General features: G+C 33.7%; 8 protein-coding genes and 1 pseudogene across 15 annotated transcripts; 7 read left to right on the top strand and 2 right to left on the bottom strand.

The window, feature by feature from the left end:
* The first annotated feature begins 1,190 nt into the window (after nt 1-1,190).
* On the top strand, nt 1,191-13,729 carry LOC133673401 (uncharacterized). 6 transcript variants are annotated; one of them, XM_062094203.1, is made up of 17 exons: nt 1,191-1,358; nt 1,486-1,543; nt 3,465-4,987; nt 5,079-5,582; nt 5,971-6,126; nt 6,289-6,593; nt 6,723-7,186; nt 7,525-7,577; nt 7,658-7,765; nt 7,845-9,520; nt 9,672-9,780; nt 10,375-10,555; nt 11,260-11,327; nt 11,441-11,556; nt 11,635-12,522; nt 13,271-13,361; nt 13,461-13,729. In XM_062094203.1, the coding sequence occupies exons 3-17, from the start codon at nt 3,475-3,477 to the stop codon at nt 13,475-13,477; spliced, it is 6,249 nt and encodes a 2,082-aa protein (XP_061950187.1). In that variant the 5' UTR covers nt 1,191-1,358; nt 1,486-1,543; nt 3,465-3,474; the 3' UTR covers nt 13,478-13,729. The 6 variants fall into 6 exon arrangements, with proteins under 6 accessions (XP_061950187.1, XP_061950179.1, XP_061950195.1 ...); XM_062094195.1 differs by having other exon boundaries at nt 1,486-1,566; XM_062094211.1 differs by having other exon boundaries at nt 1,191-1,566; nt 11,635-12,244; nt 12,329-12,522.
* Nucleotides 13,730-14,780: 1,051 nt separating this feature from the next.
* LOC133673431 (O-fucosyltransferase 29-like) lies at nt 14,781-19,847 on the bottom strand. 2 transcript variants are annotated; one of them, XM_062094241.1, is made up of 10 exons: nt 19,739-19,847; nt 19,137-19,457; nt 18,892-18,982; nt 18,605-18,681; nt 18,379-18,467; nt 18,055-18,244; nt 17,542-17,723; nt 16,770-16,872; nt 16,257-16,585; nt 14,781-15,499 (listed from the first exon to the last, which is right to left on the bottom strand). In XM_062094241.1, the coding sequence occupies exons 2-10, from the start codon at nt 19,296-19,298 to the stop codon at nt 15,115-15,117; spliced, it is 1,608 nt and encodes a 535-aa protein (XP_061950225.1). In that variant the 5' UTR covers nt 19,299-19,457; nt 19,739-19,847; the 3' UTR covers nt 14,781-15,114. The 2 variants fall into 2 exon arrangements, with proteins under 2 accessions (XP_061950225.1, XP_061950217.1); XM_062094233.1 differs by having other exon boundaries at nt 19,137-19,739.
* A 13,856-nt stretch (nt 19,848-33,703) lies between these two features.
* On the top strand, nt 33,704-35,023 carry LOC133681000 (metalloendoproteinase 1-MMP-like). Its single transcript, XM_062104080.1, has one exon. It carries the CDS (start codon nt 33,831-33,833, stop codon nt 34,923-34,925), a length of 1,095 nt encoding a protein of 364 aa, XP_061960064.1. The 5' UTR covers nt 33,704-33,830; the 3' UTR covers nt 34,926-35,023.
* A 10,973-nt stretch (nt 35,024-45,996) lies between these two features.
* LOC133692663 (WAT1-related protein At5g47470-like) lies at nt 45,997-49,267 on the top strand. Its single transcript, XM_062113767.1, has 7 exons — nt 45,997-46,559; nt 46,654-46,719; nt 47,351-47,467; nt 47,915-48,140; nt 48,239-48,400; nt 48,638-48,789; nt 48,897-49,267. Exons 1-7 carry the CDS (start codon nt 46,360-46,362, stop codon nt 49,021-49,023), a joined length of 1,050 nt encoding a protein of 349 aa, XP_061969751.1. The 5' UTR covers nt 45,997-46,359; the 3' UTR covers nt 49,024-49,267.
* Nucleotides 49,268-57,468: 8,201 nt separating this feature from the next.
* On the top strand, nt 57,469-58,464 carry LOC133681648 (zinc finger protein ZAT9-like). The gene has a single exon (XM_062104743.1). The coding sequence runs from the start codon at nt 57,469-57,471 to the stop codon at nt 58,462-58,464; it is 996 nt and encodes a 331-aa protein (XP_061960727.1).
* A 9,532-nt stretch (nt 58,465-67,996) lies between these two features.
* Nucleotides 67,997-68,540, top strand: LOC133683173 (large ribosomal subunit protein eL34-like; annotated as a pseudogene).
* A 9,139-nt stretch (nt 68,541-77,679) lies between these two features.
* LOC133673355 (protein transport protein SEC16B homolog) lies at nt 77,680-85,729 on the top strand. Of its 2 annotated transcripts, none has more exons than XM_062094110.1 (13): nt 77,680-79,821; nt 80,062-80,385; nt 81,188-81,316; nt 81,400-81,522; nt 81,656-81,826; nt 82,305-82,430; nt 82,514-82,648; nt 82,958-83,085; nt 83,164-83,272; nt 83,359-83,670; nt 83,767-83,916; nt 84,019-84,317; nt 84,725-85,729. In XM_062094110.1, the coding sequence occupies exons 1-13, from the start codon at nt 78,124-78,126 to the stop codon at nt 85,239-85,241; spliced, it is 4,221 nt and encodes a 1,406-aa protein (XP_061950094.1). In that variant the 5' UTR covers nt 77,680-78,123; the 3' UTR covers nt 85,242-85,729. The 2 variants fall into 2 exon arrangements, with proteins under 2 accessions (XP_061950094.1, XP_061950085.1); XM_062094101.1 differs by having other exon boundaries at nt 77,681-79,821; nt 83,761-83,916.
* A 1,975-nt stretch (nt 85,730-87,704) lies between these two features.
* On the top strand, nt 87,705-91,283 carry LOC133680973 (peroxisome biogenesis protein 19-2-like). The gene is made up of 5 exons (XM_062104046.1): nt 87,705-87,933; nt 88,025-88,073; nt 88,149-88,458; nt 90,327-90,643; nt 90,891-91,283. The coding sequence occupies exons 1-5, from the start codon at nt 87,894-87,896 to the stop codon at nt 90,934-90,936; spliced, it is 762 nt and encodes a 253-aa protein (XP_061960030.1). The 5' UTR covers nt 87,705-87,893; the 3' UTR covers nt 90,937-91,283.
* A 5,705-nt stretch (nt 91,284-96,988) lies between these two features.
* Nucleotides 96,989-101,434, bottom strand: LOC133675473 (putative glucuronosyltransferase PGSIP8). Its single transcript, XM_062096867.1, has 5 exons — nt 100,863-101,434; nt 98,614-98,872; nt 98,297-98,498; nt 97,988-98,135; nt 96,989-97,902 (listed from the first exon to the last, which is right to left on the bottom strand). Exons 1-5 carry the CDS (start codon nt 101,165-101,167, stop codon nt 97,362-97,364), a joined length of 1,455 nt encoding a protein of 484 aa, XP_061952851.1. The 5' UTR covers nt 101,168-101,434; the 3' UTR covers nt 96,989-97,361.
* Between the last annotated feature and the right edge of the window lie 3,432 nt (nt 101,435-104,866).

Here is a 104,866-nt window from a genome sequence, read left to right as displayed (position 1 = left end):
GAACGTGAAGAGAAGAGAAGAAGAGAGAAAGAGGGGCTGCAATGGCAGCAGCCTTGCTGCCATTGCAGCAGCTGCAAATGCAGCAAGAGAGTTGATGAGTTGAGTAGAGTGGATGTAATCCTCCTCCTCTACATGTATTTATTGTATCCTTTCTCTATCTCTAATAAAATGAACCTCTCTCGTGGATGTAGGCGATTTGCCGAACCACGTAAAATATTGTGTCAGTGTGCTTAAGCCTCCGATGAGCAAATATCAGTACATCACCGGTCGGAATTCCCAACAATAGGAGGATCACGAATCCTGAGAAACTTACCCTAGCTAGCTGCACTTAGAGGATGATGTTGGCTTGGCTTTGAGTTGGGCACCAACTTCACTCCCTGAAGATGCATAGCTTGGTTGGATGTTTCGCTATTACTTTCTTCAAACTTCTACTTGCTTTTCCACATGCTGTCACCATTTCTCTAAATCCCTTGCGGTTTTATTTCATCCTCACAACTCAAAGCTCATAGAGTGGGTATAAAGAACATTATCCACCAAGAATTCTAATATTTCTTGTGTGATGATTGTCCAATGTTTGGGAACCGAAGATATATAATGTTATCATTGCATATAGTTAATTTAGCAGCATTCAAACACTTAAGTTGGACTAATAATTATTAAAAAAACGATATAAAAATATGTAAAAATCAATTTTAATGTAAAGAAAAAAATATTAATTTTTTTAAAACGTAAAAATCTAACTCTCTCTTGTCTAAAATTTCAATTTCACACTACTGCTATTAAAGTTAAACGCTTCAAATCCGCACCAGCGCCGGCAGCAAGGCTAGTGTGATACTGACCAGGAAAATCTAAACAGTCACCCTGAGAAAAAAGTATTCTAATCCAACGGCTCATAAAGATAACCCCAAAATCTCCCAACTCCTAATTAATAGACATGGACTCCTCTGACCCTGCCCGACCCTCTCTCTCTCTCTCTCTCCTTGCACGTGTTACTCTTCTTTCTCACAGCACTCATCAACACCATTGAACCAAAATCCCTCCAACAATCCAACGGTGTGAAAATCCCCTATCAATTCTATCGCGCCCTTTAATATTACTCTTCATTCTTTCATCCGACGCATGCAAGCAATCCACGTGCCCTATACCCACATTCTCATATCCCATCACCGCCGCCTATTTCTTATGTGCATCTCTCTCACTCATCAAACCAAACCAAACCAGTTAAACAGCATTTCATTTCCTTTCGTGACAAAAACACACAAAAAATAATATCACTCGTACTCTTTCTCTCACGGAGACCTATCGTCTTTCAATTAACCGGAACCCTAACTCGATCTACCGGCACATTCAAGATTCTGGTGTGTTATTCAATATCCGGCAACTATTAATTCTGTGCTTCTGTTACTTTACGTGAGTTTAATTAGGTTTTTGAAGTTTGGAAGAGGAAGTTAATTAGTTCCTTAGGGGTTTTGTTGGAGAAATTAGATGAGCGTACGATTGGGGAAGAGTAGACGGCCAGGGTTTCGTCACCGAATGGAGGGAGGTAGCGTCTCTAGACTTGCTCTGGTACTGTTCATTTCCTACTTTTTTTTTCCTTGCTAATATTACAAGCAGATAAGGTTAGAGACTGTTTTTTTCCTTTAGTTTTGTTGCTAATAATTTTGAAAGCTTAAAAGACTAGGTCTTTTTGTTTTTGGTTTATGAATAATTGGTAATTAGCACAAAGAAGTTAATTATATATTGTTAAAGTTATCAAAGGCTTGAACTAGGGTTTTGAAGGATTTAGCTGCATTCATCAGTTTAATTATATTGATATAGAGACGAAAAGAAGTTTCTTTTAGCTGTTGACTGGAGTGGAGATTTAACATGTTTTAAATTCATAAGAATTTTATTTTTTGGGGGCTTAACTTGTTATTAAAGTTCAGGTGACATATGCACAAAAGTACGCGTATATATTTGAAGGATATGCGAAGTTGATGGGTTTTTTTTGTTCCTTCACAGCTGTTTTTTTCTTGTCTACCTGCATAGTCATGTAAGATAGGTAATTTTACTGTAGATGTTGTAGTTTCGGGTAATTGGGTTGGTCCATTATGTTTTTATTTGGTTCGATGGCCGAGGACACTCCTGTCTGTTGAACCAAAAAAAATGATCGAGTCAATCACCCCAAATTACACGTACAGCACAACATCCTTGGTCCCAATTTTCTTATTAGTGTCATTTGTCTTTTCCAGTTTGATTTGTTTGGATAGTTTACTTCAACTTAATTGATGCATTTCTGTCATAAATGTTGAGCGTGGTCTGCTAGTTTATTCTTAAATTTTCCACTTGTAAGCAAATCTAAATTGGATTGATGAGATTATTAATTTACATTTTCTTCTTCATCTATTCATTATTCACTGTACAGCCCATGATCTTCAGTGTTGCTGAATATGTGGATCACTATCATTTTCCAACTGCATGAGAGAAACCGCCAAATTCGTTTTAAACTGTCCTTATTAAACTTGTTTTCCAAGACAACTACATAGTTTTTTATTTATCTCTCGTGGCACAAATATCCTCACCATGTCCAATAAGTTAAATTTTGTCATGAAAAATCGTCCCAAGTTTTTGTTTCTAAGCAAGTTTTCTTTGAAGAATTAAAAAACAAAATCCATCATTTTTGTTTATAATGGGAGAACAATTTCTCTTGAAAGTATCTTGTCTCTCTGAATAACAAAGTTATATGCATTCAAATTTGGATTTCTGTTTTATTAATTGATAAAAAAAAGTAAGACAAAGTTATATGACACTGCTTTATGATGATATAATATTGAATAGCATACTTTCAATATTGTTTTCATCTGTAATTTTTTATTTACAGTTTCATGGGATCTGGGTGTAATAGCGCATGGTAAGATAGTTAAAGATCAAAAACCTCTTTGTTTCCTAAATATATAAGCTGTTGAAATAGTATTTTCTTTGTCCTTCTGCTCTTTTTTACATGATGCCATCAACAATAATGCTAATTCCTAGGCCCCTTACCCCTATTTGCATCACTATCAACCTCTACCATATAACCATGACAATGCATTGGCTGTGAGGTGCTAGTTAGCATTACTACGAGGCATACCAGAGGAATTGCCCCACATAAGGAAGTAGCATGATTAATCGAAAGGCTGGATAATAGTGATGTAGCAGTGGCGGGGCATTGTTATTTTGCACTTTCTGCTAAATGGTTGGAGAGCAACATGTGATGTTGGGTTAACTATTAAGTCATAACTATTAATTATAAAAATTCTGGGCTTGTGTGTCCTGTTGTTGCATCCATTTTTCTATGTAAGATTACATTTCAAATTTTGTATTCTTTAATTGTTGTATTTCTTTCTATCCTGATATATAGCATGATGTTTTTATAACTTGGACATGTGATCTTTGGACATCTGTAATTGCACCTGACTGCTTTCTTCTCTGTCTCGCTGTTTTAGGGACACACCCATGGATTATGATGAAAATGATTTTCAAAACCACAATCTTCATTTAGCTGGTGAAGGAAGCAACAAATTTCCTTCTGTTTTACAGCCATATGCTCTTCCCAAGTTTGATTTTGATGACAGTCTTAATGGATCTTTAAGGTTTGATAGTTTGGTTGAGACTGAGGTTTTTCTTGGCATCGAAAGTAACGAGGACAACCAGTGGATTGAAGATTTCTCTCGTGGTACCAGTGGGATACAGTTTAGTTCAAGTGCAGCAGAGTCTTGTTCTCTATCAAGACGCAACAATGTCTGGTCTGAAGCTACTTCCTCAGAATCTGTTGAAATGTTATTGAAATCTGTTGGTCAGGAAGATAATACTCCTATACAAACTAATACTGAGTCAGATGCCTGTGATGAACTGGGTTGCATACTAAAGCACATGGAGCCCATCTTGAAACAGGATAATGATACATCACCTAAAGTGGAAGATACTGCGAATTTACAGGCTACATTTCTGCCAGGCGAGGATGTGGAAGATTTTTCTGTGTTGGATAATGATGTTGGACAGCAGCAGCCTCTTGATGATAGTTCTCAGGATCATAAAGGTGAAGCATCTGCTGATAGTGGTTTGGGACCTTTAGTTGACCTATCTGCTATTAGTGTAGAGGTCAGGCAACCTGTTATTGAAGGGAGTCTGTCCATTGATAGTAAATCTAATCATGTTACTCAAAGGGAAATCGATAATGTCGTGAATGGATCTTCAAATGATAGGTCACAGAAAGTTCCTGCTTCAGGGTTGCAGGATGGCGCCTCTGTGCAAAATATCACTACAGGAAATATTGAATTGAATGAAAAAGATGGCCCAGATGATATAAATAACACTTCTGATGATAGTAAAGATTTTCTGGAAACAGACACTGGTGAGAATCAGAAAAAGGGACAAGTATTAAGTCAAGAGGGCCAAATGGAGGATGAGAATCCTTGTTCAGATGCAGTGGAATCCATGGAAGAAGCAAACGTCATTGAAACTAACTCGAGTAATTTGGGGGAACCTTGCAAAATACCGAAGGGGCATTCTGGCTTCCCAGAAGACGTAGTGACTAGTGATCAGTCCGAAGTGGATACAGTTGGGGGATCAGTGATGGCTGTTGAAGGTAATACTACTTTTAAGAGGCATGAAATTGAGGACTCAAATGGTTCCCAATCGGATAACAAGAACCTATCTAATAAGTGTGAGGGATCTCTCCTGTCTGCTGAAGACTCTGAGCCTGCTAAAGTGAAAGTTGGTGGAACTAGCAGCAGCGATACAGGTGGTGTTTCTAGTTTGGCTACGGTGTGCTGTTCAGCTGAAGTTGTTGGAGAAGTGGCCAATGTTTCATCCTCTTTCCTTGCTGAATCATCACAAATATGTGGGAAGTCTATGGTTTCTGCTGAGGGAAAGGACACCATAGAGATTCCTTCTGGCAATGTTAGCAGTGAAAACAATTTCATAACTTCGAGATTACAATCAGATGCTGCTTCTGACAACAATTCAGGTAAATGGTGAAATGTTATTCCTTGGAATATTGCATTAAGCTGGCATAATTTATTTTTTTGCTAAAATATTTGTTTCTCTCTCTGTTGCAGCATCAGATGTTAGCTGCGAACATGCTAACATGGTAACCTGTGCTACAATGGATGGTGTTCCAGCGCCTTCTGGTGATGTCACTAATGTAGATGCAGTTATTGGTCACAAAGATGTCAAAATGTCACTTTTAAGTGAGATGGGGTTTAGTCCCTTATATATAGAGAAAGAAACCACGGACAAGATTTCTGTGGAGGCCAGTTTATCAGGTCTGAAGACCTCTTGTCAAGTGATAGCTGGATTAGATCCTGGTTCTGAATCCAAAAAAGGCGCTTCTTCTGGTGCTGCAGGACAGATATTATGTGAGTCAGCTGAACAATCTCCATTAATGGTGGATGCTAGTAAAACAGAAGGAACTCATTCAAAAGTAATTGATAAGGTCAGCCTGAAGAGCACAAAGGAAATGAATGTGTGTCCAGTTCTTTGTGATTCAACTGCAAACAAGGGTGATGATGCTGAAGTGTTGGTAAAAGAAAATGATGAAAAGGAATCATCCAAAGTTTCAGGTGAGCTATAGCAACTTAGATAATAAGCATATTAGAACATGACTCTTAGGTTCTATTTTATTCACAGCTCATTGTACTCCCTAATATGTGTGCGGATATGCAAATTCAGATCATTTAGTTTGCTATATCTTTTGGATGTTTATGAAGCTAGATGCCATGCCTTTTGTTTTAATTTGAATATGGTATTTTGGCTAATTATTTCAGCTGACACTCTGTTTTTATACATGGTTATCAATAACTGGTACATACAAAAGTGAATTATTGTTCAGGTTCCTGCCCCCCATCTTGCTGTCCTGATATGGGTATCCTGATTTGATGAATCTGGCTTTTTTGTTCTCACAAGAACTCCTATGATTATGGCTTTGCCTCTGTGTATTTTATTATGCAGAACCGACTGTAAACAAGAATGAGATGCTAGGACCTATCTCCTCAGAAAAGGAAGAGTGTCGAGAGGATGCTAACCAGAAAGGTCAGGAAGAAAATGAAGCTGCCATAGCATCTGAAGATAATAGTGATGGGAATATTGCTGTCCCTAGCACAAACGGTTAGCCATTCATTTATTACTTGTTGTTTTACTGTTAATCTGCTGTTCCTGCATGGTAGCCTTGTCCGTGGTTCTTGTGGTTCTTATTTGATTAAATAAAAAAACTCATGAATGTTCCTGTAGTTTTGTATCTTTAAAACTTCATTTTACATGGTTTGCTAGATTCTGGAAGTTGTGCTGATGTTGGCAAAGCAGCCAGTGGTTCCCCTACTGTCATCAGAGCCGCCAGAGATTTTCAGAGTGAAAGTGACAAGGATGGAGCCAAATGTTCAGTTGAGCAGACTCCTGTTGCTGATAGCAATGCCAGCAAAGCTTTGTCTGGTTCTTGGGATCCGAAACAAAATGATGCATCCAAAGATGAAAGGAGCTTCACTTTTGAGGTCAGTCCACTGGCAAATGTGCCTCAAAAAGAAGTTGGCAATAAATGGCAGCCCTTTTTGAACAAACCAGCCACTAAAGCCTACCCGGTAAAATTTTGATATGCACATCCTTTATTACCTCCCCATCATAATCTGACCTTATATTGACAAATACCTTTTATGATCCTAATCAATTTATTCTGTCTTTTCCTTTTCCTTTTTTGCTTCTCTTTGAAGATTTTGAATGCTTCTCCATCATCTGGTTTAGTCCAAATAGATCCCAAGCTTGCCCAAGATCTTCCTCATGGAAGTCCAAAGGTGTCTGATGTAGCCATTGTGCGTAGTGGTTCTAAAGGTACTTCTGAGCGTAAAACAAGACGATCATCTGGTAAGGCCATGGAAAAGGAAAGTGCGAGAAAGGGAAATCCTATGAAAGATACTGTTTCTGTGAGGCTAGAAAAGGGGGCAAAAACAAACAATGTCTCCCCAAGCCCTTCTGGGATATTGCAACATGTGCAATCAAATGAGATGCAGCGCTATGGTCATGCGGATTCCAGTACTATGAAACCATTTGTTCATGCATCTTCAAGCCTTCCAGATCTGAATTCTTCTGCTTCTCCATCTATGATGTTTCAACAACCCTTCACGGACTTGCAACAAGTGCAATTGCGTGCTCAGATCTTTGTTTATGGCGCTTTGATGTAGGTCCTGCTATTTTGTTATTGTAATATTGTTAGTGCCAATGCATTTTGGCACATATATGGGCTGAGTTGGCAAGATTAATTTCAGGATGTGATTCAGGTGCTTTTGGATGTCCTAGGTGGTGTTCATGATCTCTTAGCTCCTCCCATCCCAAAAGAGAGGAAAGAAAAGGAAAAAAGAAAATACATATTCTGAACTGTTTTTCATTTGGTTATTGGATTTAATGGGTGGCTTTTGAATTTGCAGGATCCTTCTGTATGTTACAAAAAAAAAAAAAACCCTTACCATTTGATGATTATGATTTACCTAAATCTCACTTTAATTTTGTTTGTCACAGACAAGGAACAGCTCCAGATGAAGCATATATGATATCAGCATTTGGAGGATCTGGTTAGTGGCACTTTTCCTTGTTTTGTGATACTTCTCGACATTAAAAGAGAAACGCATTCACTTTGACAATGTTCTGGTAGATGGTGGTAAAGCCATATGGGAGAATGCTCTACGCTCTTCTATGGAACGGCTTCATGGTCAAAAACATAATCTCACTACTCCAGAAACCCCCTTGCAGTCACGTCCTGGTATGTCTCTGATTTTAAGCTGTCTAATCTTGCTTTAGATTTGGTTGATTTACAAGTGTGACACAAATGAGATCTGCAGGTGTCAGAGCTCCTGATCAAGCAATTAAACAGAGTACTGTTCAAAGTAAAGTAATCTCTTCACCTATTGGTCGATCCAGCAAGGGTACTCCAACAATTGTGAACCCCATGGTACCCCTTTCTTCACCGCTCTGGAGTGTACCTACCCCCGCTGGCGACACATTTCAATCAAGCAGCATGCCAAGGGGTCCCATTATGGATCATCAGCGGGCACTTTCTCCTATGCATCCTCATCAAACTCCACAGATAAGAAATTTTGCTGGTAACCCTTGGCTATCTCAGGCACCTTTTTGTGGTCCCTGGGCTACATCTCCACAAACACCTGCACTTGACACAAGTGGTCATTTTTCTGCGCAATTGCCTATCACAGAACCAGTTCAATTGACACCTGTGAAAGACTTATCCGTGCCAATTATCTCTGGTGCAAAGCATGTTTCTCCTGGTCCTGTAGCTCAGAGTGGGGCTTCCACCAGTGTTTTTACTGGGACTTTTCCTGTTCCAGATGCAAAAAAGGTTGCAGTGTCATCCAGTCAACCTCCTGCTGATCCAAAACCTAGGAAAAGAAAAAAGAACTCAGTTTCTGAGAGTCCGGGCCAGAATATTTTGCCTCCTCACCTTCGAACAGAGTCAGTTTCTGCTCCTGTTGTTACCAGTCATCTGTCTACTTCTGTTGCCATTACAACCCCTATCATCTTTGTTTCTAAAGCCCCTACAGAGAAATTTGTGACTTCTGTATCTCCTACACCTACTGATATCAGAAACGGGAATCAGAATACAGAACAGAGGAATATTTTGTCAGAGGAAACCCTTGATAAAGTGAAGGCTGCGAGAGTGCAGGCAGAGGATGCAGCTACTCTTGCTGCTGCTGCTGTTAGTCACAGCCTGGAAATGTGGAATCAGTTAGATAAGCAGAGAAATTCTGGGTTATCACCAGATATTGAAACCAAACTAGCTTCTGCAGCTGTTGCAATAGCAGCTGCTGCTGCTGTTGCAAAAGCGGCAGCGGCAGCTGCCAAAGTTGCATCTAGTGCTGCATTGCAAGCAAAACTGTTGGCTGATGAAGCAGTAAATTCTGGTGGTTATAGCAATCCCAGTCAAGACAATACAATCTCTGTTTCTGAAGGCATGAAGAATTTGGGAAAGGCTACTCCTGCTTCCATCCTGAAGGGTGATGATGGGACAAATAGTTCCAGTTCAATCCTTATTGTGGCAAGGGAGGCTGCTAGACGGAGAGTTGAAGTTGCTTCCGCTGCTGCAAAACGAGCTGAAAATATGGATGCTATTGTTAAAGCTGCAGAGCTGGCTGCAGAAGCTGTGTCCCAAGCTGGGAAGATAGTTGCTATGGGCGATCCTTTGCCACTGAATGAGCTAGTAGCTGTGGGTCCAGAGGGATATTGGAAAGTAACCAAAATAAATAATGAACTGATCTCTAAATCAAATGATATAGGTAGAAAAACTCTTAATATAGATAGAGTTGGAGAAAGACCACACGCTCCAACTGAGGGGTCCACTGAGGACCATGTTAGATTGGAAGATGATTTCTTGAGTTCTGGTTCAGCTGCTGCAAAGGATGTTAAAGGACAAAAGGGCTACAAGGTGTCTGAATCTGAGAATGGTTCAAGATCTTTGGGAACTATAGTAAACTTTAATAGCATCAAGGAGGGGTCCCTTGTAGAGGTTTGGAATCGCCAAATTTTCTTAGGTTCCATTATTGGAATTGTAAATCTTAATATATAAAGTTTGATAATTTTGTGTTCCTTTTTATGTTTCGTCGAAGTTTGTTTGCCTTTGGTCCTTGTTAACTTATCAGTGTTATTTTCTTTCCTAGGTTTTCAAAGATGGGAATGGATTTAAAGCAGCCTGGTTCCCTGCCAATGTCGTGGATTTAAAGGATGGGAGCGCATATGTGAGTTATACTGATCTTTCATCAGTTGAAGGTGAGTCATTGTGTTTATTGTCAATATATGTATTAGGAATCAGTAGATAGTTCTGAATGCAGAAAACTTGGAGAATCCTTGTGCTCACTTTCTTTTTGCTTCTTATGCTTTTTTATGAATATATGATGGCTTGAAGAATGCCAGATGTGGCTTGTATGATGTGTTGCCCCAACTGCTGAAATATGCATAGTTGCCTTAATATCTGTATCTATGGAGCTAATTCTAAATGTTCTTACCTGTGTGGTTGTTTTAATTTGTGATCTGTATGAACTATGATGAACATGCCTGGAGGTCCAGGAGTACTGAAATGTGGGTGATTTTGACCTAGAAGATAGAATCTTTAGTAGTGTCATGTTCAACAGCATCACACAGGCTTTGTTGATCTCCCATACATACATAACCTTGTAGTCAGAGAGAATTTCCTTGTTGAATTCTATTATTGGCATCTTGCTCATCACAGCCACTGGCAGTGATTCTCTAAGGAGTCTCCTCAAGTAGCTTGTTGAAAGAAAAGGGAATAATTGTAGCATTAGTATTTTTGCACCCACACATGCACATCAATTGATCATATTTTATTGTTTTGATTGTCTGCAGGCTCAGAGAAGCTAAGGGAGTGGGTGACACTTAAAGGTGAAGGAGAGAGAGCGCCAAAAATACGAATAGCTCGCCCTATTACTGCCGTGCAATTAGAAGGAACAAGGAAGAGGCGACGAGCTGCCACGGTGGACCATATTTGGTCTGTTGGTGATAGAGTGGATGCATGGATACAAGATAGGTATGTTACTATGTTTCTATACTACACAGCTGTAGTGTGTGGCACCAACATTGAACAGGAATTTTCAAATATATGTAAGAAAAAATCCATTTATGTTTCTTGTACAAAATTGCTGGGGTAAAATATAGAGAATAACTCACAGCTGGATGCAATTCTGATAGGTGAATAACTAAGTTTTGAATCCTATCTACACCCAGGTGCTATTTTATCATGTGATTATAACCTCTTCAATCAATTCAAATAAATCTTTTACTAATATTTACTCCACGTTAAACTTCCAGCTTTATATATATTAGAAACAGAAAAATATGAAAGTCTTTGTTTTAGCTTGAAACATCTCCCTTTCAGGGGGGATAAAGAAAAAAGGATACTTTTCAGCAAGGCTATATTAGGATAGCAAGTTCTCCCATAAACTTTGGAAGAGAATATTGCAGTGTTGAAAAGGGAGTTCATGCCTTGTCTTTTGTAAGGGTTGCCCATGCTCTCCTCCATTGCCTTCTAAGCATAATTCAATCTAACGAATTTTTTTCCCATCCTTTGTGCTGTGAGGGCCTGTAAATGATACGTTTTAAAGCAGTTATTCTTACAACTATACCATTTTCCTGTTCTCCTGTATACTTTAAACTGCTGCAATCGTGGTTTGGCACTTTATATATCATGCTACTCTGTATTTTCCATTTTGATATGTGTGAGATATTCTTCAGCTGGTGGGAAGGAGTGGTCATTGAAAGGAGCAAGAAAGATGGCACCACACTAACAGTCCAATTTCCAGGCATGTACAATTGGTTGCTGTAGTTGAATGAATAATCACATGGTTGCATGCTTTTTGGTTATTGGATATAGAGCTAGCATTTCATTTATGAATCTATGTCACTCTGCTTGCAGTTCAAGGAGAAAAATCTGTTGTTAGAGCATGGCATCTTCGGCCTTCTCTCCTATGGGAAAATGGGGAATGGATTGAATGGTCCAGTTCAAGAGTGGGCTCTCATTCTACCAACAAGGTACATTCATTTGATATTTCACTGTGTATTGACCTTAAACTTTCTTGCTTGCACTGATTTACAAATTTGATGTTTCAGGGTGATACTCCACAGGAAAAACGACCGAGGGTGCAGAGCCCTGCAGTGGACAACAAAGGGAATGATAAGTTATCAAAAGGTTTTGATTCTGTGGAAACTAATAAACCTGATGAACCAACTTTATTGGATTTAGCTGCTCATGAAAAAATGTTCAATATTGGTAAGAGCACCAAAGATGGTAATAAACCTGACGTGCTCAGAATGGCACGGACTGGCTTGCAGAAGGAAGGATCAAAAGTGATCTTTGGTGTACCAAAGCCTGGGAAAAAAAGAAAGTTTATGGAAGTGAGCAAGCACTATGTTGCAGATCAGAGCAGCAAAAACGACGCAAATGATTCGGTAAAGTTTGCTAAATATTTGATGCCTCGGGGATCAGGATCCCGTGGATGGAAGAATACTTTAAGAACTGAATCAATCGCAAACCGAACAGCGGCATCGAAGCCCAAGGTTTTTAAATCAGGAAAGCCACAGAATGTTTCTGGTAGAACAATTACTCAGAAGGACAGCTCATTGACAACTACGGTTTCTGCTTCCAATGATGGTGCTGTTACAGATCATGTTGCAAAGACCAAGGCTTCTATAAGCCATGTTGAAAATACATCCGAAAAACGTAACTTGACTGACTTTCAGCCCTTATCTAGCTCTGTGGGAGCAACAGAGGGTCCAATATTTTCTTCCTTTCCTCTTCCTTCAGGTACACTTTCCTCTAAGAAAACTTCCACATCAAATGCTAAACCTCAACGAGTAAGTAAAGGAAAACTTGCTCCTGCTGGTGGAAAGTTGGGAAGAATTGAAGAGGACAAAGTTTTCAATGGAGATTCTTCAAAATCAACCTCTGATGTCACAGAGCCACGAAGGTCTAACCGTAAAATTCAGCCTACATCAAGAGTAAGTTCTTAAAGCTCTGAATTCATACCTTGTGTTAGTCTCCTCCTTGGACCTGCTTCTGTGAGGATGGTAATGGCCTTTATTGTTTTTGAAGCATTTGATGTAATAGTATGGAACTTTAGTTTATTGCATCAAATCTTTTTTTATCTGGTAGCTTGCTTTTTCTCACTCATACAAAGCAGCCTGGTTTCTCCTCATCCCCCTTTGTTAGGGGCCAGTAGGTCTGTAGAAAATCCAACTTCCTTTTGACAAGACCCATGTTGATACGCTGATTTCTACTCAACCTAGCATATTCTAGCTCGTCAGCAATGTCCAAAGGTTTTTGGAGCATCTCTTTCAGAAAGACATGTTTCTATACATTGTATCTGTCCAGTGAACGCTTTTTCATTCAGTCAAAGATGGGTAATGAATAAAAATTGAGGAATTGTGGATGCAAACTATTCGAAGATAATCTTTTCTCATTACAATTTTCCCCTAAATATCGCTGGTGTAAGTGGAACCACTTGCCTATTCCTGTTAATTGTATAAATAGTCAGGGTGAATTTCAAAAAAGAATTTTGAAGTTCTTTGGGTCATTTGTTGGGTTTTTCGTTGCCATTTTCTTGGGATCTTCTGTGGAGCAGTTCAAATTGATATCAGTCATGACTTTTTGACATGGAGAACCTTCTGTTTTTATTATCCTTTTCTTGGCAATTGTTTTTCAAGCAGATTAACGTCTTCATGCCTTGTTGATCTTTGTTGTTCGCAGCTGTTAGAAGGGCTACAAAGCTCCTTGATGGTGTCAAAAGTTCCAGCTGTGTCGCATGATAAAAGTCAGACAAGTAGGACTGCTTCTAGAGGTAACATCTCTCTGCTGAATTACAGGGGATTCCAGCCTCGTGTGTGCATTTGTAGATGATTGAAAATTGATAAAACTGTGACTGCTTTTGTTGTTGCAGGGAATAACCATGGTTGAGAGTAGCTCATGCAATGATGATATCGAGTGCAAAGATGCTCAATTGTGGCTGGACAACACTGCAAGAGTAGTTTGTGTATATTTATAATAGAGGTGTTAGGTAGGAATGATGGAAATTCTGCTTGGGATAATATGACATGTAGTGGGTAGATGTTCATATCAATTTTAGTTTATTTGCGATGATGATTTGATCTCCCAGCGTTTGCCATAAGGGTCGTATATGGAAAAATCTCCATGTAGTTTGGCTTGAAATTGCAGGAAGCTTTGATGATCAGTCATGTATACCTTGTGAATTCCCGTTTTAGGTGTTAGGTGGTCGGTGGTCGGTGGTCGGTGGGGATTGTTATTTCCACAATCAATAAGCTTTTCTTTAGTTTTCTGAATGGAAGTTGCTATTTAAATTTAGCGAGGGGGGCTGGTTGAACTGCTAGAGGTCCCTGGTAGCGAGGGGGGCTGATTGAACTGCTAGAGGTCCCTGGTCCCTGGTTACTTCCTATTGTTAGAGCGCTATTATATCGATCATTTACTACTCGAGCCGAGGTATATATATATACCTTGTAAAAGATTACGGTTATAGGTCCGATATACAAAGAAGAAAAAATAAATAAAGTGGATGATCCTCCTCTAGTCCTATTGGTTCTTGAACTATGAGATTTTCTCCCAAGCTTAGGTCGTCGCCGGGAGCTACTGATTACTTGCAGATCTAGTGTATGATCTAGTCTTCAGAACCTGTCTCGGTGCAGCTTAGCTTGTAAATGTATAGATTGGATGACAACCTGCTGCGATGGCTTTAGGTTGCCACTCAAAAAAAATTAACTTCGGTACATAGAAAGTGGCTCGTAGCTTAGGGAACAGTTTGAATTTTATTTTTTTTGTAGTGTTTTTTAGGAGTATTTTGAAAAATTAATATTGGTTTTTAGTGTTTTTTTTATGATTTTAATTAAGTCTGAAAAAAATTATTTTAATATATTCTTAAAGAAAAATATTTTAAGAAGTATAAAGCTTAGCAAAATCTTTTCACTGTCAAAACAGCTTTGATCGGAGCTTAATCGTCCGTAACTTGCTTTCCTTTTCTTTTTCGCCCTGATGAAATGAAATGAGCGCATGATACGCGAAACAAGGCTGCTTGTGCTTATAAAAATCAACAAACGGATGGCCAACAAGGGCAACGTTTCCATTTGTCTTGCACGTCTCTAAGCTTTTTGTTCCTTTAGCATGGTAAAACCACTGCGGTGGGAAACAATTTCACACTGCAGCCCGCTACCAGTTATCTCAAACAAATGTAGAGAACGGAGAACATGACTGCACAGTAAAGGTGGACTTTGTTGATGCATCCAGAGAAGTTCCATTGACCTCGACAAACCTACAAACATGTTTCCCTAGCAAAACTATCTATAGACAATTGCAGATCATTTAAGTTCCCTGACTCATGTAGGCCCAATTCATTCATTGATCTAATCACAGACTGAAGAGAGAAGGAAAGCAGATACTACATTTGAGAAGGCTCGCTCAAGTTACGATGCGGCTATCAATAGAATCTTGTGTCAGCATGTGAAGGGGCATATGCTCGGAAGATGAAATATTGGAGGCATAAATTTCTGCCTGCTACTAATCAGGAGCTGCCTCCACTCTTACCATCAGTCAGGGAAAATTCCATCATCCTCATTCTCTCTTAAAGATATCGGTTCTTCTCCCATGCTTCTCTTCAATCTCTCACCTTGGTTCTCTCCAACATACTTGGAGTGAACTTTTTCCTTCAAGTTCACAGGAATCCTGGCCGACAGTCGATCTTCACCCTTGCTGTTTTCATCATCAGTGAATGGCCTCTCACAGATACAAGATGGATATTCATGGAAGTCACCTCGTCCAGGCCTCACCTCATCTGGCTCTCCCATAAATCCTCTCTGGCTTGCTTTCACCTTTTTGGAAAATGTATCCCAGCCCATCTGATCCCTTGCCATGAACAATGCACTAAGCTTCTTTGCATTTGGTCTGATGGTCCTCTTATGCCCAGCGTACCTCCTTGGATCCATTATATATGAAAAACAAAAATTAGTGCAAGTAAATGGTATGTAAAAATGAGTGAATTATACAAGAGTAACTTTTTTATGTACTAAATGACAGCATATAATGTTACAAGCAAGATTTTAAAATTTTGGAGGTGTATACTATTATATGGGACAATTATAATTATGGAAACAGAATAATTAATAATGCATCGATCATAAAGAACACATCATATAGTAAACAAATATTAGTAAATGTAAGTATCTCTAGATTATTTTTTCTTGAGAAGGATTCCTAAAATTACTCATTATATAATGTCTTGAATGGCTTTAGATGATTAGATGATAATGACAAAAAAATCAAGTACTCGCACAAAAAGAGATTCTTGGGAATTTACATATTCGAGTTCAATTCAGCCATTCTGGCTCAAACTTTAATCTCAATAAATTATCTAATCTGAGCCCAGTGCAACATTAATCCAGCTGAACAATTTCCATATTATCACAACAGAAGCAAGGATGTTTTTTCAGTTAGATCTTATTGCTGTTATTTCCTTATAATACCTGACTTTCCAAAAACTCAAATCTGTCAGACATCACACAGAAAATGTAGAAAATATAGGCAACAGTATTTTCAAAGAACTAACTTCCTTGAAAATTCAAATTTAAATAACTTATTCCTCAGTATTATAAGCAAATTATGGACCACAAATTAATTTCAAGCTCAAGCATATTCAAGACAAATAGAAAACTATGGACTAGTATTTTCTCACCTTCGACCAGCAAGAATCTTGGCCATGTTTCCATTATTATTTGTGACAAAGACATCACTCTCATCACAGACAATGTAGTCAATGGCCGCAAGGCGGGAAGAAAATGGAAGAAAAGGTTTCAGATCTTCAACTGCTAGCATCTCCTTTGTATAGAAGTTTGGGAAGAGTTCTCTAAGGGGCCTTAGAGTCTCTTCTCCACCATATATTTCTCCAGATGCAACATAGAGGTAAGTGTTGTTTGCAAAACCAAGGGCACGCAGCATTAATCCTACTTCATGAGGAGTGAGTGGACATTTTCCTCTCTCTCGCTCTCCATCGGGGCTTAAATCCTAAAATATAGCAGGTACAAATTTGGGAAAAATTAAAACATCAGAATCCATCTTAACAAAGTACGGTCCTCATTTTTCCTGGTAATTACAAGACAAGTGTAGTGAGTGACATGATCCAATGGGTAGAGAACCTTTCTTTAAATATAAAATTGGAGATTATAAAGGAATAGCATTCTTTTCTTACAGGTAATGTTTCCCATCTTTTTCTTATTTCCCCGAGCTCAAATCTCTCCTTTTCACCCCCGCCAAAGTAACACCCAGAAAATGCAAGCATATCAGGTTCAAACCTGTAATTTTAAACAGTCGGGCCATGAACAACACAGAAATCCAAATATGCACGCAAAATTCACCACCCATCCATTTCTGTCTACATGTAAAAACAAAGCATGCTCATAAAATACAAATGTCTGGATATGATAGCAATCTAGTTGAATTCGTTGATAACAATTAAAAGGAGAGTAAGATATAGAAGCCAGTTCTTCTACACAAATGGTCATTTATAATATATTTAGCATTCATTAGTTGCAAAGACAATCTGATAAGCATCCCTACCACAGCCCACAATGGAATGCATGCAATAGAATCCGAGCATTCGTGCACACTGTGTATGTGTGTGAGGAGGGGGAGGGTGTCATGTAACATATAGTTGTGTGTGAGGAGGGGGAGGGTGTCATGTAACATATAGTTGTGTGTGAGGAGGGGGAGGGTGTCATGTAACATATAGTTGTACATGAAAATCTGTGAAAGGTCTAGAATCTAGAGGAGAATCTAGCCAAGATAGCATCCCAAAATCATAAATTTTAGCCATGTCCACACATAGCTGCCTTGGCCACTAATTGGGGACAAGAAGAACAAATCATCCAACTACGTTAGTGACATTAAAACTGAGGAAGAAACTTTTTTGTTTTTCTTCAGATTAGACGTGTCAATTAAATTTTGAGGTAAAGGTAACAAACCTCAAGTGAACTGCAATATAACGTTTTGCCATCTTTCGCATTTTTGTCGCAAGTCTCTCGCCAATTTCTTGTATGGGTTTTGTAAATCTTAAAGCATGATAATTAACCCGGCAGCGCAACTTTTGCAGCTCTTCGTCAAGGTTACTTGCAAGCCTATAGTCAAACTTCGTCAGCTGCACAACCTGCAAAATTTCATATCCTATTGAATAAAAGGATAATGCTACATAACCCAAACAAAAGTAAACAATTTTTGCACAAATAGACACAATGGCAGGAGTCATAATATTATGCAACTTATGGTTCATTTATTTCATATTTCTGTTTCTGTAAGTTCGTTAAAATTCATTTCATTATATTCATCTTTTTCCATCAATAAAACACTTCGCACCACGGAGAAAGAGACCTGGCTTTCCAGAACTTCAAAAGAAACACAAGGGTACGTGTGGAAAATAATAGCTAACAGGAAACTATCAGATTTAAAAGAATAATTACAAGCTGAGCAGAGTGCCTTACACGTCTCCTCAATAGTATTGGCAGAACTTGATCCAGATAATATTCAGGAGGGGATTTTCTTGGGACACGCATGGTATATGGGGGTTTTTCCATTGACCGCATGACTTTATCAGGAACTCTTTTCACAATGGTGACATCTTTTGCAAGGTAAGAAATGAACCGATCAATGTCAAAAATGTTGACAAAGTCACTGCATGCAAAGCGACATATCTTTAATTAGACAATGGGTGTAAGGTTGAATATAAAGAATGCAATTATGAGAAATAAATAAATGATCTTCCGGATTAAATACTAATGTAGATAGAATAACAAGTCCTAACTTGCCTATCATCCTTCCAATAAGAGCGATGATCTAACTCGGGCACAACTAATGTAGCATTAAGAATCCGTGCAACAACCACAGCATCTGTTATCTACAAAATTGTCATTTTCGAAACATAACACATTAATCTTCTGGTGAAAATAAGCACGGCGACAAATATATAACCCGGTTTGATAAAACACTCTCAGTCAAAAGTTTCCGTAGCATTATAAGTTAACCTTCACTTACTCCAGTTCTTTGTTGGTTCAACCCTCCACTTGCAGCAATAAGCAAATAGCCATTAGAAGCCCGCTCACGTATGGCAGCTACGTACAAAATTAGCATTGTTAGAGAGTTTAAACTATAATGGAAAATCCCAGCATCCTGTTCAAACTCGAAAAGAAATAATAGAGCAAATAATATCTACTCTAACAGCCACTGATTCAGTGTTGATAGAGAGAAATTGGTCTAACATTGTTACAGAAAACAAAGATTCTAGTAAGACAAAGCAACTTGTGAAGAAATTTTGAACATACAAGGAAAATTACGCCCTCTTTCGCTACATCCATAGAACAAATTCGAGTACTTCGATTTCCAAATATCAATGCCTTCGCGTCGCCTCCCCTCCTGCAACACCATTGCCACATTACATCAACCCAATCTCTAAAAACATTTCAAATTTTCTATTTTTATTAAAAAAAAAATCTACTTTTATTCAAGCAACATTACAAAATAAAACTAAGAAAAATATTGAAAAACTTGTAATGAATTGATTAAGTACCAGCCTAGAGTAGAAGAAGCTGCGCTTGACTAGTCGTTGAGAGTACCACTCAAGATCAGATGCCACGTGTCCAGTGAAGAGAGAAATCAATCCCAAACCAAACAGCATGAAACCACAAACTAGCGACCGCGGTACCTTCCTCCGCTGCTGTTGCAGCTGCATCACAGAGGATCTCCACCACCGCCAGTCATTGTATTTATTTTGATGATATTGATAATGCTGGCCGTTTGGCTGGTTCGAAAGAGCCGCCAGGTTCGGTTGTTCCGATATCAGGCTAAGCCTCCAAACCACTCCCAATTACTTCTATTTCCGATTCTGCCCCTGATTTCATCATTTAATTTACTCAATTTGCCACCACTCAAATATTAATATTAACAATGCCAATTGTGTATAGATAATGTAAACCCTAAAAAATAAGGTTTCTTCAGAGATCAGACTACTGTTTATAGATTTCTCTTTTTTAATTTTTGAAATGTGGAAGACTGTTATAGGTTTTTTCTTTCCTTTCCTTTCGTTTTCTTTTTAACTAGAGAGTGAGGAGAGCTGTCAAACACAAAAGAAGGGAAAGTGAGAGCGAGGAGAGAGAGAGAGAGAGAGGAAACCTGCGGCCATTCGCTTTCCAACTCCGTTTATAGGAGGAACGTCAGAGGGGCATAAGTTGAACCGTCACAAAAATGAACGTTTCCTCTTGTTACATTACATTAGAGCATCCATATCCATATTTTAGTTAAAATAATAGAAAACCATTTTAGCTAATTCTCTAAAAATATATATTATTATATTCATGCTTTTTAAAATAGAAAGTCCTAAGTATTTTATTATAATTTTTTAAATAGATTAATTATTTTAAAATTCAAATGCTACAATGGATATATTTTAACGGTAATTTATTTTTAATTATTCAATGATAAACTTTTAAAAATTAATTCTTTTAATATATGACGGATACAAACTTCTTGTTTTTATTATAGTTGTCATGAATTTTTTTCCGATACATCTAAATTTTTTGTTTATTTTTGTATTTTAGATTTATATTAGTGTTGGTAGTTAAGGGATACAATAAATAGAACCATTTAAATTTTCAATCAATATAATATAAAATGGGGAGATTGAAAAAAAAAGTTTGATGAAAAAAGAAGGGGAAAAAATAGAAACACTAATAAAATTCACAATGTTTTCCTTTTACAATGCAATTCATAATAAAAAGTCCATTCCTTTTAGATTCCTTGTAATATAGCCTTAATCATCACAGACTCGACAAAAACTTCCGCCGGCCTCTACCACAAGAGTTAGTGTGGATGAACCAATTAGTAGCGATGAAGAGGTAAATCTCATTCCTCGCCATTATCATCCTCATATTCATTCTTCAAGTACATGTGGTTATTTTACTTTGGATAATATCCCATAAGTAAAATGGCGAGTTTTTTTTTTATTGGGTGCAACACCATAAACTATGTTTGTTAGTTGGTTATCCATGGACTCATTATTAGTCCATACAAAGTGTAATGTAGGAGGATTTTTAGGAAAAGATTATTATTTTTAGTTATTATTATTTTTTATTTAGTTTAGAAAAATAATTATAGTGTTCTAATTTTTTTCTATTTAATTTAGGAAATCAAATATTAATATTGATAATTTTATTTTTCCTAGTTTGTTTAGGATTTCTTTTATTTTCGAGTTTTCTAGTTTATTAAGGTTGATTTTGAGGAGTTATAAACATTTTAGAGAGGCAAACTATATTAGAGTCATTTATTCAATAATAAAAATTTTGAATTAGAGTTTATGGTATGATTCTATTTAGCATGATTTTATGCTGCTTATTTTTATTGTTTTTCTTATGTTGATTATACATGTATCATTTGATATCAGATCTCTGCATCAAAGTGTTATCATAGTCTTGTAGTTTTTTCAAATTCACCACTAATTATTAAATAACAAAATCAATTATAGAGACGAACCTTTTTTTTTTTACTTGTTTTAGGTTCTTAATAAGGGAGAACCCCTTCATTGATAGAAGTTGTAATTATTCTCCTAGGTATACAGATCGTTTTTTAGTCCTTTATTTATGAAGCTTTTAGAAGCCTTGGGATTGTGGTATAGAATATTGATTACGGTAACTAATATCCATCCCACAGTAGATAAAAAGAGTATATTTGGAGTATTAGCTTTGTACGGTAAGTAAGAGGGCATGTTTCCTTACCCTTTTCATCAAGGCCTCTAAGGTTTGCCTTAAGCAATTTTTCCACACATCTCCTTACTAAAACTCTCATTGGGCAACACAAAATAATTGTGTGGAGCTTTTCTTGGCAGGTATACTGGTGTTGAAGCATGCCACTAGCTTGGTATAGAGGTCATTGAACCTATCAACAAAGATTGACTTTAAATTATTGTATCATGAATGCATAAACTCTCTCGGGTCGACCGGGCCATCATAATTGTTCAAACTTATTTTTGTGTAATTGTAGTTCTTAGGGATTCGAGTGTTCAATACTTGTTTGGACATGAGAGAACTCCTCTATTTGATGGGGGTTGTAATCATTCTCCTAAGTATGCTTATGTACAAACCATTTTTATAATCCTTTGTTTATGAAGCTCTTGAGAGCCTTAATTAAGAGTATGACATGGAACGACGATTACGGTAACTGGTGTCCATCTCACGGTAGATAAGAGGAGTATGTTTGGAGTATTAACTCTATATATGGGTATTGTAATGGAGGAAGTAGCCCCTTGAGTGACTCTTATGAATGTCATTCTACCTATTCTTTTATGGGTAGTGTAATCGTTTATGGGTGCTTGATGCGGTCGGCGGTGCGTTAGGGCATTATATGTTGTTAAAGGTGCCAAACAGGCATTGTGTGTTGCTGAAGGTTTTTAAGACTTGTTGGGGATGGCAAGTATGATTTTGCCCTTAGATTGCCAGCATGACCTGAGTTAGGAGTTACACCTGACTGGTAAGTTGTTAAAAGTCCGGTTGGGTAGAAGTGTTCGTGATAACGAGTAGATTTTTCATGTGTCTTGACCTAAGAGTGTCTTAGTTGTGTGCCATAAAATGACCTGGAGATGTCAAAAACAAGTTTTAGAAACTTATGGCTTTTAGATTAGTTTTCCACAAACAAAACCAATTGATGAGTCCAAAAATCCAAGATGCTTATGAATAAGGTTGGTGTGTTGGATACTTGGTTAATCTCTTAGTTCAAATAATATAATCCATTCTCTCTCCACTGTTTTTCATTTCCACGAGCGTAATCATTTCTCTCTCCATTCTAGCTAATGAGTTTTTCTTGTAGTTTTGCCTCCTTATGCTTTGGGTGTGCTGATTGGGTGTTTATCTTTATTTGTCTCTTGCTATTGTCCAGTGCTGCTTGCATTCTTGTTGATTTGATTGGTAATGGTGTGGTCTTGTTGCTTATGTTTCGCTTGCTGGAGCTGTTGGCCCTATCTATTTCTGCATGGATTAGCATGTGATGTTACGTCCATCGTTGATGTGTTTGCTTGTGATTGGCTGGGTTCTTTTTTCTTCTTCAATTGCTGCCATTTGTGGTCCTTATCCACGTGGGGGAATACATTTAGTGGCTTATATATTGTTGCATTTGTCAGGCGCCCTTTTTATCTGTTTGGACTCTCTGCATGGCTTGCATGGCTTGCATGGCTTCCTCTGGCGCACATCGTCTTGTCTGTTCTTGAATTCAGCTTGTGGATTCTTGGCTCATGTCTCTCCTGCTTTGTGTTTTATTAATCCTTTTGTCCTGTAGCTGAAGTTGTTTCATCCACGTCGGCTTGCTGCGTGCTTTTAGGCTGCTCATATCTTCAGTCTAAGCTTCCTATTCTTGTGTTTCTTACTTTGTGTTAGGTTGGGAACCTTGCAATTTTTGGTTCCTCTCATAACCATTGTCTGCTTTGTTGTATTGGACATTAAGGGAGCCTGTTCCTTTTCTGTCCGCTCTTGTATTTGAACTTGTTGGCTCATTAGTAATGTATATTTTTTAATCTTTTAATACACTTATATTTTGATATAAAAAAATGATCCATTCTCCCTAATCAAGGTATGTGGTGGCTAGTAGCAAGTGGTGTCTGGTAAGTCAAGGTAGCTAGTAACTAGTACATGCAAGAGGTCTCATTTAAAGGATGTAGGGACTCTCCGATGCTTAAATTAGTAAATTTGTTGAAAGAAAAAATGCAATAATATTTTAGATAGATAAACTTTGAAAATATTCATGCTGAAAGTGTTAAGAATAAAAAGATTGTGAACTTGTGATTTGAAAAATTCATGATATATTTATAGCTTACGAGTCTTGTCTTTTTGTGAAGAGGTGAGTCTAAGGTGTAATGTCACCCTTATGATATTTTGAGTTGTATTTTACTAAAAATAACACATATTAGATAAATATAAAATATTAAGAGATTAACGTGGGTCATGGAACAATTCCCAATAAAGTGTTAGGCTCGAGTAAGTTGATGGAGCCCACTTGAGGTGAAAATGGGTTTGGACGTGTTGCCTAGACCCACGAGGGTGCTGAGCGTGCCACACCTTACACAGGTATATGCCTAATGAAATATGTCACCATTTTAATTTTTTCTTTTAAAAATATCATCTCGAATTTTTATTTTAAATCTAAACCATGTTTTATTTGGCTTCCAGGTTGCTTTTGGATCTATATATTTGGGCTTTTTTTTTGTCATCTAGGTGTTTTTGTTCTTTGATTTTTTTTGGAGTTAAAAATGTTTTTTGGTCTAACCCACAGTATATCGAGGGGAAGGAGGGAACCTAGTAATACTTAAAAAGAGTGATTTTAGTGTTGTACTAGTTCTATTGCTCACATTTTGTTGCGATTACAAGTCAAAAATGTCAATAATGTTCTTGCAAGTTTTTTTTTTGTAAACATTAGCTTCAATCTAATAATGTACAAAGAGAACTCAATTGTAACCCAATATAAGTAAAAACAAACACAATTGACCATAGAGAGCTTTTCACCAGTTTCATTAAGCCGAGTTGAGTAAGTCAACATTGAAACCTCCTGCCCCGATAGTTTGTATAGCTAGAGCTTTAAATTGATTACGTGGGAATTGCTTCAACGTGACCAAGTTGATTTGACTGGGCAAAAGAAAATCCAGATAACTGATAAAAACATGAGTCGGCTTAAAAAAATCAGTATAACATATTTTCTTGTTTACATTTTGAGGTGGATACCAAGCAAGTCACCCTTCAGTCAACCTAAGTTAAATGCAAAATTATAGCCTGTGTAATAACATGATCACAATGCGCTAGTCCAAGTGGTTAATTATCGTTTTTCTTGCCCTTACCCTCATTTTCTCCCAAACTGGCCTTGTACTAGCTTGGGCAGATGGAATTCAAGCCCAAATTGGAGAGTTATTAAATAATTAACAACTAAATCAAAAGAAAATGACTTATATTCAATTAGGATATAATCTCTCAAACCCATAATCCGTTAATTTCTAGACTCGGACTAAATAAAAAAGCTCACCACTAAATCAATTTAATGTTAAAGGATGAAACCATGAAGAAAATCAATCTAAAACAAATTCAATGAAAAAAACAAGAATAAAAAAATAAAGATCAAATTTGACAGGAAAAACAAAATCAAGAAGGATGAAATTAAAAAGGAGAAGAAATTTTAAAAACCATCTTAAATAAACACAAAAAAAAATAAAAAAAATAAGGACCACATATGACAGATAAAAAAAACTCATGAGGGATGAAATTGAAAATAATTTTCATTTTATAAATTACTCCAAATAAAACAAATAATAATCATAAGAAAAGGGACCAAATCTTAAAAAAAGAGCAATTGAAGGGTTGCTTTAAAAATTTGGAGAGTGAGCATGATATTTGAGGAGAGAGGGAAAAAAAAAGGTCATAATTGCCAAACTAGAGATATTTAGACCACACGCGATGCCTGGTTGTAGAGGGGCCGCCTAGATGAATCGATCATCGCCCTGGAAGTAAGCTTTCAGCCATTTGACAATGTCACACGCACCATCCAAAACCTGTGACAATTGTTCACTCGCCCCAACTTTTTTTTAATAACTTTCTTTATTACCAAATGACCTTATCACCCCTAAAGAAACCTAATAATTATAAAATAACCAAATAAAAAAGATTAAAATACCTTTAAACCCAAGTGTGGAAGTTTTTTTTTTAATTATAAGAGGAATGAAGTAATTTAAATGTTCTAAACTAAGTTAAAAACTAAAAAGGCCCTGAGTGCTAGTTTTTTTTTTTCCAGCCAAGGTCAAATTAATAATTACAGTATACTTAAAAAATAAAAAGAATGGATTTGACTTAATTAATTCAGTAATAACAAATGGATCTCGTGAAAATAAAAATAATGCCCCCACCAGTCTAGGCGTGAATTTTTGGAATGAGGAGGGAAATGGTAAAAATACCGTTACCCTTGATAATATTTTATGTCTTAATGAACAGTATTTACTGATGCCCCTTAGATTTATTGTAAATTAATAAATATTAATGTAGTCTTAAAACAAATTGGAGAATATCTGCCCGTCTGATGAAAGACTGGAGCTTAATAAGAGAAAAAAAAAAAATGTTGATGGAGCCATTTCATTGCCATGTTGAAGTCCTTGTACAAAATGTCAGGACACCACGTCAAGAAATTCATTCATCATCATTCAGTTAGCACAATCTTGTTGAAGTTGATACCTTACATTAAAAGAGCAATAAATAATAAAAACATGACTAAAGGGTTTGGTCTGCTCAGGATATGGCCCCGCGTGGATGCGGGAAGAGGACCTGCAGATATGCTAATGACAAACTCTTAACTCAATGATAGAAAGTGATGTGCTATTGCTTCTAATTAATTGAGCGCCGCCGTCTTCATATAGGTGGTCGGTCGAGCTTAAAAATCCATGATCATGATGCTTCGTGTTATTGATTGTCTTCAAACAAGGCCGCGAAGAGGATTATATCATGATGCCTCTCCTCTCCTCTCCTGATTAGCTCCAGGTTTGTTTTTGGAGTTTCTCTGTAATTTTTTTTTTTAAGTGTTTTTGGTTGGAAATATATTAAAATAATATTTTTTTATTTTTAAAAAATTATTTTTAATATTAATATATCAAAATAATCTGAAAATATATATATAAAAAATGAAAATAATAAAAATTTATTTTTAAAATATTAAAACAAACATCTCTTAAATGATCCTCAGTATCAGAGCCGATAATAACATATTTATTGTTTTTGGGTGGAAACGGATTGGCAGGGCATTTATCCAAATTTGCTGCGTCCTTCTGGCCCATTTAATAGACTTCGGTCCATGCCAAGGTAAATCTGCTATAGGAGTCTAGAGTCCGAACCGTAGACCGTGAAGCAAGAGTACGTGGCCCAGTAGTATTAAACAGTCCGTAGCCCATGGGCAGGCAAGACTGCGAAAAGGCCCACTGACTTCTTGGGCCAGGCTGCAATTTTTAGGCAATGGATAGCGTTGAAATTTTGAATTATTGGTAGAGGTATCATTGTTATTTGTTGAAATTTTTAGGCCCATCACATGGAACATTGAAGACAGGGCTTAAGTCTGAGAGAAAGAACTAAGAAGTGATTCAAGTCAGTTACAACTAATTCTAACAACTAACAACTAACAACTTTTAAGGTCATTAGCATCTTCCACGTGCATGCCATGCTCTTTACAAAAAAAAAAAATAATAATAATAATACTGTATGGTTTACGAAAATAATTACACCGTTGGTACCTCAATTTTCACTTTTTTTCGATCAAGTATATGGAATTAAAGATTTTTCTATCTGAGTGCATTAAGATTTTCAAAACTTTCAGTTAAATACTTTTGCTCAACTTCAAAGCTCAACCAATCAAATACTTCCGTTCAACATTATTCAATTAGATCGTACATCGTTTTCTGCTGAGGTCTCCTATGGCCCTTCACTAAGGGAAAATTGCACTATCAGTACATGAACTTTTACTTTTCTCAATTGAGTAGATGAACTTTAGTTATTTTTGTTTTGGTACACCAAGTTTTTAGATTGTGTCAATCAAATGCTTCCATCGATAATATTTCAATTTTAATTTTTTTCTATGATACGGAGTTGACTTTTCCACCTAACATCAATTTTGAGTTTTTTTTTCTCCTTCTAAAAAAAGCTTTCCCTGAAATAATATAATATCTTATTAATAAAAATTATTTCTAATTGAAACAATTTGTTTATTTGGTTAAAGAAAATAACGACATTGATTAAAACAATTTTTTTTTAATTAATGTGATTAAAATAATAAATAATTACTTGTATTAATTAATTATTAGTTAATTTTAATTAATAATAAATAACACTTATTGTTTTTTTAGATTATTGAAATAAAAAGACAAACTTAATTTAGAAACATAAAAATTAATATAATTATATCATGTGATTGTACCATAAAAAAGAACATAAAATGAAAACAAAATTCCTTCAAATGTTTTTTTTTAATTTCAAACCAAATAGAAGGAATTATTTTTAATGTACGAAAACTTTATGGAGATACATGATGTGTACAAATTAAAAAAGTTGGTGCATCAAAAGGAAATAACTAATGATTAATGTTTATGCATCCATTTGAGGAAAAAGTGAAATTTGGTGTAGCAATAATGTAACTTTTTCTTTGCTAAGATCTATCATAACCTAATTTTGACCACTTTGCTTCAACATGTTTTGGAATAATAATAATAATAATAATAATAATAATAATAATAATGAGAGTTATAATAACAACTAAGCAAAAAGGAAGGATTTAATAATAATAATAATAATAATTCAAAATTTGACTTGATTTGAAAAGATAACATTCTTTAGAATAAAAAAAATCAGAAAGGGGAAGAAGTAAAAAAATAAAATTGAGGAGAGATCATACGAGAAGGGAGAGAAAATTATAAAAGAAAAAAAAAGAGAAAATAAAAGGATATAATTTGGTGAAAATAAAAGAGAGAAAATTCTAAGAGATTGAAAAGACGAGAAGAAAAATTTTTAGAGAAGAATAAGAATTGAGAAAATTGCAAGAGAAATAATAGAGAGAGATAAATCGAAGAGCAACGTATAACCCCTCTTCCAAAAAGAAATTTGAAACCTAGCCATCGCTTGTTTTCATTGTTTTCATTTTGGTCAGAATCCGGGCACAGACCCCATCTCTTTCACCTCTCACAGGATTCACCCTCTCTTCAACTCCTCCTTTATCTCTAGCAAAGAAGCAAGCAGCCACCGACAGGCCAAAACCAAGCCACCACAGATTTGTCTCATTCGCCTCTAACATTGTCAGACAACCTCTCTCCCAACGCCGCCGTGAATTACCCATCTTCTACACTCACAAGCGCATCACCTTAACAACGACAACAACAAACTAGTAACACCTCTTCTCCCCGTTTCACATAACCAACAACGGCAACACGATCACTAGCCTTTCCACTTCATTCTCCAGCCATAAATCAGAAACACAGTCGTAGATTTCCTAAAAAAACCCAACAATAATCACGATCGTGTTCCACTAAGAATGAGGCCTTTTCTGCCTTTTGTTTTTCATTGTTAAGATGCGTTCATGCGCCGTCTCAACAGCCCTTACTTCACGCGCTGCGTATTGCCATGCGAGTTTTAGATAATCGATAAAATTCTTGTGAAGAATGTGGAAGGGATAAAAATTTATGAAAGATAGCTAGCAAATAATAATAACATAATTAAAAAAATCACTCAACAAGTACAATATTGAAGATAAATAAAATATTGATTATAAAGGATAAGATAAAACTCGGAGAATTAAAATTGTAGTAAGATTAATTATTAAAATATTTAAATTAAGATGACATATTTAAAATTGAAGAATTCACTTAATGATCTCGACAAACACCTATTTTGTCGTATGCTAATAAAAACATAAAAAACTGCATCATAATATTTGAATGACATGTTTTGCATTTTTTTTATCAAAGAAATCTAAATTTCATTTATTGAAAATATTTTCAAATTTATATCTTAATGATTGTACCAACATGAACACAAAACACAAAAGATAATTTAATGAAAATAAAAAGAAAAAATGTTTTATAATAAAATCCTCATATTGACCAAATTTCAAAGCTCTTTGTAAGAATGATGATAATGCATGAAGATGAACATCACAAAATTAGCGGGTGCAATTCATTTTTAAGATAATGCAATGATAATAGCAAAAAAACAAAAAAAGAAGATATGAGGAGTTCAATCACAAATTGAGATGATAATTTCTTCATGGTGATAATGAGCAATAATGATAATAACAAAAAAAAAAAAAAGATTTCAGCAGTTCCATCACAAATTAAGATGATAGTTTCTTCATGGTGATTATAAGCAATAATGACAAGATATCACTAGACTATTAGAGGTATAATGACAAATAAATTTAATGAGGATCAAGCTAGAACGGTGGATGAACCATACCTAATTAACACTTCTGAAACGAAAAGTTTTTGAAGATGCAGATAACATGAAAATAAAGGTTGAGCTTCCAAAATATATAATTTATGTTTCCTTTTGCTTTATGAATATAATCAGAATAAATAGTTATTATAGAAAAGATATCTTTAATTTAATCACTGCAATCAAGAAGTTTAAGCCCTGCAATTAGAAAGTTTCGAGCCTTTCTATTAGGAGAGTTTCGAGCCCTAATGTCATAAAAAGTTCAAGCTATGCAATTAGAAAGTTTTAATCCTACCATTAAGAGATTTTTGAGTCCTATAATAAGAAAGTTTCAAGCCCTGTTATAAGGAGAAGTTCAAGCCCTACAATAAAAAAAAATCCATCCATGTCATCAAGGAAATTCAAGCCCTGTAATCATGAAGTCAAATCATGCCATTATGAAATTTCAAGCCCTGCAATTAGCCAAGCCATGCAATCAAGAGAGTTATAAACTCTACGATCATAATATTTTCAAGTCCTTCCATTAGAAGAGTTGGAGGCCAAGGTCAAGCCTTGCAAATCAAAAGGTTCATAGTTGAATCCTAAAGCTAGGTAAGTTAAACTAAACTCTACACTCAATGTAGCATCTTTATTTTTATTTAAGTTGATCTCAAACTGATCCTTTCATTTTAATCATGGATTCTAAATTGATCTTTTCATTATCATTTTTATAACACTACAAGATTTCACAGTTTTACCGACGGAACTATTCCGTCAATCTGTGATTCATAGTTCATCGGTAATTTTTTTACCGACGACATCCCCGACAGAAACATTCCGTCTGCTTTCCTTTCGTTGGTAATACCTCATTCCATCGCTATATCAGTCGGTAAAAAAAAATTACCGATGATTTTACAGACAGAAATTACGCGCCATAAAAAATTCCCGCTTGAAATATACCAACTGATGTATTCCGTCAGTGAGTGTGTGAAATACCAACAGACTATTTCTGTTGGTTAGGTCGTCGGTGATTGTGAAATTTGCACCAAGCTACTGTGAAATGTCGACGGATTAATTCTGTCTGTAAATTCATCACTAAGATGTTGAATGTCGACAGATACAGTTCGTCGATAAAACCCTCTATGATTTTTTTAAAATATGTTTTAAAAAAATTATTTACAATATTAATATAAAATTATATAAATTAATAGTAAAAAAACCAATTATGCAAATAAAATTTTTATTAAACATCAAAAACAAAAAAAAGTTAAATAATATTCATTACAAACTGAATGTGTTTTAAAAAAAATATTAAATTAACTATAGAAGTTAAATAATATTCATTACAAATTAACATAATGGTGGAGCTGGAGGAGGAGGAGGAGAAGGAGGTTGGTTATTATACGACCAAAAAAAAGGTTGCATATGTATCACTGCTCTGTGATGCCATGTTCATGACCATTTGGCGAAGCTGTTCATGATTCGCTTTGAGTTGTGTATACTCCGCCAATAGGTGAGTTGAGCCGTGTGTTGTTGCAAGACCACGAACTCCTTAGATTGGATGCTCGATACTGATTGGGAGCTCCCAACGGTTGAGACACCACAGGCCGCCTGCAAGTTCTCGGCCGTAGTGTTGGAGAGCCTGTACACCTGATTTTTATCGGGTCTACCAGACGATCCAACCTCCATCCACAAATCCGAATCGAAATCTGGATGGGTCGAAGGATCGTCCCCATATCTCTTCCTCAGCCGACTATTATAGGTCTCCTGAAAATGAAAAAAGTAATCATCATATTCAACTCAATGTTTGTGAACCTGAAAATAAATTAAATTAATGAAATATTGATTAGTTATTCATAAATTATGTTATAATTAAAAAAAAACTAAAACCTTAACAAACTTACATTGAAAGGTCATCCTTCCACTGTGTCTCGTACTTGCGGGTGAATTGATTCGACTGCGAAGGCACGCCGTCTCTGCTCTGTGAAACCGAGCTGGAAGAGGCAATATCAGTTGACGACGCAGGTGCCTCTTCTTGAGAGGCACCTAAGGATATGTCATTCTCGCTACTAAAAGAACTAGTTGTGACCATGTTTGCAAAGGTGCCACACTCTCTCTTCAATCCCCCATCTTTTCCACCTCACACAGGTGCCACACTCTCTCTTCAATCCCCCAAGATCATGTTTGCAAAGAAGTAGCAACAGCCACCACCAGACCACAAGCAAGCCACCATAAATCTATCTCATTCCTCTTTAATACTAACTGACAGCCTCTCTCCCAACACCAGCACGAAACACCCATCTTCTCCACACAGTCGCAGATTTGCCCAAATGAACCCAACAATAATCACGATCGTGTTCCACCAGCATGGAACACATACGTCGTCTCACCAGCCCTTGCTTCACGCATTGCCTACTGTCCCGAGTGTGACCTCCACAAACCGTCACTGCCGAGCTCAGTTCCAGCAGCTTTCGACCGACTCCAATGACTCTCGAAGGTCAACTTCAAACCCCAACGCGCTAATTTATTTGTTTTGGATCATTTGTAATATATTTGTTGATTTTTTATTGTGTGGGTGTGTTTTGGCTTGTATATGGTTGATTGGATTGATATTATTCTACATGTGTGGATGTGTTCGTTTCATTATTGTGAGACTTAATTAGTGTAATTAAAAAGGTTGCTATTTTTTTTTGTTTTTTCCTTGCGTGCTGTTTGTTAATTGTCGTTTTTATAATAGAATTGATCCAATAATAGTAAAATCTTTAAAAGAGTGTTATAATTGAGAAGCTGAGATTTTGTTGTTCTTGTAAAAGAATAAATAATATTTAAGAAATGTGGTTATTAATATTATAGTTATTAAAGGTTTATATAATCGTTAATTTTAAGAATTAATTGAGATATACGTAAACTGGTATGAATATCTATATTAACAATAAAAAAAATTTAAATTCAATTAATTGTTCAGCATCTCTTATATTCAATACCTAGTTCTAAAAGCTAGGATTGAATTTATTATGTGCCGAGATTCCAAATCCCAATGCTTTCATATTTGCTTTCGCTATCATGAAATAAGCAACATATAGCTTTTTCGCAGAAATGGCTTGAGAGAGAGAGCAAATAGAAAAGAGGGATAGCATAGGACCCCTTGATAATTATAGTGACAGAGAGACAAGTTTATTCATAATGTACACTTATTATACTTGTGCTTGCGTCATTAAGATAACTTCGTTGCGCTCTGGAAGCGAAACCAAAAAAAGACTTGTTCTTCGTCCGTTTAACTTATTTTTGCCCACTAAGATAAGCAATCATAATTAATTAATTAATTAATTAATTCCCCCTCTCTATCTGTTTCTGATCTCTCCTTCCAAATATATATAAAATTAGATCAGCTAACTAACCGCTCATCACTCCAAAAACTGTTAAGACATGAAAACAGTTGCAAATTTAGTGATACGAGAGGGAGAGGACGTTCTGTTAATTATAGGTAGGAAAACAATCCTTGGCTGCTTAACTAATAATAAACCATATTCTTATGTTGAAAACATTTTTTTTTAAAAACCATTTTAATATAATTTAAATTAAAAAACAATTTCGTAAAGCCACGCTATACCGAATTACTCGGCACACATCCCACGTGGATGCCAAATTACTGGAACTATTACCAATAGAAAGCGAGACAAAATAGGCATGTGAAAAATGAAGCGATTGTCATGTAATACAGGTTAATTAGGCATATTAGAGCTGAGACCTCCACTAGACAATGACTGCCGGAGAAAATAACTTTAATCTTTTAAGTATCAACTAATTTGGTCAGCAAACTGAAAACCATCAACCAAACTCAAACAAATCAAATTTGTTATGATCTTCCTGAGCTTATCCCTTTTATTTGTCCTCAATTAAAAAATATTTTCATTCCAGTCTTTGATAATTAATTATATGAAATTAAATTAAAATAAACAGTTGATTAGCAACGTATAGACAGTGGTTTACCCACCATATAACACCCCACCAAAGTCAGAATCTGTAATGAAAAGGCACACAAGGCCACGGCAGAATCTTCCTAACTTTCTCCCCTCCTCAATTACTTGTTTCTCCGTCTTATCTATATATATATATATATATATATATATATATATATATATATATATATAGTTCCATACATGACTTTTATGTTGATTTTATGCAAAATTTAATCACCTTTTCTCAATCGGAGCTCCCTAGCTAATGACTATAAATCTTCTCATCCCCTGCAATAATAGAGGTCCAAATCCCAAAAATAACAAACAGTGCCCCCACAAATTACTATGTTTCAGTTTTTCAGTTATTACAGTTTCCTAATCCCCTTCTCCTTTCTCTGCCTCTGCCGCCCTTCCTTTCCCGCCAGAATATTGCCAGAATCTTCATCAACTGTCATAACCGTCGATACCCACAACACCACCACCACCACGTGGCATGGTTTCACTCGCTTCCTTGATGCCGGGAAGGGAAGTCAAGTCAGTGGCATGTCGGAGCTGAAGGAATACTTCAACCGTTTCGGTTACCTCCCGATTCCCGACGCGAATAATTTCACGGATATCTTTGATAAGCAATTCGAATCGGCTGTTATTGCATATCAAACTAATCTGGGATTACCTGTAACAGGTGAACTGGATTCTGATACAATATCGATGATCGTGTCCCCTAGATGTGGTGTTAGTGACACAAAGACACATGGCACAACGTTTCGAGCCACAAAACATTTTTCATATTTTTATGGTAAGCCTAGGTGGGGACGTCAGGCACCGGTGATGCTAACCTATGCGTTTTCGCAGAATAATACGATTGATTACATAAGTTCAAACGACATAAAGACAGTTTTCAAGCGTGCCTTTTCAAGGTGGGCACAGGTGATTCCAGTGAGTTTCATGGAAATTGAAGATTATCCATCAGCAGATATTCGAATCGGGTTTTATTACAGGGATCACGGCGACGGACAACCGTTCGATGGGGTTCTAGGAGTGCTGGCTCATGCATTTTCACCGGAGAATGGAAGGTTTCATCTTGATGCAAGTGAAACGTGGGCACTTGATTTCGAGACAGTTAAGTCAAGGGTGGCTGTTGATTTGGAATCAGTTGCTACTCATGAGATTGGGCATATACTTGGATTGGCTCACTCTTCGGTTAAGGAAGCTGTGATGTATCCAAGTTTGAGTCCTAGGTCTAAGAAAGTGGACCTTAAGATTGATGATGTAAATGGTGTTCAAGCTCTTTATGGGTCAAATCCTAATTTCACGTTTAGCTCCTTGTTGGCGTCGGAGAATTCGTTTGACAAGGGAAGTGGTCTCAGAAATACTAGATCATCAAAGTGGAACATTTCTTTCGTGGTGGGTGTTTTGCTACTGTTCCTTTGTACACGGTGACACTTTATTTTTTGGTGTCATTTTCAGGGTTACTTTCTTTATATATATATAGGTGTAGCAAAAATTACACACTCAATTGAAGAAAAAGAATTCTTTTTTTTTCTTTTTTCAGTTATTCTTTTTGTTGATATCAATATTCCCGGAAACCTGATTTTATATATCTTCTTGTTCTCATTTTCAAAATTTTTATGGCTAAATATGACTATATATATGTTCACCGAAGAAAGTGTGTCCAGTAATTGTTCCACACAAGCACAACAGCGACCCATATAGGAAGAGCAAAATACTTTTCTTCCTGTATATAGCAGTTTTCTTTGGTCCCCCTATGGGTATTTTTAAAACGCGCTCCCGTAACTTTAAAGAGTCCAAAAATGCCAGCCCCTGGCCCTGACCAAAACTAGTCAGCCTTGTCATTCCAAAGAATATGCCTGAACCCAAAACAGGTAAATAACCAAGGTATTACTTAATATCCAAGACCTATCCAAAAGAAACTATGAAGGCTTCCAGATTGGAGAAAGAAACTTGCTACGAGAGTAACTAGCTGTCATAAATCTAAAAGGCTCGTGAAAGAACCATGATTTAACATATGTTTGGGGCATATGCTCAGATAAAAACGTGAATCTGGAAAGACTGCGATTAAATTAATGTAGATGCATGTTCCTTGAGTAGAAAAAGGTAAAATAGCAAATTATTTTAATTGGTGAAGTTTTGAGTTTGTTTTATGATGATTACAAGTTCAAGTTTTTTTAGAGTCACTAGAAATCAAAACTCATAAAATTAGTCGAGATACATCTAAACTAACCCAAATATACAAGTTAAAAAAAAAAAAGGCAAAAGGCATTTTCTACTAAACACAGTTACTTCCATCTCAACTTAAATTCGTTCATATAAGATGGTGGGTTTTTAACACAGTAATCGTGCACGCATATCCCACGTTAATGAAGGATCGGAGTGTACAATAGGCCAATTCTATTTAAATGTCAAACATTAGATTAATTTGAGGTCTTGTTCCAAGTAAACTGTTGTTTTGGACCACTGGCATTGACTTGCCACAGACAATTACCCGCATTTCTTAAAGTCTTCCCTTTTATCACGAGTTTAATTAAGCGTCTTGACCAAGTAGCAAGAATTTCCAAGTAGTTGTATATAATTAGCATCTAGAAACCAAGAATCTGTCGTAAGAACACGGTGGGTCCATTGTGACTGTTTAAATAAATAAGAAAACAACTAGAATGAGAATTGAAAGGAAACTACGGGTGAAACTGTGCAGTGTGCGCGCATGTTGGCGATGGAAATGAAAGGAAAAAAACGGGACTCCTGGTTTCTTAAGAACATAAGTCGACAGACACGCACACACACACACACACACACACACACACACACATATATATATATAGTCACAAATGCAGTGTTCAAGGTGATGATATTGCTATAGTATTGAACTTTACAAAACATACAAAGATGTAACATGTATTACTGTCAATATTCTTTCTTCTTTAGATTCACTATAAAACTCGAGTCTTGCGTGATTGTACTGCTTTCTGGATTATTTTGGAGTTAATTTTCTTATTTTTTTCCCTCGATGTTAGAGAATATTTTTCATATAAATTTGGTGTTCTTGTGTTGTCAATCATTATGTATTTAGCAATGATTATTTGCACGTGAGATATATTCTACACAGAGTGACTGAGTGAGGTTAAAATTCCAACAAAACACCGTCAGAAAAAAAAAAGGAATTAAAATCATTGTATATTAAAAAAAAAACTAATAGGCATTAATGAAACACTTTGAACATTGGTTTCTGTTTTTATTTTATTTTTTAAAAAAAATAATACTATTTGAAAAAGATTTGATGAAATAACACATTTTCATTTTATTACACTTTGAAAACATAATATTTACTAAATATAATTATTTTCAAACACAACAAAATAATTATCACATTTTAAAAAAATAATAATTAAACATGTAGTTTTTTAAACAATAACTTAATATTACGTTTTAAAAATAATAATTAAACATGTCATGGAAAATAATTCCAAAGTATACCCTTGTCTTCATCGTTGATTGTATACCCTAAAAAAAATAAAATAAGTTGGGTGGAGGCGCCGTGACCTTTTCTCCTTCTTAAAGCTTGAATCCATTTGAGAGAGAGAAGGAAGCTTTGGAATTGAAAATTAGCAAGTTTCCAAGGAAAGTGCTTGAAGAGAGAAGCTGAAGGAGGCTGTGATGATGAAACTTGGAAGGCATCCAAGAGTAGGAGCCAGGAAAAAGTAATTCTTATAACTATAAACAAACAACAATCCATCGTCGCTTTCTCTTTCTCTCATCTGATTCATAAGCACAGCCTCTCTCTCATCTCTATGCATGGTTTGCTTGTTTGAGAGGACATGTTTACGAAGAATAGAAGACAAACACATCAATTAAATTAAATTGATGTCACATTGTGACATTAATTAATTATGGTGATTTAGAAATGTGATATAATTATATATTATATTTTTGACATCCACATATAAATTAATTATTAAAAAGCAACATTAATATGTAAATTTTATAATTCAAAAACAATATTAATTCACATCAAATTTCATAATAAAACCAAACTATTACACCTCAAATAAATTTGTTGTAACCCGATCATCAGCCCAATCATGAGGTATTGATTCCAACATTATTTATAGATTCATCATTGGTATCATAACTCTAGGGTTATCACATATGACCCAACACTTTAAAAGTTTGTTTTTATGATTAAAAAATACTTTTGGAAATTTTTGAATTTTTTTCTTTTTAAAATACTTTTGAAAATTTTTGAATATTTTTCTTTTTAAAATATTTTTTATCATTTTGATATGTTAATGTTAAAAATTATTTTTTAAAAAAATATTATTTTAATATATTTTCAAGCAAAAAAAACACAACCTCAGACACTACCTGAGTAATGCAACACAAACATTCATAATAGATTTATAACACATCAAAATCACTCAAAAACAATAAATACTTGTTTTGAGTTTGAAAATGACCATTGGGATCGACTAAGAAGTTGTTAGAATCGACTAAGAAGCTGCTAGAATCAGGACTGATATGCCAAAATCAGTATGAAACAGTGGCGGCGCTTCGACCTCGCGCTGCCAAGACTAACGGGGCATGGAGTCCACTTGTTGTCGTTGTTAAGAAGTGTTTTGGGATGAGTAAGAAGCACTGCCCTCTCCTCTTCTATTCCCTGTCAGTAATGAGATGTACCTAGAAATCTAGCATAAAATAGATTTAGTTTCTTTATTTCTTTCTCCTTCTCTCTCTCTCAATTTTCTCTATCTTTTTTGTTGCTACTACATCGACCATGTAGGGAAAAGTGGTTGGTTGTCACTAGATTATGGATAATGATTGATCATGACTATGGAAAGAAAAGTGCTACCGACTTTGATTTTAGAGGCTACGGCATGATTAGATAACTTTAGGGTTACCACACATTTGTATGGACCCCAACACTTTAAAAGTTTGTTTTTATGATTAAAAAATACTTTTGAAAATTTTTGAATTTTATTTTTAAAAAGTTTTTTGATCATTTTGATGTATTAAGGTTAAAAATAATTTATTAAAAAATATTATTTTAATATATTTTCAAGCAAAAAAAAACACAATCTCAAACACTACCTGAGTATTGCAACACAAACATTCATAGTAGATTCATAACATATCAAAATCACTAAAAAACAATAAATATTTGTTTTGAGTTTGAAAATGACCTTGGGGATCGACTAAGAAGTTGTTATAATCGACTAAGAAGCTGATAAAATCAAGACTGGTATGCCAAAATCAGTATGAAACAGTGGCGACGCTTGGACCTAGCGCTGCCAAGACTAGCGGAGCATGGAATCCACTTGTTGTCGTTGTTAAGAAGCATTTTGGGATGAGTAAGAAGCACCACCCTCTCCTCTTCTATTCTATGTCAGTGATGAGACATACCTAGAAATCTAGCCTAAAAAAGATTTAGTTTCTTTATTTCTTTCTCCTTTTCTCTCTCTCAATTTTCTCTTTTTTATTTTTTGTTGCTACTACATCGACCATGTAGGGAAAAGTGGTTGGTTGTCACTATATTATAGATAATGGTTTATCATGACTATGAAAAGAAAGGGGCTACCGACTTTGATTTTAGAGGCTACGACATGATTAGCTAGTCTTTTTTATGTTCAGGAAGAAAGAGCTAGTGACAGGAGAGAGAGTAGTGGGTGGTGGTGCTTGAATGTGTGATCATGGCTAACGGCTTAGTTGATGGCAACGATGATGGGTTGTCATTGGTAGGAGCAACAGGACAAAGCAAAGCTATATAAGGAGGTTTGTGTGGGTGTTGTGTTGGGTTCTCAATATCATACTCGTAATGGAAATAATAAAATAAAATTATTTAGGAGTTCTTAGGATCTCGTTAGACAGATCTAGAGTTGTTTAAGGATTTATTACCTGAAGATCTAATCTTCTCCTACTTTGAATAATTCTTTAAAGGTTAGGTTGTCGCAAACCACAAATCGTCCAATTATCTGGCCTCCAACGGTAATCCACATAAACCACCAGTGAGAAATCTCCTAAATCTTTATTAAAAGAGAGAGATTGTTATGCTTGGAGTGTTAATTTTTTATTTTGTGACTTATATAGTTTTTCTATCTAACAGAGAACCTCTTAAAAAATAAGAGGCATGGTTTTATATTTATAGAGAATCCTAAAAACACTATAAATGACAAAAATATCTATTTACCACTTAAATAATTGTAGACACAATTTCGAGCACCTAAAATTAAATAATCACACGTGTACAAATATATAATTTTATTAAATATATGATTGGGTACAATCTCTATGTAATATATTCTTTCAAAAGAATATGGCAATCCTCTGATTCTTCCCTTGGATTTGATGTATTGTGACTTGATTTATTTGAGAAATCAAAAATAGTTTTGTTCTTTGCAAGAACGCGAATTTGGGCATATATTGCAAATCAAGATATAGTGATTTGATTCTTTGAAGAGTACCTTTGATTCGTCTTTAAAGTGTTGTTGAAGAATTTTAATGGGGCGTTTAAACTTGATCCAATAGAGCTTTGTTCTTTGTAGACTTCAAGCATAGATAAAGGAGGCTTGAGAACTCTTGAGATAGCTTCTTGCTTGAAGAGAGAGAGAGAAAGAGAGAGCTTCTTTGCTTAAAGAGCTTGTCTTAAAGAAATTTGATTGAAAGAAAATTTGAATGGTAGAAAATTTTATTTTATTTTACTCGAGATATTTCAATTTTATTTTATTCTTTCTTTTAAAAAATAAAATAACACATAATGAAATTTGATTGGTAGAAAATTTGTGTTTCTACAATAATATCCATATATTATTTAAGGATAATTTTAGAAATTTAATCAATCAATTTCTTACTTGATTTTTCTAGGATTAGAATTATAATCCCTGAATTAAATACATTCTAGTGCTTAATTTCTAAAATTATTTTCAATCAAGTTACACTTAATTAATTATCTCAGTTTAATTTCTGACTAATAGTTTTTAATGTGTGTGACCCATTATATTCATAATATGTTGGCTTAAATGTAAATTATAATTCTAAATAAATAAATTAAATAAATCAAATAATTTAATTTATTATCAATTCAATAATTGATTAATTTATATTTGAAGATCAAGTGCACCGTTTAACAACGTGTCATGATCCCTCAAAAATTAGGAAAATCATAAGTGATTTGACTTAACCTTTCAATAATCAGTTTCTTAGTATAATTATTATTTCTTCATCAATAATATTCGGATTTAAACCTTTTAACATGGAGTGTGTCTGCCATGTCAAATTTTATTTGTTCGCAATATTATAGTCATTGATTATTTGAATAAAATTTGAAACTCTTTTCAAATCTCATTCCATCTTATGCAAAGATTTAGCAATCAATACTATTTGAGAACATGTGGAACATTTTTTTTCAATTCACCTAAGGTGATGAATCCTCTCTTGATCACTCAAATACATTTATATAGTTTATATTATTATTCAATGTTTGCCCAATTGTTACCTTTACCAAGATATCATTTAACAATATCAAAACATAACACTTTTTATATAAGATAACTTAGTGATCTTAAGTTTAAAAATCACTTACACAACTGTCATATAAGTCTTTTCATAGACATAAGTGATATCTCTATAAGAAAATCTCATGCGGGTTAGTTTAGTGTATATGTCATATAACAAGCTTATAAGAACAATTGTTTTCTTTCATAAATAAAAGAACATAATATGTATCAATCTCTATGACTCTTGTCATAATTCAATTTTTGAATAAATAATAAAAAATGAATGATTAAAAATATATTTGAGAATGGGGTTAAGACAACACAAATTCAAAGTTCAATGATGAAATTATCAAATTTAAGAGTAAATTGATTAGAAATTAAAGAATTAATAAGTTTGAGAATTTAATTAAAATTTAGATTAGATTAATTAATGAGATCAAGAGCTTAATTGAAGAATTAATAAGTTTTCAGACTTAATTAAACTTTGATTTAATTAATTAAAAAAATTCAGGGATTTAATTGAAATTAATCCAGGGGAAAAATTAAAAATTTATTGATTAAGGGACCCAATTGATACATTTCAAAACGTCAGGGGACCAAACTATAATTTGTCATTTTCCATGCCAAATGACGCCGTTTTGGATCCTACTGTTCATCATCTATTTGCCGAAGAGCGGTTCAACAGGGGAAAATCCAGCAGATCACGGCCACTATACCCACGATGCCGTTTCTGAAGCCCACGATCTCTCGCCTCCACGATGCCAGCCGTTTCTGGAGGCAGGGACACAAGACCTTCTCTGGCTTTATAAAAGCTAGAGAAAGGCCAATGGGGAAAAAAACAAACGAAAGGAACGGACGGAGGGAGAGTAGAGAGAGTCAAGAGCACAGAGGAGGAGGAAGAACTAAAAAAAAACAGAGAAGAGGGAAACAAAGGGTGAGACCTTTATACTTCGTGATCAGTAGCAGCTCCAGAGCTCCATCTTTAGCAGCCACTGCACCGGGAACACGGCACTGCAAGAGAGAAATACAGGGAGACCGAGGAAGAGTGGACCGAAACAGAGAAAAAAAAAGCGAGCAGGAGAACAGACAAGAGGGGACGGAGAAGGAAAGGAGAAAAGAACAAAGGGGAGGAGAAACAGAGAACAGAGAGTATACTGAGAGAACCCAAGGGGGAAGGAACAAAAAAAAAAGAAAAACAGAGACGGACAGACACACCAAACAGAGAAAAACAGAACACACAGAAGCAGGGGATATCGGGTAGTCGTTGCGCGGTGGCCATCCCTTTGCGCTCGTTCATCTCCAGAGCAATCTCCGGCTAGGTAAGCTCTCCTCTTCCTTTTCATTCGTTTTCAATCTTCAGTGTATTTAGCACTGTGCGAAGGTAATTAATTACCTTCGCACTGTGCCATGCACGCGTGAACAAGTTCACGCGTGATTTCCCAAGCCGGGTTACTAGCCTGGTTCAATGACCGTGCCAGGCTAGCTAGTTCTAGCACAGTATACATAGGCTGAATTGAACCAGCCCAAAAAAAATTAAAAAAATTAAAAAATATATATATATATAAAAATAAATTTATTTTATTTATTTATTAATTGATTTCAGAGTATGAATAAAAATACTAATTTAAAATTTAATTTATTTTATAATTATGTAAAATTTATTAGCATGTTATTTTTTAATTTTCTTTTATTTTCTCTTTTTTGCATCTTTTTTTTTCTATTTTTACTTTATCTTTATCTCCTTGTTTCTCTCTATCACTCAAAATTTTCTAAATCTTCTCTCTTAATTTTGTTTTTGCTCTCACTTTGTTCTCTTTACCATTTTTCTCTTTTGTTTTTCTTTTTCCCCCCTAAAAATCTCCATTTTTTCTTCAAATTTCTTCTCTCTCTACAATTTCCCCTCGCATACATTTTTTCTTGCTCCTTCAATGATGACTAGGGTTTTTTTTAGCACTCCTCCCTTCTCCACCATTCATAATTTTTTATACTACCATTTCTGAAAGTATTTGTTTTCTTGATTTCTTATTCTTTCTTATCCTATTTTTTTGGCTCTTCAATTCTTACTTGATTATCTTTCCACCCACTAAATATTTTTATTTATTTATTTTTTTCTTTGATTTTATTCTCTTTTTTTTTTAATTTTTGGTTTTCAAAAATTCATCAAAATAAGAACTACAAGCAAAAAAGTTAAAAATTATAAAATTACTGGAAATTGGTTGAATTTAGTTGAGAATACATTATTTTATAAGTCTTTATATTTTTTTCCATATTAAAAAAATATATTTGAAAATAAGAGGTCAATTATAACATCGGTCTCATGACAAGGTCATGTATTTGACAAGCTGATTCAGATGGATTGAAGTCGGGTTTTTTTGTTTTGTTTTTATTATTTTTTTAAATTTTATTATTCAACATTTTATTTTCTATGAATTGATTTTTTAATTTTATTATTTTGATTCATGTGGGGTTATCACATTTTCATTTAATTTTTTCTTTGTTATTATAGAGATTTTTTAAAAATATTGGGAAGATATCTTTCTATAATTTATCAAGCATTCATTTTTTTTTAATTGATCATATTATATATATATATATATATATATATATGTTTATATCCTATCATATTTTTTTAATTATATTATTAAATTAACTATATTTATTGAACCAAAAGGAGCTAATGGCCTAACTCAGCATTTTTTTTTTAATGTTTAAAAAAGAATGGCTCGGCCAGCGGTAGATCACGACACCAATCTAGTTCAATTACTATATCAATTTATTGGAATAGCTTGTTTTATGAAAAATGCTATAATTGAGCCTTTTATCATACGAATCAGAATATTTTAAATTGAACGGTGTCAATTGTTGGCTAATTAGATGTTGACACATGTCCTAGTCTCTATAAAAATCGACTGAAAATGGTCTGGTTTAAATGTTAGAGAGACAATTTTACTCTTTTTTTTTTTTTTTGTTCATGGAAATAGATTGATGTGACCATATTGATATGGTATGAATTTAATTAAAGAAAACAATTAAACAACGAGGTTTTAACGATGGGCTTTAATAGGTAATAATGCACTAATACTCAATCCAACCCAAATGGACCCACCAAAGTCCGACCCAATTGTAACCGGATTGCTTACTCCCAGTACATAGCCGATAATGTTCAAAATTCACAATTTCTAGCAAGGAGGAGGGATCGTGTTTGATACAAGAGATAGTACTCATTAATGATGGAGAATAATCCATTTCTGAAGACATGTGAGAAGCACAATACAAAAAAGGCCAATTTCTTCTGTAGGGATTGCTGAGGAGAAGAAGAAACTGAAATTTCCAGCCCGTCTAGCTTATTTACAAAAATACTATTAATAAATCCAAGTTATTTTAATTGATCTTAAATTTTAACTTATAATAAAGTAATATATCAGAAAACTACTTACAAAATTTCATTAAATTAAGAGATATTATAAAATTTCAAAATCCAAGTTTTTCTTGTCTCATTCTTGGATAAACCATATCTGTTATTTTATTAAATTTTCAAGATTATTTTCTTATTTCAAAATATATTTACTTTACTTTTTTATTATTTAGTTTATTTACAGACTTATTACGGTTTTATGCTAACATTATTAATTTTTAACTGGGGTTTACACCAATACTTTTTAAAGTAATTTTTTTTTATGAATTGATCACATATTTAAAATCATTTTAAATTTTTATTTACTTATTTACGTTTTGTTTTATCTTCAAATTTTCATCATAATTTATCATTTTTAAATTAAAAACTACCTTATTTATAACTGATTCGGGCACGTCAAGGAGCATGGCCATCTGGTTGGCACTCGGTAGGTCAAACTCGTGGCTAGCTAACTCTCAAAGTATATTGTGAGCTTGAAAGCTTGCTTTAATTGTACGTGTCCTTTAATAACATTGACACTCTTTAATCGTTTAAGATGTTGCGTTTTGGTTTAAATATTTTGTGGCTTGAAGTTATTGACAGGTTGCGATGCATCCACTCACACTCTAGCCTTTGTATATTATTGTTTACAAACAGATAAAAAACAATAATATTCGTTGATACTTAAAACAATAATATTAATTAAATTTAAAGTGTGTCCTAAATAATTAATTAGGATAACTCGAAACCAGATGATTGGATTACTGGGAATCACGATAGGAAAAAGAAAATAATTGATTACAAGAGTTTTACTTCACATGAATGAACAGATGGTACACGGTTAAAATTATATTTTTTAAAAATTTTAATTTTTTTATTTAAAATTATTTTATATTTTTTAAAATTATTTTGATATTAAAAATAATTTTAAAAAATAATTACCATCACATTTTCAAATACCCTTTGGAATGTTTAATTTTACTTAGATTGACTTTAAATTCTTCTTTCTCAAAAATCATATTGCTATTAAGTATAAAAAATTATCGGTAACTATAGTAATACTTTTTGCACTAATTAACTGATTTGCATACCGTTACTGATAATTCATAATTGCATTAGTTAATATTAGAAATATTGGGGATAATTGGGGATTTCCTTTTAATTTCCAGTCACTAATTGTTGGGTCTGGTTTTGATAAGCATGCCCTAAATAAAGCCGTTCATTAAATTATTAGAGAGGAATATATATATATATATAAGCGAACCATCCCCGTAAAAGATGATCTAAAGATATATAATAATAGCATCTAAAATTACAATTGTCAGAAAATTAATTCCATGTTGAGTAAAGTTAAGAAGAATATTCACACTAGATTTTATTTTATTTTCTCCCTTCTGAACAATAAAATCCAAAAAAAGGGAGAGACTCTTTGTCAAGGAAAAAGAGAGAAAAAGAGAGCCGTGGATGGAAGACAAGGTAGGTACGTAAGAATGGCCAGGAAAAGGACAATAAAATACTCACTCTATGATGCGCGAAGGACCGGGAGAGAAGACTGGTAGAGAAGCATTCATGAAGGTTAGGCAGACATAATAATAGACTAACACAAATATGAGAAAACCATTTGTAACAACACCACCAAAAAAATCCCAAAAAGCTAGCCAACAGTGAAAGAAAGGCAATGCCAAACTAAAAAAAAAACTGGTTTTGTTGTATATCAAGAGAAATTCAAACTGATCTAGAAAGAAAAAGGTCAGATACCCCTTCTCTTAATCTCTATGTGAATGCTAACTGATATTGCAAGAGAAGTAGGGCTGCAAATAAGAAAGAGAGAGACAGGAAGATGTCGGCATCCTCCACTTGGGTTTTTATTTTGCATGGTGAACCAATTATAAAAGGAGAATAGAGATAACATAAAGTCATCCCATTTGAGTGGTTTTGCTGCTTGGAGGGATATTTTGCTGGGAGGAGATATTTCGAAATGGTTTGGTACCGGGAGAAGCTAATTCTAGAGGATTTGGTGTTTGTAGGAGGGTTGGTGTTGGTGCAATTTGTGTATGCAGGGAACTCAATTTTGTTGAGCTATCTCATGTCACTTGGCCTTGAACCTCTAACTATTGTTATCTTCTCTACTTTTGCCACCTTCCTTATAATCTCCCCCCTTGCCGTCTATTTTGAAAGGTCTCTCTCCCTCTCTGAGTATCTCTCTATCATCTGTCTTTTTTTATAAACATGTGTGTATCTGGGAAGTTGATGGTTGATGTTTATGTTGCAGGAGCAAATTGCCAAAGGAATTCAGTTTGAAGTTGCTGATTCGGCTGGTTTTAATTTCTTTTGGAGGGTAAGGCAATGATTAGGATATCCAATAAGTTTTTGAGATTTCATGTCATCAATTGCAATATTTACAAGCAGTACTGAATGTTAAAGTTAGAGAGCTATATATACTGCCTGCAAAACTCAATCTTTTAGCCCTCTGTTCTGTTCATTTATTCGTTCAAAAATGTTCTCTTAATTGGTAAGCCTTTGTTGTCAATAATTAACAATATATATATATATATATATATATTGAACAAAACACGTTGTATGCCCACATCAGAAAATTTTTCGACATGAATATCCACTTGCGAGTCACTCACTACAACATCCACTCATGAGTCACTTACTATCACTTTCGGATGATGATGAGAGATATTGATCTTTCAAGAGTTATGGGTGTCTGAATCCTAGCATGTTTTGTTCTTTTATATATATATATATATAGACACACACACACACACACACACACACACACACACACACACACACACACACACACACACACACACATCTCCATTGTCATTTCATCCATGGATTTATCTATTGTTTGTAGATATTGTTACTTTTTTTCTGTGACTGACCAAAAAGCCTGGACACTGGACAGTGATTCATGGAGCATGCACTCAAATGGTTTTCTTTCTTTATTTCATTTTCAGGGTTACTTTGTTTCAGTCCTTATTCCTTAAGGGGATAAAGCTAACTTCACCAGCAATGGCAACAGCCATGCCGAACCTTGCTCCAGGGATTATTTTCATTATTGCTTGGACATTGAGGTATCCCTTCCAAATCCCTTTTGTAACACTTCAATTTAGAAATTTTCTTTCTTGCCAAACATAATTAATTACCTAAAGAATTTAGTCTCGCTCCAGTCTAATTGAGTAATAACAATCATTTTGTTTGTGGACTGGAAAAATTCAAATGGGCTTTCATATTCCATCTCTTAAAAAAGAAAAGAAAAGAAAAAAGGGCTTCATATTTAAATGCACGGAGAAATCAGAAAACAAACATGGTCAATGAGTTATTATTGCTCGAGGAGCACATTGCTCTTAGCAATTTGATCTGCAGCTCTCGAATTTGAGCCTTCGTGTAGAACCGGCCAGGGTTAAAAAGAGAAAGAGAAAAGAATAAGTATATTAGCTAAGCATTTGGTAACCCTTCCTCTCAATACGTTTTCGTCTACAGTCCAGTGATTGATATATAATTTGGCTGCCCAAGTGCAGGTTAGAGAGAGTTAAGCTAAGTTGCATATACAGCAAAGTCAAGATTGGAGGCACATTATTATGTGTTGTAGGTGCCCTCATAATGAGTTTAATGAGCAGCACTGGAACAGCTAAAAAGTTCTCAAGTAATCCTCCCCCATCAGATATGTTCGACGTTCATAAGATTATCGGTTGCTTGTATCTCATGGCAGCAGTTTTTGTTCTATCAAGCAATGTTGTATTGCAGGTGATGTGTTAGATCAATATAATGTAGGAATTAACTGCGTAAATACTTTTCTCTGCGTTATTTTAATTTCCCACATTGAGTTTTGCAATGTGTTACAGGCTACTACTTTGGTTGATTTTCCTGCTCCAATGTCCCTGTGTGCCATAACATCATTGATCGGTGTGGTTATAACTGCAACTGTGCAGTTGGTTCAAAACCACAAAGTAGACTTTGGCTGGCCTGTTGTGAGACTTGGGGACCTCATTTGCTATTCTGTACTGGTAATATCACATCGTTCTCCCTCTTTCAACATTGATTGCATGTATAGATTTTTTGCTCATTTTTCTCATAGGAATACAAGAACGGCAATTTCCGTTCTAGTGATTAGAGCCACTATCTTCTACTCTATGCGCGCTAACTTGGAACCATTAATTAATAAGAAAATGTACGTTGTGTCTTGAAAACATCCTGAAGTTTATCAATCTTTTTTACGAACCTGCAATGATTTGGATGCACAGGGAGGTGCTATTGGTGGAGTATGTGTGAGCTTCAATGGATGGGCAATGAAGAAGAGGGGTCCAGTTCTTGTGGCCGTGTTTAGCCCCATTGCAACAGTTATCTCAGTTGTTTTTTCTGTTATTGCCTTTGGCGACAGGATTAACCTAGGAAGGTATTGCTAGCCAGAATCAGTCGCTAATTATGACAAGAGCACCCAATATATACTGCGGTCACCGTATTCTTTTTCAGTGTGCTTACTGTCTGCGTTCTCTTTTGCAGCCTCGCGGGTATGTTCCTCATGTTCAGTGGTCTATACTCCGTGCTATGGGCTAAAAGCAAAGAAGGTTTCCCTTCTGATGATCACCTGGAAAGTGAGTTTGATCCACAGAAGCCTCTCTTGGCATAATAATTAGTGTCAGTACTCAGATATAGAATATTGCCCTAATTTGTTTCAGCAGCAGCCGTTATGTAAGAGGGTATATATATGGGGACAATGGAAACGCTAGCTTAATCATAGTTGCCAAGTACTTTACTAGAATGACTTTCAAACGTGTAAATATTGCTCTAAGATACTGAAAAAGGAATAACTAGTGGCATGAACACAGGTATAAGAAAGAATAAAATCCATATATAAAACTTGCGTTGTTCTAGATGTTGGGCACCACTTTATTATTTCATGCTTTAATTGATCTAGCTAGGAAACAAATAAAATTGTTAAGTTTAGAAGAAATCTTCATAAGAAAACTTGTTTGATCTCTTAAACAACTACTCTGCGCACCAGCAGTATGATTCTCTCCTCTTGTCTGAGCTCCGGAAGTTGTAATCTTAACAGCCAAATTACCCCATTGAGGACTCTGTAAGGTATGGTTTCTCCCCCTTCATAGGCTTAGCAATGGATGGCCTATCTCAAAGATCGATAACGCGTAGAAAACTTTGTGGAATGAGTTTGTTTGAGTTGTGGTTGTTTTTTATTTTAAAATATATTAAAATAATATTTTTTTTATTTTTAAAATAATATTTTTTTTATTTTTAAAAAATATTTTTAAATCAGCCCATTAAAATGATTTTAAAAAATCAAAAAAATATTAATTTAAAATAAATAAAAATATGATTAATACTTTGATTAGGCAAGAATGGTGTTTGGTGACTAGCTTTCTCATAAAACAATAATGATATAGCACTTGATTTTGAAGTCTTGTTTGGCCTCTTGCATTGCTTGAATTGCCGAATTTAGTCCGCAGTCTTACCACGTGGAAAATTAAAGTTTATTAATTTCAAGGCATGGGGCCATCACCGGGATTCATCGATTACTTTCCATAATAACTTGCCATTGCGGTGTTTACTCTTGGATAAATTACAATAAAATAAGATTATAGAGAGTTTAAGATTTTGATTAAAAAGAGTCTCCATTTAAACAATATATATAGTATAATAAAACCTTTTTTAAATCCAAAATCTTAATTTCAAATATAGGTAAATTAAGACATAGAAATTTAAAGAAAGCATATATATGACAATAATAATTTCACTACTGATTGGATCAATTTTGTTTTGATTTTCTCTTGTAATATTCTTTCTCTGATTCTTAAATATTTTAATTTCTTAATTTAGCTTTTTTTTTCTAAACAATAATTAAGAGCATTCTGGTATAAAAGTGAGTTTGTCAAATCTTCACATTTTTAGATTGTGTTTTTAATTTCACGGTATGATTATTATGATTTATCCTTTATTTTTTTTAATTTCTGTTTCTATTTTTCGTAAACATACATAAACTGTATATCTTGAAAAGGCAAAAATTCTCCTTTTATTTTTTTTTATCTATAAAGAGGGGAAAATGAAAGCACGTACGGGCAGCTCATATAGCAAGGGTTTTTTAATTCCCGTGCTAATACTTCTAAACGAAGAAAAAAAAAGATAATAGTATATTAATTGTTAATTTAATCTGTTTTTAAAATTATTTTTTTAGATAATTTTCATGGTTTTAATGTAATGATATTAAAATATAAAAAGTATATTTTAATACATTATCAATTAAAAAATATCATGTGCAAACACACAAAAATCAAGTTATTAGAAAAGGCCCAAATCAAAATAATAAAAATGAAGATTCTATGCTTGTTTGCTTCTGCCGGCCCCCATCAATTCCCCTTGCAACCTTGGTGTGATTTTATTTTTATTTTTATTTTTCTTTTTTAATTCATTTGCCTTTGCCATTCTTGTATACCTTTCTCACCATGAAAATTGTTTCTCTCTTTTAACACACACTAAAAGGTACATGAGCAGTTTGTTGCATGAATTTGATAAGATAGAGGTAACTGGCCGTTTCTTTTGACTCCTGTTCTTGTGTTGTTCTTAGGATCAAATTGTCAAGGGAGCAAGATCCATCACTTCATGTGTAAAGGATGCAGATCAATTGATTAAATTTTAATTTTACTTTTTAGAAATTATCAGATTAAGTTATATAAATTATAGAATCATTAAAAATTTATATGATCATTAATTTTAAAATTTATAAATTTAATTATCTTGAGATATTTTGGCTATAAACATGAGTCAAATTTTGTAAAAGAAACTTCCCAAGTCGAAATGGTTCCTAATAAAAACAATATGCAGCTACTCTTGTAATTTGTTAATTGGTTAAAGCTCCTTTTCTATTGATCTATATCCTTCTAGACTTTTTATTTTCCTTATAATGGACATGAGTGCAGAATTTTAAAGGAAGACTTTTCAATATCATGGGATGTTTACGTGTTCAGATATTGAGAATAATTTTATTTTAAAAAAAATTACTAGTTTATTAGCTTATACTATGCTAAGTTGAGATTAAAAATAAATAAATGTGGAAAAAAGTATTTAGGCTATAGAAAATTATTTTGTATTGTTATTAAACTCAACCTAACAGGTTAATTTTGAAACTTTTCGACTTGATTTCTTATCTAACTTGGATTTAAAATAAATCAGTGTAAGAGTTGTCTTGACATGTTCCATTAAACTTAGTGAGTTCAAAAGCAACTCAAATAATTGATAAAAAGCATGGTTTGACTATAAAATATATTTACAATGATATCTTTTTTATTATTTTGAGATGGTGCTATCTTATATTAATCTGGACTTCACAACTTAACAATCCAAACCCACGATCAAAATCATAGGCTCCATTGGGTTTAAAAACTTTTTTAAAACTATTTTTTATTTAATGATATGGTAAAAAAGATAAATACTTGTAAAATTAAACATCAATGAAGTATCAATATTTTTATTAGAAACTATGTTAATCTTATAAAAAAAATTAAAACAAATTATAAATATCAATTTATAATTAATCAAACATTGAAAGAAAAAATTATCAAGCTAGTGTTTGACATGTACAATTTTTTTATTTATCTACAACTTTTGCTATGCACCACGTGTCAATTTGTACATGTACATATATATCCACTGAAAATACATTGTTAAAAGGGCCTTCCTAAAGCAATTCTTACTGCTGTGCAAATCAAATTCCAAACTTCAAGTATGGTTTAATTAATTAAATTTTAAATATATTTTTAAAAATTATAAGTTTGAGTTTTATAAATTTTAGAGCCATTAAAAATTTATATGATTATTAACTTCAGAACTCGTAAAATTGATTAAAATATATGTAAGTTAGTCCAAATATTCATGTTAATAAATAATAACAAAAAAATCTGATCCTAATTTGAGATCCAAATTAAAGAAAGAAGAGAGTATTGTTAATTTGGATGGTGCGGATGATCATAATAAGAGGCTCGTGGTTGATGGAGGCTAGTCCTAGCTAGGGATGATCATATAATTAAAACTCAATAGACACAAACATGTACAAACATGAATTGATAATTGTTAATTTGGTATATTAAGGGAACTATTGGTATTGCGTTTGTACCTGCGTTTCGTCAAAATTTGAATTTTTTTTTTTTTGCTAAAATTAAGTGTGGTTTGTACTTTTTAGATCGTTTTGATGTGCTGATGTCAAAAATGATTATTAAAAAATAAAAAAACATCATTGGCATGTATTTCGGCACGAAAAGCTATTTGAAAAGCACCCGCAACCACACTACCAAACACGCTCTAAAACTCAATAAATACCAACATGAATCAATAATTGTTAATTTTACATAATGAATAATAGATGTAGTAATATTGTCAAAGCCAATTCAAATCTAATTGAATATATTTTATTTTTTATTGAATAATAAATAATTGTGATATATATATTCAAAACCTAATTAATTAATAAATAGTAGATAGAATATAAATATAAAAAAAGAATACCCGTGAGCGTCCTTCCTCATCTCTAGCAGTAGGAAACCTTAACCATGCTTTGAGATAGGAGTAGGACCCATGAAAGAGAATTGCGATCCAACATGTGAAACAAACCAGGTGTTGGTTTCCAATTGATGGAGCGTCACGTATGCAAAAAGTCTTTTTTAAGCTGCCTAGTAATTAATATAACATGCCTTTCACCTACGATTGCACGTCTTCGGTAGACTGCCTCCGACCACCTAGCAAGCCCGGTAGTCCGGTGCCTTCTTTCTTTCTTTCTTTCTTTTTTCCGATGAAGTGACCAAACACCTTGCTGTGTCATGAGGGTTAACACATGTACACCATTGTCTTCATTATTCAAATCAATAAACACCATGCATTTTGATATATATATATATATATATATAGATTTCTAGGGATTTAATAATTCAATAATTATTAAATCCAGCTTGTAAGGACTCTATCTATCTAGTGATATTTTACTCCAGCTTCAACACTATTCAAATCTCTTGTTTTATAGATTGCGTTTTGAAAGCAAGAATCTCGAATTATTTAATTTAATATTTTTTTAATTTCATAATTAATACCTAGAGATACTATTTTAATTTATCTCTTTAGACTTTTTTTCTTTAATATTTCATATAGATAAATTTTATATACTTGATGTATTCATAAAAATAAAAATCTTTTATTTTTAGCAATCATAATTAACCTTTAATATAAAATAAAAAAAATTATAAGTTAAATATTTGCATACACATCTATCTCATGCTTTTATATAGAAGATGAGATTCTTGCTTTAAAGTTAATAACTATTTTTTTATTTATTAATTAATATATTTTTTTATTTTTTTTATCAAGCATTAACTTTAATTTTTCCGTTTCTCAATAAAAAAAAATACTATCATCACTTCATTTTATTATATTAAAAATCAAGTTGAAATCCTACCTGCATCACAGCCTACATTAAAAAACTAACTTTTACAAAAAAAAAAAAAAAAAAAAGAGAGAGAGAGAGAGAAGCGTATGTACGAGGCCGTTAATTTATACAATCTGAACTCACCTAAATTTTATCCCAGAACAAGAAAATTGGTTACTTGTCTTCATAACCAGTTCTGGAGGTTGTCGTCCGATCTGCCATGCACATATTCAATTAAGGTGCTCGTCATTGTTTAATTCCAACGAAGCAGCTGAGATCCATTGAAGACAATTCCTACCCTAAGACCGAAAGAATGCAGCAAAATCATTGGTCATAATTTTACTGTTATCCATCTCATCGTGGCTAGCGAAACCAAAAAAAAAAGGGACGTACGAGCCAATGTAAAAACGAACGTAAATGCCTTGGTACAGGCCACAGGGTACGGTTCATTGCACAGATATAGAGGCTTGTGGGCGTGGGCCGCTTATTTTTTCCTGACAAAACTGAATACGTGGAAGATACACCGCTGCCTTCAAGCACTCACCAATGTTTATGCATTTATTTATTACCAAATGGACATTTTATAAAGCTGCTCTCAGTAAATAGCTGGTGTTATTTCTTTTCTAAGTTTTTTTTTTAATAAAAGATATTTTTTTCATATTTCTTTTCTAGTTTTATCTATTTTTTCTCTGGAATTAACCAATAAAATAACTAATAAGGCATGTTGAATGGTAAGAGAAGGGGGGGGGGGGGGGGGGGGGGATGGTATAGCCTTCATTTTCGTGTCTCAATCACGGCAAAGAACAAAAAAAAGAGAGCGTCAACTGATCATAAAGTTGCCATTACAGACCGGAGATGATGGCGTGGTGTTTGTCATGCGTGGCAAGCACCATCGGCGGGCGCTGGTGGGTTTATGACTCTTTCTCTTGGTCTAATTGACTGTTATTTGTGTTTGTATACAAATTACATTGTGCTTGATTCCTTTTATTTTATTATATGTTTAGTGTTGTTGAGCTTTTAAAGCACAATCGATTTTCTTGTTAATGTCCTTGTTATTTAAAAAAATAAAGAATTTGTCAATTTTTAAAAAAATAAATAATTGTTTTTTTATTAACATGGGTGTCCGAACCAGTTTACGTGTATCTCGATTAATTCAACAAGTCCTTAAGTTAACAACCATGTAAGCCTCAAGTAACCATAAGGTTTCTGAAACTCGAACTTGTAACCTCTAGAAAACAATTTTACAGTCTGATTAATTGAATTATACCTCTTAAAATTAATATTGTTTTTTTTTTAAAACAGACAAGTCGGTATCCTTTCTCTAATCAAAAAGCGCAAATACTTAAGAATTTGTTTTTTAAAATAAAATAACAACATTTTCAATTAATTATTTAACAAATTACACAAACATCAAAGATAATGTTTTACATAAACTCAATATCATTTTTTTTCTATACTATTTACTATAACGAGATTAAAATATTTTCTGAAATTAATATTATTCAAAATTGAATTAAAAATACTTTTTTAATTGAAAATTATAAAAAAATAATAAAAGTGATGAAAGAAATAATGATGGATATGGTTATGACATAATTACATTTACATGTATTGTAAGCTGGTAGTTTAAGAAAAAAAAATATTTTCTTAATAATTTGAAAATGTTTTTCATGGTTAAAGTGTATAAAGAATAAGAAAGTGAGTGTTTGTTTTTATATAAAAAAAGTTAAAATTGTTTTTTATAATATCTTTTTCAGTATTTTTTATGATTTTAACGGGTTAATATTAAAAATAAAATAAATATTTTTAATATATTCTCAATTCAAAAGCAAATTTAAAAAAGATATATATATATACATTAACAAGCACGCTTTAAACTTAGATTAGAAGAATAGCGTGGAAAAAGGATACGGTATAGGGCATAAAAAAGCCCCAGCCGGCATGCTAAGCCGCTGACTGTCACAACCTCGGAAAGGAGCAGAATCTTGTGGATTTTCTAAACCAAATTACTGCTCATCAATGCACATAAATACGTCAACGTTTAAGCTACATTTTCCCCCTTTTTAAAAAAAAATAATAGCCTTGCAACAGGCTCAGGTCATTTCTTCCGCGAGATATTAATTTCCTGATAAAAATAAAAAGGGCATCCACTCACAAATGATATAATAATAATAATAAAAAAAAAAAGAAGGATGGCGCGTGGATACATCACCAATGGGCCACCCGAGTGCCTCGTAGCTAACAGTAAACGAGCCTGTTCTTCATGCCTTCGAACCTCGACAAGAAGAAAATTAAGAGGAAATAGAGACACGTATTTACGAAATAGTCATGGACATGGGCATTAAAGGATGGCTCCTGTCCGCAGTGATGAAATTGCTGAGTCCACCCATTTCATTCATGATTCACTCGCTTTTACACTCCACCAAATTCAACAATACGAGTGATTGGGACAACTAATGCTTTTACATTTTATTTTATTTTTATTTATTTCTTATATCAGGTTGCTTTGAAATGTAAGCTTGGGAGAATCTTCAAAGGGGCTGTATAGTACATAAAAGCGGGTAGAAGAAGAAGAAGAAGAAGACCATAATTAATAACATACTTCATAAATCAAGTCACGGAATTGGGAATGCGAAAGTTCACCAATGGGGCCAAACAAAATTGCTTCATGGAGTTGACGAGTGTAGTTAAATTGATCAGGTCATGTGTTTATTTTTTAGAGTTTTATAAATTTCAGAGTTACTAGAGACTTATATAGTTGATAACTTCAAAACCAGTAAAATTAGTTAAGTATACGCAAGTTGATCCGGATACCCAAATTAATACAAAAAAATCCGTGTCATGGTTTCAAATGTACTCACATTATAGGTTATTTTTTAAAGTAATTTTTATTTAAATATATATTAAAACAATGTTTTGTTTGATAATGTTTTGTAGTAAAAGTTGTTTTATAAGGTATTTTTCACTTAGAAATGTATTAAAATAATTTTTTTATTATTTAAAATTTATTTTTAATATCATTTCATCAGAATAATTAAAAAACACTAAAAAAATTAATTTAAAATAAAAAAATTTAAAATTTTTCATAAACATGATTCAACTCAATTGTACTAGCAAACACAACCTTAAATTTATTGGGTGAAGAAATATAAAAGGATGGATGGTGGACTGTATATCCCCTGGAAATATATGGAGAAAAATAAATGAAGATAGAACACCATAATTGTCTAACTGGCATTATATTTTATATATATGGGCTTCTACAAAGTGGTAAAAAGAAAAGTTTAATGCCCAAATGGGCAAGGTTTGCACGTTACATGTCCCGCTTTCTCCATTCACGATCACACTTTTTGTTTTTTTAATGTTTCTTTAGCAATTCTAAATATCATCTAAATCTAAATAATAACTATATATAGACTACAATTTACAACTGTTTTCATTTTTTTTAACTCTCCAAAATCCAAATCATAATTTTGGGTTGTGTGTCTTTTGGTGGAGGAATGCTTGTCACCTACTCCTTTTAAGTTCCCCCGATCCTCTATTCTTCTCTTAGTGCCTTCTTCTCTGCAAAGCAAGCTTTATAGAAAGAGGCTAGAGAGAGAAAGACAGCTAAAACAAGAAAGCTTTGATCTTTGCTTGCTAACTGCTTCAATGGAGAGGCATAAATGCAGGCTCTGCGTTAGAACTTTTCCGAATGGCAGAGCTTTAGGTGGTCACATGAAGGCCCACTTGGCAGCAACTCGGCCGCAACTCGGCCTTGATCGTAATGAGTCGTCCTCTTCCTCGTATTCTTCCTCTGCTGGTGAAGAAGAAGTGCAAGAAGAGCAAGAAATCATCAAGATCAAAGAAGCAGTTGAAGAGAAGTCCCTGGCTTATGGATTGAGAGAGAATCCCAAGAAAAGTTGCAGGCTTGCAGATCCTGAGTTCTCTTTTGCTGTTGATACTGGGTCTGTTGTTGTGCAAGATAGGGAGAGTGAGACCGAGTCAAGAAACCCAACTCGAAGACGATCCAAGAGGATCCGTAAATCATGTGGTTTTGGAGAGAGTCAGAAGCAGGATTTTGATGTCAAGAAAGTAGTAGACTTCAAGAATCCGAGTTGGGGCGAGTCATCATCACCAGCTGAGCCGGAACCGGTCAGTTCTGTTTCTGATACCTCTCCTGAAGAAGATGTTGCTAGGTGCCTTATGATGTTGTCAAGAGACGTTTGGATGAGAAATGATGAAGAAGAAGTTCAAGAACAAGGTGGGAAAGATGGAGAAAAGTCGGTCGATATGGTGGAGGAAGCAGAGGAGATCAAAGTCAACAAGATTCGCGGGAAGTTTAGATGTGAGAAATGCATGAAACTGTTTCGATCTTCAAGAGCATTGAGTGGTCATAAGAGGATTTGCTCGTTAAATGCAACTGAAGCAAGAAATATTGCCGCTGCAGGTGATGCTAATGACAGAATTTTTGAGTGCCCATATTGTCTCAGAGTGTTTGGGTCTGGGCAAGCACTTGGTGGACACAAAAGATCGCATCTTATAGGTTCTTCAACTAGTACTAATGTTGTTGCTGAAGCATCAACTAAACTCGAGAACAATATGATAGATCTTAACTTGCCTGCTCCAGTGGAAGATGATGAATTCAGTGTGGTGTCTGATGCATAATCCATTAACAGTACTCAAGCACACCTCTGAAGTTCATTGTGGGATCCGAGGTTAAGATGCCCTGTCTTGTGCAATTCAATCAAGTGGGTGACACATTACCTTTACCTTTCATCGACAGATCAACGCTTCTTAGAATTTTTTTTAAAATTTTTTTTGGGATTTTTGATTCACTGGCCGTCTGCAGTTCATTTCTTTGAATTCTCCGCAAGTGCCTTGTCATAGATTAGATAGTTTAATTAGGTAAATAGGGATTAAAGTAATGTAGTGGACTGGAAGCATCCTTCCTTCTTGTTACAGTAATTGTGCTGAAAATTCATTTCTGTTTGAATTTAAAGTCAATCAATGCTAAAATTCATTGCTTGAACTTTCCACCACTTCCTCCTCTTCTATCATATTGGGTTGGTGAGTGATTTGTTCACAACTTCACGTGTTTGTGGCGGCTACAATTCAAGTATTTGTTGCTCATTGTGTCTGAAGCAAGTAGCTCTGCTAGCGCCAGTAGTAATGTGCTCTATTCAAGCGGAGAGCACCGCCCACACACGCACACACAGATGTATATGTAAGTTGTTCCGATTTCACTTCATGTGTACCCCATTTCATGATAAAAGCATATTTCTTGGTGTTTGCCTGTGGACCTAGAACATGGTGATATCTGCAAAGCACCAAAAAGCGATAAAAATTCTGTTAATCTGTCCTGTTCTAGACTTCTAGTTTCCAGCTGTTCCTGTAAACTGTCTACTCCCTCGCATTAATAACTGTTATTATTTTTTATTACAGTTTTATTTCATAATCATTGAAGTAAAGTTTTTTTTTTTTTTTAATCTCATGATGGGCTTTGTCTAGTTGGGAAGAGTTGGTACTTGCCCTTCTCTTTTGCAGGGGTTTGTAATTTAGCTTTGAAGTATAAAATCAATGATTTGAAACAGTTCATGAAAGGACAAAAACAACTTCTACGCAATGTGGAGTTATTTTCCATGGGGTGGGATATGACATCCTTGAATGTGATTGGAGAGAAGGTCCAAATCGCTTCATTTTCTGAGTAAAAATTACTACTACTATCTATCTATCTATCTATCTGCCTATCCGCCTTGAAATGAGCAAAAAAAAAAAAAACCTGGCAAAAGGAGGAGCCATTGCCATCCTGTTCTTATCGAAGAATCAGTCAGAGTTATTATATACATCAAATGCTTTTTTATATAGATACCAAAAGAATGCAATTGACTATAGGGTTTTAGTCGAATAAAAGAATGGTCTTTGCCCTTTAAGGCTCCCTTCTTTGATGCATGTGATTCCTTGTTTTATAGGAATTCTGATTAAAATCACAGACTGAAAAGCCCCTGTCCCTCCCTCTTTTCCCTTTTTTAATTTTTCATTTTTTATCAAAGAAAAAGAAAAGGAAATAAGAATTCCTTGCAATATTTACAGCGTTCTTCAGCCTCCATGTCTTTTTTCGTATTGCATTATTGCGGGTTGCAGATTTTCCTAGTATCAAGGGCAACATCAAGCCAGGAAAGTGTCGTCCCTTTCTTTAATTAGTTCTATATCTTATAAGACACTGTTTAATGCCGACATGCGTAATTAGTTTCTGATATGTCTATGCAATTTCTGGTGTAAAAGCTATGGTTATTGCAGAATTCTTGAAATAATATGTACCTTATACACACTTTCAATGCCTACAGGCTACATAGCACTAGGAGTCCAAGCAAAACAATCGGCAAATGTCATCTGTTCATGCTCTTGAACAAGTTTTTCTCATCTTTATCAAACATGGTTCTTTCCCTCTGAGATGCTTGTACTTTTAAGCAGGACGACCCCACATTTATTCCAAGTTCTTGCAATTTTGATTTTAGAGTGTTCTTTTTTATAATTGCATCATCTTTATCATGCCTATGGTAAAGTAGGAGAGCATATAAATCTTTATCAAAATATTATAAATGCCGAAAACAAGGCGTGCTTCTAATCTCTCCAATGATTAGAGTCATATGAGATATTGTTACTTTTTGAAACACAAAACCATCATCTTTGCCGTTTCCCTCTTAAAACATGCATCGCCGTATATGAAACTAACATATATTTTGTTTGGTATATGAAAAAATAATTTATCATATAACTTGCAGTATAGATGAAGATCAGATCATGGCATGACCTGCGCCGCATCGCTGGTCGGATCATTTTTTCTCTAAATATAAATAAAATGCAATGGTAATGTATTTTCTTTAAAAAAAATTATAAATTATAAATCCAAAGCATATTAAATGATGTATTTTTTAAATACTGAGATACGAACATGCTAGACAACATCTATTTTTAGAGAAAAAACATTAAGACAACAACATACTGGATTGACTCAGACTAATCCTAGTTAACTTGTAAAATCTACAACGAGGGTTATAAGACTGTAATAAACCTATAGAAAGCAAATCAAAAAACAATTATGAACCCCAATTCCTAAATAACTCAATGTTAGAGAATGAAATTAAAAAAAAATCTATAAAAATGACGAAAAAAACAAGTTGAGTTAACCCGGGTAAATCAATTGAATTCGCAACATAGGCCATAAGAATTGAATAACCTTATAGATGTCAAATCAAAAAAAATTATGAAACTCCATTCCCAATCAACTAAATATTGAAGGACAAAAATGAATAAGAAAAGATTCTATTTTTATAAAATGGCAAAAAAAAGGGCTCGAGCCAACCCATGTATACCTTTCAAACTCGTGACACGAGTCACCAAAATAGGATAACCCTATAGAAAGAAAATTAAAAGAAACTACAAAGCCCAATTATCAACCAACCAAATATTGAAGGATGAAACTGCAAAGAAAAAAAATTCTATATTAAAAAAAGGACAAAAAAAGACTTGAGGCAATTGGGGTTAACTTGTCAAACCTCGGATCTAAATTATGAGATTAGGATAATCTCATAGAAAGGAAATCAAAAAAATGATGAATATCAATTTAGAATCAACACAATGTTAAATAATAAAATTGAAAAAAAAAACAACTAAAGAAAAGAGCCTAATAAACAATCCAAGTTAACCTGAGAGAACTTTCATACTCGCGGCCCAAGTCATGAGACTAGAATTATCTCATAGAAAAATATATATATATATATATATATATATATATATATATATATATATATATATATATATAATAAAACTCAATTCTCTCAACCAACCAAAGGTTGAATGATGAAATAAGAAAAAACAATTATTTAAAAAAACAAAAAAAAACTTGAGCAAACTTGGGTCAACGCGAAAAACCCATGACTCGAGACATAAGACCAGGATTATCCTATAAAAGGCAAATAAAAAGAATTATGAAGCTCAATTCCCAACAAATTAAATATTAAAAGATGAGATTTTAAAAAAATAGTTAGTAAAAGTAACAATCAAAAGATTGAGGACGAGAAGTGACACTAAAAAAAGGTTATGCAACCCACTTTGGAATTTTGGAGAGTGATAAGCGTTAAAATTGAGGCAACGAGAGAGAAAAGAAATGAAAAAAAAAAGAAGAAGAATAGTTCATCAAGCCAAACTAGAATGCCCATATCGACACGTGCCGCACATGGAAGGTGCGAGGCAAGTAGGAGGCCAACACGTAACATGCACCAAAAACTTTTTCCAATTCTTTTCTTTTTTTGTTAAAATTATCAAAAAACCATCTCAATTTAATAACTTAAACCGTTAGATAAGGTCCCAAGATATAATTTATATTATTCTCTAATACACTCCTTCAAGTGAAAATTTTTTATGCTTGAAACTTGTACAGACATATATTATCTTATGTTTAATTTTTATCAAATAAATAGAGATTGTAACATTTAAATTTATGACCACTTGGTTATCAATTTTTCCTTGACCGGTTCTTTCAAAGGATTGGAAGAAAAGGCGTGACATCGTTGTCATTGAGTGATTCGTTGACCCTGTTTGTTTCCTAAGACTGATCACCATTTCTTCAAATTATCTTCCGGTGCCAATTAGTTTAATTAAATAATCAAAAAAGAAAACCAAAACAAACGGGAATAATATATTAGAGTGGCCGTTAAAAAAGAAGAAGAAAGGGGTATTTTTAAAAAAAAAGAAAAAGAAAAAGAAAAAAATGAGGTGCCCTACAACTAAGGGTATAAAAGGAAACTGACAACACAGATTTGGTCAGCGTGAGTTGTGCCACGCATTATGTAAACTGGGAGGACCAAGAGATGAAAGACCTGAACTGGGTACGAAGAAGACGAAGCGGCAGACTTTTAGGTCAACTTCTCCCTGCATCCTTTTCTCCAGTGGGGCCCTCCATTCCACCCGGTTAAGAGGGAGCTTGGAATTACGTGTCAATTATGTTTTTTTAAAAATAAATTCATTTTGTTTAAAATTAATTTTAATTTATATTTTTGAATTTTTTAATATAATGATATAAAAAATATTTTTTAAAAATTAAAAATATTATTTTAATATATTTTCAAATAAAAAATATCTTAAAAAACATGTCAAAGAAGGCTTTTTAACGAGGTTATATATAAAAACAAATCATATCGATCGGGCATGCAATTGCTGTGTGGACAAATGGCGCTGAAGGCCCGCTAGCTCTTCTTCTTCACAGCTGGATTGACAGCAAGAGAAAGCAATCCTCTCTCACATGCCCGTTTTGGCCTTTTCGTCAGAATTCTTAATTCGCTTCATGCAATGACAGAGAACAATACTAGAATTTGATTGACGGTGGGGAGCAAAAATTACCTAAAACTGATCGAATTACTCTGAGCGTGGACATAAACTAAGGCAATTGACCTCTTAGATTGCAGTCTTGGCGTGCTCCTACGCGTATAATGTTAGTCGTTGCACGAAAAAGGAACCGAAAAACACTCACACGGAAAGAATTTCTAGTTTTATTGGGAATACGAGGAGAGAACTTGTCAAAAAAGACGAAGGATTCTTCGGAAAGGATGCAGTGGAAAGGGGTTTCTGGTGTTTGTGTCCATATAATGGCGATGATCAAGGACGCAGGCGGCAGGCATACTGTAGCATCAATGGCAGATGTACTGAAGTGGCAGTGGCAAAAGTCAATGTTAATTTGTTAACAATAACGTTGACAGAACATTGACGTAACAAGCAATAAATTAACATATCCATATTTTATCAATTTAGAACCTTACGCCTATACGAAGTTATCGATACGTCCCACTTCGATACTGCAAGATCATATCACTCGAACACAAGAAAGAAACGCTATGCTGTCAGCTTGTAGGAGCTGCTGCCTGCAAGCCTGCAGTAGGAGATTCCCAAACTATAAATGATTCCTGCTGCATTTGGCGAAAATGACCCTGTAGCGAGTTTAGGCATTAATCACGCGTTAAGAGATACTACGCTGTCAAAAAAATTGTCTCGTTCTAATAGAATTGCCAACGCAAAATATTTTAATTGTATTTTACGACGAAATATTTTAATTGGAGTTTTCTAATTATAATTATAATACCAACAGAATTGTCAATATAATTAAATAATTGAAAAAAAAATTGTCAATGGATCCGTCACCAAAATAACACTTCAGCAATAGTCAATGAAATTACTAGTAGTCTATTCCATTCCATCTTCAAGTCCTATGGGTAGAGCTAGAAAAGTCTTATAACCTAAAATACTCTTGTTTTTAAAATGAATTTATTAACACCAAAAAAAAAATTATGGTTGGAATATAATCAAATGAATCCTTTCTTTGTGTTTTTTTTTTTTTGTAATTTTCTCTACCATCTAAAACCTGAAAATATGAAAAAAAATAAAATTTAGAATTAAAACTTCAAATCCTAAAACAATAGGGATCATATATGTGAAAATTAAAACTTCACAAACCAAACTGAAGTTTGCAACATTTTTTAAAAATAAAAATGAAAAAGATTTATTTTTTTATATTAATTTTGATCATTATTCTTTTAATTTTTTTAACTATAATCTAAAATTATATCCTATAACATTGATGTTTAATTTAACACCATAATTAGCATGCAAAACAAGAATCAAAACGTATAACCATGTTAATATACCTTGTAAGATAATAATTGTAATAGCAAAGGGGTTTAAGTAGTATAATAATCTATAATCAAATATCATAAATGATGGATCCACTTATTAGTTTCATAATAAGCATTTTAATGCATCTTGTATGTAAATATTTCGAGGGTGGAGAACGATCTAACCATAGTTTTTAAAACTTTTTACTCTTTTCTTTAACTTAATTAAATTTTTATATTTTTTATTGTTTTAAAATGTTAATATTAAAAATAAATTTTTAAAAATATATTATTTTAATATATTTTCAAATAAAAAATACTTTAAAAACAGCCATCATTACTGCCCTCGCAGCATCTATTATATAATGACAGCTAATCGAGGTAAAGGACCGAACTATAAACTATAAAGTCTTACTCGTTTGGATTTTGGGGCGAGTTCGACAGGTGGCTAACCCTTGTTAACAACCACTCTAGGATAATCCAAATAATATAGCCTCCGGATTAGCATAATTTTTTTCTTCATCGACCACCGGTCCCCTTCGATGGTATTCTACAGACAGGCTATGGCATGCACCGTGCTCACTTTCACTCACCTCCTAGACATGCCTAGCGTAAATAGGGTCCTACTGAATAGCGCTCAAAAATTGTTTTTGAAAGTTTTGAATTTTTTAAAATTAATTTTATTATTATTATTATTATAAATTATAGATTATTTTGACATGTTGCCGTAAATATAAATTTTAAAAAATAAAAAATATTATTTTAATATATTTTCAAATAAAAAATAACATTATTAAAATTTTAAACAGCACCGAAAACTCTCAGATAAATTATCATTGACATTTGAGGATCAACATATGACCGGAAGTGAGCCACGTATTTTGATTGAAATTAAGATGCATAATCAACTACTTTTTCATCTTCACGATCTATAAAAGTGAAAGAAACATGTCGTTGGGAGAATAAATTTGGTGTTTTTAGCCTCCGAGCAAGCAAGCATGGGAAACAGTAATAATTACTGTCCCATTAGTTTTTGTGTTTAGCACAAAACAGTAAATGGTTAAATATGCAGAGAGAAATGGATGATTTTGCCATTGACCAACCAATCATGGATTTTTTTATCATGCGGTTGTCGACGGTCTTTCTGTGGTTGAGAAACCACTTCTATGGTAAGGGAACAAAGCAGGCGTGATCAATTTGTAAATGATGATGAATTCATGCACAGCCATTTCGAGCAAGGAAATTAATTTCTGAAAATGTAGTAGGGTTGTGTTTTAAAATCATAGTTTTTTTTATAGACCCGGACGATTCAAGACCTGGATTCTAGGTTTTGACCTGGTCACCCGGGTCAATTTTTTTTTTAAAAAAATCAAAACGACATCGTTTTAGTAAAAAAAAACCAACGGATTGTAACAGAGTTTTTGACTGGGTTGCAACCAGGTTTTTTATTTCCCTATATTTTCTTCAACCTGTCCCCATTCCTGCCCTGGGTTAACTGGGTTCCGGGTCGATCTGTCGGGCCAGGTCGGGTTTAAAACTATGTTTAAAATATATTAAAATATTTTTTATTTTTTTTCAAAATTTATTTTTAATATCAAGCGTTAAAAAATCTTAAAAAATAATAAAAAAATAATAATTGTGGACAAACAGTAAACGGCACTGCAATGAGTGGAGAATACGTTGAGATTCCAACTCTAAAGATGCTCTAAACTTGATAAATGATTGTCGTGGGGAACATTGTGCTGTCTTTACGACTACAGCGATTCGTTGCCACGTTAAAGTTCCCAAAATCCTTCGTGTGTTTCTACCAATTTTATAGATTAATTCTTCTGAAATTATTCAGTCAAGTCTTATCTTGTGTTTACAAATTTTGTTAATTTAATCCAATCAGATTAAATTTTAATAAATTATAAATTGATTACTAGTTTTCGAAGATGTTTAAGAAATATATATTCAAGTCTGAGATATTTAAGAAACAAAAACTTTAATGGCTACGCATTTCTTTGAAGTTATTTTAATTTTTTAAAATTAAAAATCATTCCTAATTTTTTATATTGTATTTTATGTTTTTATTTTGTTTATATATATATATGTATGTATGTATGTATAATGGTTGAGCACTTTAATTTTTTTTTTATTTTTCATAAAGCTTTTGAGAATTTTACTTTAACAGTTAAAAATCTTGTTTGACCATCTCAAAGTTTTTTCAAAGTTGAAAAAAATAACTTTAAAAAATTAATGGCCAATTATTGTTAGATGTTTTTTATTTATTAAGATTTTTTATTTTTTTGACATAATTACAAAAATCCTTGTAATTTCACTTTTTTCTTGTAATTTTATAAATTACACTTTTTATTACATAGTTTGCATATTTAATAACATTTTGCATCCTCAACAATGTATTTTATTTCAATTTTTTGTTTGATTCGGAATGTAAAATATAATTTATGAAATTGTGTATGGAAAATGAAATTCAGATAAAACTATAGAGTTTTTGTAATTATTTTTTTAAAAAAGGAAATCAAGTTTTTTGTATTCCTCAATTTTCTTTTACTTTATGAAAAAATTAATGCTAGTCCAACCAAATTGAATTGATTAATTATAGCAAACTTGGGGGTAAAATCTGACCAAGGATGGCTTTAGAGGTTTTGTCCAACTGGTGGGTAAGTAAGTTTTATTTTTCTTTACCGAGATGGTACAAACACAGGGATGATGACATTAGGGATTTCTCCCAGCTGGTTTTGCATTTAAAAAATCCCAATGAATGATAATATACAAAATGATGGGATTTATTACTACTCTTTTGTTGATTTGATAGTAAAAAAATATTATTATACCTTTTTATACGTTTAATTATTAATAATTCAGATTAAATCTTAATTTCTTTTAATGATTTTAAGGGCTCGACCTCATGTATACCTTTGATTTCTAAATTAAAACTTAACAAACCAGGAAAATATATATATAGATTAATTGGTTAAATTTTAAATTTATTTTTTAAAAAATAATTAATTTGAGTTTTATAAACTTTAAGGTTATTAGCAGTGTTTTAAAACCCGGACCGGCCCGGCAGGTCGACCGGGACCCGGCCGACCCGGGCCTGGGACCGGTCCGGGTGGAGGCAAAAACCTGCTCGGGAATTGGCCCGAGAAAACCCGGTCGACCCGGCGGTTGACTGGGGACCCGGTCCACCCGGTCAAACCCGGATGAGACCCGATTAATTTTTTTTTTATTTTGACTGTCATTAAACGATGTCGTTTTTAGCTTTCTAAAATGCCAAAACGCTGAAGACTAAAGAGTGAAGAATAACGAAGCAAAATCAATAGCCTAATTAATGTTACTCTTTGAAACCCAGCTAAGGAGCAGAGAAATTTGATCATGGAAGCACGTAGATGGAGAACAGGGGGTCAAAATGGGCAACTAATCAAGGGCTCAAAAGCTTTCGCTTCTCAGGTTTTATCCTCCATCACAATCATGAGAGCCTGTTTCAGCAAGAGGGTCCAAAGTGCCCAGTTTTATCCTCCATCACACCACCCAGAGACTTAAGAGCTGGTGATCTGAAAATGGTGCAGCGTCTGACTTACCGGAAGCGTCACAGCTACGCCACAAAATCTAACCAACACCGTGTGGTCTAAACCCCTGGTGGGAAATTGGTTTACCAAACCACCAAGAAGAGGGCTAGCGGACCCAAGTGCCTAGTTACTGGCAAGAGGATTCAAGGGATCCCTCACTTGAGACCTGCTGAATATAAGAGGTCTAGACTGTCAAGGAATCGCAGGATTGTGAACCGTGCCTATGGTGGAGTCTTGTCTGGAAGTGCTGTTAAGGAGAGAATTATCCGGGGCTTTCTTGGTGGAGGAGCAAAAGATTGTGAAGAGGGTTTTGAAGATTCAGAAGGCAAAGGGAAAACAGGCCTCAAAATGATGAAGTGAAGTCTTTTGAGTTAGAGGATGTGTTTGAGCAAAATTTTGTTATGATTAATGACAATCAAATGTGGAGTTGATTGTTAGCGTGTTTGATTCTCTGATGACTTGGATGTGTTCATTTCATCTTTTATCAATTTGATTTCCTTGCCTATATTTGGATGGATTGCCAATTTCCTTGCAAAACAAATAAAAATGCCCTTTCCACCTCTCTCTGAATATATTTGATCACAGTTGCCATAATTTTTTCTCCATCAGTGAACGGCAATGGCAATTTATAATGACAAAAAATAAACTGCAGGAAAATGATGGTATTAAGCTAATTGGTTAGAGAAATTGTATGGTTTTTCTAATTTTTTTTGGGTTGACCTGGTTTGACCCGGGTCAACCCATTTGACTCGTGACCCGATCACTTGACCGGGTCGATGACCAGGTCGGATTTCAAAACTATGATTATTAGAGATTTATATAATTATTAATTTTAAAATTTTTAAAATTAATTAAGATACATAATAATACTTGTAAGCTAGCCTGAATATTTATATTAATAAAATAAATAAATAAACCGACTGAAGCTCTCATAGATCTTGAAAGAGTGGGCATATGAGAATTTTGTCGAAAGTGGCAGCGTTTTCTGTATTTGTGGTGGCGGGAATATGGCGCACGTGTCTCTGTCTCGTTCCTCTCCAAAATCTCAGGATGTTGGTGCGGCAAGACTGTAGATGTTATTTTTTAATATATTTTGATTATTTTTAATATTAAAATATTAAAAAATTCAAAAATACTAAAAAAAAATTAATTTAAAATAAAAAATTTAATGTTTTTTTAATATACGATAAAACCACAAAAACAAAAACAGTATAAATTTATACTCGTTGCCTTCTTTCCAAGGCTCCATGGCCTGTGCTACTGTTTTGGGCTTCTCACTATTTTTGGTTACTATGGGTTTTCAAAGGAGGAAGCTCCGTATGTTTGTTTTTGTGGTTAAATTATATTTTTAAAAATTTTAAATTATTTTTTTATGTTTTTATCATTTAAACATACTAATATCCCAAATAAATTTTTAAAAATAAAAAAATATATTATTTTAATATACTTTCACCAAATATACTAAACTCTCAATTACACAATTAAAACCACCGCAAAGTTAAGCAACGATCCAGTTTGATTCCAAATGAACGGTGAAGCAAGTAAATTCGTATACAACAGGGCTACCTTCGTTAAACTTGAATGGCTACTGTTTTTTGGGCCTGTCTTTGGGTTTTCTTAGGTAGGTAGCCTTGGTTTTCAAAGAGAAATAAATTATATCATTAATGCTTGTATTTAATTTTGGTGCTATTCTTTATATCTTGCAAAAGTATAACTTTGTTATAGTATATAAGATTAGAACGCTTCGTATCCAAAAAATATATCCTAAATTTATAATTATATCGGGGTATCCATGTCTATTCATGACGATTTAATGATATTTTTTTTACCCTTTTGATATTAAAATCGTGGCACATTGAGATTTATATTATTAATTTCATCAGTTTTGTCCTTCAATTATCATGTTTTAGACAAATATTATCCCTTTGTTTGATTCGAATGTTATTATTAAGCGAAAACCCCTTTAAATTTATATATATTCAACTAAAGATTTTTACATGCGGTGATAAAAATTCAAATTACTTTCAAAATAGTTTTAATTTTTTTTTGAGATCAAGATGTATTTTTTTTAATTTTTATTAAATTAAATATTTATAAAATTATAGAAAATTGAAGATAATTTGGAATGATCCCAAATTTTTTTGAAGGCCCTAAAAAATCATATACATTTATTTGTTTTGGTTTAATAGATTCTCTGCGTGACATCTAACTTAACTAAAGCATAAAATATGTTGATTTTGAGAAACATGTATGAACATTTCGAGAACCACACTAATTTTATACATAGAAACCCATCCAAAAAAATCAGAAAAGTTTCACCTTATTTTATATTTTTCATTATTTATTGATTTTTTATTATTTAGAAAATAAAAAATAATAATTTACCAAACTGGATTGAGTTTTTATTACCATCAATGAAAAAAATCAGTTCTATATATCAAAAATTGAATTTCTTTAAAGAGTTTTTGGTAAAGGACAATAGTCAAGTAAAAACAATGATGATATTTGCCTAAAATATGACAGTTTAGGACAAAAATTGACCATAAGCAGGCCTCAAGATGTCACAACTCTATAGTTTAAGGGAAAAGGCTGTGGCACTTTTTTTTTTTCCCCTGCATCTAGGTTCAATTTTTTCTGTATATGCTTGTTATTCTTGCAGTATTTTATATATTTATTGAACTTGTAAAATATTTAATGATTTCAAGAATTAGTTATAATATATATAAATTGGCTCGGATATCCCGGGTGTCATTAAACCTATTCATATCCTATATTTTATATTTGTGCTTCCTAGACTGACAGAGTGACACTGGATTGCTTACAAATAAGAGAGATGTACACAATTACCGAATAGGAGGCCCACTGCAGCAGGCCACCAAAATGAAGGTCTTAGGATCTCTTTAGCGTTGCGGTGATCTCTTATGCTATTTATTTTTTATTTTGTTTACTTTTAATTAAATTTTAAAAAATAAAAAAATATTATTTAAATAAAAAATACTTTAAATCATAACATTTATCATACTAAACAGTCACTTGAAAAGGATAAAGCCATCTTTTATTAGAGTTCATAAGTCGATCGATAGTCACTTCTTTTATAATTAGTGAGCTGAAGTGCTGAATCAAGGAACGAATTTTCTCTTTCTATTTTTTACAATAAAAATATTCTCAAATATTTTATTTGTCAATTAAACTTCTTCTTTTTTTACGAAAAAATCTTAAAAACACTCCACTGGTATATATTATCCTGATAAATCCCAATGGAATTTAAAAAATAAATTATTCTGAATATTATCTAAAGATTTATAATTTAAGAAGATAAACTTTCAAAACAATCTAACCACCTCCCTGAGGATACAAAATGTGTACCTCTGTCACAACAATTCAATCCGGCTTCTAAATTTTTTTTATTTTTTAATTATTATAGATGTCCAAATTAGTTTGCATGTGTCTTAATGATTATATAAATTTTTAATAATTTTAAAATTTATAAAATATAAACTAATAACCTTTAAAAAATAAATTTAAAATATTAGTTGAAATGTTACTTCAACATACGGGAATGGGAAGATAGTTGCATGGGAACGCCCTCGTAATATTTGTGAATTGTGATCGTGGAAGACACAAAGTCATTTTTTTTCTTTAACCTGTCTGCCTTGTATTTTGTTAATGTGCTTCGTAGTGTAGATTATTTTTTAATTAAAAACATATTAAAACAATAATTTTTTTATAATTTTTTTTATTTTTAATATCAAAACATTTAAATTATTAAAAAATGTATTTAAAAATTATCAATTTAATGTTTTTTTAAATAAAAAAATTTTAAAAATCACTTTAAAAAATAAAAACTTCTATCAAACAAGCATAAGCATAAGTATGGAGAAGAAAAGCAGGTTTTCCTCCATCAATAATGTGTTTGGTATTGCGGTAGCTGTTGTAGTTGTGGTTTGAAAAAAGTTGTTTTATAAAAACTACTTTTAGTTGATGTTGGTTTGAAAAAATAGGTGTTTGGTTAAAACTGTGGTTGAAATTGAGGTTGAAGAAAAAGTAGTTTAATGTGTTAAGTTAAAATACTTTTGAAATTGATGTTATAAAATAATTTTAAAATATATATATTAATATTGATGGTTTTAAATTTAAATATTATAGAATTAACTACTCCTATTACATCATGAAATAAATAATACTTGATATAAAATATTTTTTATTATTCCATTAAACTATTTATAATTCCATTACATACAAAATTCAGCCGATAAGAACTACAATTTTCATAATTTTGTGAGCGTGTAATAAAATCAGATAAAATATTATCATGTATGAAATTGATATTACAGTGCAAGTGAATTTAATTCACTCTATACTAGTTTTTCGGGAAAAAAAAATATTGTTCACATCACAATACGAGTATATTTAATTCACTCTAAACTAGTTTTTTTAAAAAAAACTCTTAAAAAAATTAACACACTTTAAAAAAAAAAACTATGCACGTGAACAGTGCAAGTGAATTGCACTGTTCACGTGAACGGTGCAATTCACTAAACAGTGTGCCTGTCACAGGCTGAAACTCTTGTACAAAAGCAATATTTTGCTGCTTCTAAAAAATCGTGGTCCTGCCGCATATAAATAGCGGGACTCATTTATTTTGATTGCTTTAACCATTTATAACCAAACAGCCATTTCATGTATTTTTAAAGAAACATGAACGCTAACGCGTTGCCAAACGGATTCAAATAGCTTTTATTCTAGTTATAACCAACAAACCGTATTATTAGCATTAACATTTTAACAATTAACTAACATGTGTGGTGGAAAGTACTCTAGTGATGACTAATTAATAGTACTTTCTCACGTGTTTTAGTGTAACCCTGAAAAAAAAATATTTTTTATTTTTATTTTTTATTTTATCCTTTAATATTAAATTTATTTTTTTATTGAATTAGCACACTCTCATAACATATATTATAAATTTGGTAAGTTAACTCGGTTTGCTAGGTTTTTTTTTTCTTCTTTATTTAATTTTTTCTTTCCAACTTTATCTTTTTATATTGAGTTAATTAAGAATTAAGCTTCATAATTTATTTTATTTGCTTTCTATTAGGTTATTTCAGTCTTATGACCCGATAATAATGCTCAATAGGTTAATCTGAGTTGACTTGGGTCGTTTTTTTATTTTTTTATTGTTTTTTCTCCAATTTTATTATTTAATATTGAGTTGGTTAGGAATTGAGTTTTATAATTTGTTTTGATTTATTATCTATAAGGATATCTTGATCTCGGGATCAAGACGCAAGTTTTTGTATCTTAAACCCGGTTAAATCATGTTATTTTTTTTTTATTTTCTTTCTAATAGGTTATCTCGATCTCATGTCCTTCAATATTGATTTCTTTTATTAGACTGTCCCTGTATCATAACTTAGATTGCAGATTTGGAAAGTTAATTTAGTTGACTCATTTTTATTTTTTCAATTGACTTTTTCTTTCTTGATTTTATAATTTAATATTTTATTTGATTGAGAATTAGACTTGATGATTTATTTTTATTTGATTTTTATAAGACTATTCCGACAATATGAACCGAAAATAGTGCTTGATTTTTTTAATTAGTTTATATATATATATATAAAAGATCGATTAGGAATTGAGTTTTATAATTTGTTTTGATTTGCTTTTCATGTGGTCCTCTTAATCTCATGACTAGAATCGCAGATTTGACAAGCAATCAGAGTTAAATCAAGTTAATTTTTTCAACGAGATTATCTTAGTATCATAAATCGGGTTAAAGATTTTACAGGTTGATTTTGGTCATTTTTTATGTTTTTTTTAATTGATTTTTCTAGTTTTATCTTTCAATATTGGGCTGTTTGAGAATTAAATTTCATAATTTATTTTAAATTTATTTATATGAGATTATCTCGGTCTTAGAACCTGATTTGCGAGCTTGATAGGTTAATTCAGGTTGCCTTTTAAAATGTTTTTTTTTTAATTTCATCATTTAACATTAAGTAAATTAAAAATTAGACTTTATAATTTGTTTTTATTTGTTTTCTAAGAGGTTATTATAGTTTTATAACTTAGATTAATCAAAGTCAATCTAATGTGTTGTTATTTTAATATTAAAAAAAGATATCATCTTAAAAATTCTTTTGAATCAAATTGTATTTTTACAGATAGTTCATATTACTTTTCAACTCGTAAAGTTAATCAGGTTATACTGAGTAAACTTTTATATAATATAATTTTTTTACTAAAATTAATATTAACAATACCTAAATATTTATTTTTATATTTAAAAAAATTTAATCATATCCATAATATCCTATTGATAGCTAAGCGTGGTCTAGCTTACACCACTCCTTTTCTCTCATAACACGGTCCATGTTGGGCAGTTTAATTGTGGAAACATAATTCTTGGCCACATGTTGGGTAGTTAGCGGAGGCATATTTGAACATGGAATCACAACCTTCACGACTAAGGCTTGTACATTTTAATTCTTTGATTTTGTATTTTAAAATATTTTTTAATTATTTTAATATATTGCTGTTAAAAATAATTTTTAAAAATAAAAAATATTATTTTAATGTATTTATAAACGAAAAACACTTTAAAAAACAACTGCTACTACATTTTCAAACACCACTAAAGCTCCGTTTATTACTGAAATTAAACAATTTTTTAAAGTATGTTTTTATTTAAAAAATATTAGATTAATATTTTTTGATTTTTTTACTGTTTTAAAGTATTGAAATAAAAAATAAAAAAATAAAAAAATATCATTTTAATTCATTTTCAATTAAAAAAATATTTTTATAAAAACATAATTCACTGTATTACTAAACAAACACCATTATTTGACATTGCAATTAAAATTATATTTGCTTGTGTTTAGTTTGAAAAAATATTAAATTAATAATTTTTAATATTTTTAATAGTTTTAATATGTCGACGTTGAAAATAAAAAATATATATTTTAAAACAAAATAAGCTTATAAAAAATATAAAACAAACAAAACCTCTCGCAATTCCAAATAAAACCTTTCATCCAGCTAAGCATCGCTTTTGCTTCCTTGCAGAAATTACGAGGTTGAAGCTTGAAAAACAAAGCCGCGAACTGTTCAAAGCGGGGCCTTGTGTTTGTGTTTGTCGCCCACTTCGTATAAAAACTAACATTGCTATAAAAAAAACTTGATGCCTGCCATGGAGCAAGCAACTTTCAACACAAGTGCTTTCACCTAACGTCCTTTTGGATCCTTTCTGGTCGTGGATCCTTTCTGGTCGTAGGTCCTTGGTATGGAATTTGGAGGGTTGTCGAAATTGAGCTGTTTCTCCGCTCTAAATTCATGTCAACATGCTCTTAACTTCTAGGGGTTTTTTTTTTTTTTTTTTTTCCCACATGGATCCATCTAAAATCTGAGGTCGAATCTCAGTTCACGGGAAGTAATTTTTATCTGTTTCTCTTGCGTTCTTCTCCTCCTATGAAGATGGGACCCGGTTTAAAGCTATAGAAATGTATTGAACCGGTCCGACCCCGTAAAAAAAATTATTTTTTTATTTTTAATTGTGTTTTATTTGAAAAATTAGTATTTTATATTATTTAATAACACTATATAAATTAGAAGGAGATCGCTTGATGACGTAACATTTGTAAAATTTGATCACAATCCTAATTTTATTTTTGATGATATTTTACCTGATGTTGTTGCGTGCTTACGAAACCAATGAAACTGTAATCTTTATCGGACGTATTTCATACGTGATGGAATTATAGATAGTTTAATAGAACAATAAAAAATATTTTATATTAAATATTATTCATTTTATGATGTAATAGCAATAGTTTAAATTTACAATATTTAAATTAAAAACCATTAATATTAATAAATAAATATATTTTTAAATTATTTTATAACCTTAATTTGAAAAGCATTCTTAACCAAACACATTAAACTACTTTTTATTCGACCTCAATTTCAACCACAGTTTTAACCAAATATCTATTTTTTCAAACTAACCTCAACTAAAAGTACTTTTTATAAAACAATTTTTTTCAAACCACAACCACAACAGCTACTGTAATACCAAACACAATTGCAACTACATTTATAAACTCCTTAAACCATAGTTTTGAAACCCGGCCGAGCTCGACGGGTCAACTCGGGGCTGGAACCGGGCCGAGTTTAAGAAAAACTAAGGAAAGGAAAAACTTAGGCTGACTTGGTCAAAAACCCGGTTTCAACCGGTTGACCTTTCGTTTTGTTTTTTTTTTACTAAAACGACGTCGTTTTGATTTTAAAAAAGAATTGACCCGGAAGACCTGGTAACCCTGTCAAAACCCGGACCTTGGACCCAACCGAGTTTAAAAACTATGCCCTAAACATCTCCCGACAGGAGAGAAAAAATTTTAGATTTTTTTATTTGAATTTTTAGATATTTTGATGTGCTGATATCAAAAATAAATTTTTTTAAAATAAAAAATATTATTTTTATGTATTTATAAGTGAAAAGTACTTTAAAAAACAATTCCAACTATATTTCTAAACCTCCTAAACATCTCCAATGAGAGAAGAAAAAAAGCTAATTTAATTTTTTTTTTCTCTTCTAATTTTATATACATAAAATAATATCTTAGTGAAAAGTTAAAATGACTTTTCTCTTATTTCTACATATATTTATTAAGAGCACATTTGATATTATAATAATTATTATTTTTCAATTAAAAATATATTAAAATAATATTTTTTTAATTTTTAAAATTTATTTTTGATACAATATATCAAAATAATATGAAAATTAAAAAAATAAAGCAAAAAAATAATTTTTTTTTCAAAAGTATTTTTAAAATACAAAAATAAACGGGCTCTAAAAAAACTAAAAATTAAAAAAATTATTTCGTTAATTTAAAATTTTTTAAATAAAAATATTAAATATATTAAAATACAAATAAATTGTTAAAATAATAAAGATATATAAAAAAACAACAAAGATAATACGCACATATTTTAGTGTAAACATGTTGCTAAATAATTTTAGCTAATATTTAAGATCACTTAAAAAGAAAAAACTGTCAGTTTTCAAATCAATAGACCGAAATCTTTATTTATAAATATCTAACAATGAGACTTAATAAAGTTTATAAATAATTAAATTAGATGAGATGTAATTAATATTATGAGTAAAATAATAATAAAATCACTTTATAATCAATGGAATGAAATGGTTTGTGGAATGCATCAAACATGAGTGGAATTAGAATTTTATAAATGAAGGAGCCAATAACAAATATACCATGATATATTTATAAATAAAATAAATAAATAAATAATAGTTATAAAAACATAGAATAATATGAAATGTTTTTTAGATGGAAAAGATCCATATTGTTTTGTTTTTTCTTTCAAACATCTTAAACAAAACAAAAATATTATTAACAATTATATAAAAATATTTATTTCGGATATTTAAAAGTATAAAATAAAATCTTAAACGATAAAAGAAACTCCTAAATATTTGTTGATACCAAATAATTTGCAAGATCGGACGGGAACGGAATTGAGTCTTAACAAGTATGCACAGCCCCACCTGCGATAACAATTTTCTTTTTCTGGAAATAAAATAAAACAAGAAATTAATTAGAAAAAAAAGAAAGAAAGAAAGAAACGAAAAACGGAAGCTGCTCTTGTTGGGTAGGTGGTGCCAAGTCGAACGCTCTCCCTCTCTCTCTCTCTCTCTCTCTCTCTCTCTCTCGCTCCATTCCTTTCTCTCTCGCTCTAGATTCACTCATCAAATCCCTGATCCGATCTGTAAGTTAGTACATCTCCTTCTCCTTCCTTTTATTTCCAATGCGTTCGATTCAATCCCCAGATTCCTAATTTTTTTTATATTGTATTTTATGTTTTGATCTTAAGTTATACTTCTCTAATTACAGAGAGATCTCTCTGATTTTGGCCTTTTAGATCTTTTTAGTTTTTGGATCTCGGTGTTTTGATTAAATCACAGCTCGAATTTTAGGAGTGAAATAGGGAAAATTGGAGGGCTAAATTGGTCTTGAAAATTTTTGTAGATCGTTAGGGTTAAATCAGTGGTATTTTAGATGGCTACGAATCCTCCATTTAACGTGATGGAGGATCAGACGGATGAGGATTTCTTTGATAAGTTAGTTGATGATGATTTTGGGCCCCCTAATTTGGATTCGGGCTCTAAGTTCACAGAGGGAAGTGATTCTGATGAGGCGAAAGCCTTTGCCAATCTCAGTATTGAGGATACAAAAGGTGGATTCGAGGGGAAGGTTGAAAATGATGGTGCAGGATTGGATGGTGTGAAGGCGGAGGAGAGTAATGCGTTGGAGTCAGTGAATTCGTTGGGCTTGTCTGATGGGGTGATTGAGTCAAATAATGATGGGATTGGATCGGAGGTTGTGCCTGAGACTACTGTTTGTCAAAGCAGTGGATCACTGAAATCAGGGGTTAAGGAAGTGGGGTGGGGTTCGTTTTACGCAGATTCTGCGGACAATGGGAATCATGGGTTTGGTTCGTCCTCTGATTTTTTTAATGATTTTGGAGGCGGTTCAGAAGATTTTCCTGCAAATATAGTTCAAAGTGCTAGTAATGTAGAGAATAGGGGTGGTGGAGGTTTGGATAATTCGGTCAGTTATGAGCAATATCAAGATGGTTCACAAGTTTATGGAGGATCGGTGATGGAGAGTGTGAATGGACTGGACTTGAGTAGCAGTCAGTATTGGGAAAACATGTATCCTGGATGGAAGCAAGATGCAAACACTGGGCAGTGGTATCAAGTGGATGCTTTTGATGCTACAGCAAGCATGCAAGGGAGCGCTGATGGTGCTTTGGGGGTTGAATGTGTGGCTGCTTCGGCCTCAATCTCTGATGGGAAAAAAGAGGTTAATTATTTGCAGCAGACTTCACAGTCTGTGGTGGGAACTGTGGCTGAGACTAGTACAACCGAGAGTGTGTCTAGCTGGAATCCGGTTTCCCAAGGGAATAATAATGGTTACCCTGAACATATGGTTTTTGACCCACAATATCCTGGTTGGTATTATGATGCAATGGTGGGAGAATGGCGCACATTGGACAGTTACACACCATCTGCACAATCAACAACTGTTCAAACTAATGATCAGCAGAATCAAAATGGATTCGCATTTAGCAATCCTTATTCCCCAAATAGTAGTAGCATGAATGCTGAGTACGGACAAGCTGACAAGTATGGCTATCAGGGCTATAATAGCCAAGGCCTACATGGCAGCGGGGGTGAGTCTTATGGTAGCTACAATCAACAGGGTTTGAATATGTGGCAACCTCAGACTGCTGCCAAGACAGATACTATTTCGAACTTTGGTGGAAACCAGCAATTAGAGAATTTATATGGTTCAAATGTGTCCATGAACAATCATGTGGATCAGCAGAATGCTTTTAATTATTCGGGGACAGTTCCATCATATGACAAAGCAAGTCAAGGTTATGCTGAGGCTAACGGATTTGTTGGGTCACAAAGTTTTGTACATGGCGGGAACTTCAGTCAGAAGAGTAATCAGGAAACTGTAAAACAGAATGAACAAGCAATCTTTTCAAATGATTACTTTAGCAGTCAGAAACAAGCAAGTGTTCCCCATCAATCATTTCAGAGCAACCAGCAGTTTTCTTATGCTCCCAACACTGGGAGATCATCTGCTGGGCGTCCTCCACATGCACTGGTTACTTTTGGATTTGGTGGGAAGCTCATAGTAATGAAAGATAGCAGTTCTCTTAGGAAAACATCCTTCAGCAGCCAGGTGAGGCTCTGAAACGCTCTCTTTCATAGTTCTTTTTCTCATTTTTTTGCATTACATTATGAGTGGTTCTCTTAACTGATAATTTGGTAGCCAGAAGTCTTGGTGAGAACGAGAATTAAAAAGTGCTTGAGATTTTGTGTCAGTTCTCTCATAAATTAAAAGAAACTATTTTTTTTAAAAAATTTTCTTGAATGCTGGTATTATTCATGGGCTAAAAATGTGTACTTATTTCATGTGAAGGATCATGTAGGAGGCTCAATCGCAGTTATGAATTTGATGGAGATTATTTTAGGAAGTAGTGATAATGCTTCAAGTGTTGGAGGGGGCACTTGCAGTTATTTTCATGCTCTCTGCCAACAGTCCTTTCCAGGTCCTTTGGTGGGCGGAAATGTTGGAAATAAAGAATTGAATAAGTGGATTGATGAGAGAATTGCACACTGTGAATCACTTGGTGTAAATCAAAGAAAAGGCGAAGTATTGAGGTTGCTTCTCGCTTTACTGAAAATAGCTTGTCAGCATTATGGAAAACTTCGATCTCCATTTGGAACTGACAATTTATTGAAGGTAAATTACAAATTTCTTTTTCAATATATATATATAAATCACTCTGTATCTGTTACTTTTCTTTTAATTTGACCCTTGCAGATTTATGCTCTATGTCACCCATTTGGATTTGTAAGAGCTAATTCGATTCCTTTAACAAAGCAAGTACTTGTATGCATTTGTTGTTTGTTCTGTGACGAGTTAGTAAGAAAAAAACACTTTTGCAATGTATCTTTATTTTGATAGGTTAGTCTTTGGAAACATAAGGCTATGAAATGCCTCTCCCTCTCTCCAACCAAAAAGCCAGAAATAAAATTATCTCCTCTTGGATTCCCTGCTTTTCATGCTCTTGTGTGATGTTTTTCTAAAAGATGTTTGAAATGTCTCAAAATGGAAGACTGTTTCAAGCCCATTGGGAGTTAATTTACCTTGCTTATTTCAGAGAGACTTGGCCGGACATAAGTGAAAGGGCATGCTGCATGGGGTATCTAATTTCTAAACTAGAAAAGAGTAGGTGGTCTGGCCCACGTACGAAAGCACATGGGCTACCGGAAGCATTTAAGCAACCTGCATTGGGTGTTACTATAATCCAATTAATGATGCAACAAGTTTGTTGCGGGTTTATTTTCCTTCTCCTGATGTAGTTCCTAATATTTACTTTCTTGATATTTGATGTTACATCATTGAGTTTCACATCATCTCCTTACACTGTTATTTATATGATAAAATGGGTCCTTAATATTGTTGCCTTGCAATCATAACTGAATAGCCACATATAGAAATGACTAACCTGGCATTTTGAATATCATTTGTATTTTTGTAGGAGAGCGATGCTCCAGAATCAGCAGTTGCAAAACTCTTTGCATCTGCCAAGAAGAATAGCACACACTTCAGTGAGTATGGTGCCCTTGACCACTGCTTGCAGAATATGCCCTCTGAAGGACAAATTAGGGTATCTCATATACTACTTTGCTATTTCTCACTATTGTATTGACATTTTATCTGTCTTGTAAAAGATTCTGATGTATGTACTAGGAAACTGCTTCTGAGGTACAACATCTTCTGGTTTCTGGTAGAAAAAAAGAGGCTTTACAATGTGCACAAGAAGGCCAGCTGTGGGGACCAGCACTTGTTCTTGCATCACAGCTTGGTGATCAGGTTTTTCGTCTATGTTACTCTGATGCCTTTGATTTTATTCAGATAATTTCGCGTACAAGGAAGATTTTCAGATATTTACTCGCTTCTCTCTCTCTCTCTCTGTTTGCATGTTTTTGGGGCTGGGTTGATACAGTACTATGTTGATACTGTCAAGCTAATGGCACTTCGCCAGCTGGCAGCTGGTTCTCCTTTGCGAACATTATGCTTGCTAATAGCAGGGCAACCAGCTGAGGTATTTTCCACAGATTCTAATGTACATGGTGGCTTTCCTGGTGATTTGAGTATCCCTCAACAACCTGTTCAGGTGAGATAGTGATGCATGAATTGTCATACTATATTAAGGGCTGAATGCATGTGCTATGTTGTGGATTCTTTCAGTTAAAATCACATATTTTGCTATCAAAAACTTGAGAGGATATTTTGTAGTGATGGAGAACCTTTGAGAATGAAGCCAAAGAGAAGAGAATTGTGTTTAGGATTTTGTTGATAATACTACCGACCGGCTATATCAACTGTTGTTTCCACATAATGGGTATATTGTTAGCGCTCAATATATAGAATAACTAAGCTTTCTCCTCAGTCCTGTTCACAAGGATACTTAATGCTTATAGGCTTTGATGTAGCTGTCATGTCACTGCCATCTTTTCAATTTGTAAAAAAATTGCTTGTAATTTACCTTTGCCACGACAAGCTCTTCCCTTTTCATTTCCTATCAAAAGCTGAAATTTCTAACTAGTTTTTATTGGTGTATAATTTTATATATGCTTTGCTATCAATTGCAGTTTGGGGCAAACAGAATGCTTGACGACTGGGAAGAGAATTTGGCTGTAATAACTGCAAACAGAACAAAAGATGATGAGCTCGTGCTCATGCATCTTGGAGATTGCCTATGGAAGGATAGAAGTGAGGTATCTATTTTCTTTGGTCCTTTGTTTGGTGCCTTCTATTGAAAATCCTGTATCCTGAACCTTACATGAGAGTGATTACTCAGATTACTGCTGCACACATCTGCTATTTGATAGCGGAAGCAAACTTTGAGTCATATTCAGACACTGCAAGGCTATGCCTAATTGGAGCAGATCACTGGAAGCATCCCCGAACATATGCTAATCCAGAGGCTATTCAGGTGCTCTGTTATTTTGTTCAACCCGTACGCGCGATTATTTATGATTTATTTATGGTAGCTTATTATGGGATGGGTGCTTCCAATGCAAATGAACAACTTGTTCTGCACTTCTAGGCTGGATAGATAGGTTTTGGTTAATTATACAAATCACTGATCAGAATCCAATCTTTATGAGCAAAATCGAGAATGGTGACATTTTGGAATGTTTCTTGTGGTTTCAAACTCAACCTTTCTCTCTCGTAAGATTTCACACACAGACTCTCCTTCAATGGAATCTGACTTGATTAATTTAATGGGATGTATTGACAGAGAACTGAGTTGTATGAATACTCAAAGGTGCTTGGTAACTCCCAGTTTATCCTGCTACCGTTTCAGCCGTATAAGCTCATCTATGCATACATGCTGGCTGAAGTGGGCAAAGTCTCTGATTCACTTAAGTAAGGGGATGACAATTTTGAAGTAGGTGCTTTATATAATTTGTCCTTCAGTTGTCTGAATCTGGTGAATTTATTTAGGTATTGTCAGGCTGTTTTAAAATCCCTAAAAACTGGTCGAGCTCCTGAAGTAGAAACATGGAAGCTTTTAGTATTATCCCTTGAGGAAAGGATTAGAGCCCATCAGCAGGTAATAATTTATCATAAACTCTACTTTCTTTCTTTCTTTATTTGCTTTTCTGTATTCTGACCACGATTAAATATTCTATTTTTCAGGGTGGATTCACCACAAATTTGGCTCCAGGAAAGATAGTTGGCAAGTTGCTCAACTTTTTTGATAGCACTGCACATCGTGTTGTTGGGGGCCTGCCACCACCCGCACCATCAGCATCACAAGGAAGTGTGCCAGATAGCCATCACCAACTGATGGCTCCCAGAGTATCAGGTAGTCAGTCAACAATGACCATGTCATCTCTAATATCTTCTGCTTCAACAGAGCCCATAAGTGAATGGGCAGCTGATGGCAATAAAATGACAATGCATAATAGAAGTGTTTCAGAGCCAGACTTTGGTAGAAGTCCAATACAGGTGTGTTATCTTCTGCAAGTTGAAATACTAGACTTGAATTGCTTGATGTTCATGTTAATTATATCACGTCTTCTTACTGGCTTGTGGTAGGATCAGGCTGATTCATCTACACAAGGAACTCCTTCCAGCACACAAAGTAAGGCATCAGGTTCAGTGGGGTCATCTCGGTTTGGTCGTTTTGGTTTTGGATCACAGCTTTTGCAGAAAACTGTAGGGCTAGTCTTAAGGCCTCGCTCGGATAAACAGGTAGATTGATTTTCATATGTGATTTCTGTTGACTTTTTCAGGGAGAAACTATGGACAATCTCCTGGTACTCTTGTTAACCATCATTTGTATTGTGACTGAAGGCTAAATTGGGTGAAAAGAACAAATTTTATTATGATGAAAAGCTCAAGAGATGGGTGGAGGAAGGTGTTGAACCCACAGCTGAAGCAGCAGCCTTGGCACCCCCTCCAACAACTCTAGGCTTCCAGAATGGAGGCTCTGACTACAACTTGAAATCCGCTTTGAAGAATGAAGTGTCTCTGACTGATGGGAACTCAACGTTTAAGAGTCCCACTTCAACAGACCATCCTTCAGGGATTCCGCCTATTCCAGCCAGTTCAAATCAATTCTCGGCTCGTGGGCGCATGGGTGTCAGGGCAAGGTAATTTTGAAGCCTTCTGTTTTTCTTCTCTAAATAATGAATATCGTGAAAGTTAGGATGCTTGTCAATAGAATTTTAGATGAATAGATAAAGTGAAGGTAAAGTTTTGCTTTATTTTACTAAGAATATGTGGTATGGGGGAAGAGTGGATTAGGGAAAACACACACGAAGGTTCTATCATATTGTTGTGGGATGCCCAGCAATATGGCTAATTCTTGTTATCCAGTTGGAACTCCAATGTACATTGAGTTCCTAAATCCTAATCTTGTCATCCAATTGAAATGGGTGGCTAAATTGATATAATAAGCTTTGAAGAAAATTTACTTGTCCAGGTCAAGGACTTTTGTTCCATTTTTTTTAAGTGATTTAATTAATACAAACTAATATCAATCATGGGTGTTTGATAGGTATGTTGACACCTTTAACCAAGGTGGTGGAAAACCAGCAAATCTGTTCCAGTCCCCGTCTGTTCCATCTGTCAAACCTGCTGTTGCTTCAAATGCGAAGTTTTTTGTTCCCGCACCCGCACCAGAATATTCTATGGAAGCTATAGCAGAAAACATACAAGAAGACAGTGCAACCACTGAAAAACCTTCTACATTCAATGCGAAGGAGAATGATTATCCACAGCCTTCCACGTCTTCGTCAGCAATGGCTATGCAAAGATTTCCAAGCATGGATAACATTACGAGAAAGGGGGGTATGATAAATGGGAAAGACTTGGTTTCATCCAACTCACGACGAACAGCGTCATGGAGTGGGAGCTTCAGTGATTCATTTAGTCCTCCTAAGGTGATGGAATCCAAATCTCCAGGGGAGGCTTTGGGCATGACCCCTTCACCATTTATGCCTAGCAACCAATCCATGACGCGAATGCCTAGTAGCAGTAGTTTTGGAGATGAACTTCATGAAGTGGAACTTTAATTTGAGCAATGGAGATGTACATACCAAGTTTTGCTCCTTGTGGTCGATGCAATACTTGGACGGGCTCCATCCAGCACATCCTGGAAGATGCTCAATGGTGCTGCATCGGAATCGGGTCATGGAGAAGCAAAACATGTTTTCTATCAAAATTTCCACAATCCTTCCCCCTCCCTCCTCAAAATGTATGTTCAAATGCAGATGGCGAATGTATTACTGTAATCTTAAGCCTAGATTTTGTTTGAATGCCACAGGAGTTGCCACCATCAGAGGTTTGAGGAGCTGGTTTTTTAACCATAAATCAAAGAAACCCTGCGTTGGCACCATTGTACAGTTAGTTCATTTGTTCATTTGTTGGGAAGAGGAAATGTCCATTGGAAGTAGCTAGTAGAAATCCCCTCGGGCTCGGAGGTCTTTTCCAGGGGAAACATTGTGTACTCATTTTCCAAAAAAAGAAAACAATAGAAAAATAAAACGTCTTTTATTTTCAATTGCATTCCAATGTATGCTTTCAGAAGTTGAATTATTGGTTGAGGGCTGCTTTTGGCTAAAATGGGCTAAGAACAATAGATGGAAAGAAAAGAAATGGAAACCTTCTCTTTAAACTAGGAAAGCCTGTCTTTCCAATTTAATGAAAAAAATGGGAGAAATTCGATTTAAATAATTAAGTTCTCAATATTACTTTTGATTTTGAATTTATGATTTTACTTGTTATATATATATATATATATATATATATAAACCTTACCTAGTAAAGAACATTCATTTTTAATAGTTTCCTTTTCTTTCCTTCTCCGAACAAAATTCATTTACACTCTCTTAATTTCCCTCCCTTCTAAAAATGAAGAGAGACAATATTCTTCTTTCATCTACCTTCTTTCTTTATGTATTTTCTCTTTATATCCTCTTTCTGTTATTGCTATTGGTGTTTCTTTAACTTCTCGATCCCTTTACTCTGTCGTTTTGATTCATCGGATAGAGATAGAGAAGTTAATATTATCCTGACCATTAGAATTCCATTCCATGATTCTTTTGATGGGATTTGTGTGAAACATTATATTTAAGGGGAAAGAAGAAGAAGACAAATGGGTTTTTAGAGTAATGAAATTCTGATAAAGTTTTGGATTCCATTCTTCAATCATTCCGGTCGGTAAGACATCCATTCAACAATCAGGTTGAGATGAGCAGGAACAGAACGAAAACAAAGAAGAAAGCGAAGGTTGTTCTAGTTTCGGACTGGGATAAGGAAGGAAACTAAAAAAAATGAAGAAGTAGAAAGAATCAGGGTCAATTGAGTTGGATTCCTTTCTAGATTTGATGAGTTTAGGCGCATTTCCAAAAATCCATTGTTTTTTCCGCGCATTTTTTACGCTTCGTTTGTTCTTTCTTCAGCAGCAACATTTCCCTCATCAGCCTGTAATGTGCCCACATGGACAGAATCACCCATCAGTTGATTCAATTCCACAGAGGCTTTGAGTTTGTTATGGAGCTTGAAATTGTCTCCATCTCCGTTGTTGAGCCCTAATTTTGAGAGCTTTCCTAAGATAGTTTGATGGATGCTTAGAATTTGTTTGACGAAATGCCTAAAGCAATCTGTGTTCATGAAATATTTTGATTTTTGAGTATTATGGATGAAATTATTATTGTAATTATGAATTATGTACAATAATTTTGTTATTTAGAGGCTTTAGCACCCATATAAAGTTCAGAAAAGTAAAAACACAGCCAAATCTTTATTTATTTATATATATATATATATATATATATATATATATATATCCCAAGATATAAGAACAAAATCACTTAAAGTAAATATTTTACAATCTTTCCAAATGTGTTTTGAATTAAATTAATAATTACTTATCAATAGCTATTTATTATTTAGTCTTGTAATTAAAGAGATTATTTACTTTTTTTCTTTGACTTTTTAGATTTAAATAATAAAAACTATTAAGACTTTAAAATTTATCAAATCAATATAAAAAATACGTTCTTAAAATATTATTTTTTATTGATCCATAATTCAAAAGCACCCTTATAATTTACATGAAGAAAAAAAGAAAAACTATAACTCGCAGTTAAAAATGTTAATGGCTTATGGCAAATGCTTCGATGGTTTGAATGTTTATTTTCATCTATAACCATTTCAGCAATTATTAAAAACAAATATCACAATTTATTTTTATCCAATAAAAAATGTATTTTTAAAATTAAAAAATTTGTTTCTTTTATAGTTTCAAATTTAAGTCATGATATTTCTAATATAATAGTCATTAGAGATTTATATAATTATTAATTTTAAAATTTAAAAAATTAATCAAAATATACACAAATTAATCTAAATATTTATATTAATAAAAAGAATATACCAAAATTCATTTTTACCACAAATTTAGAATGGAGATATTTTGGGAGAAGAAAATTGAAATGGAAAACATTAATTAAGAAAAGATAAAAGCAAAAAAAAAAAAAAAAACCACGGCAAAGGAGTAGTGCTGTCACAATCTCACAAGAGAGACATTGAATCGCTGTCGCTCTCTCACCCTCTCAAGCTCAAGCACAAGCACAACTCCCTCAAGAGATAAAGAAGAAGAAGAAGAAAAGCTTGGTGTATCAGCTGAGAGAGAGGTGGGGGCAGAGATTATTAGTTCAATCATGGCGGACCAACACGACGACTTAGAACAACTCCTTGACAGTAATCTCTCTCTTTCTCTAAAACCCATGTCTTCATTTTCTCTATAAAAAATCTGACAATTCTTTTTATATATATTTCAATCTCTTTACAGGTGCTGTTGATGATTTCCAGACTCTCAACCTTGCTCCTGCTTCTCAAAGGTCTGTCTCAACATTTTTTTTTTATCTTTGGTAATAGATATTGGTGATTTTTGAAAATTATGGCTTAATTTATAGAAGTGGAGATGGTAATAAAGAGAACAGAAAGCAGAAAGAGGAAGAGAAAGGGACCTGTCTTCCTTCATTGCCAACTGGTGTTCAAGGGTTGGGAATGGGATTGCCTGACTTAAAAAGCAAGAAAAAAGGGAAAAAAAAGGTTTCTAAAGAATCCCATGTTGAGGAGGCTCTTGATAAACTTAGAGAACAGGCTAGGGAGGCTGTTAAAGGATTGGAGTCTGTCACAGCCGCTTCTAAGCCTGATGATTCTACCAAAGATGCATTTACGGATGATTGGGTTAAGCAGTTTGAGGAGCTTGCTGGTTCTCAGGTATATCATTTTGCCTTTTTGATATCATTTTGCCTTTTCTCTTTGTTTCCTTTCAATTGCGTTTTTTCTATGGTTTATGGCTTATTGCTGAGATTTAGGGTAGTTAGAACCGAGGAAGGCTTTTTTTGTTGATTTACATGACATAGCTTATTTCCTCGTTCCTATCAGGAGGATAACTTTTAGTTCACTTTCGAGTTTTAGGTTCTATAATTGTGGTTATGAATATTGGTGAGATTTTGTTTGGTAATTGGGGATTGATTTAGTGCATTCTGTCTTAAGTTTTGGGTCACGGGGTTTACCAATTCGATCACTTGCTTAACAATAGCTATATTGCCTGACTCGTTCATAATGGTAAAGAGTTTGTAGGAAATTTAGATGCCAATTTTTTCTGCTATCCTTCATTTTAAAATAGTTTAGTTTGGTTGTTTTGTGGTTTCATATATTTGAAAATAGTTGATCATCACTCAGGTAGGGCTACCTTGCTTGATTCTGTACTTGTAAAGCTGTTTTTGTATAGGATAGGAAAACCTTGCTCTACTGAAGGAATTAAAGGATGTTTCTGTCAAAAGCTTGTGGTAATTTACTTGCAGTAAGTTTGATGTTACTATGCTTTGTCATTGCATGTTGGATGATGCTCTTTTGGCATAGCCTATAAATGTTATTATTGACCTTCGTGAAAAGTGAAACACAGAGGGTGCACAAGTTCTGTAAAATGCAGAATCTGTCAAGGAACACTAGGCATTCATGTGACACAATTAGTAGTTAGACTGACTTGCATCTTTACCCTTAATCACTTCCCTGGATGCTTTCCAAATTATACACCACATTGGCTCATTTTGGTGAAAGGCACTAAACATGTAGATATTTCTATTATTGCTTGATTTCTCATGACAAGCATCTTAGATAGGCCTAGAAATGGATGGAAAGCTCTGATTTGCTATTCAAGTTTGGACCAGGTTATGTGTATCTTGTAAATTACTTATTGCAGTATTATTTTGCTATACTTATCGATCTAGGATCTTCTCTCAAAATATTGACTTATATTTTATACATATCAATAAACAAGTGAAATTCATATGCCCATGATGTGCTCAACACTTATGATTTTAAATTGGTTATGCACCTTTCTGTGTTTCATATTGACTGTGGTGTAGTTAAGCACAATGCTGGTTGAGCTCTGCATTATAATAGGCTAATTGCCTCAATCCATGATTTGGAATTGTTTGAGATGTAAAAAGATTAGTTACTGAAGGTTTTTTTTTCCTTAAAGGGTAATGTTGACCTCTTAACACTATTAGATACGAGGCAAATATTATTCAACTATGGAGCAATGTCTTGGGGGCCTTTTCATTTCACATGACAAGGTTCATGGCAGAACTGGAATTCATTGTAATGTTTGCTGCAATACCAACATTGAGCTTTATGCCTCAGTAGCATGAGCATCCGTCAATGGCCTGCTTCACTTGCTAAGAATACTTTTGAGATGCCTTTTTTTGAAAACCAAAGTAGGTTTACTTTTTGGAGTCATATCAGTTTGACATGTTACTCTGAGGAAGAGATTAGGCAAGGTCTGTTGGTTTTACATGTTTAAAATGTAAGTGGAAACTAATTTGGCACCCCAAGCTTTAGGTGGCTCTTCTTCATGGTTACCTTTTCTCTCTCTGGATATCCACTGCCCATCAGTCTTCTTACTGTTCCTTGTCTTCCCCGTGATGAAAATTGTGGATTTGGGCCAGAGAGCATTTGAAACTGCAACGTTGTTCATTTGTCTTATGCTAACATGCTTCCTCTCCTGTAGATGGCGTGTGTGCTTCATTTTGTAGGTTATAACGTGTTATATTTTTTTTCCTTTTAATTTTCTTCTCCAGGACATGGAATCTATTGTGGAGACCATGATGCAACAGCTTTTATCTAAGGAGATTCTTTACGAACCCATGAAAGAAATTGGAGAAAGATATCCAAAGTGGTTGGAAGAACACAAAGCCAGTCTGAACAAAGAAGACCATGAGCGTTACTCACATCAATATGAACTCATAAAAGATCTTAATGATGTCTATGACAGTGATCCTAGTAACTATAACAAGATATTTGATCTCATGCAGAAAATGCAAGAATGTGGCCAACCACCAAATGATATTGTCCAAGAACTTGCTCCTGATATCGACTTTGCTAATCTCGGCCAAATGTAAGTTAACTATCATATGCAATTTTTGGCATTCTTGGATGACTATCTCTGCTTTTCATCTTTTAAACCTCTTCGAACCCTGGATCAAGTGCCAAAGGGTGGGGTTGGAATGGGATTTTAGGTCTAGTCTTGTCTCGCTAAGGGAAAAAATAGGAAGCAAGAGTCCTTGATTTTTCACTGGAAAATTATCTGGCTCAAAGTTTAAAGAAAAAAAATCTGATAGCTGACTAACATCCTTGTGTTGCAGATCTCCAGAGATGCTCGAGGCCCAGGGGAATTGTTGCATAATGTGAAGCCATTCCTTTCCTCTTGTTTCCCATTTTCACTTGCTGTTTCCCTCTATCAGTTAGGTAGTTCTCTTGATATGTTTCTGCAAAATAAAAATAGCTTGGTGAAATTTTAAGGATTTTCAATTTTTGTAACAATTAGAAGTGTTCAATTACTAGGGCTTTTGATCCATTTTGAATTTGTAAGTTGTATCTGATTTGAGGGTTTCTTGGAAATTGGAACCTAGATTTGTGGAAAGGGGGCATTTGAAGCGAATTCAACAATAAATTGCTTGGTGCTTCTTTGAAACAACCTTGTGTATAAACGACATTGATATTATTGGTGAACTAATTGAAAATGATCTTTAGTATCACTTGCGCTTTTCAGACTCCAGTTCTAAGATTATGCCGGGGAAGGTACTGTCTTTGAAACCTTGTTTTTCATTTCTTTTTTCTGTGTGTTTACAAAGCCTCGTTATCAGAATGCTTTGTTACCTGGGGGGACTAAATTTACTCACAGTTTGGTCAATTCAGATGCTTTGAGTATGTGAGCTGAGTTGACTCGCATTTAGGTCAATCGAATTTAATCGATCCAAGTCAAACCAAAATCTTAAGGGTGCAACTTACTGTTTGAGATGAACACAAAAAACAAGCATTACCTCAAAGTTGGTTAACCATATTTGAAGAGCCTTTAAACGGAGTAAAATCTCTTTCCTATGTTAAAGCAAATGGAAGTGGCGTTGGAAGGTTGTGGATTTTATTCCAGGGTGATTAAAAGAAGATGGCTCCTACAGAGGATCTTTTAGGTGTTTTAAAGTTCGTTCGTGGTGGTTTAGTCATATGTAAGCGTAAACATAATCATGTTATCTCCTCCAGGGAGGAGGGGACAGGGGCTTTTTCACCACATCCTCTGCCTGTTTGAAGTCGTGAGGGACTTTGCTTTGATACTAATCCAAATCAGTTGACAGGGGAGGTGCTTCTCATTAACCCAAAAAAAAACAAAATATTTTTTTTTTTACTCTCTCCATATGATATTAAAGCTTCATCTTTTAATATTGAGTTTTGATTTTTTTTTTATATGTAACTATCATAATCTTATAACTTAGTATGTGAATTGACATGTAAAAAAAAATTAATCTAACATGTTTTTCTTTTAATTTTTATTAAAAAAATCTCATATTAAATATTTATTTTGACTCAAACTGTGATTTTATTGGTAATTCAAGTTGTTTTTGAACTTATTAAGGTGATCGAGACCAAATCACATTAAATCAATTCTTATATAATTTTTTTTGTAAAAAAAACATTAACAATGTCTAAATATTTTTTATATTAAAAAAACATGTACCAATGATATAGTAACCACTAACCAATTGGTAGGGAAAACACCTCTGTTTTGTAATTGTTATATATTATTATAACAATTACAAACCAACCTAAAGCCTAAGGGTTTATTTAAACAATGATAAATATTGTTCACACACTCACAATACACTATGGATTGGACTTGTGTTATTTTTATTTTTTTCATTTTGGTCCCTTAACTTTATTTTTTGATTGTGTCCTTTAATTGTGAAATGAGCACCCAATTGCTTTAAATTTATTGGCTAGGGATAAAATTAGAAGATCAAGGACCAAATTAGAAAAAGCACAAAAAATAGGTGGTGTGTTTAAAGTTATCATAAAAAACACACTTTGATCCCCCAATTTATAAATTTAGATCTTTTATGTTCCTTATGTTTTTCTAAATTCAATTTTGATACTCAACTTTATTTTTATTATTTTTAAATTCTTGGTTTTTTAAGGAGAGAAATTTTTACCGAATTCCAGTATAGAGAGAGAAAGTTGTTATTTTCGCGTATTTCAGACATCAAATTAGTTGATATTAGTGTCTACAGCTTTCATTGGATGATGATTGTTTTAAAACTCAATATTACCTAAAAAACTAGATCAAAGTCGAGGAAGAAATATTTAACTGAATTTGATTTCATGTTTTGGGGCTGTTTTTGGGGTTTCATGGGTTGATAAATTGGTTTTTAGGTGTTGCGAGGGTGTTTATGAGATTTCTTTTTTGTTAAAATATATTAAAAAAGAGGATGTTTTTGGCACAAATATCTCTATCTTAATTTTCTAATCACGATAGTGTGGTTACATTCTGGGTAGACAAACAATATATCATCTGATTTATTTATTTTTAGATAAAAAAGATAGGTGATAAGGGATCCTCTCCTTACAAATATTAAAAATAATATAAAGCTCGAGAGTGCGGACCTGAACTCTTTTGTGAGACTTTTGTTTTTGATATTCTTTACTTAGGTGCAATATAAGTTTAATAAAAAAATTATTAGATCTAGTTAAGTTCTTCACGCGGATAGGTAATTAGACGGGTTATAACATAACATCTAGAACTTTTTTTTAATGCATTCTCCCCTAATTTTTTTTTAAATATAGTTTAATCCTTTGTTGCCATTTAACCTTTTTTTATTTAACTTAAAATATAAAAAAAATACAATTTCATCTATTTTTTTCACTAACCTTAAAAAACCTATGATTAATTGGGATTATGTTTTGATCTAAATTCTAAATTTTGTTTGTTAATTAAAATTCAATAATCAACCAACCACCGTGAGATCGAAGACTTCCTCCTCACCAACAACCCTCTCCCTCTCCTTTTTCCCCATCATCAAGGCTTCCTCTTCACCGTAAGTTGCTCTGTTTATTATGTCTATTTAGTCTAAATGTTAATTAAGTCTGTATGCTAATTGAGTCTAAATGTTAATGATGCTTTGGGACAACAAGTCATGGTGTTTCATGACATTTGACTCTGTATGCTACCAAATTCACGGTCCTGGTTCGGTTATCATACCATTTATGCATGGTAAATACCAAATTAATTAGGTTCCATTTATTTGGAATGGATCCTATGGCTGCGTTGGCTGAGAACTCGATCCTTCGCTCTTATTCCCACGATATGTTGTAAATCTTTTGGGTATCTTTATGAGAATTTCCACAAGCAGTGCTCGGGAAGAATTGGTTCATAGCGTAATATATTTCTCATCGTTTTTCTTCATAGAATAATTTGACAAGATGTCTGGCATTGCTACTAATTTGTTTTAACTTAGATGCCCTGGAGATTAACGTGTTGCATGATCTGAATATTAACGCAGCGTTGTCAAATACGTTGCATCTTCCTTTGCATTCAAAGGGCTCTGAAAAGTTAAAGAATGCACTGGTAACAGTATCCAGGAGTTAAAAAAAGAGTAAATAAACGATGCAATATAATGCAATTTTTTCTGTTTTCTTTCTGGTCTTCTCTCCGGGAAGCAACTATGTTCTTTCTTCTGTTTAATTGACTTGGTCGCAAGACATGAACAACGTAGAAACGCATAACGGATTGAAAGTCACATGCCTTTTCCAACTATTAAAGGAAAATTAGCTTTAAAAAGAAGCATAAATAAGATTAGATCCCATATTTTATTGGATAAAAGGTCCAAGAAAGAACATGCTGAAAAATTAGAATTAAAAAGAATCACACGTATTCAATGTCATCTTCAAGTAGTAGTGGTAGAGGGTACCCACCTCTTACCATATCGCATTATGGTCCAGGCATGGAGTATCTCTACCTCATCTGTATATTCATGCTATGGTCCCAATTAATAGAACAGTGTAAAAGACGAAAACCCATTTTCTTCGAACGTTGGGGGTAAACCATAGAGTCGCATGCCTCCTTCAATTAGGGCATGGGACAAAAAAAATATCCGAATTCTTCTTTTTTGATAAAAACTGGTTCTAAGCAGCCAGAAAGTCGGATGATCGATTTTGATTGTAGGCTTGGATCCCGGCTAAAACCAAAAGATGCTTTCTTTCTCTTTTGGGTTTATGTTAAGTGGGGCAACGTTGGATGGCAGACAACTCGGGTCTGACACGATGTGACTGCTGAAATTGGAATTACCTTTCAGGGTGGGACGACGACGACGACGTTGTTGTTGTAATGGAGGCTCTGGTGGGTTCCGGTGATAAACCTCTGTCACCGGTTAGGTTACGTGATGGATGTGCACGTGAATCGGATTCCTACGAGGGGAGGGGATCTCACCGATCCTATTGAGTAGAGAAGAGTGAATCACAGCCGTCGACCAAAAAATATCTTTCGCAAATAGCCAAGCCTTAAAAATAGAAGATTAATTTGGATAGGATCAAGATACATATAAAAGCCCTGAGGGATGGCTGTCAAAGATTTGTAGGACCTCTTATGAATTAAAAACAAAAAAAAAAAAAATACCTCAATGTATCCATGAAGGGCCTGTTTAGTATAGTTCGGGGTTTTTTTCTTTTTTAACATTTGAATTTTTTTTTAGCTGCTTACATGTTTTTTTCCTTCTTTTTTTTACATAAACGTGGGCTGCTAGGTTAGTTTTTGGTTAATGTCATGTGATTGAAGCGATATATATAAAAATATGTTTAATTAAAGAAATAATGATATAAAAATATTTTTTTTATAACAATTTTAGATTAAATTTTAATATTTTTAAAACATGAGGTACAAAGGAGATAAATTTTCAAAGACAATATTTTTTATTTCTAAAATATCATTGTAAAAAACCCTCAATTCTAAAATTATCAAACTAAAACAAGTAAGGATAAAAATAGATATTATTATAATTTTAAAATTCAACCTGGAGGTCGATCAAGGGCAAAATCTTGGGTCACTAGTCAATGCTCGAGTCACGGGTCGGGTTGATTCAAGTTAATGTAAGAATAAAAGTGATTATTATCATAGTTTTAAACTTGATTCGAGAGTTAACCCCGAGTAAGGCCTGAGTTACGAGTGAAGTTGATTGTTAACCCGGGTTAATGTAAGGAAAAAATGATTATTATCATAGTTTTAAAACCCGACTCAGGGGTCGACTTGGGTAAGGCCTGGGTCATGTTCCAGGAAGGTCCACCCGGGTTGACCTAAATCAACATAAAATAAAAATAATTATTATCAAAATTTTAAAACTTGATTTGAGAGTCAACCTGGAACAAGATCTCAGTACGAATCAAGTAGGTCAACTCAAGTTAATCTAAATTATTATAATGATAAAAATTATTATTATAATTTTAAAGATCTAACTTTGACTGACTAGTACAAGACACAAGTTACATGTCGATACACCAGTTAACTAAATACTACCTGGAAGACACTCCTGTTACCTAACATAATTTTGTTTCCATCTTTTTTTTATTTTTTTATCAACTTTATCTTTACTGTCTTTGCCTATTCTATATTAAAATAATATCCAAACACTACCTAGAAATCACTTATCCTACCAAACATTAGGAGCTATCTACTACCGAATCCTAGCAAAACCCTCGGAAGCTCCAAACTAGGTCCCCCTCGTGCGAGACCCCAAACTCAACATTCGGTCATTGCCTAACTCCTTGGGCCCCAACCCGACTCTTAGGTGACGTGACAATGTACTTCTCAAGCTATGTTTTGTTCAGTGACCCATGCAAATTCGATTTAGCTTCTCAATTATAAAAGCTAATAATGTAACAATCAATTTTGAGTACTCCTTTTCTTTCTACAAAAGTTTTTAAAATTTGTTACTCAGTTTGTATTGTTTTGAATACAAGAAAGTAAAATAAACGAGTTTTTATATTTTTTTTTTAAAGAAAAGTTATTAAAAGGAATGGAAAAATATAGGAATTTTTTTTATATCTAATTGATAAAATTTATAAGTTTGTAACTAAAATTAGATTTCATTAGAAAAAAAAAACTCTAATAGTCACAAGTCGCATAACTTAAACCGCATCTTGGACCAAAAACATTGAAATGGGTCAAGCATGAAAAATGTTATAAAACATGAATCTATCAGCTTGTTTTTTTAAACAGAACTTGGCGCTTGTCCAAAATGTTTTTTATTTGTTTCAAACCATCTTTGGTAGCATTCTAATTATTTATTTATTTATAGTATATTTGGTTTTTTTCGTTAACTTTAGAAACCGTAAGATTAGTCGAGGTGCATACAAATTAACCTGAATACTCATATTAAAAATAAATAACAATAATGACATTGAAGATATTTACACCAAGAAATGAGAAAAAGGTATGGGATCTTAATTGAGAATAAGAAGCATCTGTACAAAAATGGAGTATAAATTAATGAAATGCACTAAAAATACAACTTCCATGATTCTCGTGACCAAGCTATGAACCCAAATCAAACAATCTTTATACGTTTAAAGCGGCCATTTTTTCATCCAACATTAATCCGGGGTCTCCCGGTCAGAACTGGGGCAAATATTATAATGAAATAGTGCACGAGCCAAGGAAGCTTTAAGCAAAATCAAACCTCCCCATTTATCCTTTCTTCGCACGTAGACAAACCACCTTCAAATCAGTCGAGAATCAGATGATCCCTTCCAAGTCCCCAAGACAAAAAAACACAACGATTGTAGCCGTTAATCCACTAATATAACTTGTTGAATCCAGAAGGTGGCGAAGATTCACCCAATCTAGGGAAGAAGTTTTCCCTTTCAAGTGATGCTTGAAGGCTTGCCATGATCTTAACCAGTGATACCCAGAGAAAAGGTGCAGCACAAAATGCGTAACCAAAAATAGATAAACATCTTATAATACCATTCGGGTAGAGAGGAAATGCCATGACCAAGAGGACCCCGAATATCCCTAGGCATGGAGTCAAAACTGGTAACATCGGCAGCATAAACGCATTGATAGCTATGGAGCAAAGTGCAAAAGAACCGAGCAAGTACAATCCCCAGCCTAATAATGGATGAATTGTGCAAGGAATGATGATGCAGGGGAGTAAATAGGATGCAAGAATTGACCATATTGCTAGCATTTTAAGACCGGCTTGTATTACGGAGATGTTCTTTTCTGTTCGCCGATAGCAAATCTTGGAGATATTTGGCCGTGCTAGACGCGTTACTGCTATTATACCTAGGTAAACTATGCACTGAATGAGTGCCATGGGCGTTTCTGTCCCGTATCTGCACGAGAAATGTTTGTTACCAACATTGCTACAACAGCTTTCAGGATTTCTTGAAATGTTTGGCTGTTGAGAAGAAAACTTACCCGAGACTTTGGCGACGTTGTTCGTGCCATTGAATGCCCAATGGCAAGACAGGCCATGACCACCAATACCATGGTTTCAACCATGATGCACCAGGGAAAGTAATCACGCTGTTAGGCCCACAGGGTACGTTCCAGCGGAGTCTAAGATCTGAAACCAACAAGAACCGAGCACGATTTAGATACGGTCACATCACATTCTTCTTGTGATTTTAGTCATATTGCAAATGCATTATATGATGACATCTAGAATTAGTGAAAGAAGCAGTTCGAATTTGATTAATTGGGCGGGCGCATCCTTGTTTGACTCACAGTAATAAGTGGCATCCATTTGGTAGCCCAAAGGAAGTCTATAGGACCCGTTGACAGTGGTGCCATTTAGAGGTGGATGGAACATCGGCATATCAAGCAAGTTTGGGAAGTAGCCGCTTATGAAGCCTTGGTCTGCACCATCTGGGTTTTCTTTCCCAATTTCCAACTGATGAAGCATGTCCTTAAACACTTCCATGGATGGCTGCAATACCAAATACAGAATGCCAAACATGAGTAAGAAAATAAATTTACTTCATTGATTGATGGGACTTCAAAATAAATAAATAAATAGAGGGGGGCGAGGTGAATCAACATACCTGCAGCACAAAGAGGCCAGTATGGAAGATGCAGGGGTTGATGAAGACTGCACAGAACTGTCCACATTGGAAAAGCTCATCAGCTCTTCTAAGGAAAAGATTGTCAGCATCAAGCATGACGACCCTCTCATATTCAATCAATTTCCATACGTAGAGTTTGTTCAATGTTAACTTAAATCTCCTATTAAAATTGGGTTGGTTCTTATAAGGATTGTCCACATTTTCCACTCTCATTACCCTTGCGCCATCTTCCTGTTCCCTGCATCACAAAACAAATTCTTTTTACTCCCACTTTTTCATTTTTTTAAATCAACGATTAGATCAAAACCACCGTACGTTTAATTTAACTAATTCCCTCACTAAACAAAAGCAGTTGTCTTCCCAGATAAGCTGGGGCATCGAATGGGAACATTGACTCAAGTATTCCTTTAATTTCCTCTGCATTAATTCCCGAGTAGGCTCATAAATTTGATGGCTAAAAACACCAAATGTAAGGTCAATTTAATACCCTGTACATCTCTAACTCGGCACATGCAGAGGGGGTGACTTTTGACCAAGGACGCTAAGATCAGATAGAAAATCGATAACTTCGCGCATACAGACAATGGAATTCTGGCAAGAGACCAAGCCAGTCTCACATGCAAGGACGTGGGCTGCACACCCAGTCCGCCACCGGGGCATTTAATTAATCCGCCGGTGCCCATTTTGCGTGGCAAGTGGATTTTCGGTCAGACATGGGAGCTAGCTACCCTGATTACAAATAAGCAACTTGCTTGAAAATCGAAACCAGACACCTAATTCTTTATTCAACGAACAGGCACAGGACCAGCAGAGACAACTACCATTCAACCCTAGATCCAATATGGAAGTAGATATTTTTAATGACTGCTAAGAGCATGGGACTAAATATGTCGTGGTCATTATCTACCGACGGTCCACTAGAACCCTTTCTCTTTCAAGGAATGAGTAAAAATCACAGCAGTTGATTGAGTGGGCGATCTGAATATTTCAAACTTCCCGTCTGGATCCTTGACGCGTTTTAGACCTGTGCATTTATTACCAATTATCTTAAAAGCTATCATTACTATATAAATTAGCACCCTCTCTTCTGAATTTCCGGATTACATACTAATGATTTTTGCTATTTTATTCAATAAATCCATCATTGCTTTAAGGAATTAATAAGCGGGACCGCTTCTTATTTCCTTCACCTTCTTAAATACACATGTATCTATATATTTCTAGATTTTAATTAAAAAAAAAAGACTTCTAGTTTCAATAATGGGTTTTGGACAAAGGAACTTGGTTGGAAGTCGACTTTAGGGAAAAATAAAATAAAATAAAATATAGCCATCCACCAAATAACACTCAATCTCTCCTTCCTAGGATGTCATCTTATTAGTGCCATCCAAATAACAACTACAGTAGTAATCTTTCCCTCCCCAGGTGATTTTAGTCCTCCCCATCTGGGAGTCCGGATAATTTTTATTTTTGAATTTTTTAATAAAAATCTCATATTAATATTTTTTTATATATTTAAAAATATAAAAAAATATTAGCTATAAACACTTCACGATGGAGAGCCCCCCCAGTAAAAATATCCCCAAGGAGAAGCATTGAACAAGAAATCCCTCCCCGCAATGCTAGGCAGGAGGCACCATCCCCGAATGAAGGTCAGCAAACCTTAACCCAATCAAGACTTGATTACCAATCGAATCAAGCCACGTTAATGCAAACTTGCTTAAAAGGATCAATCCCAGCAAAAGAGGAGCATGTTCTCTCTGGCCCTTGCCTAGAACAACTCATGTCACGTGCTCTTTCTTAGCAGTGAATTGCTGCTATATGTCCCATCTATCTCAGTATCAACCGATCAACCCCCATTGGACTCTTAACTAAAACTCAAACGTCTCATGACTCTGGAATAAGTACATTTATGAATAATGTTACTCTTCAATCAGTTTTTTTTTCTGCCAAGAAAAGTAGGTGTTGAATTCTTGATCCCAAACCCTATGCTCTTCCGACAACTGATCTCGACTCAGTTTTCACCCAACACCGAGATTTTAAATTTGAAAAAAACATTCTTAAGAGTAAAAATCAGAGAAAGTATAGGGCTGGTAAGAGGAAATATGGGAGCGGCCCAAACGATAGCAATTTATGTTAAAAACGAAGTCATTAGAATAACGGAGAGGGACAAAAACCGGCGACCTTAGAAAAACGATAGAGAGAGAGAGAGAGATTTGGACTCTTACATGGTATGAACCCAACGGAGAGGAACATCCTGGGAGGCAATGACGACGAGATCAGCATCCACGTGTAATCTAGCAAGAGATCTGAGCATGACACGTATAGCCACGTAGAAATCATAGTCTCTTGGCGTCCCCATATACATCATCGTCGCATATGCGTTTTTGTGCCGCTGGCGTTGCCCCTCTTGCTGCTGCTGCTCTATCTGGGGCGCCCTCATGACCTCTCCAAACGCTGTCGTTTTATACACAGCGAAAACTAAAACCAGCAAAAACCTCAACATTAACCAAGGCTCTCGAGAAGAAGCCATGGTGGGTGGGTTTTAAAATTATATGAAATCAAGAGAAATTAAAGAGCCCTTTAAATTGACAGATTTTTTTTAAAAAAAGGGCAAGGGGTGGGGGTGTTGTTTATGTTAGTTAACGTGATGAGCTTGAAAAATATGTATGATATAGTAAATGCAGGTACTGTTTTTCTTGCTTTCTCGACGAGTGTTGTTGACAACTTGACATGTCTTGGTTCTGTCTTTCCTTGCGTTTTTATAGATAAAAAGTAGCTATGGCCCCTGAGAGATAAGGGCCAGCTCTGGAACGGGGACAGAAATGGAAGCATACAAGGAAAGCTCTTCAAAACTAATAAAATATTTATTTTGCATAAAAGAGTCGTTTTATTTTTAATTTTAATCCTGCGGCCAGCACTTTATACCATATTTTTGTAAAGTTTACTCGTTTGTCGTTAGGATATTTTTTATTTATAAATATAATAAAATAATATATGTTTTTTTATTTTTAAAATTTATTTTTAATATTAATACATAAAATAATTCTAAAACAATTAATTCAAAATTCAAAATTTTTTTAAAATATAATTAGACCGTGATGCAGAAAAGCGTTAGCCGTTGGTTATGATCAAAGTGGGTTTTGGTACCCCTGTACGGTCAATATTTACCTTTTCTTCTTCTTCGTAGAAAGCACTGTCGTCCTTTTTATTTTTTCTTGGTTGTGGAAATTGGATATATTTTTATATTTTGAGAATGAAACCAAGACTTCATTATAAATTACAAAAGCTAAAGGTTTTTTTGTTTTTAGCGATTGACGAGCCTAAGCTCAAACTAAAAATACTTGTAAAATGCAAACATATGTATATAATTTTAGGACAAGAGATTTTTTTATATTTTATTAAAATACAATATTTCCATATTAAAAAAACTAAAAAAAACTTGTTTTCTTAATATTAAAGATTAGAATTATTTTTTTATTTTTTTAGTTGGTATCATAAATTTAATTTTTATTACAAATATAGCTATAATTTTGATGCATTGTTTTCATGGAAAAATCGTTTTTATTATTAATAAATGAACAATTTTTTATTTTTAATTGAAAAAAAACTAAAAATAAAAAAAATATATATTTTTTACCAAACACACTAAAAAGTTCAAAAATTCAAGGGTGGGGGTTGCTACCCTTCTTTTACTATCTCTTCCAGTGACATATCCTTGAGAGTGAACTTCTATGTCTGTCATGCTCAAAATTAGAAAGCGAATTAGTGCACCGATCATCTTGGCAAATTACGTGACTAACATGTGTTAATAAATATAGAGATGATTGAGAAGAACTGCATCTTTAATAATTATCATAACTTAATTTTGGATTCCCTAAAGTATAAATGATGAAGCTACTTAGTTGGCAATAGTAGGATGAAGAAGGAACTATATGCATAAATAAGAGATGGAGTGACCAAACTGAATCTCTGGTATTTTTAGAAATTTAAATACACATTTGAAAGACTCAAATGTTATACAAATTCAAGATAAATTTTAGATGAAGTTGCATAAAAATTAAGTCTATAAATTAATTTAGACTAAAATTAAAAGAATTAATTAAGTGTAAGGATTTAATTAGACTTTTAATTGGTCAAATTAATTTTATTAAGGATTTAATTGTTGAAAAATAAAGTTTGAAAGTCTAATTTGGGTTTAATTTATAAGATTAGAATTTTAGAGAACCAAATTTAATTTTTACAAGCTTATTTGGATAAAAACAAGGGTGAAATTACAAGAACATCAAAGTTCAAGGTTTAATTAAGGGTCAAATTGAAGAATCTCAAAACCAAGAACCAAAGTGAAAAAAGCGCTAAGTTCAGGGACTGAAATCAATAAAAATCAAGGGTCAAATTTAAAGAATTAAAATTTTGATGGTTGATAGGGGTCAAATTAAAAAATTAAGAACTAGTTTGAAAAAGACGCTCAAATTAAAAGAGCCAAATCAAAGTTTTCAGGGGTGCGATTGTAAAAATTAAAAAGTTTTAGGTTAAATTAAAGATGCTTATGACAAAATTGACACAATAGAGACCAAATTGATGTTTGTAAAATCTCAATTAGAAAACTCTAATTTCTAGAGTTTAATCGGAACCACAGGTCACACATCTTTAATGAAAAGAATATGTGAAATGTTGTCTTGTTCTTGTTTGTTATCCTTTTTAGCTGAAAATGATGATTAGGTTGTCATCTTCAGGTGAATGAACGTGTCATCTCTAACCATCTTAGAGGCTTAAACCACCACTAATAGACTAAGAAACACCTTCTCTATAAGAATAAATTATCATCATCTCATGTTTATACCTACTTTGGCTCAATAAACTCAACAACATCTTGCCTCTAATCACTTCCCATGTAATTGACAGTTTTAAACTGATCGAAAGCTCATTTTCCAATCAATGAATGTGGAGTTTTGGAACTTCAAATTAGATAATGTTTAATCCTCATAGTAGATATACATTCCATTTGCAAGGATTTGCTACTCTTATCCCACATTTACATCTAGTTTGTCGTGATGATATCTCCAAAAAGCTCACTCATTCAGCCATGATTGAAGAAGAAAACCACAATGTTTGTTTAAATTTCAAGGCTACCTTCTCTTGACAAGTTTAAGTGCATAAAACGATAAAAAAAAAACAGAATGCACCTTTCTAGAGAGGTTAGAAGAGGGAGTGAACATGAATCTTCTCTAACAAACCCTTGGCAAAACCACCATGGTTTTGCCATTTCTGGTTTTGTTTAACTTGTAAAAAGTTGTTCTTGAGCACACCAAAAAGAGAATCCAGGAAAGAAATTAAAGAGAAAATCTTAGAAAAGAAAAGAAGAAAGAAAAAAAAGAGTCAATTGAACATTTAGCATAAAAAGGAATGGGAAGTAACATAGAGGTTTTTTAAGAAGGAAAAAGGGTATTAATATGATTTTGAAATAAGCTAGATAAAAAGAGAAAAGAAGTAAGGAATTTAGAGAAAGAATTAACTTTTTCATTGCTAGGTAAGCTTTTAAACTTTGAAGAAGGGGTGGAGCTCAATGAGAACACCCCTCCCTCTTTATTTTTATATTTATATTACTGTTTTATGATGTTTATTATGTAGTATTTGAAGTCATTTATTACTTTGAAAGCCATGATAATTGTTTTTGAATGTTTAAACATGCTTTGAATATAGTTTGTTTATGCTCAAGTTTTGTTTATTACTTTGTTTTGATGTGTTAGAATATGATTATGAAATGAAATATATTAGTATAAAATGCCTTTTCTTTTGCATGCTGTGGTGTTAGGCTAATTTTGTTTGAAGTTGTGACAATACGTTTTAGGTTTTGATTTTTGTTATGGTTTAGTTTGTTTTGGTATGCTGGTTTTGCTGAAGGAATATGCATGATGTTTAAGCTTTAAGACTTTGTTTATGATCAATGGAACAATATTTATACATAGAGAGAGGCTTTTCCTTATTGCTATCTTTGGTTCTTGCATATTGTTTTTGTTTTTGATCTTTTGTTTCTTATTGTTTTGATGGTTCCAACAATTCATAGTAAGCATGCTTAAGCTTAGGTTGCTTTTCTAAGTTTATTTCCTTTTATAGGTTTAGACCTTTTGTTGGGTTTCTAGGTTCGCTGACTTCTATCACGGGGTGACGTCGAATGGCGTGTTAGAAAAGAAAAGATTTTTTGGTACAATTAAAAAGTTATGATTATAAG

This window comes from Populus nigra, chromosome 1, assembly GCF_951802175.1.
Source record: "Populus nigra chromosome 1, ddPopNigr1.1, whole genome shotgun sequence".
In the NCBI taxonomy this organism is placed as follows: Eukaryota; Viridiplantae; Streptophyta; class Magnoliopsida; order Malpighiales; family Salicaceae; genus Populus; species Populus nigra.
The sequence above is the reverse complement of the archived record's forward strand: the minus strand, read 5'-3'. Positions and strand labels throughout refer to the sequence as shown.

Coding starts and splice junctions, on each gene's coding strand:
- LOC133681648 (XM_062104743.1), top strand. CDS start 57,469: ATGGAGAGGCATAAATGCAGGCTCTGCGTTAGAACTTTTCCGAATGGC.
- LOC133673431 (XM_062094241.1), bottom strand. CDS start 19,298: ATGCAGCTGCAACAGCAGCGGAGGAAGGTACCGCGGTCGCTAGTTTGT. Junction 18,682..18,891: donor AAGAGGGCGTAATTTTCCTT/GTATGTTCAAAA, acceptor TTTTGTACGTAG/CTGCCATACGTGAGCGGGCT. Junction 18,245..18,378: donor TCTTATTGGAAGGATGATAG/GCAAGTTAGGAC, acceptor CTTTGCATGCAG/TGACTTTGTCAACATTTTTG.
- LOC133680973 (XM_062104046.1), top strand. CDS start 87,894: ATGGCGGACCAACACGACGACTTAGAACAACTCCTTGACA. Junction 88,459..90,326: donor AGGAGCTTGCTGGTTCTCAG/GTATATCATTTT, acceptor TTTCTTCTCCAG/GACATGGAATCTATTGTGGA. Junction 90,644..90,890: donor TTTGCTAATCTCGGCCAAAT/GTAAGTTAACTA, acceptor CTTGTGTTGCAG/ATCTCCAGAGATGCTCGAGG.
- LOC133681000 (XM_062104080.1), top strand. CDS start 33,831: ATGTTTCAGTTTTTCAGTTATTACAGTTTCCTAATCCCCTTCTCCTTT.
- LOC133692663 (XM_062113767.1), top strand. CDS start 46,360: ATGGTTTGGTACCGGGAGAAGCTAATTCTAGAGGATTTGGTGTTTGTA. Junction 48,141..48,238: donor CAAGCAATGTTGTATTGCAG/GTGATGTGTTAG, acceptor AATGTGTTACAG/GCTACTACTTTGGTTGATTT. Junction 48,401..48,637: donor TCATTTGCTATTCTGTACTG/GTAATATCACAT, acceptor TTGGATGCACAG/GGAGGTGCTATTGGTGGAGT.
- LOC133673355 (XM_062094101.1), top strand. CDS start 78,124: ATGGCTACGAATCCTCCATTTAACGTGATGGAGGATCAGACGGATGAG. Junction 82,431..82,513: donor TATGGAAGGATAGAAGTGAG/GTATCTATTTTC, acceptor GTGATTACTCAG/ATTACTGCTGCACACATCTG. Junction 83,671..83,760: donor TTGGTAGAAGTCCAATACAG/GTGTGTTATCTT, acceptor GGCTTGTGGTAG/GATCAGGCTGATTCATCTAC.
- LOC133675473 (XM_062096867.1), bottom strand. CDS start 101,167: ATGGCTTCTTCTCGAGAGCCTTGGTTAATGTTGAGGTTTTTGCTGGTT. Junction 98,873..100,862: donor CTCCGTTGGGTTCATACCAT/GTAAGAGTCCAA, acceptor TTTGTGATGCAG/GGAACAGGAAGATGGCGCAA. Junction 98,136..98,296: donor AATGGATGCCACTTATTACT/GTGAGTCAAACA, acceptor TGTTGGTTTCAG/ATCTTAGACTCCGCTGGAAC.
- LOC133673401 (XM_062094203.1), top strand. CDS start 3,475: ATGGATTATGATGAAAATGATTTTCAAAACCACAATCTTCATTTAGCT. Junction 4,988..5,078: donor TGCTTCTGACAACAATTCAG/GTAAATGGTGAA, acceptor TCTCTGTTGCAG/CATCAGATGTTAGCTGCGAA. Junction 9,781..10,374: donor TGATCTTTCATCAGTTGAAG/GTGAGTCATTGT, acceptor GATTGTCTGCAG/GCTCAGAGAAGCTAAGGGAG.